This window comes from Puma concolor, chromosome B3 (genome assembly GCF_028749965.1).
Source record: "Puma concolor isolate L17-30 chromosome B3, mPumCon1.1.hap2, whole genome shotgun sequence".
Taxonomy (NCBI): Eukaryota; Metazoa; Chordata; class Mammalia; order Carnivora; family Felidae; genus Puma; species Puma concolor.
The window spans coordinates 120,463,782-120,607,284 of record NC_141672.1 but is presented as its reverse complement, the minus strand read 5'-3'; the positions used below and the strand labels follow the sequence as shown (position 1 = coordinate 120,607,284).

Below are 143,503 nucleotides of genomic sequence, written 5' to 3'. Positions count from 1 at the left end.
GGTATGCACTTGGACTCTTTCCTCTCACAAATGGAGGTCCCTTCATTTTGTCGAAAGGCAGGTTTTCACGTAGGCTGATTGTTTCAGATTCTGGTCAGCACAGAAAGGACATTTGGATAGAATCCTGCACAAAACCGTGCTTCCAAACACTTGCACATGGGCCTGGAGCCAATCCCTGCTAAAGCTGTATCACTGCTGCCCCTATGTACTGATGGCAAGGGCAGGACACATACCCAGAGCCAGGTCTTTCCCTCTGATTCTGAGGAAAGAATCTGGGCAGGCTTTTTGCTGGCAGGGCTTTCGGGTGAAACTTCTGGAAGGCACTGTTTGCCAAAGCTCACAGGCATTTCTCATTCCTGAGTCAGTCTGGGAGCAGGGGAAGACCATGCTAGTCACATGACTCTCTGCATTATCTCATTCTTACCCCTGATTCAGAGAGGCCCTCCCTCTCTGCATTTTCACACATTTGCTCTATTTTAACTCAGAGCCCTCCCTGGTGTCTACTCCAAATGTTTGTCTTACACCCGTACCCTGGGCTCTCCCACGGGGAATTTGGTCCATTCCTTGTGACGGTGGGCTATGTTGAACCAAAGAGCCCTTGTCTCTTCAGCAGGAGAGTTTTCCCTGTATGCTTGTTCATCTGTGTGAGTCTAGCAGAACTCAGGTTTCTGAACAAGGAGGCCTAGGGTCAAATTCCTGTGCTACAGGGCTGTCAGACGGTGCCCATTAATTTCCAGGGTGCCTGCATTTACACCGTATATCACATAACAGTTAATATCTGGTGTTGAAAAGTCATGTTTGACCTCCTGACAGTAAGAACTCTGGGTCTGGCAAGGTTCTGTTGGCATGGGACAATTGTCCTGCTCTCTGTGCACCCCTTTCAGGAAAGCCTGAGTTACCTATACCCTGAGACAACCAGGGTTCATGCATGTGAAGTCCAATCACTGAGCCCGTAAGAGCACAGAATACTCAAAGACTGAACCAAAATCTGTAGGTTTGCCAGGAGCCGGATCCTACCTTGTGAGTCACAACAGTGTCTTCCACAGATAGGCAGGGTTTGAAAGCTGGTGCCCCGTGACACATTACAGACCTTATTAGAGTTGCGTTGCATGAGTTTTGCCCACAGAACTCCCTGGTATATCTAGGGGATGTTCCACTTCTCTTCAGACCACAAGTCTATTACTTCGTGGACACAAAACTTACCCAGGGAATTTTGCTAGTATTATTTAGAGTTTCATTCTTTTTTCTTAGATGAAGAACTTTAGCCTCAAATTATCTTTTTCAATTCCCTTACACTTATCTTACTCGTGTGTGTTTTTTTTTTTTTTTTCAACGTTTATTTATTTTTGGGAGAGAGAGAGACAGCATGAACGGGGGAGGGGCAGAGAGAGAGAGAGGGAGACACAGAATCGGAAACAGGCTCCAGGCTCTGAGCCATCAGCCCAGAGCCCGACGCGGGGCTCGAACTCACGGACCACGAGATCGTGACCTGGCTGAAGTCGGACGCTTAACCGACTGCGCCACCCAGGCGCCCCAACTCGTGTGTTTTCTATGAGACATTCAGGGCCAGAGTCTGGCAGCAATTTTCTCCAAGTTTAAGTGTGGAGTCATGCCAAGTTCCCATACATTTGGAATAGCTTTAGGAACAGGTGCTTCTGGGAAGAGGAGGTTACTGAGGACTTGAATGTGTTAAGCCCAGGAGGATTCCTTGTGTGTTGGGAGGGGCAGTTGGTATTCAGAGACACTTGGCCTCACTTCTGTGGTTAGAGTTGATGTAGGTGGGGCCTGGAGGGCCAGAGTCAGAAGAAAAAAAAGTCACACACAGGGTGGGCCAGAGACCATACATAAAGATTGTTTCTCCCCAACAATTTCTGATATCAAGTGGAAAATGTTGCCCTCCTAAAAACGTGGGTCATTGAAGTCTTATGCTGTCCCCCTTCCGTAGACTGCCTGAACATCCTGTCCTTTGAGATTCTAAGGGTTCCCTCATTCCCAAGCCTTTTACACAGAGAGAAATATGAATAAACTACAAAACTAAAAACTGAGAACCCAGTCCCACCGACCTGGGAATCAGACAATATTGAGAGTTTGCTCTCCAAGTCATCCTGCAGGCAGTTTACCTGCTGGCAGGAAAAACTGCAAATGAAGCATGAGTTCAAATGTTGGGTTCTTATGCTACTTTAGTACTCCCAGGGAAGGGAAAATATGTTCCATTTCTCCCTAGACCACAGGTTTTCCATAGTCCTTAGGACATCAAGCATACCTGGGAATTGTGCCAGTCACCTCATTCACAGCTTTATTCCATTATCTGAGACAATGATTTTGGACCAAAGTTCATCCTTTCCAATTCCCTTCATCTTTTTCTAACCAGGTTTTCCGTGAGGGACTGAGGTTCTGAGCCTGGAAATATTTCTCTCTGCTTCTATTCGTGGAGTTCAGCTACGTTTCACTATATTCAGGAAACTTAAGCAATGGGTTCTCCATGGGCTCACCTGTGAGATCTTCTTGGCAAGAGAAAGCAAAAAACCTCGGAAAGGAACAATTGTTAATGGCAGGGAATCATCCTCACTTTTGTGCAAGGGGAGATGGGGATCAGAGGACAGAGTCAGGAACCACTTGCCTTTCAGTCCGAGACTGCCCAGCATTCTCAACCAGCTAACACATGGCGATTCCTAAAAACATATTGACCTCCTTTACTGAGACCTCTGTGCATGGCAGGCTTCTGTTGGCCTAAGCGGGATTGGTTAGCCTCATCCCTCTTACCACTGGGACGTTCCTGCATTCTGGGAAGATCAACTTTGAGCATGAGCACTTCTCTTCCCCGAAGGTCAGGGCAGAGAGTCCATTCAAGGACTCTGGGACCAGAACCTAATTCCACAGACATTGCCAGCCGGCACAAAGAAGACAACATTCAGATAGATCATGAATGCCTCTACTCACTGAATGGAAGAGTAAGGCAAGAGCCAGAAGCCTTCCTGTCCCATCTAGGTCAGGATGCAGTGTTCTTGTGGCTGGTGCTTCCATTCATCCCAACCCGCCAGGGATTTCCTTCTGACTCTCAGAACACCACGCTTGCCTGGGAAGCGATACTCATGTTAGAACTCTCAACTTCATTCCAATTTTACCTCGAAGTGAACCATATCGCCTTCCTGATGTTTCTTCTGATTTAAAATCGTTACTATTGTTACTATTAATGTGAAGAATATCTGTGTATATACCAAGGACTTGAGCAAGGTAAAGTCAGAGGGCAATTTTACAAGCAGACTTTCCTATGGTAAGGAGTCACAGATTACTGCAGGCCTAGCTATTGTCAAGTTAAGGTTGCTTTTACATGTAGCAAAACATTTACTTTAAGAAAATAGGAGGTCCTGGAACATTTTTCACTGTCAGCCCCAAGTGTTTGTCAATGGGCTGTAGATGACAAGGAAGTTAAATTTTGTTTCAAATGTTTATTTTTTGAGAGGGTGAAGAGAGAGGGAGTCAGAGAGAGAGAGGTGGGGGAGCATATAGGCCAACAAGAAGGGGAGAGAGAGAGAGGGAGACAAAGATTCTGATGCAGGCTCCAGGCTCTGAGCTGTTAGCACAGAGCCACTCGCGCTGGAACTCAGAAACTTTGAGATCTTGGCCTGAGTTAAAGTCCAAGGCTTAAGGGACTCAGCTAGCCAGGCACCCCAGGTAATGCAGTTTTAGTTGCCATTTCTTTCTTGCCTTTGTTCCTCACATCACTCCGGAGGTCAGGATGATGTTGGGCTCCAGGAAACTGCTTCTATAGGTTTCTGGAGATGAGGCACCTGACTTTGGTCTTGTAATTTAGTAAGATACTTGTCAAATGATGGAGACTATGAATTTATGTGTTTGTTTTCTGTCATTTCCTCTATTCTTGGGCAGCCAGGAGTGCTTGAGGAATGTCTATCACACATCTCCCACCTGGGCGTGGTCAAAATGCTAGTTTGTGTTTGGCCCTCAGCTTTCTCTCTGCTCCCCCATCAAGCAGAGGGATGATTCCCATTTAGCCAGTCCGTGTGTGTTTGTTCCTTCAAAAAACAGCGAACTTGGCAGGAGATTGTGCTATGCTCTTTATGCCCAGAATTATCCCAATCTCCTCTGAAATGAAGACCTTGGCTTTCTGTGTAACAATTCCCATCCCTTTTCTCCGTTTTTAAGTCACTACTGTGGGGAATTCAAGGCCAGACCTAAGAGAATGCCCCTCTTTTTCACCATGAAGCCTAGCCAAGGCATCCTGACTTTGGCATAGATTAGGCAGAAAGCCCCTTGGGACTTGCCTTTTAGAAATGTTTGGACATGGAAAGGACATAGGGCGCTTGAAGATGCCAGACAAACATTGGTGTATAGGAAAAGCCCGAGAATTGGGAGAAAGCATCCTCAATTGTGGGCAGAAGAGAAACAGAGCTAATCAGCTTCTTAGTTGCGTCCCATTCTCTGCTGAAATGAAGACTTTTCACCTCTCATGTATCCATTCTGATCCCCTAGATGTTTTTCTGAGGAGAATTTTAGTCACACTGAAATATGGTTGGGCGTTCACTCACACAGCGAATGCTTAGGTAGCCAGCTCCCACTCTTTTTCTATGCTAGCCTAGAGCAATCATTTTCTGATATCCCCAAATAATGATTAACCTGTGAATGACCTTGCAAGGCTTGACACTGATGGTTACCCAGTATGCCTCGCTCCCCTGGCTGCTTGAGCTGACTCCATATGGAAAAGCAAATGGTTCCCAGATGGGGTTTAGCTTCCAGAACTGGCCAGTACATGGCCTCTTCAAGGAATACTTCCTCAGAGCCTGATTCCAAACACATAAGGGTCAAAACCCATTACACCAAACAATCTGTGACTATCCACTGTAGTTCACGGTAAGAAATGCACTCAGTGCCCGAAACTTCTCTTCCCTTTCTGAAGTCCCAAATGAAGAATTCTTGCCAAACTTGTTGCCAGGGCAGCCAATGGAGGATTCCTTTGTCCCCATCAAGAGGTGTTTTTCATTCCCAAGGCAGCCAGATTGCCAAAAGGTTGTGCTGTTCACTCCATTCTCAGGTCTCTTTCATTCTCATTTAATACGGAGAAATTTGGCAGTCCACATACCCTTTTCTACCTTTTTGCCCTTTTGCAAACTAGGTCTTCCCTGTGAGATATTCACGGCCAGTATGCAAAAGACACCACCTCTGCCTCACCTGGACAGTCGCATTGAGCTCAACTTAGGGATAGGTTGAGCAACTGAACCCCTATGAGACTTGCCTTTCATTTTGACAAAGGGAACGCAAGGTGCCCAGAACAGAATGTCTGCCGAAAGGCCATGTCCAGAGGAGCTGGGAAGGCACTGGCGTCCCTTGTGGTGTCATAAGGAGCTTTGCTATTCATTTCTCTCTCAGCATTTTGCTGTCTTCACCTGCAGTGGAGAACGTGGACAATTCATGTCTCCATTCCCATCCCCTGGTAGTTTTTCTGCCTAGCCATTCACTGAGGGGATTCAGGACCCAAAGGTAAGAACCATGTCCTCTCTTTGCAAGTGGTAAGTCAGTGGTAAGTCAGGCCACATTTTCCTAACTTGGAGAAAATTTGGGCAAAGTGGGCCCACCCACAAGGGCTTGCCTTTCAGCCTTAGGTTGGCCACAAAAGACACGGCTGGATGGAGCCCATCACAGAATGTTTGCATGTAGGCAAAGACAGAGGAGTGAGATGGAGCCAGCCTCAGTTCTTCACAAAGGGGGAATGATGCTAGGCACCACATGTTAAGTTATATCTTACATCACTTCTAAAGGAAAGATTTCTGGCCATCCATATGTTCCCATCCCCTTGCGGATTTGCCAAAGAGGTTTATGGGGTTGTCACTCACATAAAAGCTTTCCGAGATTAAGGAGTAAGGAGAGCTCCCGGTCACTGTTTGCACTAACAAAGAGCCTTCAGTTTCTGATATCCCAAAGAGAAAATTGCTCTCCTTGCCCTGAACATATGGTGACTGATGGGCTGCAGGTGGCATGGGGATGTTTAGCCTGAATGTGTCCTTCACCATGTTCGTTGTGCTGCCTTCATTCGAAAAAGCAGAAGGCTCTCAGATGTTCAGTTTGCTCAACGATATAGGTCAGTGTAGAAAGAGCCGAGTCAAAGACTCCTGCACCAGAGCTTGGTTCCAAACACTTGAACTTCAGTAGGGAGACTGACCTTGAATCACTAAAGGGATAATGCATCTATAATTGATGGAAAGGCCAGAAAAAAAGGCAATGGCCAGAAGAATTCCTGGCTTACCAATGTTATGGATGAACCTTTCTTGCAGTAGGAACATCAGCTGTTGTCAATGGACATTTACTTGGGCCCAAGCCATTGGTGTGTCTTACACATGTGATGATGCTACTCAATTTATTCTTGGCGCTGTCCTATTCTGCTCTGTAAGGAAGAATTTTGGGTCTCTGTGTACCAATGTCCATTTTGGTTTTTTCAAACTAGGCTTCCTCTGGTAGATACGTGGAGCCAGATTTTAAGACCAATTCAGTCTCACATTAACTGAAGATGTGCGTCAATTCTCTGGGCTCTGAGATACTTCAGGCTACGGGCCTCTCACACTTGTGTTTCAGTGCTACACATACATCGGGAAACCTAGTGCATTTGAGGGGCCCAGCACTGAATGTTTTCATGTAGGCAGGCCCAGAGGAGTAGGGAGAAAACCAGTCCTCCTCTAGAACAAGGAAACACTGAACTATAGAGTACATAATCAGCTCTATCCCATTCTCATTTGACTTCCAGATGAAAGTTTCCTCTGCCCTGGGTTTCCAGGTTAAATCAGCTGTGTTTTTCCCTTTCTCCAGTGCAGAGGACTTCTTATTCTGAAGGCAGGCAGCTGCTGATAGATTATACCAGTCACTTTATTCTCTGCTTGGTCCCTTCCTCATAGAAAAGGAAGAATTTGACCCTCCATGTATCCTTTCCCTTTCCCTCACCGTTTCTCTTCCTTTTGTTAACCTTTTTTTGAGAGAGAGGGACAGAGAGAGTGAGCGTGAACTGGGCAGGGGCAGAAAAGGATACAGAGGATCCGCAATAGCTCCCAATTCAGGGCTTGACCTCACAACCATGAGAGCATGGCCCAAGCTGAAATCAAGAGCTAGCCACCCAAATGCCCCACCCCTTGCTGCTTGTCCAATTTTATCTTGGTTCCCAGTAGGCACAGTGGGGATGTGAATAACTCAGTGGAAAACCAAGGATTGGTAGACGTTCTCACACTGCTCCCATGCTAACTGAAAGCAGTTTATGATACACAAAAGGATCCACTGACCCCCTTATTACCCGTCTCTTGGTGGTGAAAAGGCTGGAGATGGCGTGGTAATCGTTAGACAACAGAACTCCAAACACTTGTTGCTACAGATGCCTTTATTTTGAAGAACAGACACATCACCTATTTGCAGTATTCTTCAGGGAATACCTTGCAGAAACAGCCCATTCCATGACCAGGCACCAGTGCCATTTTCCAAATACTTGAGGGTCAGCCACAAACAAGAACTGGCTATGTGTCAGGACTGCCTCAAAAGACAAGAGAAAACATTCCGATGCCAAAAACTTTCCTTCTCCTTCTGAAGGAACAAGACACGAAGTTTCCCTTTGTCTTAGCCCACACAGTATTCTTACTCCCAAGACAACCATCTTGTCAGGGGATGTGGTAGTCGCTTCATTTTTTGCTATATCCCATTCTCCTGTTACTGAGCAACTTTGGCCTTCTGTGTAGTCTCCTCCATCGCGTTTCTCTTTTACAAGCTAAGTTCTTGTCCATTTATGCACTGTGTCTCAGAACCATTTCCTCTCCTTTTAGTCTGGCCAAGTTCTTGTCACTCTGGGATACACTGGGCCCCACGGTCCCTCCAAAATTGCCTTTCCCTACTCTGTTGACAAAGATTAGCCCAGGGCACTTCAAGGTGCCCAGCAGGAAAGCTCGTGTGTAGTCCTGCTCAGAGGTATCAGGAGAGAGCTAGTCCCCTCCCTTCGGGGACAAGAGGGAACATGGAGCTAGAGGTTTCATTCTCTGCTTAATCCCATTCTCAGCTGAAATGAAAATCTTTGGCCCAAGGTTTAGCCATTCAAATTCCCTGGTTGTATTGAGAACTATTTCTTGGGTCCCAGGCAAGACTAATGAGGCTGTCCCCACATGGTGATTGCCCAGCTATTACCAATGAGTTCTGACTCTGGTCTTTGCTAAACAAGAGCAATCAGTTTCTGCTATCCCAAAGGAAAGATTGCCTTTTTGTCAGGATTTGGTGTGTGGTTGGCTGAAAAGGCAATGATGGTTAACCAACTTGTCCCTCCTCCCTGTCTGGTAAAGAATGTTTTCACTCTTAAGAGCAGTTGGTTCCCCCATGGGCAATATTCTCTAGGACCTTCTTAGCAGTGAAAGAGACCGTTCAAGAACAACTGCACCAGAGGACAGCTCTAAACACTTGAGTACCAACCCACTACTCTTGAATCTCTAAGGTCTCTATACACTGATAAGACTGCAAGGAAAAACAGTGAACTCAGAAGCTTTCCTTCTGTTTTCTCAAGGAAGAATACAGGCATCTTGCCAGGAGAGCTCCCATTGTAAACAGTGGAGGCTTCCTTTTGCCCTAGCACATATTTGTTTCTTATTCCTGAGACAGTCAGCTTGCCAGGAGATTGCACTGGTCAATTCATCCTCATTTTATCCCTTTCTCATTTCTCATTGGAACATTTTCCCTCTGTTTATTTCTACTATTTTCTTTTTTGTGTTTGTTATTTATGACAGAGAGAGAAGGAGAGGGAGGAAAATAGAAGAGGCATAGAGAGGGACAGAAGATCCCTAGCCGACTCCATGCTGTCAGCAGAGAACCTGATTGATGTGGCGGCTGAGCTTGCAACTGGTCCACCCATGAACCCCATTCTTATCTCTTTGAAATTTTTAAATATTTATTAATTTTGAGAGGGAGAGGGAGAGAGAGAGAGAAAGAGGCAGAATGAAAAGCAGCGGGAAGGGCTGAGAAGGAAACACAGAATCTGAAGCAGGCTCCAGGGTCTGAGCTGTCAGCACAAAGCTTGACATGGGACTCAAACTCAGGAACTGCGAGATCATGACCTGACCTGAAACCAAGAGTGGGACGCTTATTTGAGTCACCCAGGCGTCCCTTTTACTCTTTTTAAATTAGAATCTGCCTTGGACCAATCAAAGCCCATGGTTCTGAGCAATTCCCTCTGATTTTAACTGGGGCTTCTGGAAGAGTTCTTGTGACAGCAGGCTAGGTTGGGCCATAGCAGCCCTGCAAAATGCATTCCAGATCGATGTGCAACATTAGATGTGGGTCAGTGCAAATTACCTGGCACAGAATATTTGTGTGTAGCTAAGGCCAAAGGTGTTTTGGGGGCAGCTCTCCTCACTTCTGAGGCAAGGACAAATGGAGTGGGTCATTGCACTCTCAGCTGTCTTCCATTCTCATCTAAAATATAACTTTCGCTCTCCATAGAGCCATTCCCATCCCATTGCTATTTGCCAACTAGGACTTAGTTTGCAAGCTCAGTGGGCCAGTGATGCTGTCAATGATACAGTGAGCTCCCAAGGATTGGTAGTGAGTTCTCCTGCTGCTTCTGTGCTAACCAAGAGTAAGTTGTTTCTGACAAGGCACAGGATAGATTGCCCTGCTGTCAGACAGGTCTTAGAGCTTGGCTGCAGATTTTGAAAAGCATATAATCCACATATATGGGGTAAATTCCAGGGCCTAGGCAGTGCAGAAAGTGGCCCTTCAAAACCCAAAACACCACAAATATGATTCCAATCACTTGAGCAAAGGCTGGGAGAATAGACCCACTCCCCTGAACCTCTGCTCCCTTTCTTCCTTGATGGGAAGAGCAAGAAAAACAGCCAAGGCCAGGAGATTTTCCTCTGTTTCAGAAGGAAATATGCAGACCACTTGCAGACTGGGCTTTCAGGAGTTTTCCCTTCAGAGGTTTAGTATGTCTCTGGCCACAGGTGTTTCTTACTCCTTAGACAAGACTTTACCAGGAAATTGTCATTCCAGACATTTCATTCTAAACTGTGTCCTCTTCTCCTCAATAATGAAGCACTTTTGCCTTCCATATTTCCACTTCAATGAATACCAATTTTCTGTCCCCAGAGTAGTTTCTCCCTGGGTGCCATTCAGAGCCAGTGTCTCTGAGAAATATCCCTTCCATTCGGTTGGGGAATGTGGCCAAGTCATTGTGTCTCCGGCATAGGTGGGGACACAGGACCCTTCTTTATGTGATTTTCACAAGGATGTTGACAATGGGAAGCATAGGGCCCTTGAAGGTGCCCAGGACAGTGCCCAACTGTAGGCAATAGGGTTGGGGAGGGAGTTGGCTTCACTTCTCTTTGAAGGAGAGACTGTGTTAAACATTTCATTCCCGGCTTTATCTTCATCTCCTCTGTAATGTAGAACCTCGGCCTTACTTAGAATCCTTCCCATCCATTTTCTGTTTTCATAAGTCGGTCACGGGTCACAGCCAGGTGGAATTGTCAGCCACAAAGCAAATATCCACTCTGGTCCTGTGTTATGGGAAAGCAGTCAGTTACTTTATCCAAAAGAAGAATGAACCTCCTGTCATCGAACACCTGTTGCTTGACCTGCCCGGGTAATCTGTGTGATGATTAGCCAGCTTGCCTCCCTCCCTTGGCTTACTGATATGTCTTCCACCTCTAAGGCAGATGGATCAGGCATACACAGTAGACTGCACAAGTCAGCCCAAAAAAGCCCTTTACAAGCACCATGACTTGTTTGCTATACCTAAAGCCCCAAAAGGACCACTGACTTTGTACAACTGAATCTCTGCCCTTTCTATGCCCCGAGTGGTAGGGCAGCCCAAAGTCAGGGGCCTTCCTTCTCTTTCTGAAAGTAAATTGCAAGCCTCATGCTGAGCACCCAGGGGTAGGGAATTGTTTCCCTTTGCCCCTCCCCGTGGTTGTTTCTTACCATAGACAACAGTTGTCTTCTCAGTTGTTTGTGCTATGTGTGTCCTTCCCAGCCTCAGTCTGCTCTCCTTTGTAATGAGGTAGTTGGGCCCTCTTTTTGTTTCCATTCTTTTGCTCCTTTTTTCAAACCAGGATCTCGTTGTTCTCCATTCAGAGTCAGGGTCTCTGAGCAATATCCTCCACTTTAACCTAGTGGCTCAGGCATACATGGGAAACAGGACCTCTTATAACTTCCCATTAGAACTCTTTTCACCATGAGAAGCCTAGCACATATGAAGTTGCCAAGCAGGTTATGTATGGGTGTCTTCAGGCAGTCCCAGAGGTTTGGGAGGGACTGGCCTTACACATGCAGCAATGGCAAAGGAGGTACACATATATGCCCAAGATTATCCCATTCTCATGTGTAATGTAGACCCTTGGTCTCCCTTGTTGCAATTCCCACCCATTTTCTCTTTCCTAAGATTTGGGGCACATTGGGGGATGACTGGGCTTTCACTCACTTCACACACAGCAGAGCCCAAAGTTTGGTGCTAAACCTTCACTCTTGTCCTGTGCTATGTGAGAACAAACAGTAACATCAAATCAAGGAAAGATGGCCTTCTTGTCCCTGAGTGCTTGGTGCTTGGCCAGCTCTGGTTAGTGCAGTGAAGGGTAGGCCTCTCTTCATTCTGTCTCACAGTTGGTTCCCATAGGCACACTATGCCTCACGACCTGGTCAGCACAGAAAGGGCTCTTGAAAGAACTACTGCACCAGGTCCAGTTTCCAAACACTTGACAACCAGCTGGGAGCAGGAACCTCTGGCCTCTGTATCAATGGTGTATTTAGTTCCTGGTGGGAGGAACAGGAAAAACCACCAAATACAGTTTTCCCTCTGTTCCTGAAAGAAGACTACAGACCTCCTGCAACATTTCACTCTCAGATGTAGCCAATGGAGGTTCTTTATAGAAGAGCCCTCATATGTTTCTTACTCCGCAGTCAGCTTGCCAGGGGATAGGAGTAAACAATTCTAACGTTAGCCATTCTCTTCTGTAGTGAAAAACTTTGGTCTTCATGGTGCGTATTTACATGTTATTGCTCTTTTTTCAGACTCGGTTCTCCCTGGGAACCATTCAGAGCAAGAACCTCAGAAGAATGTACTCTGATTAAAGTAGAAATTTCCAGGACCCATCGGTCTGTGTCAGGTACACAGCCCAGGGCCGGAGTCCAGCTCCAGCAGGTCCAGAGGTTCCCGAAAGATGAACAGCATCAGCGAAAAAGTGAAAATAAAATAAAACAAAAATAAAATGGACACAAAGAGCACTGTGTTAGACTGGCTGCTTTATTGTAGCAAGCTTGGCATTATATTTCTTAGCAAATTCCTTGTAGCATGCGTTATCTATGTTTCTCAGCATTACCTAATTCTAAAAATGTTCCTTTGTGTGATCACTCATAAAGGAACAACATAGTTATTTTCTTGTAACATTCTCTCCTACTCCAAGGTCTTTAGCTCACAACACCTCAAGTGGAATAAATTACAAGGACATGACTTCTAAATTGTTCGCTTTGTGTGATCTGCGACACAAGGAACAAATTTATTCACTTTGGACTGGGGTGCTGAGAGGGAACGAGGAAAAGCCCTGGGAACCCATGCCTTATATGCTTCCAGAGAGACAATGTATACTTAGGAACTAATAAACCATTCTGTATCTTAACCCACCAAGTCCAGTTATCATCTGGAATGCCTCCTGGGGGCCAAGTGGGCCTAGCAGTTGGGGAAACTTGTATCCTTGAATACATTCCTTTGTTGCCAGAGTGGGGGTTTCAAATCCATTTGTCCACCTCCTTGGCTGTGAAATTTTGGAGGTTACCTTTCCTTTAGGTAGAGGAGTCTTTACAGGGGGTGACAAGTGCTAGATGTAGGGCAGAATAATTTCCCTGTGGACGCATTTCTTTCCTACCCCAATGGTTCTTTTCCCGGGGGGGGGGGGCCATCATGGGCAGTTCCCCAACTGACAATTCCCCAGGTACTTTCATTGGTAGGAGGGCTGCCCCGCTAACGCCAAGGCCAAATTACATAAAAGTGGGAGTACCAGAAGCTTCACTGTCGGTGGTTCACCCTGAAGTCCCGATCCGTCCACCCCCGGGGCCTTGCCATCACGGTGGTTGGATAGCTCTGCTTCGAGCAGCCCAGGTGGAAACATTGGTGGGGAGTTCCCAGTCAGTTCCTGAGCCAACTGACAGCTCTCAGTATCTGGTATCCCAGAGGGAAGCAGGTTCCTCTGCCCGTGGGGCTTGGTGCTTAGTCAGCCACAGTCATTGCAGGAATGGGTAGCCAGCTGGCCTCCCTCACCTGGTGAGAGACATGCCTTCATCCTGCAGATTAGATGCATCATGCATGTCCACTCTGCTCCAGGCCCCGGATAGTGCCCAAAGGGCACCTTTCAAGTGAATATTGGACCTAGTCATGGTTTTACCCACTTGACCATCAGCCAGTAGCCCCAAAAAAGCACAGCTGAATCACTGCCGCCCTTGTCCTCTAATGCGAAAGGGCAAGAAAGAGACCCAAAACCAGGGATATCCTATGTTTCTGAAGGAAGAATGCAGGCCTCTTGCTCACAGGGCTCCTGCGTATAGTCTGTAAAAGGCTTCTTATGCCAAAACCCGCAGGTGTTGCTTATTCCTGGGGCAGCCGGCTTGCTAAGAGATGGCACTGGTCACTTCATTCTTCCACATCATCCCATTCTCATTCCTAGTGAAGAACCCTGGCCCTCCGTGAATCTATTTTCACCCCTTTGCTCTGTTTTCAAACTAGTTCCTGTTTGGTGTCCATTCCATATAGTGTCTCAGGGGACTATCCCTGGTGTTCAGCTGGGGATTCTATTTCCATCCATGTGACTGCAATAGGTTTGCTCACAGGGCCCCTGGGAAGCTGGTGTCCAAACCTTGCATTTGGTGGCCTAGGGCATTGGAAGGGCCCAGGTTAGAACATTTGCCCTTAGCCTGGGCCAGAGGACTGGGAAAGGAGCTGGTCACCTTTCTTGGCTGACGGCACATGCAGTTAAACAGGCCCTTTCCAGACTCTTCCCATTCTTATTGGAAATGAAATTTTCCCTCCTTATGACCACTCCCTTCCCATGGCTCTGTGCCTAACAGTGTCCCTATTTAGACTTAGAAGCCATGGAGCCATCACTAACCAAACTCATTCCAAGGAATAGATGTTCACACAAGCCTTTGCATGTGGGAGGTTGGCCCCGAGCAAAGCAGCCTGCCAAATGGCAGCACATGCACTTAGATTTGGATTTCCCTTCCATCTGGGGCACAGAGGGGCCAGCGGGACCACAGGCATCAGTCGTGGCTGCAAATCACCACCACACGAGGTTTCTGAGTCATGTGCCAAGGCATGAACAGTACTGTGGATCAGGTGGTGCCATAGCAACTTCAGTGGCCCAGCAAAGCCATTCTGGTGTCATGGTGTGGCAACCACGTCAGTACTTCAGCATACTCAACAGTAGCAACAGTGAGAGTTCTGGCTGGCAGGAGTAGGTCCACAACCTGTCAAGGACAGTGGCAGAAGGCAGGGACTGGCAGATAAGGTGGAACCCTTGGGTGCAGCACCTGGTATTTGCCTCCTTAGCAGCTCACTTCTCCCAGCCCACGTACGGAGGATTCAAGTACTCTCACATGTGTACCCTCACATGAAAATGATATGCATAGTGGATTTTGTTGAGGAAAGGCAAGAGTAACCTAAAATAAGGATGCAGTTAATAAAGATTTTGGCCAATGTGCAAGAAGTCTGGATGAAATGTAGAGGCACTGATTAGAGCAGAGTTGCCTTTTGTATTGAGACATCAATAAGGTTGAACCGGTTTAAAATAAATAGATCTTGTCATGAGCATCATTAAAATACAGTAAAAACCTCGCATTTTACAGTTTTTCTTGTCTTTTCAGATGCTGGAAAACCTGAGAGGATCTGAGGATCTGTCCATGGCAAAACAAAAAGAAAAACACAGAACTTCTTGTCCAGAAACCTGAGTTCTGCTAGACTCATGCAGAGATGAACAAGCATACAGAGAAATATCTCCTGCCGAAGAGACAGGGGCGCTTTGGCCCAACACAGCCGACTGTCACAAAGAATGGACCAAAATCCCCATTGGAGATCTCAGGGTATGGGAGTAAGACAAACATTTGGAGTAGACACCAGGGAGGGCTCCGAGTTAAAATAGAGCAAAAGTGTGAAATTGCAGAGAAGGAGGGCCAGAGTCCTGAATCATGGATACGAATGAGATAATGCAAAGTGAAGTGACTAGCACAGTCTTCTCCAGCTCCCAGACTGACTCAGAAATGAGAAACACCATGGGCTTTGGTGAACAGTACCATCTAGAAGTTCCACCTGAAAGCCCTGTCAGCAAGAAGCCTGCCCAGATTCTTTCTTCAGAATCAGAGGGAAAACCTGGCTCTGGGTATGTGTCTTACCCTTGCCTTCAGTACATAGGGTTAGGGTTAGTGATATAACTTTAGCAGGGATGTACTCCAGGCTGATAGATAAGTGTTTGGAAGCACGTGTTTTTTGCAGGATCCCATCCAAAGGTCCTTTCTGTGCTGACCAAAACCTGCAACAACCTGCCTACACGAAAAAGCTGTCTTTCGTCAAAATGAAGGGACTTCCATTTGTGAAAGGAAAGAGTCCATAAGCATACCCATGTGTGTGCATACCCTAGCCAGCTAGCGAACACCATGTGCTCAAGTTTCCTCTGGAATATTTGACACATGTACTTTCAATTTCCTCAGGAAATGACGTGGACACTGGCACCATTCATACAGCCACAACTCCTGGACATGAGTTGGAGACCTACTTAGAAAAGCGGCGGTGGGATATACATGAGTAAAAGCAGTACCAAAGTTTTGCTTCTCCAAAGGGAATCAATCTTTCAAGGAAAAATTTAACTTTCTTAATCAACTCTCAATCCAGACAGGAGGCCAGCTTCATTCTTAAAACTTCTGGCTTACATACAGAGAAAGAAAAATACCATATGATTTTATTCTTATGTGGATCCTGAGAAACTTAACAGGAACCCATGGGGGAGGGGAAGGAAAAAAAAAAAAGAGCTTAGGGTTGGAGGGAGGCAACGCATGAGACTCTTACAAAATGAAAACGAGCTGAGGGCTGGTGGGGGGGTAGGAGGGCGAGGAGGGTGGGTGATCGGTATTGAAGAGGTCATCTTTTAGGATGAGCACTGGTTGTTGTATGGAAAACAATTAGACAATAAATTTCACGTATTTAAAAAAACTTCTGGCTTAGATTCAAGTATTCTCCATGGGGCACCTGCAGATGATCTAGGCTTGGTGATGTTAATTTCTGAAACCCAACCTGTAGGGCCCCTTTGGCCACACTTATTTCACACTCACCAGGATTGTTCCCGACTGCCAGCTTAATAGGAGAGGATATGACCTTGAGACAAGGGCTCTGAAATGATTCATGGGAGACCCTTGTTTCCAAATAAGAGTATTTTACTATTACAATAATAGACTACTAAAATGAGCTCATAACCATCACCACCAATAACTCTTTGGAACACAAGACACGTAGAAACCTACCATTACTCAGGAAATGTCTGGAAACTCATTTGCAGTCATGGTAAATCGGTTGGGTATGGGACGGTCACAGAGACTCAGTCTGTAAATCTAGACCAAGTTAGAAAATCAACAATGGGAAAGAAATGATTACAAGTGGAGTTAAAGCTGTGCTTTCAAATGGGCATGGGGAAAAGTGGGGGAAGATGACCCCAATCTTCCGTTCCCCATGTACAACATAGGAGGTGGGATCCACCACCAAATACAAGCTTTGCCTACTCATGAGGATTCTCCCTGGGCACCTTCACATACCCTGGGTTAGGGCGAGCCAAATTATTCCGAAACCAAACTGAAAAAGGTGCAATTCAGTATCTCTATCACAAGCATACCACCAAGTCCCCAGGCTGAAACAAGAGGATATTACTCTAGACACTGTCCCGGGATAATGTCCATGCAAATCCTCTTTCATCAAAAATCTCTTCCAATGCTGACTCCCTCCTAGTTCAGGCTGTCCATGTGCAAACTGCTTCTCATAAGGAAGGCGCCTCAGTCATTCAGGTGAGTGAGACAAGCTGGTTCTCGTTCATCTTCCATAGCACAGCCGGCCAAGCACCAATCACCAAGTCACTCAAGGTCTTCTTTCCTTGAGTGCCTGACAGTTCTCCGTGAGAACAGGAGCACAGTGAGAGATTGAGGCCTAAACAGGAACGCCACAGGACTGACTGATGGGAGAAAAAAGACATCGTCAGAAACACAGCAAGGGGAAGGAAACGGGTGCCAGGTGAGCCAAAGCTCAAAATTTCTCGTGGGAAAGGTGATTCATTGGGAAAGAACATGCTTGGCCTCTTTTGCTTCAGCCCAGAAGGAGGCCAGTTCCCTGCCCAAGTCTGGCCAGCGTACACACCAAACATCCTCTGCTGGGTCTCTTGAAATGCTCTGGGCTTCGCAATGGACACATACATCTGAAACCCGGTGATTAAATGAAGAAGTGGCACAGTGGCAAAAACCCACTCACAGTCACAAGGACTGCACCGGACTCTCAAGTGAAACACAGAAGATAGGACTCTTAAGACACCGATTTTGAACAAATTGCGGGTAGAACCTTTTTTGTACAAGAGAACAATAATACATCAAGGTGGATAAGGAGTGCCAGGCCTCTTCAGTGCTTGGTTTGCAACTTCTATGAAGGGGTGCCCAGCACCAACTCCAGACAACCCTGCTGTAAGAAGAAACAGCACAGAGCTTATGCAACAGCACCACCTACTGCCCCATCTGGAATCCCCAGGCCTGCCTTCTCTGTTCAGAAGGACCTAGAGAGCCCTGGGACTTGGTTGGTTTTTGTTGCTTTTGGTATCATTGAATGGAGTGAGCAGAGACAGTGCTGTAGCTGAGTATGTTCCCCCAGCAGTGTCTCCAAGTGTGGAGAGGCCCATTGTGCCGTCTTCCTGTAAGAGGTTCTTTCTGTGCTGCCAGCTTCTGAAGCCAACTGCTGTGTGAGCAGTCTGCTTTTCAGAAGGAATACACCTCGATCAGGCAGATCAAGGAGGTGAACTGGCTCCCTTCCCCCTGTCCTTGGTTACAAACAGCAAGCACCAAACCCAAGGATAAGAAGACTATTTTTCCTTGCCATATCCGATCGTGGCTGGGACTGAGCCTGGGACCGTGTGGGAAGCCGACGCCCATCCCTGAGGGCCTGCTTCGTGAGTGCCAGCTCCAAGGTTGCTAAGTGTGAATGAAGAGCCAGTCCAAAACACAGGAAGGGGGAGGGTATTGCAGCAGCCAGGACCTAAGGGCACTTAGTATTTCCATCAAATGTGAATGCAATCAGTGCAATGGAGATGTTTATCTTCATTTCCCTGAGGCCCGCCAAGGGGGCCAGCTTCCCGCTAGTATGTCTGGCCCAGCCTCCACATAAACTACTGCCTGGACCTCTTCAAAAGCCCTAGTGCTCTGGATATCCACTTAATTCTGAAACCAAATGCCAGGGACATTTTGGTTCCTCCTGTTCCAAAGTCACAAGGGCCCGCCCCATTGTACATCTACAGCGGGACATGTACTCTGAGTTTTTATGGACCTGAGGATGAATAAAGAAGTGTCATGAAAGTGGATGCACCAAGGGCCAGAGTTCTTCATATTCAGAAGAAACTGAGTAGCACAATGAATTGGTAACCTTCCTTGTTTAGGAGTCACAAGACCTTTTGGGAACCTTGGGCTATAGGAGTTCTCCACAGGATGCCCTTTGGAGCCCTGGGACCAGAACACCCGTTCTCCCTTAAGAAATAGGAGGGAGCGTTTGAATGATTCAGTCAGTAGAGTGACTTTGTCTCAGGTCATAATCCAGTGGTCCGTGGGTTTGAGCCCCCATCATATTCTGTGCTGAAAGCTTGCTGGTAGCCTGTAGCCTTCTTCGGATTCTGTGTCTCCTTGTCTCTCTTTCTTCCCGCTTGTGCTCTGTGACTTCTTCACCACACATGAGATCTGGAAAAAGTTGAGAATGAAATACACAGTGCACTCTTCTATCAAGGAGGTCTTATCCAGCCTAAGAAAGGCCTGCAGACTTAGGCCAAGGGGGCCCTCTGAAGGACTACACCTGGGAGCACTGTCAGCAAAAGTAGAACCAGTGATTTCTTGCTTGGTCTATCCCAGCCATTTTTCCCATTAGTGGAGGGAGGCAGCAGGGTTTGTGTTGTAGCTATTGAGTTCTGAGGGCTTTTTCTCTGGATTCTGCAACAAGGACTTGGTTCCCTTATTCCTGGCAAGGGCTCTTTCAATGCTGTCCCGTTTCTGGCTCATACTGCCCGTATGAACACTGATTCTCAGAATGAACGCAACCCAATCATCCAGGTCAGCAAGGCAAGTTTGCTCCTTTTCACCCTCCATAGCACAGAAAGCCAAGCACCATCAGCTTCTTGCACTCATCAGCTCCTAGAACATACTGCCCATGTGTGAACTGTCTGTTGTTGAAAATGAGGGCATCTCAAGCAGTTAGGGGAATGAGGCAAACTGGCTCTCCTTCACCTCCCATAGCACAACTTGCAGAGCACCACATGCTCAGGGACTAATGGGCCATCTTCCCTTTGGATATCTGACACTGGTTGCTCTCACTGATCACAGGACCAAAGTGGAACTCCATGCCACTTCCTGGGTGCTGGCTGAGAATGAGAGCTCCATGGCTGCTAAGTGTGAACAAAGAACTAGTTAGAAAAAAAAAATGTGATGGGAAAGGAATGGCCCCAAGAAGGCCAATGTTCTATGATTCCAACGGGAAAGGAAATATTCTGGAAGATGTCTAACTTCATTTCCCCTCACCCCAGAAAAGACACCAGCTCCCTTCCCAAACCTTCGATCTCTCTCTACACACACAAACCTTCTACGCTAGGCAATTTCACATGGCCTAGGCCTCTAGATGTCCATATTGTTCTGAAACACAATTCAAAGGGAGTGCTGTACAACAACCTACCTGATGGTTAGAATAATGTCACCAGATTCCCCTTTCCAGGCAGGGGATATTCCTCAGAGATCCCAACTCTGAATCAAATCTAGGGATAAGTTCCCTAAATTGAGCCAAGTGGTGACAAAGGATACATGGAAGACCAGCGTTCTTTATGAGAGATGAGACTTGGAGAATGTTGAGAATGAAGGGACTCTCTTAGCAAGCTGGCTGTCGCAGGCATTTATGAAAGATGCTTCATGTGCCGCATAGTTTCAGGCAGTTAAGGACAAAGTTCTTTCCTAGGGTTTATACAGAGTGGTTAAGAATACTGTTTACTACATTCATCTAAAATGTTCGTTTACAGATGCTTTAAGCACACCATAGTTCAAGAGAGTTAATACAAGGCATTTCTCAGGCACCTCGGTGGCTCAGTCAATTAAGCACACGACTCTTGATCTCAAGTCATGGTCTCACTTTTCAGCATTCGACACAAACTTTAAGCTCTGTGTTGGCGTTGGGATCTGTGCTGACAGTGTTGAGCCCACCTGGGATTCCATCTCTTTCTCTCTGCCCCAGCCCCAATTATCCACTCTGTTCTCTCTCTCTCTCTCTCTCTGAAAATAAATAAACTTAAAAAAAGACAAGATATTTATCTAATATTTATGGAGTACACATAAAGAGCACCATTTAAAAATTTAATTTTCATTTTTTTATGTTTATTTTTGAGAGGCAGAAGGAAAAGATGGCATAGGCAAGGGGGGAAGGCATGAAGGGTACAGAGGGACAGAGAATCACAGGAAGACCCCACGCTGTCAGTGAACGGTCTAACATGGGACTTAATCCCACCAACTGATCACGACCTGAGCTGATATCAAGAGCTGGATGCTCAAATGACTGAGCCACGCAGGCACCTCAGGCATACTTTATACTAAATGGTAAGAGGCTCATGCAACCTGTTTTTCAACCTTTGTTTCAACAAAGTTTCTTGTGATACCAATGTGAAGGCTAATGAATGTTTGAAGTACAGTGTAATTTTAGGCACTTGAATAACTTCGTTATTGCTGATCTCTTACAGTTTGAGAGCATTTTATTCAGGAGGCACTTGGAACCTCATTGAGAACACAGGTATTTCAGGTAGTTAAACACATGGACACTCCCTAGTGGATTGTCCCTAAATTCCCAACCAGGATTTAGCCACACTTCTTACTGGATAAATACAAGAAACTAGCAGAAACAAGCCTTAAGCACAGCCTTTTGTCTTCAATTAAACATATTTTTAAACTTTTGAGGAAACTCCAAACTGTTTTCCAGAGTGACTGCACCAGTTTGCATTCCCACCAGTGGTGCAAAAAAAGGTCCATTTCCTCCAAATCTTTGCCAACATCTTTTGTTGCCTGAGATGTTAACCTTAGCCACTCTGACAGGTGTTAGGTGATATTTCGTTGTGCTTTTGATTTGTATTTCCCTGATGATGAGTGATGTCGAGAATTTTTTCATGTGTCATTTAGCTCTCTGGATGTCTTCTTTGAAGAAGTATCAATTCATGTCTTTTGCCCATCTCTTCACTGGATTCTTTGTTTTCTGGGTGTTGAGTTTGATAAGTTATTTATAGATTTTGGATACTAACCCTTTACATGATATGTTGTTTACAAATATCTTCTCCCATTCCGTCGGTTGCCTTTTAGTTTTGCTGATTGTTTTCTTCGTTGTGCAGAAGCCTTTTAATGAGGTCTTAGTTCATGTTTGCTTTTGTTTCCCTTGCTTCTGGAGAAGTCTTGAGTAAGAAGTTGCTGTGTCCAAGATCAAAAAAGTTTTTTCCTGCTTTCTCCTCAAGGATTTTGATAGCTTCCTGTCTTACATTTAGGTCTTTCGTCCATTTTGAGTTTTTGTGTACTGTGTAAGAAAGTGGTTCAGGTTCATTCTTCATCTCGCTGTGCAGTTTTCCCAGCACCACTTGCTGAAGACTATTCCATTTGATATTCTTTCCTGATTTGTTAAAGATTAGCTGGCCATAAGTTTGTGGGTCCATTTCTAGGTTCTCTATTCTGATCCGTTGATCGGAGTGTCTGTTTTTGTGCTGGTACCATACCGCCTTGATGATTACAGCGTTGTAATACAGCTTGAAGTCTGGATTTTAATATCTCTTGCTTTGTTTCCTGTTTCAAGATTTCTTTGGCTATTCGGGGTCTTCTATGGTTCCATAAAAATTTTAGGATTGTTTATTCTAGCTCTGTGAAGAATGCTGGTGTTATTTTGATAGGCATTGCATTGAATATGTAGATTGCTTTAGGTAATATTGACATTTTAACAATATTTTTTCTTATCCAGGAGCATGGAATCTTTTCCATTTTTTTTGTGTCTTCTTCAATTTCATAAGCTTTCTATAGTTTTCAATCTACGGATTTTTCACCTCTTTGGTTAGATTTATTCCTAGGTATTTTATGGGTTTTGGTGCAATTCTAATAGATTCCTTGGTTTCTCTTTCTGTTGCTTCATTGTTGGTATATAGGAATGTGATTTCTGTGTTTTGATGTTATATTCTGCAACTTTGCCGAGTTCATGGATCAGTTCTCGCAGTTTTTTGGTGGAATCCTTCGGATTTTCCATATAGAGTATCATGTCAGCAGCAAAGAGTGAAAGTTTGACCTCTCCTGGCCGATTTGGATGCCTTTTATTTCTTTGTGTTGTCTGATTGCTGAGTTTAAGATTTCCAATACTGTTGAGAGTGGACATCCCTGTCTTGTTCCTGACTTTAAGAGGAAATATCTCAGTTTCTCCCCATTGAAGATGATAGCTTTGGACCTTTCATATATGACTTTTGTGATCTTAAGGTATGATGCTTATAGATGTACCTTATTGAGGGTTTTTATCAAGAAAGGATACTGTATTTTTGTCAAATGTTTTTTATGCATCTATTGAGAGTATCCTATGGTTCTTGTCCTTTGTTTTATTGATGTGAGGAATGCCATTTTGTTGCAGATATTGAACCAACCCTGCATCCCAGGTATAAATCCCACTTGGTTGTGGTAAATAATTTTTTAATGTATTTTTGGACCCAGTAAGCTAATATCTTGTTGAGGATTTTTACATCCATGTTCATCAGGGAAACTGTTCTATTGTTCTCCTTTTTAGTGGTGTCTCTTGTTTTGGAATCAAGGTAATGCTGGCTTCAGCGAGTTTGGAAGTTTCTCTTCCATTTCTATTTTTTTGCAACAGCTTCAAGAGAATAGGTGTTAACTCTTCGACAAACATTTGGTAGAATTCCCCTGGAAAGCCATCTGCCCTTGGCCTCCTGTTTTCTGGGAGATTTTTGATTACTAGTTCGATCTCTTTACTGGTTATGGGTCTTTTCAAATTTTCTATGTTTTCCTGTTTCAGTTTTGGTAGTGAATATATTTCTAAGAATTTTTCCGTTTCTTCCAGATTGTCCATTTTATTGGTTATAATGGTTTATAATATTCTATTATTATTTTTATTTCTGTTATGTTGGTTGTGATCTCTCATCTTTCATTCTTGATTTTATTTCTTTGGGTCCTTTCCTCTTTCTTTTTGATCAAACTATTGGTTTATTAATTTTGTTAATTCTTTCAAAGAACCAGTTTCTGGTTTCATTGATCTGTTCTACTGTTTTTTTGGTTTCAATAGCATTAATTTCTGCTCTAATCTTTATTATTTCCTGTCTTCTGCTGGTTTTGAGTTTTATTTGCTATTCTTTTTCCATCTCTTTAAGGTTCAAAGTTAGATTCTGTATCTGAGATCTTTTATCCTTCTAAAGAAGGAGCCTGGTTTGCTACACACTTCCCTCTTATGACTGTGTTTGCTGCATTCCAGAGGTTTTGGGCTGTGGTGTTATGTGCATTGGCTTCCATGTTCTTTTCAAATTCCTCTTTATCTGCTTGGTTAGCTCATTCATTCTTTATTAGAAAGGTCTGTAGTCTCCAAGTATTTATTACCTTTCCAAGTTTTTTCTTGTGATCAATTTCAAGTTTCATAGCGTTGTGGTCTGAAAATATGCATGGTATGACCTAGGTCTTTTTGTACTTGTTTAGGGCTGATTTTTGTCCCAGTATGTGGTCCCTTCTGGAGAACATTCCGTGTTGCACTTCTTTAGAATAAAGTGCTCTGAATACATCTAAGTCCATCTGGTCCAGTGTGTCATTCAAAGCCATTGTTTCCTTATTGATTTTTTGATTAGATGATCTGTCCATTGGTGTAAGTGGAGTGTTGAAGTCCCCTACTATTATGGTATTATTATCAATGAGTTCCTCTATGTTTGTGATTGTTTTATATATTTTGGTGCTCTCACATTTGGAACATAAATGTTTACAATCTTTAGGTCTTCTTTGTGGATAGACCCCTTAATTATGATATAATGCCCTTCGTCATCTCTTGTTACAGTCTTTATTCTCTATTCTAGATTGATATAAGTATGGCTTCTCTGGCTTTCTTTTGTCAACAATTAGCAGGATAAGTGGTTCTCCATCCCCTTAATTTCAATCTGAAAGTGTCTTTAGGTCTCTTGTAAACAGCACATAGATGGATCTTGTTTTCTTATTCATTCCATTACCCGGTTTTTTGATTGGAGCATTGAGACCATTGACGTTTAGAGTAAGTACTGAAAGATAAGATTTTATTGCCATTATGTTGCTTGTAAAGTTGGAGTTTCTGGTGGTATTCTCTGGTCCTTTCTAGTCTTTGTTGCTTTTGGTATTTATTTATTTATTTATTTATTTAAATCTTTTCTCCCCTCAAAGGATCCCCCTTAAAATTTCTTGCAGGGATGGTTTAGTAGTCACAAAGTCTTAATTTTTGTTTGGGGAAACTTTTAATCTCTCCTTCTGTTTTGAATGACAGCCTTTCTGGATAAAGAATTCTTTGCTGATTTTTTTTTTTTTTCCAATTCAGCACATTGAATATATCCTTCCACTCCTTTCTGGCCTGCCAAGTTTCTGTGGATGTCAGCTGCAAAATTGATCTGTCTTCCCTTGTAGCTTAAGGGCTTTTTTCCCTTGCTGCTTTCATGATTCTTTCCTTGCCTGAGTATTTTGTGAATTTGACTATGATAGGCCTTGTAGATAGTCGGTTTTTGTTGAATCTAATGGGAGTCCTCTGTGCTTCCTGGTTGTTGATGTCTGTGTGTTTCTCCAGAAAGTTTAGGAAAGTTTTCCACTATGGTTTGCTCACATAACCCCTCTACTCCTTTTTCTCTCTCTTCATCTTCTGGGATCCTTATTGTTCCTTTTTAATGACTCACTGATTTCTCTTATTAATCGTGCTCTTTTGTCTTAGTCTTCCTTTTTTTCCTTTTTTTTCTGCTTTATTCTCCATAAGTTTGTCCTCTAAATCACTAATTCTCTGCTGTGCCACATCCATGCTTGCCACCATGGCATCCATTTGACATTGCAGTTCAGTTATAACATTTTCTTATTTCATCTTGACTAGTTACTTCTTTTATCGCCACAGAAAGGGATTCTAATCTATCTTCGACCCAAGATAGTGTTCTTATTGTGATTCTAAATTTTAGTTCAGACATCCTGCTTGTATCTGTGTTGGTTAAGTTTCTGGCTGTCATTTCTGCCTGCTCCTTCTTTTGAGGTGAATTCCTTCATTTTGTCATTTTGAAAAGAGAAAAGGAATTGTAAAAAAATTAAAATTAAAAAAATTAGACCTAAAAAATTAAAAACAGCACACACACACACACACACAAATAATCTTAGATCCTAAGTGAGTTTTGGTCTGCATGTTGAAAGGAGCTTGATGGAATAGAGAAAAAAGGAGAAAGAGAGAAAAAAATGAAATCATTTGAAAATTTGAAAAAATGAATACACTGGAATAGAATAAAGTGAAATGATCGAAGTAAAATAGAATTTGAAAAATCTTTACCCAAATGTAAAAAATATAGTAAAAACATTTAAAAAATATTTTTAATAAAAATTAAAAATAAAAATACAAATTTTCTCTTCCTGTATGCAAGAAAAAGAAACGGAAAAGAGGAAAAATAACAAAATTGATTAGACGGACCAGTGAACAGACTGAAATATAATTGAAATTACTTCGTTTTCCCCTAGAAGTCAAACTATGAAGCACTGTATAGTCTGTAAACTAAGAGGAGAGATTTGTATTCCTGAAGAGTGATGTTGGTCCAGATGGGTGGGGCTTAGTGTAACGAACTCCTTTCTCCACTAGATGGTGCTGCTTGGCTTACTGGGGTAGGTTATTGTGGTGCTTGTAGGTGTGTATGCACATATGCAGGAGAGGTGAAAATGGCAGGATCCTGGTAGCCAGTCTCTAGTATCGGAACTCTGTTCTCCCAGATCAGCAATTGTACACCAATCCTTTGTCTTCAGCTTCTTTCCACTCCCTGCTTTTACACGGACAAGACCCAGGCAGTACCTCCCTCCTGAGTCTTATCTCATAAGTGGCTGTTTTCCCCAACCCCTTATATCTGAGGGACTCTGGCTTTTGACCCTTTCTGCCCCTCTGGGGGAGGGTCTCACTGAGGAATAACCAAGTGCCAGCCACACCCATGAATGTTCATGGGACCATGCTGCTGTCAAAGACCAGAGACTACGACTAGGTGCCAGCACCCTCAGAAAAATTTCATGAGATCATGTAGCAGCAGCATCAGGGATTATGGAAAATCACAATACACATCTGACACCCAGCTTCACCGCCCAATGACCTTGTTCCAGCACCAGCGAAAGTTGTTCTGTGTCCACTGGGGCAATTGCCTGTGGGGTAGCCACACAGCCTCTACCAGATATCCTCCCAGCCAGAGAACAGCCTCTCCCCATGTGGTCTGAAGACCCCCAGGCTTCTCTCTGCTCCTGGGGATTCACCCTTGTCACCAGAGTACCCCCAAACATCAAGCTGTGGAGTTTCAGACTCTGCACTCCCCCTGTTTATAAAGTCCTAATGGAAAAAAAAAAAACCCTCTCCTTTCTTCTTTTACCCTTTTTAGTTCAATCCCTGCATTTTTTCCCACTTTTCCACTTTCTCTCCAGGGGTTTTTCAGGAGGGTGTTTTTCCTCTATTATCTCCCTTCTCCCCTCTCTGTGTCCTCTCTGTGCAAGCAAAGACAGCTCCCTTCCCTCCATGGCTTCTCTCTCTCCCAGTTCACCTCTCCACACAGCATACCCGCTGGGTTCTGTGGTTCAGGTTGTGCAGATTGTTGTGTTAATCTTCAAATCAGTTTTCTAAGTGTGCAGATGGTTTATTATTGATCTGGTTGTATTTCATAGAGGCATGGTACAAAAAAAAAATTCCATTCTGTTTAGCCATCTTGGCTTCTCCCCTGGGTCTTGTTTTTTTAATCCATTCTGATACCGTGTCTTTTGATTGGAGCATTAATCTATTTACATTCCATATTGTTGAAAAATATGGTTATCGTGTTATCTCTAGGTTTCATGCTTGTAGTGACATCTCTGGTACTTTGTGGTCCTTGCAACATTTCACTTGCAGTGTCCCCCTTAGGATCTCTTGTAGGGTTGCTTTAGTGGTGATGAATTCCTTCAATTTTTGTTTGGGAAAACTTATCTCTCCTATTCTGAACGACAGGATTTCTGGATAAATGTTTCTTGGTTGTATGTTTTTCTTGTTCATCACATTGAAGATTTCTTGCCATTCATTTCTGGACTGCCAAGTTTCAGTAGATAGGTCTGTTACTACCCTTATGGGCTTACTTTTGTATGTTAAGTCCTGTTTATCCCTAGCTGCTTTCAGAATTCTTTCATCTTTGTATTCTGCCAGTTTCACTATATGTCATGCAGAAGATCTATTCAAGTTATGTCGAAGGGAGTTCTCTGTGCCTCTTGGATTTCAATGTCTGTTACCTTCCCCAGATCAGGTAAGCTCTCAGCCATGATTTGTTCAAGTATAACTTCAGTCCCTTTTCTCTTCTTCCAGAAAGCCTATGATTCAGATATTGTTCCTTTTAATTGAATCACTTAGCTCTCTATTCCTCCTCTCTTGATTCTGGATTTTTTTAATCTCTCTTTTCTCAGCTTCCTCTTTTTTTACATTTTTATCTTCTATTTTACCTATTCTCCCCTCTGCCTCTTAAATCCATGCCGTGGCCATCTGTATTTTATTTTGCACCTAATTTATAGCATTTTTAAAATTCATCATATTTTTTAGTTCCTTCATCTCTGCAGCAATATATTCTCTGCTGGCTTCTATGCTTTTTTCAAGCCCAGTGATTAATCTTATGACTATTATTCTAGATTTTTGTTCGGGTATATTGCTTATATCTGTTTTTGATCAAGTCTTTAGCTGTCAGTTCTTGGAATTTCTTTTGAGAAAAATTCTTCCATTTCAACATTTTGGCTAGTTTACTGTCCATTATGAGTTTTAAAAGCTTGTTGTGTGCTCTGCACCTGACAACACTGCTATATTAAAGAGAGGGTCATACACTGTCCAGGGCCTGGCCCGTCAGGAGGTGTTTTTGGGAGAGTGTTACTTGTTCTCCATTTTTGTGACTTTATTTTATTTCCCTACTTGTAGTGATGTTTTGGATCCTCCACCAGTTGTGCTTTGATTTGTTCATTGACTTAGCCCTGGAAAAGAAAACAGACAAACAGAAAACAAAAACATGCAAACACACACACACAAACAATCCAAACAAAAAAATCCAAAATAAAACCAGAAACACCAGCTGCAAGTAAAGAACAAGGTGGAGGCGGGGCTGACAGAACACATACAAAGAGAGTAATGACGGGTGGGGGTAAAGAAAAAAAACATTGACCAGGCAGAGAAACTAAATGGCTTAATACAGACAGAGAGAGGAAAATAAAGAAAGAGGCAGGTAAAAAGAAACGAAGATAAAACCCAGAGAACTTATTCGGGTTGATTATTTCAGAGACAGAGAAAGGAATGGAAACAAGGAGGTGTAGAACATGTATCAAGAGAAGGGATTAAATATGGTTAAACAAACAACAAGGGTAACCAGACTAGAAGAGGGAAGAGATGAGGAGGAAAGGAAGGAAGAGTATACCTGAATAACAAGAATTGCCTGAGATTCCAGGCAATGCAGCAGTGCTGGTCTGGAGGAGGGCCTGTCTGGTTCCTCAGCCTCTATCCCACTCTAGTAGATACACCATTACCAAGCACAGAGGGTAACTGGGTCAACAAAATTGTGGTTTGGTGTAGGCGGGCCCTGTGGACCCATCACTGAGTCCCCACCTTGGTGGTGGTGGGGAGAACAATGGCGACCCCCAGTCTCTTCACGGATCTAGTGTCCCAAATAACACCATTCAAGCTGTCCTCACTGTGCTGCAGGCACAGACGAGGTGGTCTGTCTCACTCCACTGACTCTTGTGCCCCGGCACTCGCCTGGGATTCAACCCTCGCTCCATGTGCGAGAAGGGGAAGGGCCTCTCGTCACTTGATGTGTTGTCCCAGCTGCTTTTGTCCTGTTCCGCAGCACTTTAGGGAGGGGATTGCTTTCTCCTACTGCAGACAGTGTTCCTGACCTAGCCACAGAGCCTTGGTGTGGCAGACGTGGGCAGGCTTCACCCTGTCCCACAGCACTCGAGGGAGGGTGTCACTTTCTCCTACTGTGGCCTGTGTTTCTGACTTAGCCACCGAGTCCAGGCTGGCTCCCATCTTCCCCAGTTGGACAAAAAAGGCAGTCACCCCGGTATGGAGAAATCCCCCCACTTAAAGATGGGATCCCTCTCCATCCCAGTCCAGGATAGACCCTTTTTTTTCTTGTCCAGATACAGCCCTACGCTTCCCCAGAATCTCTTCTCTTTCCTTTGTCTCTCCATAGAAGAGGATCCTTCCCCTCCATGTCTACATGGCCCGTTTTATCTCTCCCTGTTCACATTCACCCATCTATGGCCTGTCAGGTTGTCTCGGTGTCTTTTTAGTGGAGACTTGAGTTTCTTTTCCTTTCAGATGCTTGGTGTTCAAAGTCCGTTGGCTTGAAACCTTCTTTGAAAGACTCAGAGAGTTTGGATCCCCATATTTCTTTGTCATGTTGGCCCCTCCCCCTCAAGCTTCTTAATGCCGCCTCTATTTCTCAAGGGAGAATGTGGGCTTTTTGCTCATAGGGCTCAAAGGGCACCCTGTGGAGAACGGTAGCCAATCCTCAAAGTTCTTGTGATTCCTGACAAAAGCATATTATTCATTCACTGTGACTAGAACAGTTTCTTTAGAACATGAAGAACTCTGGCCCTCAGTGCCTCCATTTTCATAACATTGCTTTATTATCCGTTAATATTCATCCTCAGGTCCATAAAAACTCAGTCTTTCAACTTACTATATCTGACTGGAGATGTCCAAAGAGGCCAGGTTTTGTGACTTTGGGACAGGTGGAGCCAAAGAGTCCCTGGCCTTTTGCTTTCAGAACTACATGGATATCCAGAGCACTAGGGCTTTGGAAGGGGTTCAGTCGATTGCTGTTTATGTGAAGGCTGGGCCAGACAGAGTGGGAAGCTGGACCCCATGGAGGGCCTAGGGGAAATGAAGATCAACATCTCCATTCCACATGATTGCATCATTTTGATGGAAATATTGACTGCCGTTTAGTCCTGGCTGCAGCCATTCCCTCTCCCTTCCTGTGTTCTGACTGCCGCTACATTCACTCTTAGGAGACTTGGAACTGGCACTCATGAAGCAGGCCCCAAGGATGGGGGTCAGCTTCCATACAGGCCATGAGAAATCGGATATTCCAAAGGAAGAATAGCCCTCCTATCTCTGAGTTTGGTGTTTGGCTCTTCTTAGCCAGGGGCCGGTGTAGGGGAGCCAGCTCACCTTCTTGACCTGCCTGATTGAAGTGCCTCCCTTCTGAAGCAGACTGTTGACACAGGAGCAGTAGGCTCCCGAAACTTAGCACAGAAGGGCTTTGCACTGGAAGAGGACACAGTGCTCCTCCCCACACGTTGGAGCCACAGTTCTAGGAACATTCAAGCCACAACAGTGTCCCTGATCATTCCATTCAACGATGGGAAAAGAAGAGCAAACTAAGTCCCAGAGCTCTAAAGGTCCTTCTGAAGGAAGAAAGCAGTCCTCTTGCAGACAAGACTCCCAAAAAGAGACTCTAGAGGGCACTTTACGTAAGCCCTCTGATGTTTCTTTTACTTCCAACAGCCAGCCAAGTTGCCAGGAGTTGGTGTTGGGCACTCCTTTCTCCAAGCTATAAGAGCTTTAGTCCTGCTTAACACCTTGACACATCTTTGTTCTCTTGTAGAAAAAAGGCCCTTTCCACAATCTTTTCAGAATCAATGTGTCAAGAGTCTGTCTTCTGCCTTCCATCTGGGAATCTGATGTCCTATCCTCTGCTGTTCATCTCGGGGTCTGGACCAGTCTTTCTGACAGTAGGAGAGATTTTGCCAAAGGACACCGTATTCATTAAATCACTGGATTTTAGAAGGATGCGGCCATTACATGGCCCTGGACATTTGAAGGAAGCCAGCAGAGGATGTTGGTGTGTATGCTGGCCAGAGATTTGGGTAGGGATCTGGCCTCCTTCAGGGCCAAGGGCTAATGAAGCAAGACATCTTTCAAGTGAATTCCCATTCCACTGGAAATGTAGAGCTTTGGCCCACTAGGTGCCCATTTCCTTCTCCTTGCTTTGTTTCTGAAAATGTATTTTTTTCTCACTTAGGCGCCATGAAGCCATCATCACCCAGGTGGCACCCCTGCCTAGTCCGCAATATCTCACTGTGCTCCTGGTTTCAGAGAGAGCTGTCAGGTTCTGCTAACCAAGGGAAAGGAGGCCTTGAGTGCCTGGGTGCTTGGTGTTTGGCCTGCTGTGCTATGGAAGGTGAAGGGGGTCCATGTTGCTTCACTGTCTTTGATGATGGAGGTGCCTTCATTCCGAGAAGCAGACAGTTTGCATATGGTCTGTGTTAACAAGGAAGTGGTGAGCAATGGAAGAGTCCTTGCCTGGATTGAGGGAACCAAGTCCTTGTTGCAGATTCCTGGACAATAGCTCTCAGAACCCAATAGTTACAGCTCAAACCTTGCTTCCTCCCTCCACTAATGGGAAAAGTGGCAGGGATAGACCAAGGCAGAAATCACTGACTACTAAATAAAGAAGGCAGGCTTCTTTCTGTCAGAGCTCCCAAGTCTAGCCCTTCAGAGGGCCGCCTTTGCCTAAGCCCACAGCCCATTCTTTTTTTTTCAATATATGAAGTTTATTGTCAAATTATTTTCCATCACCTAGTGCTCATCCCAAAAGGTGCCCTCCTCAATACCCCTCACCCACCCTCCCCTGCCTCTCACGCCCCATTAACCTTCAGTTTTTTCTGTTTTTAAGAGTCTCAAACTTTGGCTCTCTCCCACTCTAACCTCTTTTTTTTTTCCCCCCCTTCCCCTCCCCCTTGGGTTTCTGTTAAGTTTCTCAGGATCCACATAAGAGTGAAACTATATGGTATCTGTCTTTCTCTGTATGGCTTATTTCACTTAGCATCACACTCTCCAGTTCCACCCACTTTGCTACAAAGGGCCTTATTTCATTCTGTCTCATTGTCCTGTAGTACTCCATTGTCTATAAAACCACAATTTCTTTATCCTTTCATCAGTTGATGTATATTTAGGCTCTTTCCATAATTTGGCTATTGTTGAGAGTGCTGCTATAAACTTTGGGGTACAAGTGCCCCTATGCATCAGTACTCCTTTATCCCTTAGGTAAATCCTAGCAGTGCTATTGCTGGGTCTATATTTATTTTTTTCAGGAACCTCCACACTGTTTTCCAGAGTGGCTGCACCAATTTGCATTCCCACCAACAGTGCAAGAGGGTTCCCATTTCTCCACATCCTCTCCAGCATCTATAGTCTCTTTATTTGTTCATTTTGGCCACTCTGGCGTGAGGTTTTGATTTTTATTTCCCTGAAGAGTGATGTTGATGATCTTTTCTTGTGCCTGTTGGCCATCCGGATGTCTTCTTTAGAGAAGTGTCTATTCATGTTTTCTCCCCATTTCTTCACTAGGTTGTTTTTCAGGTGTGGAGTTTGGTGAGCTCTTTATAGATTTTTGGATACTAGTCTTTTGTCCGATATGTCATTTGCAAATATCTTTTCCCATTCCATTTGTTGCTTTTTAGTTTTCTTGGTTGTTTCCTTTGCAGTGCAGAAGACTTTTATCTTCATGAGGTCCCAATAGTTCATTTTTGCTTTTATTTCCCTTGCCTTTGAAGATGCATCAAGTAAGAAATTGCTGCTGCTGAGGTCAGAGAGTTTTTTCCCTGCTTTCTCCTCTAGGGTTTTGATGGTTTCCTGTCTCACATTCAGGTCATTCATCCATTTTGACTTTATTTGTGTGAATTTTGTAAGAAATTGGTCTAGTTTTATCCTTCTGCGTGTTGCTGTCCAGTTCTCCCAGCACCATTTGTTAAAGAGACTCTTTTTTCCATTGGGTGTTCTTTCCTGCTTTGTCAAAGATGAGTTGGCCATAGTTTTGTGGGTCCAATTCTGGAGTCTCTATTCTATTCCATTGGTCTATGTGTCTGTTTTTGTGCCAATACCATGCTGTCTTGATGACTACAGCTTTGTCGTAGAGGCCAAGTCTGGGATTGTGCTGCCTCCTGCTTTGGTCTTCTTCAAAATTACTTTGGCTATTCGGGGCCTTTTGTGGTTCCACATGAATTTTAGGATTGTTCTAGCTTCGTGAAGAACGCTGGTGCAATTTTGATTGGGATTGCATTGAATGCATAAATAGCTTTGGGTAGTATTGACATTTTGACAATATTTATTCTTCCAATCCATGAGCACGGAATGTTTTTCCATTTCTTTATATCCTCTTCAATTTCCTTCATAAACTTTCTATAGTTTTCAGCATACGGATCTTGTACATCTTTGGTTAGATTTATTCCCTAGGTATTTTATGCTTATTGGTGCAATTTTGAATAGAATCAGTTTCTTAGCCTTTCTTTTGCTTCACGTTTAGTGTTTAAGAATGCAACTGATTTCTGTACATTGATTTTGTATCCTGAAACTTTGCTAAATTCATCCGCAGGCCTTTCTTATTCCAGATTCAACCTAGTGATAGGAGACTGTGTTGAGTACTTCATTCTGACCTTTCTCAAAGTCTCATGTATGGTGAAGATCTCCGGCAGTGTGTGTCTCCATTGCCATACCTGCATCCTATTGTTGAAAGGGGGCTTGCATGGACACTAATCCTGGACAGTTTCAAAATGTCCTCTTGTTTCAGCTTGAGTGGTGGTATGTTTATGATGGTGATAGAAGTATATTGGGCCCTTCTCAGTTTGGTTTCAGAATGATGCGGTTCAAAAATTCAGGGTGTGTGAACGTACCCAGGGAGAATACTTGTGGGTAGGCGAAGCCCAACTTTTGGGGTGGATCCCGCCTCCTCCAGTGTGGGCCATGGGGAAGGTAAGGTGGCGTCATCTTCCTTTCCTTTCCTCCATGCCCTTTTGAAGGGATAGCTTTCACTCTCCTTATAGTTATTCCTCCCTCACTGTTGATTTTCCAATTTGGTCTCAATTTACACACTGAGTCCATAAACTCTCCCATAAAAAATTTAGTTACAAGGATAAGAAATAAGTTTCCAGACAGTTCTTGAACCAGTGGAGAGTTCTGTCTGATGTCCCAAAAATCAATTGACACTCGTCCCTGAGCTCTTTTTTTTAATAGTCTATTATAGCAATAATAAATAAATTATCTTTGAAACAAGGGTCTCCCTGGAATCATTTCAGAGCCCTTGTCTCAAAGCTATATCCTCTTCTATTAAGCTGGGGTCGGGGACAATCTTGGTGAGTGTGCAAGAGGTATGACCAAATGGCCCTGCAGTTTGGGTTTCAGAATTTATGGACATCACCAGGCCTTGATCATCTTCATGTTTCCTGTGGAAATTGTTTATATGTAGTCTAAGCCAGAAGTTTTAAGAGTGGAGATGGCCTCCTCTCTGGATCGAGAGTTGGTTAAGGTATATTTTTCACTGATGGATGCGATTCCCTTTGGAGAAGCAGAACTTTGGTAGTGCTTTTACTCATGCACATCCCATTGCAGCTTCTCTAGCTAGCTCTCCGTTCATGTCCAGGAGCCATGGCTGTGTGAATGGTGCCAGGTTTCCAGTTATTTCCAGAGAAAAATGCTCTGAGCTTATGGTGTTGCTTAGCTGGTTAGGGTATGTACACATATGGGTGCTCAATTGGACTCCCTGCTCTCACAAACGTAAGGTCACTTCATTTTGACGTAAAGCGGGTTTTCATGTAGGCAGATTGTTCCAGGATCTAGTCAGCACAGAAAGTAAATTTGCATGGAATTCTGCACCAAGACATACTTCCAAACACGTCCATCAGCTGGGAGCACATCCCTGCTACCCCTATGTACTGATGTCAAGGCCAAGACACATACCCAGAGACAGGTCTTTCCCTCTGATTCTAAAGACAGAATCTGGGCAGTGCCTTTGTGACAGGGCTTTCAGGTGAAACTGATGGAAAGCACCGTTTGCCAAAGCCCACGGGTGTTTGTCCTTCCTGAGTCAATCCACAAGCTGGGGAAGACTGCGCTAGTCACATCATATCTTCATCCCTGATGTTGAACTCTGACCCCCTCCAGCCATTTTCACCCCTTTGTTCTGTTTTAACTGTGAGCCCTCCTTGGGGTCAATTCCATGTGATTGTCTTACAGTCATATCCTGGGTCTTCTACTGGATAATATGGTCTAGTCATTGTGGCTGTGCCACATGGTTGGCCAAAGTCCCCCTGGCTCTTCACAGGATAGTTTTTTTCCATGTATGCTTGTTCATCTATGCATAAGTCTTCCAGAAGTCAGGTCTCTGGCCTAGTAGGTCTGTGTTTTTCTTTTTGTTTTGCCATGGACATTGCAGATCCTCTCAAGTTTTCAAGCTTCTTGAAAAGGCAATAGGGCACCTGGGTGGCTCAAGTCAGTTGAGTCTCCGACTTCGCTCAGTTCATGATCTCACAGTTTGTGGGTTCAAACCCCACATCAGGCCCTGTGCTGACCGCTGCTCAGAGCCTGGAGCCTGCTTCAGAATCTGGGTCTCCTTCTCTCTCTGCCCCTCCCCGCTCATGCTTTGTCTCTGTTTCTCAAAAATAAATAAATGTAAAAAAATTTTTTAAATAAAAGACAAGAATAAACTGTAAAATGGGAAGCTGTTACAGTATTTGAATGATGGTCAAGGAAACATCTATTTATTTTAAACCAGTGCAACCTTAATGATGTATGAATAGACAAGGCAACCTGTTACACCACTCTGCATTTCTTCCAAGTATATTGCCCCCTAGCCAGCATGACTCAGTACATTCTCATTCTAGGTTATCCATGGCTGTCTGTAACACATCACATCATGCTTATTCATTTCATGTGAGGATACACATGTGGGAGCACTTTAATCCTCCTAACGTGGGCTGGAAGAAGTGTACTGGTAAGAAGGCAAGCAGCAGGTGCCTCTGTATTGAGTTCTACCTTGTCTGCCATCCCTGCCTTCTGCCATGGACGATGGGGCCATTTTGGAACTAGTTCTGCCAGCCAGAACTATCACTTTTGCTACTGTTGAATATGCTAAAGGAGGACAGCCCTGCACAGGCCAATGCCATGGTTGCCACACCATGATCGTAGGTGGTTTTGCTGGTACCCTGAAGCTGCTATTGCACTGCCTGATGCACAAGGCTAAATGCCTTGGCACCTGACCCATAAACTTCCTTGCCGTGGTGACCTTCCACCACCAATGCCTGTGATCCCACTGGCTACTACTATGTGCTCCAGTTGGAAGGTAAATCCAAGTCTAAGTGCAAGTGCTGCCATTAGCAGTGGCTTGGCTGCCTTGCTTGGGGTCCACCTCCAACATGCACAGGCTTGTGTGAAAATCTATCCTGGGACATGGGCTGAGTGACAGCTCCTTGACTCCTGTCTAAATGGGGACATAGACATAGATCCATGGGAAGGGAGTAGCCATAATGAGGGCCAAAGTTCAATAATTCCAATGGGAATGGGATCACTGGGAAGAGACTGTGTAATTTCATACCCCTTAAACCAAGATAGGAGGCTATTGCTTCCCAGTCTTCTTACCTAGCCTAAGTGCAAATATTCTAACATGGGGGCCCTTCCAATGCCCTAGGTCTCTGCCTACATGGTTTTGACACCAACTTGCCAGCGGCCCTATAGAAAAAACTATCAGACATTGCCAAGGATTGGAGTAGAATCCCCAGGTGAACAAGGATATTCCTCTGAGAGACTACATGGAATGGACCCCAGAGAGAACATACTATGAAAATAGAGCAAAGGGATGAAAATGGATCCACACAAGGCCAGAGACATTCACTAGAAATAAAAATAGGATGATGTGGGGGCACCTGGTTGGCTCAGTTGGTTGAGTGTCCAACTTTAGCTCAGGTCATGATTTCACAGTTTGTGGATTCAGGCCCCGCAATGGGCTCTGTGCTGACAGCTCAGAGCCTGGAGCCTGCTTCGGATTCTATGTCTCCATTTCTCTCTGCCCCTCCCCTCTCCTGCTCTCTTTCTCTCTCTCTCTGTCAAAAATAAATATTAAAAAATTTTTTTTAAGTGGGATGATGTGGAGAATGAAGGATCCAGTGCCCTCCTGACAATATGGCTGTCTGAGGAATAAGCAAGGCTTTTGGGCTTTGGTGAAGGGAGCACTTTACAGGTTACACCTGGGAGCCCTGTCAGTGAGGAGCCTGATACTTCCTTCAGAAAAAGAGGGAAATCCCAGGGTTTGAGTGTGTTTCTTGCCCTTCCCATTAGTAGGTACACTGGCAGTGTTTCAGCTGTTGCTGTTTGGGGCTTCTAGCTAATGGTCAAGGGGCTATAACCTGGTCTGGGTGCAGTACTCCCTTCAAAGTCCCTTTGCCCTGACCTATGCTTGAAGCAGAGTGCACATGCATGGACCATCTGCTCTTCAGGATGAAGGCACCTCTGTCAGGGTGTGGAGGCCAGATAGCTACAAATCCCTGCAATTTCTCTAGCTGACTAAGCTCCAAGCCCTCAAGACAGAGAGACCTGCTTTCCTCTGGGATACCAGACACTGAGAGCTGTCAGTTGGCTCAGAAACTGGGAACTCCACACCAGAGTTTGGATCTGGGCTGTGTACCTGACACAGGCCCGTAGATCCTGGATGGTCTAGTTTAAGCACAGTATATTCTGAGCCGCTTGCTCTGAATGGCTCCCAGGAGGAACATAGCTTGAGAAAAGAACAATAATATGCAAATAGGCACTCAGAAGACCAAAACTCTTCATTACAGAAGAGATTGGGCTAAAGGTAGAATTAAATGCGTACTCCTACCTCTTGGCAGGTGGGTTGTCTGTGGAGTAGGAAACACCTGAGGGCTGGTGTAAAGAGAGAATTCCATTGGCTATATACGAGAATGAGAATATTCAGGAAGGTTGTATTTTCATTAAGAAATAGGAAAAGGTGAGATTGGTGATTTTTCCTGTCCTTCCCATCAGGAAATAGATGCAGCATTGATTCAGAAGCAAGATGTTCCTGCTTCCAGCTGCTGATCAGCTGTTTGGAACCTGGACCTAATACAGTAGTTTTCAAGGGACCCTTTCTGTGCTGACCAGGTCTGAAGAATACTGTGCATAAGGGAATCATGCTTGACACAGAAGGAAAGCATTTTACCCTTACTGCACTTAACAATGGCTGTCCATGCACCAAACATTCTGGGACAAGAAGACCATCTTTCCTTTGAGGGAAAGTTACTGTTTTCTCTCACCTAGCAAAGGACCACAGTGGCAGTTTGGCACCAATATTGGGCTGCTTTTGTGAAGTGAGTGAAAGCCCAAATGTTCCTGAATGTGACCAAGGACTTAGAGAATAGCAAATTTGGGGGAATGGCTACAAAGTCGGCCAACATTCTACATTACTGATGGGAATGAGTCATGCTAGCCACATTTATCTACCTTCATTTCTCCTTGCTGCATTGGTAAGACCCATCCCTCTCCAGACCTCCCGGACCACCTACACACACCTACCTTATCCAGCTTGGAACCTTCATATGCCCTAGGCATCTCGTGAACACAGTTGTAATAGTAAATTACAAGAGGTTGTAATCTATGCCAGAGTCACCAGGACTCAGCCAGATGCCTCAGTTTAGAATGGAGGATAATTCTCTGAGACACTGACTCTGAGTCAACTCCAGACAGATGCTAGTTTCAAGAAAAGAGCAAAAGGGTGGAAACAGGGTCAAAATATTTCATTACAAAGGAGAGAAAGATGAAGATGAGGAGGTGCCCATCACATTCTCCTGGGAAGCTAAACATTGTCTATAGTAAGAAACTCCTGTGTGTAGGGGCAAAGGAAAACATCCTTTGCTTACACATGCGTGCCCATTGACAAAATGTTGCACTTTTCTTCAGAAACAAAAGGAAGAGTCCTGACCTTGTCTCTTTTGTCTGCCCTACCCCTCAGGGCATAGATAGGGCAGTGATTTAGTGGTAGCAAGGCAGTGCTCCCATATGTGTTCTAGGTTTTTTCCACCAAGATACAGTGCCCTCATATGGGCTTTTTTGGGCTGAATTGTCCTGAAGTCTACACTGCCTTAGATCCACTGCCTGATCCACCTGCCTTAGAAGATGAAGACATTTCAATAAGCCAAGGGAGGGAAGCAGGCTGGTTATCAACCATGGAAATTACCATGGCCAGATAAGCAACAAGTCCTCATGGACAGCAGGGTCATTCTTCTTTGAGATAAGGTAACTGTTCTCACATACCACAGGCCCAGAGTGGTAGTTCATCACAAATCCTGGATGCGGCTGTATGGCTGACAGACCAATTCCACCTGGTTTTCCCATGACCTATTTATGAAAAGAAAATTGTTGGGAAGGGCTATAAACATGGCCTGAGTTCTATATTAGAGAGGAGATTAGGATACTGCTGGGAATGAAATGTCTGACATAATTTCTCCTTCAACCAGAAGCAAGGCCAGCCCCCCCCCCCCACCCGCCAAACCCTGGCATGGCCTACACATGGACACTCTGCTGGGCACCTTCAAGGCCGCTAGGCCTCCCATTGTCAACCTACTTCTGAAAGGCAAATAATGAGGGGTGGTGAGTCTCAACCTATGCCAGACACTTAAGGACTTGGCCAGATTCCCTAACTTAAAAGATATTTCTCTAAGACACTCTGAATGACACCCAGGGAGAAACAAGTTTGCAAATGTTAGCTTTAGGGACCGGGAGATGGTAGTGACCTGTTTTCCAGTAGTGCAGAACACTCCCCAAATGGCCGAGTTGAGGGTGAGTGTTAGGTGAAGGTGAAGCTTATGGATTGTGTTTCCCAGGCCTCTAAGGTGATGGTGAGGGTTAGTGTTGGGTATCTGCCCACACACCATCCCAGTTGTTGCAAACAACAACACTGCCTTATCTATTCCTGACTGATTAATCTTGCATAGTCTTGTGTCCCAAATTCCTTGTTTGGTCAGACCTGAGATCTGGGACTGGGTAGGGATAGAATCATGAGTAGGGTTAGGGTTAGGGCCTGGAAGTTCATAGGGGTCAATTCGCTGGCAGTGCAGAACTCTTCCTTTAGGCCTGGGTTGAGGGAAAAAGTGAGTGCTCAGACTTGGCTGAGCAACTTGAGTCACTCATGTGTTCCACATCCATTTTTTCCTCAGACTTGGCTTCAGACCCATGGAGGGTCAGGTGTGGCTAGAGTTATGGTTAGGGGGACGAAAATGGTAAAGGCTTATCTTCTGGTGGTGTGAAGATGTACACAGAGGGCTCAGTTGATGTTAAGTGTCACTGTGTGGGTCAGCCTTGGGTTCTACTTCAGGTCTGATCTTTGCAAACATCACCATTTCTTCATATGCATCTGGGAGAGCCATCTAGAGGTACTCCTTTGTCCCAAATCCATTGTTTCTTGAGGCTTGAAATCTAAGCTTGGAGGACCATATCCATGGGAAAGGTTAGGGTTAAGGTCCAGGAGACAATAGTGCACTATCTACCACCAAGGCACAAAGACCTCACTGTAGAGGTCACTTGAGGATGAGTGTTAGGGTGAGGATCAGCCTAGGTGCAGGCTGGGATGCAGGGGTTGGGCTTTTCGTGTGTGGTCTGGTTAGATTTTCAGTTTGAATCATACCCTTTGCCCCATTCCAGTCATGGCCAAGGGCATGGATTCCTCTGTGTTCCTGGATAAATAATCTTGCAATGGTCATGCATCCCAAATCAGTTTTTTCCTCAGATATAGGATTTGGGCCAGGTTAGAACCAGTTCCAATGCTAAAAGTAGCGGTAGGGTTCAGGAAATGGTAGGGGCTTATCCGCCGGCAAGGAGAAACCCGACCCAGAGGACTGAGTAGAGGGCAGTGGTCAGGGTGAAGTTTACTCTTCAGGGTTATATTCAGGGTCTAAGCTGTTGGTGCAGTTTATGGTTAAGTTTGCACACTGAATCCTACCCTGTCACCTGATCTGGTCATTGGAAATGGCACCAATTCCTACTACATACGTGGCAAAGTAATCTCACTTCAGTTCTGTGTCCTGAATTCGTGGTTTCCACAGATCTGCAATTTGGAAACAGGAAGGGCCAGAACCATGGCTAGTGTTAGGGTTAGGCCTTATTAAATGATAGGGGATTATCTCCCAGCAGTGCAGAACCCTCCCTGCAGGGCTGAGGTGAGGTTGAGTTTTAGGGGGAAGGTCACGATCAGGATTCTGTTCAGAGACTATATTGATGGTGTGAGTTATGACAAGATGCTCCTTCAGAATCAAATTCTCTTGTTCCATCCCAGTTGTTGCAAATGGTATGATTTGTTTTTCTCTGTTAGGAGCTTAACCTTGCATCAGTCATGTGTCCCATTTCTGTTACCTCTGACCTGAGATTTGGGCTTGAAACCAGCCAGAGCCATGGCTACGGTTAGCTTTAGGCACTGGGAGATGGTAGTAGCTTGTCCAACAATGGTGTGCAGCAATCCCCAAAGGTCTGAGAGGAGTTCAAGTGTTAGGGTGGGGTTCAGGCTTATAGATAATGTTCAATGCTAGGGTGTTGGTGTGGTTTAGTCTTAGGTTTTGGCCACAATCTTGCATTCAAACTCCACCTGTTCATTGAAACCAGTAGAACTTACTTTTTCATTTCTGCCTAAGTCATCTTAAGTCACATGTCCCAAATTCCTTGTTTGATCAGACTTGGGATCCAGGCTTTGGTAGGATCACATGTCCCAAATTCCTTGTTTGATCAGACTTGGGATCCAGGCTTTGGTAGGAACAGAGTCATATGTAGAGTTAGGCGTAGGGCCTGGTAGATGGCCATCTGCCTGCAGTGCAAAACTCCCCACAGAGTGCTGAGCTGAGGGCAAAAGACAATTGTGACAGCTTTGGCTCAAGATGCAAAGGCTAGGCTGATTGTGTGGCCCAGGGTTGGGATTTTTCCCGTAACCCTACTCTTTGGCTGTATCTTGGTCCTTGCAAATGGCACCATTAGCTTTTTTGTCCTTGGTTGAGTCATCTTGCATCAGTCTTGTGTCCCAAATTGTTTCCTCAGAACTACAATTCAAGACCTATTAGGGTCAGAGCCGTAGTTTTGCCTCGGGTTAGTGCATGGAAAATGTTAAATACCTACTTGGACGGCTCTGTTGAGAGAGTTTGTTAGAGTGAGGGACAGTGTTAGGGTCAGAATTTGCAGTCAAGAATACTCTATCCAACATGGGGATCATTCAGAATATGAGATTTTGTCAGACTACCAAACAGAAAATTCATGATGACTCAACCAGATCTTCAAGAAATATTACAAGAAAATTTTTCAGTGGAATGTACAGACGAAAAATGTTAGTATACAGATAGAAAACACAATGCAGTTAAATGCCAAACTTGCCAAACCTGTTGCCAGGGTAGCCAATGGAGATTTCCTTTGTCCCAGCCAAGAGGTTTTTCTCATTCCCAAGACACCCAGCTTTCCAAGATTGTGCTGCTCACTCCATTCTCAGGTCTCCATTCTCATTTGATACGGAGAACTTTGGCACTCCACATACCCTTTTCTACCATCTTGCCCTTTTACTAACTAGGTCTTCCCTGTGAGAGATTCATGGCCAGTGTCCAAAAGACACCACCTCTGGCTTACCTGGACAGTAGCGTTGAACTCAACTTAGGGATAGGTTGAGCAACAGGGTGCCTTGAGACTTGCCTTTCCTAAGTTGACAAAGGGAAGCCCAAGGCATTGGAAGGTGTCCAGAGCAGAATTTCTGCCCATAGGCTAAGTCCAGGGGAGCTGGGAGGGAGCTGGCCTCCCCTGTGGGGCCAGAACCTTAGCTACTCATTTCTTTCTTTGCTTTATGCTGTCCTCAACTGCAATGAAGAACTTGGGCCAATGATGTCTCCATTCCCATCACCTTGCACTTTTTCTACCTAGGCATTCACTATGAGGATTCAGGGACTGAACTTAAGAGCAATGTCTTATTTCATGTGAGGAATAGGCCACATTCTCCCAAATTGGAGATAACTTCGGCAACATGGGCCCACCCACAGTGTTTGTCTTTCAGCCTTACCATTGGCCACAAAAGACATAGGGCATAGGAAGGAGCCTAACACAAAATGTTTTCATGTAGGCAAAGACAGAGGAGTGGGATGGAGCCGTCAGTTCCGCAGAAGGGGGAAATGACCTTAGGCACCGCATTCTAAGTTATATCCTATATCCCTCCTAAAGAAAGAACTTTAGCCTTCCCTGTGTTCCCATCACCTCGCAGATTTTCTAAAGAGGTTTTGGTTCACACTAAGGAGCAGTGGGGTTAGTCACATAAAAATCACTCAGGGATTAATGGAGGCGCCCCCTCACTGCCTGTGCTAGCCAAGAGCATTCAGTTTCCAATATCCCAAAGAGAAAATTGCTCTTTTACTGAAAATATGGTGCTTCACAGGCTGCTAGTGGCATGGTGATGTATACCCTGATTGTGACCCTCACTTGGTTCATTGAGCTGCCTTCATTCTGAAAAGAAGAAGGCTCTCAGATGAGCACTTTGATCCCAGATATGTGTCAGTGCGGGCACTTTGATCCCAGATATGTATCAGTGCAGAAAGAGCCCAGTAAGGAATCCTGCACCAGAGCTTGGTTGCAAACACTTGGTCAGCAGGGAGACTGACCTTGAATCACTGAAGGAATGTTGCATCTGTAATTGATGGAAATGGCAGAGAAAAGGCAATGGACAGAATTCCTGGCTTACCAAAGTTCTGGATGAACATTTCCTTCAGTAAGGGCATCAGGTGTAGTCAATGGACTAAAACTTAACCCAAACCATTGGTGTGTCATACTCTTGAGATTATGCTAGTGACGTTATTCTTCTATTCTTAGTCTCCTCTTTAAGAAAGAATTTTGGGCCTCTGTTTTTCCATGTCCATTTTTGGTCTTTTCACAATATGTTTTCTCTGGCAGGCATGTGGTACCAGCTTTTGACACCAATTCATTCTTAATTTAACTGAGGACTTGGGTCAATTTCTCTGGATTCTGGAATACTTTGGGCTATGGACTCTGGAAAACTTTGGGCTAAAGTTTGTGTTTTAGAACTAGGCATGCATCAGGAAACCTAGGACATTTGAAGGTGCCCAGGACCGAATGTTTGCATGTAGGCAAACCCAGAGGAGTTGGGTGAAAACCTGTCCTGTTTCTGGAACAAAAACTGAAGTATACAGTCCATTTTCAGTTATATCCCATTCTTATTGAATTTCAGATGGTTTCCTCTGGAGTGGGCTTGCAGGTAAACCAGTGGTGATTTCCCCTGTTCCCAGTGCAGAGGTGTTTCTCATTCTGAATGTATCCAGCTTCAAATAGATTATACTATGTACGTCATTCTTAGCTTGTTCCCACTCTCATAGGAAAGGAGGAACTTTGGCCATCCATCTATCGATTCACATTCCCTTACTGATTTCCTGTCCAGTTTTAAATTTTTTGTAAAACACTTCATCTTCTTTTGAGTGAGAGAATAAAGCATGCATAGGGTAGGGGCAGAAAGAGGGAGACAGAGGATCCAAAGGAGGATCCAGGCTGTGAGCACAAAGCCCAATGTGGGGCTTGACATCACAACCGTGAGTTCATGACCTGAACCGAAATCAGTAGTCGCTGCTTAACAGACAGAGCTACCCAGGTTCCCTATCCCTTGCTGTTTTTCTCTTTATATCTTGGTTCCCACTAGGCACAGTCAGCCTGTCAATAACTTAGTGAAAAACCAAGGATTGGTGGAAAGCTCCCACGCTGCTCCCATGCTAACTGAATGCATTCAGTTTTTGATACACAAAAGGATCTATTGACTCCCTGTCACTGACGACTTGGAGTGTCATGGTAATAGTACTTGGTAACTATTACATGGTAACTCGAAGCACTGACTCCTACAGATGTCTTCATTCTGAAGAGCACACACTTCACCCTTTTGCAGTATTCTTCAGGACCTGCAGAATGTGCAGAAACAGACCATTTAAGGAACAGTTAACCAGAGCCACTTTCCAAATACTTGAGGGTCAGCCACAAGCCAGAACCTGCTGTGTATCATGACTGCCTCAAAAGACAGGGCTTTAAAACAAAAATCCAATGCCAGAAACTTTCCCTCTCTGAAGGAACAATCCAAGATTTGTCCTATTCCTGAAGACATTATCTCACTCCTGAGACAACCATCTTGCCAGGATATTGTGCTTGTAACTTCATTTTTTGCTATATCCCATTTTCTTCTGTTAAGAAAGAATTTTGGCCTTCTATTTATTCCCCTCCATCCTGTTGTTGTTTTTCAAGCTAAGTTCTTCCTGTTGTCCATTCAGGCACAGAGTCTCAGAGCCAATTTCTCTACATTTAACTAGGGAGTCTGTCTGGCCCAGTTCTTATCACTCTGGGGTATAATAGGTCATAGGGTCCCTCAAAAATTGTCAGTAATCTGCTGGCAAGGAAAAGCCTAGGGTATTTCAAGGTGCCTAGCAGGAATGCTCATAGGTAGGGTCAAAAATATAAGGAGGGAGCTATCCTCACTTCTGGGACAAGAGGAATGTGGAGTTAGACATTTTATTCTCAGCTTTATCCCATTCTCAGCTGAAATGAAAATCTTTGGCCCCTTGTGTAGCCGTTCCAATTCTATGGTTGTATTGAGAACTATTTCTTGGGTCCCAGGCAAGACCATTGAGTGTCCCCCACAGAGTGAGTGCACAGCAATTACTAATGAGTTCTGACTCTGGTCTGGGCTAACCAAGAGCAATCAGTTTCTGATATCCCAAAGGAAAGATTGCCTTCCTGTGAGGACGTGGTGTTTGGCTGGCTGATAAATGAAATTATGGTTAGCCAACTTGTCTCCCTCCGTGGCTGTTAAAGATGCTTTCACTCTGAAGAGCAGTTGGTTCACCCATGTGCAGTACTCTCAAGGACGGGCTTAGCATATAAAGAGACAATTCAAGAACTACTGCATCACAACCCAGTTGTAAACTTTTGAGCACAAACCCTCTACCCTTGAATCACTGCAGCCTCTATCCGCTGATAGGATAGCAAGGGAAATCAGTGAACTCAATTTTCCCTCTCTTTCTCAAAGAACAATACAGGTGACTTGCCATGAGGGTTCCCACTGTAAACAATGGAGGTTTCCCTTTGCCCTAGGCATATGTATTTCTTGTTCCCAAGACAGTGAGCTCGCCAAGAGATTGTACTAGTCATTTCATCCTCAGATTTATCCCATTCTCATCTCTCATAGGAACACTGTCCCTCTCGGTATCTATTTCCATCCTTTTAATCTTTTTCAATGTTTATTTTTATTTTTGAGAGAGAGAAGGCAGTTTAGGGGAAGAGTGAGAGTGACAGATGATCTAAAGCAGGCTCTGCAAGACAGCAGAGAACCTCATGTGGGGCTCAAGCTTGCAAACCACAAAATCATGACCTGAGCCATAATCGGATGCTTAAATGACTGAACCACCCAGGAGCCCAATCCTTTCTCTCTCAGGACTTTTTATTTTTTGGTTCTTTTTTTTTTTTACTTTAATTTTGAGAGAGGGAGAACAGAGAGTGAACAGGGGAAGGGCAAGAATGAGGGAGACACAGAATCCAAAGAAGGCTCCAGGCCCTGGACTCACAGCACAGAGACCTAAATGGGACTGCAAGTCATGGACTGTGAGATCATGACCTGAGCCAAAACCAAGAGTCAGAAGCTTGACCAACTGAGCCACACAGGCGTCCCTTTTTAGTCTTTTGAATATTAGAATCTGCCATGGGCCAAACAGGGCCCATGTTTCAGAGCAATTCCCTCTGATTTTAATTGGGGATTTTGGATAAAATTTGTGAACACAGAATAGGTTGGGCCATAGGAGCCTTGGGCACTTGGCTTCCAGATCTATATTGACATTAGATGTAGGTGAGTGGAAAATACCCAGCACAGACTGTGTGTAGATAGGGCCAAATGTTTTGGGGGGAAGTTGTCCCTGCTTTTAGGCAAGGGCAAAAGGAGCAAGATATTTCACTCTCAGCTTTATTCCATTCTCATCTAAAATGAAACTTTGGCTGTCCATAGAGTCATTCCCATCCTATTATTTGCCATTTAGGACTTGGTTTGCAGGACAGAAGGGCAATGAGGCTGTCAATAACATAGTGAACTCCCAAGGATGGGTAGTTAGTTCTCACTCTGCTTCTGTGCTCACCAAGACTAGTTTCTGACAAAATACAGGAAAGATTACCCTGCTGTCAGAGAGCACTTAGTACTTGGCCTAAGATTCAGAAGAGTATATACTACGCGCATGCAGGGTATGTCCCAGGACCAGTGCAGAAAGTGGCCATTCAAAACATCATGCACCACATGAATTGTTCCAGACACTTGAGCAACATCCTGGAGCATGGACCCACTAACCCTGAATCCCTGCTGCCTCTATCCCCTCCCTGATGGGAACAGCAGGAAAAACAGCCAAGACAGAAGCTTTCCTTCTCTTTCTGAAGGAAATAGGCAGACCTATTGCAGACTGGGATTTCATGTTTCCCTTTGAGGTTTAGTTTGTCTCTGGCCACAGGTGTTTCTTACCCCTTAGACAGGACTTGTCAGAAAATTGTCATTCATCTGTGTCCCCTTCTCATCTATAATGAAGCACTTTGGCCTTTCACTTATCCATTTTACTTTTTACTTTTTTTGATAAAGACCAATTTTTTGATACTTTGTTGCCAGTGCTTTTGGAGTTCAAAAGGGCTTTGCATGTACTTTAGCCAATTTGACAAATTATTTTTTAAAAATGGAAAGCAAAAAAAAAAAGGCTTTTCATATCCCAAGGTAATGAAAATTCTCTCCTACATTTACTTCTAAGTGTTTTACAGTTTTAGTTCTTATATTTAAGTCTGTAATCTGCTTTGAGTTAATTTTTCTGTTCAGTGTGAAGAAAATGTCTAAATTTATTCTTTGTATGTGGATATCCTAGAGTGAAATTTTAAAGCAATCTCCTCACTGATAGTGAGTGAACATCTTGTTGAAAGTCAGCTGTGTTATGATCTTCGTGAGGGATGTCACATGAAACATCCATACCAAAAATGAATTGCCAGAGAGTTTCAGTTTCTTTCTGCCCTCCCCCAGGGATCCGATACACTGGTTTAAATTCTTTCTTTTATATGAAATTTATCATCAAATTGGCTTCCATACAACACCCAGTACTAATCCCAACAGGTGCCCTCCTCAATACCCACCACCCACCCACCCTCCCACCCCACCTTCAACCCTTAGATTGTTTTAAGTATTTTATGGTTTGGCTCCTCCCTTTCTTTTTTTTCTTCCCCTCCCCCATGGTCTTCTGTTAAATTTCTCAGGATCCACATGAGTGAAAACATACGGTATCTGTCTTTGTATGACTTATTTCACTTAGCATAACACTCTCCAGTTCGATCCACGTTGCTACAAAAGGCCATATTTCATCCTTTCTCATTGCCAAGTAGTATTCCATTGTGTATATAAACCACAATTTCTTTACCATTCATCAGTTGATAGACATTTAGGCTCTTTCCATAATTTAGCTATTGTTGAAAGGGCTGCTATAAACATCAGGGTACAAGTGCCCCTATTCAACAGCACTCCTGTATCCCTCAGGTAAATTCTTAGCAGTGCTATTGCTAGGTCATAGGGTAGATCTATTTTTCATTTTTTGAGGAAGCTCCACAGTTTTCCAGAATGGCTGCACCAGTTTGCATTCCCACCAACAGTGCAAGAAGGTTCCCCTTTCTCCACATCCTCTCCAGCATCTATAGTCTCCTGATAGGTTCATTTTAACCACTCTGACTAGAGTGAAGTGGTATTTCAGTGTGGCTTTGATTTGTATTTCCCTGATGAGGAGCGACGTTGAGCATCTTTTCATGTGCCTGTTGGCCATCTGGATGTCTTCTTTAGAAGTGTTTATTCATGTCTTCCACCCATGTCTGCACTGGATTATTTGTTTTTGAGGGTGTGGAGTTTGGTGAGCTCTTTATAGATGTTGGATACAGGCCTTGTGTCTGATATGTCATTTACAAATCTTTTCCCATTTTGCTAGCTGACTTTTAGTTTTGTTGTTTCCTTTGCTGTGCAGAAGCACATGAGGTCCCAATAGTTCAATTTTGCTTTTAATTCCCTTGCCTTTGCGGATATGTCAAGTAAGAAATTGCTGTGGCTGAGGTCAGAGTGGTGTTTTCCTGCTTTCTCTTCTAGGGTTTTGATAGTTTCCTTTCTCACATTCAGGACTTTCATCCATTTTGAGTACATTTTTGTGAAGTGTGTAAGAAAGTGGTCTAGTTTCATTCTTCTGAATGTTGCTGTCCAATTCTCCCAGCACCGTTTGTTAAAGAGACTTTTTTCCAGTGGATAGTCTTCCTGCTTTGTCAAAGATTATTTGGCCATACTTTTGTGGGTCTAATTCTGGATTCTCTATTCTATTCCCTTGGTTTATGTGTCTGTTTTTGTGCCAGTACCATGCTGTCTTGATGATTGCAGCTTTGTAGTAGAGGCCAAAGTCTGGGATTGTGGTGCCTCCCACTTTGGTCTTCTTCTTCAATATTACTTTGGCTATTCGGGGTCATTTGTGGTTCCATACATATTTTAGGATTGCTTTAGAAGAATGCATATGGCATTCTCAGAAATATCTTTCATACACGTGTTTTACAAAGAGATAAATGCACAATTTGATACACACTCACTGAAGTAGAAATGAGTCTATAATATTTACAACTAACTTAGAAATGTATTTTATGCATAGGCATTTACAAATTGTTTTAAGTGTAATACAGTGTGATGATAAGCACAGTATTTAAATATCATAGTCTTATTGATAAGTACAATTAGTAGTCCTACGAACATCCTTTTTTTGATTCCTTCACTGTGCAGAACCTTTTTATTTTGATGTCCCAGTAGTTTATTTTTGCCTTTGTTTCCCTTGTCTCATGAGACATATCTAGAAAGAAGTTGCTACAGCCAATGTCAAAGAGGTTATTGCCTGTGTTCTTCTCTAGGATTTTGATGGTTTCTTGTTTCACATTTAGGTCTTTTACTCATTTTGAATTTATTTTTATTTATGGTATAAGAAAGTGGTACAGCTCCTTCTTTTTGCATGCTGCTGCCAGTGTTCTCAACACCATTTGTTGAAGAGACACTGTCTGATAGAAGTATACTTATATTTAAGCCTTTACTAATATGCCACATACATTATAGTGTGTATATCACACCCTTGCCTTGAAATAAGGGTGAACCTATTCAATTATACAGTTTGAATTCTTAGAAGAAAATTATATGTGTCTCTTTGCAAAATAAATGGCAGAACAGTATTGTGAACATATTGCTTTTGTGAAATAACACTAAATGTATGAAACAAAATTTGATTTTTCTTAGAAAAATTTTATATATGTGATGTTACATAGTATTAACTAGTGTACTAATTGTACCACATTGTCATGAACATAAACTTTCAATTAAATAACACTGTGCTTACATATATAACTGGTATTCTTTGATATGTCTTTCATATATATACATTGGCAGAGTATGTTAAAAGAGCACATGTTGGTACACATTTTCCCACTATAAGACAACAGAGATACAATGAATTTCTGTCACTCTTAGTCTTTATTTTTTTAGAGAGAGAGAGAAAACACAAGCAGGGGAGAGCAGCAGAGGGAAAGAGAAAGAGAGAGAAAGAGAAAGAATCTCAAGCAGTCTTCATGTTCAGGACACACTATGATGCAGGGCATGATCCACGACCCTGGGATATGACCTGAGCTGAAATCAAGAATCAAGACGTATCAACTGAGCCACCCAGGTGCCCCATCTTAGAAAGTTTTTTATTCATGATTGTATATATTATGATCTATGAACTACAGTGTGGTTGAAACATTGTATAAAATTACACTGAATTTTTTTTAAAAAATGCAATGAGTGGAGCACCTGGGTAGTTTGGTTGTTTAAGCCTCTGACTTCAGCTGAGGTCATGATCTCATGGTTTGTGGGTTCAAGCCTTGCATTGGGCTCTGTACTGACAGCTCAAAGCCTGGAACCTGCTTTGAATTCTGTGTTTCTCTCTCTCTCTCTCTCTGCCCCTCCCCTTCTCAAAAACAAACATTAAAAAATTAAAAACAAATGCAATGAGCATTCTTAGAAACAATTTTTATACATGTGCCATTACAGAGTATTTTAAATGCAGTATTTTGAGATAAACATATTCATTCGCCTAAATAGCACCAACCACATATAATGACCATTGTTAGGAGCATTATATATATAGTATACTATATATATATTTAAAATGTGCATTAAAATTAGCACAGTTGGTAAACACACATTCATTGAAAAGACATTACCTGGATACCAAATTCTATAGTTTTTAGACGTATATTGTACGTGTAACTTTATGTAATACATTACATGCAATAACAGTAAACTCTTTCAATGAAATAACATAGTAAATTTTCAGACATACAACCAGAAGTCATAAAAATCTTTTATACGTGTCACATTACAAAGGGTTTTTAATATAGCACAGTGTTTTGAACTAAAAAAGTGTTAATCACTGAAAAACATATCCACATAAACAGCTACCCTTCTTATAACATTTGCTGTACAGGTGTCTTCACAAAGTTTATTAAATGTAGTACCAAGGACATTCATTCACTGAAATATCATTATATTTATTTACCTATACACTTACCATACATAGAAACATCTTTATATATGTGCATTTACAAACTGTATTAATTCTAATAAAGTTTAGTGAACTCATTTGATAAGAGCTCAATATTTGCATTTCTCTCAAATCCATACATTATGTAACATACAATATGATTGAATTAGAATTTGGGCCTTTGATAGATAATTAGATCTTGAGAGTGAAGCCCTTGTGAATGGTATTAGTGCCCATATGAAAGGGACCCCAGATAGTTTCCCTTTCTAGATGTGAAGACACATCAAGAAAGTGGCTATGAAACAGAATAGATATCTCACTAGACACGGAATCTGCCAGCACCTTCATTTGGAATGTGTCAGCCTCTAAAACTTTAAGAAATATCTTCATGTTGTTATAAGCCACCCTTATTATGATGTTCTGTTACAGCAGCTCAGACTAAAAAAATTGTGTTGAGTAGGTTGCTACCATAAGAGACCTAAAAATATAGAAACGGCTTTGCAACTAGGTAATATAGGCTGGAAGAGTTTGGAGGCACCCGATAGAAAAAGCCTACATATCCATGAATGAACCTTTAAAATAGTTGTTTTGAGGGCTCAGAATGAAAAGAAGAGAACTGCAGGGGAAGTTTCAACCATCTTAGAAAACACCTAAATAACTCTGAAGAGAGTGATAGTGGAAATTGGGTAGTAAAGACCATTCTTATGAGGTCTCAAAAGGAAATGAGGAATATGCTAGTGGACAATGTAGACAAGGTGAACTTTGTTACAAATTGTTAAAGAATTTTGCTGAATTGTATTCATATTTGAGTGTTATATGAAAAGTAGAATTTTACAGAATAAAATTGGATATATAATTGAGGGTATTTTTGTCTTATTTTTATTTTTTTAATGTTTATTTTTGAAAGACAGAGCATGAGCGGGGAAGGAGCAGAGAGAGACGGAGACACAGAATCCAAAGCAGGTTCCAGGCTTTCAAGCTGTCAGCACAGACCCTGATGCGGGGCTCGAACCCAAGAACTGAGAGACAATGACCTGAGCCAAAGTCGGATGTTCACCTGACTGAGCCACCCAGGTGTCCCACCCCCTTTTTAAAAACTTTTCTAATGTTAATTGAGGGTATTTTTAAACAAAATTTTGCATGTTAGGCTGGGCTCCTCCTGATTTCTTAAAGTTCAACAACAGAGAAAATAAAGATGGAATTGTTGAGGGTGTGTGGGTGGCTCAGTCAGTTGAGTGACTCTTGATCTCAGCTTAGGTCTTGATCTCAAAGTTGTGAGTTCAAGTCCGATGTTGGGCTCTGCGCTGAACATAGGGCTTACTTAAAAAAAAAGGTCGAATTTTTGAGCAAAAAATTGAGAACTTAAAGATTTGTAATATCTCAACCTATCCATATACCAAAAACTGAGATTTCTGTCATTGTGGCCAAATGACCCTTTGATAGATTAGTTATGGATTAGTCAACAAAAGCCAGGAGCTATTCTTCAAAACAATGGAAGATTGACATGAAGATAATTTAGAGATAATCAGAAATATGACTCATTACAGGCACAGAGGTTGAAGGGCATTGCTACCTCCACCCAGATTTGAAAGGAGGTGCCACCAGTGCTGGTAGGACTTTGTGTCACATTGCCATTGTGGCACCTTCCATCATGGACTCTGCTCCCCTTTCTCTGGTGTCATACTTCTAAGCTCCCCTTGCAGCATGGGATATGGGGTCCCCTCTGGAAAGTGCAGGCGGCAAATTTTCGTGGCATCCAAGGGATGTGAACTCTGCAAACATGCAGTGTATAGACCCAAGGAACAGAGATGATTCCATGTAAGATTCAATGGACAGGCATGTCTGGCACTAAGAGTGGAAGACCCCAGCTTGGAAGTACTATGGTGTGGGTGGGACCCCAGGACAGCCAGCAAACATTTGGGGGGGGGTGCAGTCATGCTGAGCTGTGGTGATGAATTTGCCACCTTCATGGGCTGCTGAGAGGGTGCAGTATAGAAACAAAGGATTAATCTCCAAGCATTACCTTTAACGTTTTTTGTCCTGTCAGATTTTGGACTTACCTTGTACCCCTTGCCCCATTCTTTTTTCCTATTTCTCATTTTTGGAATGGGAATGTCTATCTTATGGCTACCACAGTAGGATAACTTTGAAGCACACAACTTGTTTGGCTTCATAGATGCATAGTTGGGGAAAACTTTTGTCTCAGGATGAATCTTCCCAAGAGTGTGTTGATCCAACATTTGATTTAGATGATATTTAGATAAGACTTTGGTCCTAGACTTTAGAGTTGATACTGGAATTAAGACTTTGGGAGCTGTTGGGATGGGACAAATGTGTATGCATGTGAGAAAGATATAAATTGGGGAGTTTAGGGGAATACTGTTCTAGAATGAACTTGTGTCCCCCCCCCCCCCCAAATCCATATGTTGAATTCCAAACTCAAAATATAATGGCACCATAAAATCAATCTTTTGCCTTTTGGGAGCTAATTAGATCATGAGAGCAGAGCCCAAAGGAATGGGAATAATGCCCATATAAAAAGAACTTCAGATTGTTTTTCTCCTTCCACCATGTAAATAGCAGGATGGCAATTTGTGAAACAAAAACAGACCTTCATTACACACCAAAATTTTCAGCATTTTGATCTTGAACTTCCCAAGATCTATGTTCCTTATGTTCTCATTGTTCCCAGAACTATGAGGAAAAATCAGGGTTGTTATAAATAGTTCAATCTGTGGTATTCTGTTATGCATCTCAAATGGACTAAGACAAAATACTATCAAAAAAATGACTTTTTTTAGATGCAATGAAATTTTATAATTCTTAGAAACATATTTGACACATGAAACCTTACAGAATGTATTCCGTGAAACACATTGTGGGGAATACATTCTTTGAGTGAAATTATACTGTACTCACATTTTCAAGTAGAATTCCTACAAAAATGGTTGGTGATACTTGCACTATTATAGGGTATAGTAAATGCTGTAATAATTGGAGAAAATCTTCATTCATGTAAGTACACTGTAACTTTTTCAAATGTACAATAACCATTCCCAAAATTTTTATTTGTTGAGGTAAGACTATATCATTATAAACTTCCCTCTTAGAACTGCTTGTGCTGCCTCCCAAAAATTTTGGAACATTGTTTTCATCTTCATCTGTCTCAAAGTATTTTTTGATTTCTTCTTTGATTTCTTCATTGACCCATTGGTTGTTTAGTGGCATGGTGAGTAGCCTCCATGAGTTTGTTTTACAAGTTTTTTCTTTTAATTGATTTTTAGTTTCATACTGTTGAGGTTGGAAAAGCTTGGCATGATTTCAGTCTTCTTAAATTGATTGAGGCTTGTTTTATTGCCTAATATGTGATTATCCTGAAGAATGTTCAATGTACTTGAAAAGAATATGTATTGCACTGGCTTGGTTGGAATGTTTTGTATAAATTAAGTCCATCTTGTCTAATTTGTCACTAAGGCCACTGTTTACTTATTGGTTTTCTGTGTGGATGATCTATCCATTAGTATAAATGGGACGTTAAAATCCCAACTACTGGGGCGCCTGGGTGGCGCAGTCAGTTAAGCGTCCGGCTTCAGCCAGGTCACGATCTCGCGGTCCGTGAGTTCGAGCCCCGCGTCAGGCTCTGGGCTAATGGCTCAGAGCCTGGAGCCTGTTTCCGATTCTGTGTCTCCCTCTCTCTGCCTCTCCCCTGTTCATGCTCTGTCTCTCTCTGTCCCAAAAACAAATAAACGTTGAAAAAAAAATTAAAAAAAAAATCCCAACTACTATTATATTACTGTCAAATTTTCCCTTTATATTTTTTAATATTTTTATAATTAGGTAATTCTATGTTGGGTGCATATTTACAATTGTTTCCTGTTAGAATTATCCCTTTATCTTTATGTAATGCCCTTCTTTTTCTCTTGTTACAATGTTTGTTTTAAAGTCTATTTTGTCTGGGGGTGCCTTGGTGGCTCAGTTGGCGGAGCATCCAACTTCGGTTCAGGTCATGATCTCACGGTTTGAGCCCTGCGTCAGGCTCTGTGTGACAGCTCAGAGCATGGAACCTACTTCGGACTATGCATCTCCCTCTCTCTGCCCCCCCCCCACTCACGCTCTCTGTTGCTCAAACATGAGTGTTAAAAAATTTTAGAAAAGTCTATTTTGTCTGATATAACTACTGCTACCCCAGCTTTCTTTTCATCTCCAATTGCGTGGAATATCTTTTTCTATCCCTTCTCTTTCAGTCTGTGTGTGTCTTTGGGTCTCAAGTCGGTCTCTTGAGGGCAGCATGTAGACAGGTCTAGTCTTTTTTATCCATTCTGTCACCATATATCTTTTGATTGGAACATTTACTCTGTTTACATTTAAAATAATATTGACAGGTGTGTACTAATTTCCATTTTGTTGTTTTCTTATTGTTTCTGTAGTTCTTCTCTTGCTCTCCTTCCTTGTGATTTGAGCTTCTTCTTTAGTGTTACATTTGGATTTATTTTTATTTTTGGTGTATCCATTTTAGGTTTTTGTGGTTATGATGAGGTTTATATACAACACTTTAGATATATAATAGTATACTTTAAGTTTATGGACACAAGTCAGAACACATTCTAAAAACACTACATTTTTACTCACACCCCTATATTTTATGTACTTTATGTCATATTTTACATCTTTTAATTTTGTATATTTCTTAGTTATCATAGATATAGTTGATTTTACTACTTTTGTTTTTTAACCTTAATACTAGATTTATAAGTGGTTTATCCACTTTTACCAGTGAGATTTTTCTTTAGTATTTTTTTTATTTCTACTTATGGCCTTTTCTTTTATGCTTAATGATGTCCATTTAACCTTTATTATAAAGCTGATTTAGTGGTGAAGAACTCCTTTAACTTTTGTTTACTTGGGAAAATATTTCTTCTTCAATTCTGAATGATAATCTTGCCATGTAGAGAATTTTTTTCTTTTAGCACTTTGAATATATCATGACACTCCTTTAAGACCTGCAAAGCTTCTATTGAAAATATCAATTGATAGCCTTAGAGTGTTTTCTCTTGTCTGTGACTAAATATTTTTGTTACTTTTGAGATGTTCTCTTTATGTTTAATCTTTTTGCCATTTTAATTATGTCTTTTTGTGGACCTTGTTGGGTTTATTTTTGGTGCTCTCTCTTCCCTGGACTTGGAAGTCTGTTTTCTCCCCAGGCTAAGGAAGTTGTCAGCTATTATATCTGTAAATAAGTTTTCTGCCTCTTTCTCTCTTTTCCTTCTGGGACCTCTAATGTGTATGTTAGTATGCTTCATGTTCTCCCAGAGGTCCCTTAACCTATACTCATTGATTGGTTGACTGCTGTTCATCTTGGGTGCTGTCCACTACCCTGTCTTCCAGATTGCTGATCCATTATTCTGCCTCTATTCCATTGTTGATTCCCTGTAGTGTATTTTTTCATATAAGTTATTGTGTTCTTCAGCTCGGGTTGGTTCTTTATATTTTTCATCTTTTTTTTTAAGTTCTCACTGAGTTCACCCACTATTCCTTCAAGTCTGGTAAATATCTTTAAAATCATTACTTTGAACTCTTTCAGGTTAATTCTTAATCTCTGTTTTGTTTAGTTCTTTTTCCTGAGATTTTGTCTTGTTCTTTTCATTTGGAACAATCTAGTTCTAGGAATAAGAGTCATTGTAGAGAGCTTTCCCCCTAAGGTCAGGAACAAAGACATGGTCAGGGATGTCCACTCTCATCACTATTATTCAACAAAATTTGGAAGTCAGCAATAAGACAATACAAAGAAATAAAAGGCATCCAAATCAGCCAGGAGGAGGTCAAAAACTTTCACTATTTGCAGATGACATAATATTCTATATGGAAAACCAAAGATTCCACAAAAAAACTGCTGGAACTTATCCATGAATTGGGCAAAGTTACAGGATATAAAATTAGTGCACAGAAATATGTTGCACAATAATAAAGAAGCAATGGAAAGAGAAATCAAGGAATCGATCCCATTTACAATTGCACCAAAAAACATAAAATACCTAAGAATAAATCTAACCAAAGTGGTGAAAATCTATAAAATTGAAAACTATAGACAGCTTATGAAGGAAATTGAAGACACACACGCACACACAAAAAATGGAAAAATATTCCATGCTCCTAGATAAGAAAAAATATTGTTAAAATGTCAATACTACCAACACAATCTACATATTCAATGCAATACCTATCAAAATAACACCAGTATTCTTCACAGAGCTAGAACAATCCTAAAATTTTTGTGGAACCAGAAAAGACCCCAAATAGCCAAAGCAATCTTGAAAAAGAAAACCAAAGTTGGAGGCATCACAATCCCAGACTTCAAGCTGTATTACAAAGCTGTAATCATCAAGACAGTTTGGTACTGACACAAAAACAGGCACTCAGATCAATGGAACAGAATAGAGAACCCGGAAATGGACCCACAAACATATAGTCAACTAATCTTTGAAAAAAGCAAGAAAGAATATCCAGTGGAATAAATACAATCTCTTCAGTAAATGGTATTAGGAAAACTGGACAGTGATTTGCAGAAAAATGAACATGGACCACCTTCTTACACCATACATAAAAATAAACTCAAAATGGATGGAAGACCTAAACATAAGAGAGGAAGCCATCAAAACCCTTGAGGAGAAAGCAAGAAAAACCTCTTTGACCTGGGCTGCAGCAACTTCTTAACACGTCTCTGGAGGCAAGAGAAACAAAAGCAAAAATGAACTACTGGGACCGCATCAAAATAAAAAGCTTCTGCACAGTGAAGGAAATAATCAACAGAACCTAAAGGCAACCAACGGAATGGGAGAAGATATTTGAAAATGACATATCAGATAAAGGATTAGTATCCAAAATCTATAAAGGACTTATCAAAGTCAACACCCAAAAAACAAATAATTCAGTGAAGAAATGGGCAAAAGACATCAAAAGACAGACACTTCTTGAAAGAAGACATCCAGATGGCCAACCGACACATGAAAAATGCTCATCACTCATCATCAGGGAAATACAAATCAAAACCACAATGAGATACCACGTTACACCTGTCAGAATGGCTAAAACTAACAACTCAGGCAACAGATGTTGGCAAGGATGCAGAGAAAGATCTCTTTTGCACTGCTGGTGGGAATGCACACTGGTGCAGCCACTCTGGAAAACAGTATGGAGGTTCCTCAAAAAAATTAAAAACAGAACTACCCTACATCCCAGGAATTGCACTAAGGTGTTTATCCAAGGGATATAGGTATGCTTTTCAAAGGGGTACATGCACCCCAATGTTTATAGCAGCACTATCAATAGCCAAAGTATGGAAAGAGCCCAAATGTCCATCGATGGATGAATGTTGGTAAGGAAGATGTGATATATGTATACAGTGGAGTATTACTCAGCGATCAAAAAGAATGAAATCTTGCCATTTGCAACTATGTGGATGAAACTAGAGGGTATTATGCTAAGCGAAATTAGTCAGAGAAAGACAAATATCATATGACTTCACTCATATGCGGACTTTAAGATACAAAACAGATGAACATAAAGGAAGGGAAAAAAATATAAAAACAGGGAGGGGGACAAAACATAAGAGACTCAAATGTAGAGAACAGATGGTTGCTGGAGGGGTTGTGGGAGGGGGGATGGGCTAAGTGGGTAAGAGGCATTAAGGAATCTGCTCCTGAAATCATTGTTGCACTATATGCTAACTAACTTGGATGTAAATTTAAAAATTAATAAATTATTAAAAAAAAAACTAATGACCTCTGAAAAACATAGAACATGAGCAACATGGCATCACTGCAACAGATATAACAGTAAATTGCTTTCTTGTAAACATATTTTGTTGACAAACCATAAGCTAATAATCAGCCTAAACTCAGCAGTGCCCTCTTACGTTGGGACACACACACACACACACACCAAGTTTTTTATTTGTGCCACCAACAGGAACCCAGTAACTACTGTGGACAAAAAGATGATGCAGCACTTCATAAACAACACAGACCAGTTGGAAAAGCAAATGTCTATAGTCAGAGACCTATAATAAGAATGTAGTTATCAATCACTAAAATGTCCAGAATGGGAGTAAATGCATCAAACACAGCAAATTTATACCACGTTGTACAGAAAGACAAAAGGGGTGCCACTGGAAAAGGAAAGTTGCTTCATGATGAAAATTGCTTCAGACTTGGACTTGAGTCTAATCTTTCAGATTTTGCCTTCTTGCCATTTTATCATAAGCCAAGATACAAAATGACATTGAGAAAACCTTATCCAACACAGGTGATAAGTTCAGGCATGTTAGGGGTGTGAGAAAGAATAAGGTATTGAGAAATAACTGATCTAGAGGAGATAAGCAACCATGGTTTTCATGTTTTGGGGGTCTTTATAGAGGAAACGGAAGGCAGATGTTAGCGTTAGTTCCTTCTAACCCCCATCCCCAGTTGTCCTACTCTGGCTTGCTCCCTGCTCCAGAACAGTAAAGAGCACAGATGCTGGAGCCAGACTGCCTGAGTTCAAATGCTAGCCCTTTTTACTTGGAGTGGGAACTCCAGCTATTCTCCAAACTTTCTGTACCTCAGTTTCTTCATCTATAAAGTAAGAATAATAGCAGCTTCTCTTTGGTACAGTTCCTGGGGGTACTAAATGAATTAACACATATTAAGAACTTAGAACAATGTGTGGCACCTAGTAAGCCTTCTCTGTGACTTAGCTATAGCTATGATTATCTCTACTCCTTTCTTAATCCAGACTTTGCTCTTTCCTGCTTTCCCTGAACTTTTCTCTTTTGTTTCAAGTTTTTATTTAAATTCTAGTTATTTAACATGTAGTACAATATTGGTTTCAGGAGTAGAATATAATGATTCATCACTTACATACAAAACCCAGTGCTCATCACAAGTGCCCTCTTTAATACCCATCACTCATTTAGCCCACCCCCCCCACCGACTTCCCTCCAGCAACCTTCAGTTTGTTCCCTATGGTTAATACTCTCTTATGGTTTGTCCCTCTTTTTGTTTTTATCTTTTCTTCCCTTCCCCTGTATTGATCTGCTGTATTTCTTAAATTCCACATATGAGTGAAATTATACGGTATTTGTCTTTCTCTGACTGACTTATTTCACTTAGCATAATACACTCTAGTTGCATCCATGTTGTTGCAAATAGCGAGGTTTCATTCTTTTTCTTTTTCATTCAATTTATATATATATATATAAAACATCTTCTTTAACAATTCATCAGTTGATGGATATCTGGCCTCTTTCCATACCTTGGCTATTGTTGATAGCACTGCTATAAACATTGGGGTGCATGTGCCCCTTTGAATCAGCATTTTTGTATCTTTTGGATAAATACTTAGTAGTGCAATTGATGGGTCGTGAGGTAGTTCTGTTTTTAATTTTTTGAAGACCTCCATACTATTTTCCAGAATGGTTGCACCAGTTTGCATTCCCACCAACAGTGCCAGTGTTCCTCTTTCTCTGCATCCTTGCCAACATCTGTTGTTTCGTGGGTTGTTAGTTTTAACCATTATGACAGGTGTGAGATGGTATCTTATTGTGGTTTTGATTTGTATTTCCCTGATGATGAGTGATGAGCATATTTTCATGTGTCGTTTGGCCATCTGGATGTCTTCTTTGGAAAAGTGTCTATTCATGTCTTTTGCCCGTTTCTTCACTGAATTATTTGTTCTTTGGGTGTTGAGTTTAAGTCCCTTATAGATTTTGGATATTAATCCTATCAGTTGCCTTTTAGTTTTGTTGATTGTTTCCTTTGCTGCGCAGAAGCTTTTTATCTTGATGAGGTTCCAATGGTTCACTTTTGCTTTTATTTCCCTTACCTCAGGAGACAGGTTTACAAAAAAATTTGCTGTGGCCTATGTCAGAGATGTTGCTGCCAGTGTTCTAGGATCAAAACAAAATCTTAATGCAGCTGGCCTACCCTCCAATAAGCTGGCAGATCACTCCATTTTAGAAATGTGACCAATTAAGCCTGATTCTCTAAGGAAGCTTGTTACAGCTCAGATTTTGTGGAAATATGATGTTTTTGTTGGCAGAGTGATCCTTTTCACAAATTTCCTCCTTAGCTTCCTCAATGTGGGAGGAGAACCCTTGCTGGCATAATTCAAATAGGTAGTATTATAATCAATGGAACAGTCCTTCATCTTGGTCGTGGCAGTTGGTCCCAGGGGCAGCAAACAATTCCATTTGCAGTGTCTATATACTCTGAGGATCTCTCAGGTCAAATGCTTCTAGATATAACTGTGCTGCCCTGAGAAGCCTTTACATCAAACTGCATATTTTGTGATTAAAACTAACTCCAGGGATTGGGGTAGGGGTGGTATTAAGAATGATCTCTTTATGGCTAGAGCTGGGTACCACTCACAGAGAGGGTGCACTGATCTCTGGGGTGGATTGGGAAGCAGGGAAGGAATGGCTCAAGGAGCAGGATAGAAAAACTGGACAACTCATCAGTGTCTTGTGATTCAGCCCTTCCTGTTGCAGAGAAGTGATTTTGTTTGATATGAATTCCCAGAATGTCTGACATACCCACATGCAACTGAGCCCAAACCTATCCCAGAGCCCCTTGAAAATGAGTTGAAGGTTTGAACTCACTTCTTCCTTCAGCACCATTCCTTGCTCCCACTTGCACAGACTTTCCCCCATAGACATGTTGGTGGGAGCCAGGTGTATGGGAAGAGTTCAGGATTTGCATTAAACTGACTCCATAATTCTCAAGCGGGAGAAGGAAAGTTATTTCAGGGGAACCAGTATCCTGTCTTGGCTAGGAGCTTGCTTGACACCTTAACCTCTCCTATTTTTTAAATGTTTATTTTTTTAATGTTTATTCATTTTTGAGAGACAGAGTGTGAGCAGGGGAGGGGCAGAGAGAGGGAGACAGAATCTGAAACAGGCTCCAGGCTCTGAGCTGTCAGCACAGAGCCTGATGCAAGGCTCGAACCCACGAACCGCAAGATCATGACCTGAGCCAAAGTCGGACGTTTAACCAACTGAGCCACTCAGGTGCCCCACTCCTCTTATTTTTTAATCTCGCAAACAACAGTCTGCTGCTAGTTGGTGGTGATGATAGGGATATTTACCCTGTAATCAAACCAAAAGTGGTGAAATTTGGAGGTCCTAGGAAAAGTGATGGGTAAGACTGGGAAAAAAGGTATTTCTCTATCCTTACAGAGTTGGAGTCAACAAAAAGACATTCTTTTACGTGGCTACCAAGGTCATCACTAGAAAGACTCACAGTATTTAGAAACTAAAGAAATCTCAGAGAACATTATCCCTTTGTTTTAAAGTTTAAGACCCTGAAGCTCAATGAAATTTATTATTGCTAAAGATTACCCAGGAAATAATGAAACCAGATTCAAAACCCAGGTTTTATGGCTGTTAGTCCAGTGTAAATCACTGTTATGCTATGCTGCTTCTCAAAGTAGCATTCTTATCATTTGCTCATCCATTTCATCATCAACCGATACTACTGCCCCCAGCACAGTGATATGTGGCTATATGCAGTGAACAAGACAGATATTGTTCTCGTGGAGCTTAAGGGTAATGAGAAGACATATTAAAAAATCATTTACATTAATATATTAATCATTATATAATTCTTATAATCATTATATATTATATACTCTATAATATGTATTATATATAAATCATTATTATAAGGTAATGAATGCTAAGAAGAATTAGAGGGTGCCATTGAAGCTTAAAAGTGCAGGCCTTACTTAGTGTAGGTGGCAGCGATACTGGTTAGATCTTGGCTTCTCTTTCTTGAGAAGTGATATTTAAGCTGAAACTTGAAGAATGAGTAGAAGATAGTGAGGTGAAGGGCCCAGGATATGGGAAGAGAAATCTAGGCAGAAAGTACAAAGGTCCTAAGGCAGTACAGAGATGGAGCTTTGAAATAACTGAAAGTGGACCCATTGCCTAGTATATAAATAGAGGGGAGTAAAATGGTTTGGGAAGGTAGGCAGAGTCTGACCCTTCAGGGCCTTGTAAGCCATGGTCAGAATTCTAGACTTTAATCTGAGGATAATGGGAAACCAGGAAAGGGTTTTAAACATAGAAGAGTTTATGACCCTTTGTAAGAGATCACTAAGACTGCACTGGTAGGGATCAAAAGTAGATCCAGGAAATTACTTAGAAGACTATTACAACAGCTCAGGGGAGAGAAGATGGTGGATTGGACCAAGGCAAGCATAGTGGATGTAGAGAAAAGTAAAGAAGACATCAAAAGATACTGAGAAGGTAGGGCCAAAGCATTTGGTACTAAATGAATGTGGAAAATAAGGAAAAGGGGAAATATCAAGAATAACTCTCATGTGTCAGCATGAGCTGGGGAGATGGTGCACCCATGGAACTAGGGAATACTACAGGAGGAGTGGACTCCAGGGAAGGATCAAGAGTTTGGACACTCTACATTTTAGGAGCCTGAGACAAAGGGGAGAAGATACAGAGAAGTCAGTTGGACATACAAAACTACCACGCAGAAAAATCTGCCTTAGAAATAGAAATTTAGGGGTAAGGTCATAGAGATCATAACTGAAGTCATGGAAGAGATCATTGAGGAAGAAAGAATAGGCCAAAAAGAAAAGAGACAAATGAAAGAACAAAAGAGTTTGTTCCATTGCAAGAAATATCATACATCTAAGAACACATAACTTTATTTTTAAGATCTGTGCTGGTTTTCAGTCTGTTGTCTCAGTTTCAAACCTACCCTTCTAATACTCTGCTTGGGTTGTGCTACAGACTATATTTCTCTTTGCCTAAGGGCAGTAGGGTTTGCTTAAAGCAGACCAAAAGGCTGAAGAGAGGAAAAGAGATTTGTTCTTTTCTTGTTTTTCCTTTCTGTTCCTGTCAGCATCATCCCAGTGGCAGTCCTTCATCCTGGTGGTGGCAGTTGGTCCTAGGGGCAGCAAACAATTCCATTTGCAGCATCTATACACTCTCAGACCCAGTCTTGCCACATACCCTCAAAGTTATCAGGCTTGCTGCCTCCAAATAATATATTCCTCACTGTGCTTATCTGATATCATTTTCCCTAAGGCGAGACTCCTCCTCATGTTGCTCATTTATCCATCCAAGAGTGTAGTAGAAATGTGATCAAATGTCTGCACCCTTGCTGCAAGAGATATGAGTTCTGATTCTTGTATTGAAGAGGTGGGATTCATAATATGAGAACTGAGAACTATAGAAACACTCAGCACGGACATTCCATTCAAACCCTTGCACTAAGAGACCTGACCAAAATTTCACATGACTTCTAGCAGTCTATGGTTATGCCCCTTTTGAGTTCCTGTCTGGAAAATCTCAGGGCTGTCAAAGAAATTTACTGTCTATACTAGCCAACACTTGAAGGTTTCCGATCTCCTTTCCTACAAAATTTATTTATTTAAAAGACTTTTTCCTCTGTCCCTTCAAGATGCATATGTATCTCCTACAATTCAGGAGTGTCTTTCTCAAGGACCTGAAAGCCATTCCTATAAAACGTCATCATCAGGAGGGATAGGGCTTCTGTCTCCCAGTCTGTGTGGAAGGACAGAATCCTAACTTCCATAATGGCCACCTAACACAGCTGGTCTAATTGCATTTATGCTAAACAACCCTTCGTAATTTTTCACAAGTCCCTTGCTCTCTTCCTTTCTCTACTCCTTCATTCTCCCTTTAAACTGCCCTGTCACCTCTGCACAAATAGGAAGGGAGCTCAGAATTTCCCCCTATTGTCAGTTGTTACTGAATAAAATCTGTTTAACTAATATCTAACTGTATTTACATTTGACATAACCTTCCCAAATACAGAGAGATGATTTAAAGCATGATTGCAGCAATGAATATGGCAAATGTCAAAAACAGGGTTTGGTTGCTTTTTTTTTTTTTTAATTACTTAACTCTTTCCAGAAAAGACGTAAGGAATCATACTAAATGACATACTCCAATAGAAGTGATAAAATAAGGCTAAAAAGGAAATATAAAACGTCCTAAGAAGGAGGGAGTGTACAGGATAAGCTGATATAACAAAGAGACACCAAAATACAATGTTTAAACCAGAAAATTTATTTCTATCCTTTTAAAAATTATTTTAGAGAGAGAGATTGCAAGTAGGGGAGAGTGAGAGAGAGATAAAGAGAATATTTAGCGGGCTCCACGCTCAGTGCAGAGCCACTCAGGGCTCGACTTGGGTCTTGACGTGCAGCTCAACACGGGACACGATCCCACGACCCTGGGATCATGACCTCAGCAGAAATCAAGAGTTTGACGCTTAACTGACTGAGCCACCCAGGCACCCCATGCTTGCACTGGAATCTTTGCCCCAGAATTTACTTCTGGGAGAACCCAAATAAGACTAGCTCTAGACTTCCTGGAAATCCAGAGGGAAATTATGTAACATAACTGTTATATTTATTTTTTTTTTTAATTAATGTTTATTTTTGAGAGAGAGTGAGAGTGCAAGTGGGGGAGGGGCAGAGAGAGAGGGGGAGAGAGAGAATCCTAAGCAGGCTTTGTGCGGTCAGTGTGGAGTCTGACGTGGGACTTGAACCCACGGACTGTGAGATCATGACCTGGGCCGAAATCAAGAATTGGACACTTAACCAGTTGAGCCACCCAAACGTCCCTTTAACTGTTATATTTTAAAAGTAGGAAACAGGGGCGCCTGGGTGGCGCAGTTGGTTAGGCATCCGACTTCAGCAAGGTCACGATCTCGCGGTCCGTGAGTTCGAGCCCCGCGTCGGGCTCTGGGCTGATGGCTCAGAGCCTGGAGCCTGTTTTCCGATTCTGTGTCTCCCTCTCTCTGCCCCTCCCCCATTCATCTGTGTCTCTCTCTGTCCCAAAAATAAATAAACGTTGAAAAAAAAAATTTTTTTTTTTTTTAAAAGTAGGAAACAGGGGCGCCTGGGTGGGGTGAGCAGCTGACTTCAGTTCAGGTCATGATCTTGTGGTTCATGAGTTCCAGCCCCACGTCGGGCTTTGTGCTGACAGCTCAGAGCCTGGAGCCTGCTTCAGACTGTGTGTCTCCTTCTCTCTCTGCCCCTCCCCTGATCGCACTCTGTCTCTCTCTCAAAAATAAACAAAAAAATAATCGTAATAAAAAATCGTAAGTAGGAAACAAGTTCCTCAATCAAGACAAAATATTTCTCCCTGTCTCCCTGCCTTACCCCTCCCTCCCATTCCCTCCTCTTCCCCCACCAAAAAAAGCACTACTTACCATCCTATTCTCACACTGTCTGGGCTTTTGCCATGTTCATATTTGCACTACCTTCAGGCCTAAAAGTTCCTTGACACTTTATTCCCTTTAGAGTTAGCAAACTGTCTTGCACATAGCTAAAACTAAGTGTTTGAATAACAAAACTGTGAATCTTGTCAAACACACAGAAACCCAGATTCAGGGGGTGTGACTGGCCACATGTTCCATGTGTGAGTGTGAGCAGAGAAGCCAGAACTGGTTCTCAGATCTGACCACTCCTCTCATTTTCTACCACAAACACTGAATCTCCTCCCAGGTTGCCTTTTCATCATTATGTGGAGCCCAAGGCTTTTAGTAGGAGGAACATGTTTGTAAATGTTAAAAATATACCTGACCTGAGTGAGCTGGGGCCTCTTCTCCTTGGCCCATCAGGTCTTGAAAGACTGTGTTTGTTGCTATTTAACTTTTCCTCTTGCAAGATGACACCTAATTGTAACCAAGAAGACAACTATCAATTCCAGGCATTTTGGCTATTTCAAGTCCTAGTGTAATTGATTATGGCAAACCCCAAACACAGAATCATGTCCCTGTTTCCATAAGTTCCTCCTGGAAATAGCACCAGCTTGAAGCACTGGATTGTGGGCAGGGGAGGTCTTGGTTCTCCCAGCAGTTGCTCTGTGGAAAGGATGAAAGGTTTAATAGAAGACCTGACAAGCAAGCTGGAGGAGGAAAGGCCTCTGTAAGACCCATCACCTAAACTCAAGGCACAAAAAGCTTTCACTCGTCTTGGCCTAGAGAGGAGGAATTCATCCAAAGAAGGATAAAACTCAAATTGAATTTGTTGTTTGTCCTGGGGCCTCAGGTTTGTGTCAGCTTCTGAGCTGCCTCTATGCCAGGTGTCTTTGTGATTGAAAACAGTGGCAAAAAAAAAAAAAGGAGGAAGGGAGGAAGGGAAGAAGTAAGGAATGGAGGAAGGGAGAGAGGGAGGAAGGGAGGAAGGAAGAAAGGAAGACAGGGAGGAAGGGATGAAGGGATGAAGGGATGAAGGGAGGGAGGGAGGAAGGGAGAGGAAAAAAACCCAGCAGCCACATATTCACTGGCCCTTTAATATTTCTTTGCAAAATCCTTCTCTGACCTCTCTCTACCTTAAATGTCTATAAATCAGTTTAAAATTATTTTATTGCATAAATAATATGTTCAATAATATTTAAGAAAATATAAATAAACAAAAAGAAAATTGAAATTGCTTGAAAAGCCACCACCAAGAAATGACCATTGTTAACACTTTGGTGTATTCTTCCAGATCCATATAAAACTTCATTTTAATGACTGCATGGCTGCGCGTTATTCAATTGTGTGGATATACCAAACCTACGGCGTATCCAGTTCTAAGACACTTGGTCCTTTCTTGTCTTTTATTATTATAAAAAGAGCTGGAATAAATATTTTATTCAAATCTTTGTTTTTTATTTCACCAATAAATTGTTCTAAAAGATACTCTCATTTTAAAAACAAGACAGTAATAATAATGCTATTGTCACCTAAAAATTAAACAATAATACCATAGTATCATCAAATATTTAATGTTTAGATTTCCCTAATTGCCTTGTTGATGTTTGATGTTTTTAGTGACAATGCTTCACTTTTGGTAACTAAATGTTGATGTACATGCATAATTAGTTCTTTAGGATAAATGCTTAGATTTGAAATTACTGGGTCAAAAGTATATTATGCCTACATCTAGAAAAGTGTTCTCACCCATTAGCCTTAAATATTCCAAAAGAACATTTTATAAGAATGTGCCTGTGGAAGACAAGAGGCAGAAATCTATTTGAAGCTTTCATATGCTAATGACAGAGGGGAGAAAATATTCAAAGTTTCCAGATATTTACCATGGTAAACCCCAGGTTGATTTCCTTTCTTCCTCCCTTGGTTAGTTTCAGTGGGGTCAGGAGGGCCTCCCACTGTGTTAATCATCCTCTTTGGAGGAGTCTCTACCCCTTCTCAATAACCCAGGTGATCTTCCTGAAGAAGCTGGCATCTCTCACTCAGCAGTCAAGAATCTACCTGTAGAACGAAGCATCTTCCTAACAGGAGATCTGTATTTCAATCCAGTGTAGTTTGCCACCCTGCCCTCTCAATGCTAAGTTATTTGTTATTTTATATTTATCTAAAATATTTACATTCATATTTATAATTTATAATAGAAGAAAAGTGTAGTGGAAACAGCTAGACAGAGCTGACTTCAAATTCTGATTTTGTCAGTTAATTGCTGCATGATCTTGGACAAATTACTTTCCTTTTCCGAAATTCAGTTATTTGGGGGTATAATGATAGTGTCCTAGTTACTCAGTGCATGGTAGGTGCTCAATAGATATTTGTTAAATGAGTGGATATTTGCTTACTAGATACTTATTTGTTTTGAGCTAGTATAAATCCAAGTGTACATCATTTTTATTTTAGAAATGTAAAATCTGGGGCACCTGGGTGGCTCAGTTGGTTAAGCACCCGACTTCAGCTCAGGTCATGATCTTGCAGTTCATGGGTTCAAGCCCCACATCGGGCTCTGTGCTGACAGCTCAGAACCTGGAGCCTGCTTCAGATTCTGTGTCTCCCTCTCTCTCTCTCTCTGCCCCTCCCCTACTCACGCTCTGTCTCTCTCTCTCAAAATAAATAAGCATTTTTTAAAATTCTTCAAAAAAAAGAAATGTAGAAACTAAGTTCAGAAAAAACATGAAATTTGGTCTTTCAGTTATTCATTCAACAAACATTAACATTAGGCACTAAGTCTGTATAGGCACTGATGATATATAATACTTAGTAACAAATGGTCACTGTTCTCAAGGAGTAAGGATGACATGTTTTTTCTTTTAATTAATTATTTAATTTATTTTTTCACATTTCTTATTTACTTTTGAGAGACAGGCAAAGATAGAGCACAAGTAGGGGAGGGGCAGAGAGAGAGGAAGACACAGAATCTGAAGCAGGCTCTAGGCTCTGGGCTGTCAGCACAGAACCCAACATGGAGCTTAAACCCACAAACTGTGAGATTGTGACCTGATCCATGATCAGGTGGCTGAGCCACCCAGGTGCCCCAGAATGACATGCCTTTAAAAGAGCTATACTGAGCTATAGGTATTATTATAGTTATTTTGCACTGTGCTGTCCAATATGGTAGCCATTAACCAGATAGGGCTATTTAAATTTAAATTAATTACAATTAAATAAAATTAAAATCCAGCTCCTCGGTTATTAACCACTTTTCAAGTGCTCAGTGGCCACACATGGCTAGTGGGTACTGTGTTGGATAGCACAAGTATAGAACATTTCCATCATTCAGGAAAGGTCTGTTGGACAGTGCTACTTTAGACCTTTTCCCCAGAATAATATTCATACACATATATATATTTAAAATTCATACAATCTCAACGTTTTTGCACCTTCGTCTGAAAGCCCCTTACAATTCAGGCAAGAGGGAAATGATGGGTGTTGGTATTTAAGTTAAAATCAGAGGTAATTTTAATATAAGCCAGGGTCCAAACCTGTGAAAATTTTAGCTTAGAACAATTTCTAAGTTGGCTGCAGCAGAATAATGAGTCACTGTTCATTTCAGCAGGGATGGGCCCCATTTCCTGTGCCTCGTGGGGAGCTCCGTGGTTGTCTGGGCATATGTGGCTACATGCTGATGTGTGCACACTTCAGACAGGGAGAGGTCTTCACAGCTTCTCTGAGATTTCAGTGAAACTAGATCACTTCTCTCACTTACTTGCAGTCTCTAACTGAAGACATTACATGGCTTTCACTTCTAGTAGGTTGTGTCTACTCAGTGATCACTTATTGGAAATTTTCTATGTCCCAGGGATTGTACTATGTGTTGCAGATATGAAGAGATGATTAGACAAGTTTATAATCCAGCAGACAAAGATGAAATCAGCTAGTCATACACAAGGTGAAACCCAAATAGTAAGGTACCAGGAAATGGGAGAAAAAGTGAGATTAAATTTAATTTAGGGGACTAGAGAAGGCTTGAAACAAAGAAATGTCATTTGAGAGCAGCCCTAGAGGATATGTTGGGACAGAATAGCACGAAATATGCCATTGCTGAGAATTATTCCCCATTCACATCCTTGAAATTCAAAATTCTATAATACAAGTTGTGATTTCTCCCACTCCTTTTGTACTGAACTTTCTGGGGAGTTCCACTCTGACCCCATCTTATTCTCATGGTCCATCATGCATGTCCAGGTAGAATTCCAGGGTCAGAGTTCTCAACAAATTTTTGTCAGTACTCCCTTGTCCTCAGGTTTCTGTCTTTGTCTTGCCCATCTTCCACCTTGCCTTGTTGAAATCAAGGTCATTCAGTTTGAGGTTTCTCAACAACTGTCCATTCCAACTTAACATTTCTTTGTCTTCCTCCCATTCTTTCCCCCACCCTCACCCTCACCCTCCATGGAGTTGGAAGGGATTCCTTTCCATGAGTAACTCCTTATCCTGTCCTTTTCCTCCTCTTCTAGGACCTAGTTCTGTGCCCTATCTCCCCTCTGGTATCTTCAGTTTTCATTGCCTATAAATGACTCTCTTTTTAGGGGCAGATCCAGGTTTTGTAGGGTCTGAAGCTTATTCAATCTTGGGAGCCCTCTTCAAGAAAAAGAACACAAAATTACAGATACCAACTTGGGAACAAAAGTCAATATTTTCAACTGACCCTTGAACAATTTAGGAGTTAGAGGTCCTGATCCACCGCACAGTCAAAAGTTTGCATGCAGCTTTTGACTTCCCAAAACATAACTACTAATAGCTTACTATTGACCAAAAGCCTTACCAATAACATAAAGTCAATTAACACATAATTTGTATTTATATGTATTATATATATATAAATTGTATTCTTACAATAAGGACAGAAAAAAGAAAATGTTGCTAAGAAAATCATAAGGGAGAGAAAATATATTTACAATACTAGACTGTATTTATCAGAAAAAAAATCTGCATGTAAGTGGAACTGTGAATTCAAACCTGTGGTGTTCAAGGGTCAGCTGTATTTAGAAGGGACTTGTGCAAGTGTGAGGGGCCCTGAAGGTTAAGATTCACAATAAATCTACCTCTGTCTATATTATAATAAAAACAGACCAAAGTTTCCCTTTGCTTTGCTACTGCAAATGACCGTTCATCTTTCTCATTACTCTGAAACCTTTCAAAGTCATAGTCTACATACAGTGTCTTTGCTTCTATCCCATGTCCATTCTATTGTAATGTTTCTCTAAAACACCATAGACCTCCTAATCCCTAAAGCCCTTGGATTTTTCTTGGTCCTTGTCTTTTTTGTCCTTTCCACAGATAATCTGACACACATTGACTTCTTCAATGACTCAGGGTCCCTTCAATGGCCTAAGTTGTCTTCCCTCCCCTGTGACTCAACGATCATACCCACACTCAAGGCTTCTACTATCATTCTGTGTGGCTGATCTACAATTAATGTGTCTTGAGCTGACTTCCCTTATAAACTCAAGGCCTATAATACAAATTCTCTGAGGTCCCATTATCACCTCAAATTCATCTTTTTTCTGGCTGTATCAATAACATCACTCCCTCCCAGCCACCTGCTCTAGAAATGTCAATGTTACTTTAAATAAGACACCTCTCTCTCTCTCTCTCTCTCTCTGTATCAACTCTAACATCTAGCAGTTCTATCTCAGAATTATCCCTAGAATCAGTGTAGTCCTTTCTACTCCCACTGTCACATCTCCTACTTCATTGTTTCTCTCTATTGATTTGGACCAATCTGAAAGACTATTATTTGAGCTGAAGAAACTCAGAGCTGAATGTGACTTACTCTATTGAGTTAATGGCAGGTCAGATCTAGATTCTGGGTTTCCTGCTTCTTCTTCATGGCTACTTCACAGTTTTAAACCCACTGAAATCTATTTTGTACACATTAATGTCAGGTTAATCTTAACAGTGATGACTCTCACCAAATGAAAGTGTAGTCCCTAGCATGGTATTTCAGCTCCTGAAATCAGGTGTCAGATAACATCTCAAATTTATCTTCTTGGATTATACTGTATAATCAACTGGGCTCTTGGATATTCTCTGAACATGATCATATTTTATCAAGTAATTTCTGGAAATAATTTCCTCCTTGTTGGGTGCTAGTTCAGTAGTTTGAACTTATCAGTTGTGGTCTGATGTTATCTTTATTTGTGAGTCTAGTAAACATTGTGGTTGTCTCAACATCCATTCCATCCCAGATGATTGGAAGTCCACTGAATGATAATGGTCCTATCCATTTACCTGTGATTGGTTTAGGGATGGGCATGTGACACATTTCTTGCCAATGACACACAAGGGAAGACAGCTGGGCAGAATCTTGCAAAGGTCCCCATGTCTTAGAAGGAGACATGGAAGAAACAGTCTTTTCTGACTCTGGATATTGTCATGTCTAGGTGCAACCCACAAGAACTGCTCTACAGCCTCCTTGCTCTCATCCTGACAAAGAAGATGGAGAGAATCTGGTCTATTCATATCATTGAAGATCTAATCACCAATCCTGGAGCCTGCCCTGACTCTGAACTTCCCATTATGTGAAGTAATACATTTCCTTATTGTCCAAGCAATTGTAAGTCACAGTTTTCTGTTATCTGCAGCCTAAAGCATCTGGAAACAGTGTTTTGTTTCCAAAGCTAGACTTTAAGCGTCCTGAATTCAGATTCTATTCTGTCTAGCCCTTTATGGCTTGGCACAGAGCAGATGTTCAAAAAATGCTTGTGAAGTTGATATTTATAGGTTTATATCTGAAATATAACTAGTAAAAGCATTTTCATGTATAAAGCTACTTACTCATAACAATTTAGAGATAACAAAATAAAGCTTAGATAGATTAAATAACTTGTTTAGAGCATTTTATTTCTCAGAGTCATTAGGTTCTGAACAGGTTGTTCCCCTTTGTCTGAAATCCTTGTTCATGACTACCATGCCCATTAGGGTCCCAAGAGTACTGGGCACTGAAGGAAAAAGCAAGCAGCAAACCACTCCAGTGTTTAACCCAGCACTAGTGCCAATACAGTATTCTAGTTATTTCTGCCTCACACCTCAGGACTGGAACCCCTTCTCCTCTTGGTCCCAATTCATAATGGTATCTCTAGTGTCAGGACCATGAATATGCAGAGATCTTTTCCCAGGAAAATGGATAACTTTTATTAAATTCTCTGGAGCGGGGCGCCTGGGTGGCGCAGTCGGTTAAGCGTCCGACTTCAACCAGGTCACGATCTCACGGTCCGTGAGTTCGAGCCCCGCGTCGGGCTCTGGGCTGATGGCTCAGAGCCTGGAGCCCGTTTCCGATTCTGTGTCTCCCTCTCTCTCTGCCCCTCGCCCGTTCATGCTCTGTCTCTCTCTGTCCCAAAAATAAATAAACGTTGAAAAAAAAAATTAAAAAAAAAAAATTCTCTGGAGGGTCTGTGACTCCCTGAAAATTAAGAAGCACTATAATATGATACAATATTTCAGAAGTAAATGAAAAGAAAAACTTTAAAAATATTCTTCATTCAGTGGACCTAATATCTCCCTGTGTTGTTCTGTATTATGTCATCTAAGGGACCAGTAGACCAGGAACCACTTGTAGATCACAAAGCAGGAAACATTCAGACAGCAGAGAAAGTTAGATACCTCCAGTCAAGACAGGTGTAAAAGGAAAATGCAGAACCCCTTGTTGAAAAGTTATTAAGGACTTCAAAAGGGCTACAGCAGAGCATTAAACCAAGCACAAGCTCCTTTTAAGCTAGCAGCCCTGTACAACTACATAGGTTGCACACTTATGGGATGGATACTGCTTCTAGTACGTATTACTAAACATACTATTGCCTGCCCAATTATACTGTATTCCTTTAGACTGCCATACAGTCCATCCATCTAGAATGTGCCACCGATTGTATTAAGTGCTGGGCATTCCAGATAGGAGCATTCATTAACACTGGGTGTCTACGAAAGGTTTTGTTCTAGATCCTGGGGATACCACCCTGAGTAAGACATTCACCTTGGGCAGAGGCAATGAACAAACAAGAAAAATATCAGATGGTGATAGGTGCTGAGAGGAAAAAAAATAACATAGGATGATGTGACATAGTGACTGGGTGGCTATTTTAGATTGGGCGGTCAGGGAGGCACTCTCAGAAATGACATTTGAGCTAAGACTTTACTGAAAATAGGCCAGCCCTGCCTCTATGGGAGGTGGAGGGTTTCCCTAAACTTGGGAAACAGGACAAAAACTCAAGGCAGGAAAGGAAGAGAGAAAAAAGGCCCTGGCAGGAACCCAGGGTAGCGAAGTGGGGCTAGGACTGGGGTTAGAGCAGCGAAGATGAAGGTAAGTGGGCCGATTTGCGTCCGAAGGGCTACCCGCCGCCCGCCGCCTCCCATTAGGGCCTGGCCTGGGTCAGGTGAGTGGGTGGTGTGCCGAGAGCTTAAAGGAGGAGCCGCCCCCAAGGGGCTGGCGCGCGTCCGCAGCAGCGCCAACGTGGCCGGCGCAATAGGCCGCGCACGTGGCCCGCCCCAGGCTTGGGAGCGGGGGCGCGCAGGGGTCTCCTGCTCCTCCAGGTGATCAGGGACCTGGGAGCCAGCTGGCCCCAAGCCTCGCGTCTTAGAGCAAGAGGAGCAAAGCAGATGGGCTGGGGAGGAAGAGGGTTGGGTCACGGCGAGGAGGGGGCGGCCAGGCGGGCCCGCGCGCAGGCCGCGTGCACGCGCCGGAACAGGGGCGCGCGGGGCGCGCGGGGCGCGCCGGGGCGGGGAGGGGATGGGGGCGGGGTGGGGGCAGCCCTTTCCCAGTCGGTAGCGGGGGCGGTGTCGCTGTTGCCCTTTTAAGCCGTGGGGCCGCGGTCCCCTGCCGGCAGAGTCAGTTACAAAGAGAGCAGCCGCTCCGGCCGCCCGCTACACAGTTGCTGGCCGAGGCCTCGGTGTCCCTAGCCATTTTCAGCCGCCATCCCACGCGGGCCTCGGCGGCGGGGAGAGGCGGAGCCGCAAGAGCGCGGTCCCGGACCGGCCCTGCGGGGCGGTCGCGGCCGTGACGGCGGCCCCGGGCCCGGCTCCCCTTTCGCACCCCTCCTGCCGGAGATGAGGGGAAGATGTCCGTGTCAGGGCTCAAGGCAGAGCTGAAGTTCCTGGCGTCCATCTTCGATAAGAACCACGAGCGATTCCGCATCGTCAGCTGGAAGCTGGACGAGCTCCATTGCCAGTTCCTGCTGCCGCCTGCGGCACCGCCCGGCAGCCTACACTCGCCGCCGCCGCCGCCGCTCACACTCCATTGCAACATCACGGTGAGGCGCCCGGGCTCAGCCCCTCGGAGCCAGGCGAAGGCGGAAAGGGGTCCCCTGAGTTCCCGGACAAAGGGGAGTCGGTCCTGTAGAGGCCTCTTGGTTCCCGGGTCCCCGGCCGGGGCGAATCCGCGCCTTTCCCCCGGCAAGGGGCCCAGCCCAGGCCCAGCCTTGCAGGCTCCAGGCTTTGGTGGGAGGAGGCGGGCGGCGCATTTCTCAGCTTTTTCCGCGGGTCTGGGTTTGGGGCTGGTCCCCGTAGGTTCCCGTCTCCGCGCTTCGGGTTGGAAGATTGCGGCGGCCCTTTCCCTCCCCGGGTCGCCATGGCTCCCCACCGCCGGCCTGCTCCCGGGGCCACGCGAGGCCGGTCGGCTATGGCTATTTGAACCCCGGCGGGGAAGGGCCCTCCAGTTTTAACGCCTTACTCTTCAGTCAGGTTTTCCTGGTCCTGCTTATTCACCCAATTATTTTTAAGTTTGTGTTAAGGAAAAACCGCTATTGAAAACTAATGCGTTCGAGGGGAAAAAAGTTTAGAATGCAGCCTCTGGTACTGTTTGAATTATCCCCTTCCTGCTGGCCTGGCTCTGCGCGTACGTGTTTCTGAAAAGTGCTTTGTACCTGGATTCGGCAGGTGGTGGTATCCGTGTTTGCTTACATAGCTCCTCCTGTGTGTAAGTAATGAGTTATTTGCAGCCAAAAGGTTGCCCAAAGCCAAAAAGACGATTTAAAGCTTACTCTTTCAAGTTGGAAGCTTGTTAGAAACCCGGGACTTGGTAAGATAATTGAAATATTGAATGTTTTTCGTGACCGTGTGTGATTAAACTGTGGTGAAATTGATTTAGGGTATTGTTACAAACTGCAGAATATGGATGGTCCTTATAACAGGAGTCAAGGTGGTAGTTTCATGTTCCTTCAAGTCTGGTGTCTTTGATTCCTTTTGGTGAAGTCCTTTTGGTGCCTTTAGGCACCTGGCTACTCAGGTGCCTAAAGTGTGCCCGGTACTCCAGAGTTTGGAAAGGCCTTAAAGTTATGATAATTGACCTGAAAATAATTTTCAGAAAGAATATCTGGGGGAATAGGGTGTATTTTTGAAAGAAAAATAACAAGTGCTGTACTGAGGAGAGAAGCCATCTATTGAACATATAGGTGTTCTGTTCTAGGTTTTGACTGGTTTCTGCAAAACTGGACCACACATTCCCTGCTTTCAGAACTAAATCTGAGGGGAAGAGTTTCATATAACAAAGTGTTACCAGGTTCTCTGGTGTCATTCTGAAAGCCAAAGAGCAATTAATTTTGAGTTTGGTCGTGGGGTGGTGCTTCAGAGAAGGCTTTGGTGAGAGGCTGACAGTGGAGTTGGGCTGCCACAGGTGAGTTGAATCTTGGAGTGGAAGTGCATTTTAAGCAGAGAAATGCAATCCCAAAACACCAAAGCTTGAGAAAATGTGCTTTGCTTAGGAGTTGACAAATTATGGGGATAGAGGCTGGTAAAAGAGATTTTCCAAGGATGGGAAATAGGAGGTAGTAGTGACCATGACGGAGACTGGCCTGCATGGTGATTATTCTGGTTGAAGTTGGGGGTATGACCAGGAAAAGGTAGGGCTGGTTTGCATGATAGAGTACTGAACTTGTAGGCTGTGGGGAGGTACTAAATTACTGAGGTAGTAAGTTGGAAAAATGTGTTTCCCATCTAGCACTAGGGGTAGTTCACTACAGGTTTAATTAGTGTGTGATATTGGGAAATATGTATGTATGGTTTAGGTTATCTCAATCGCTTGTAGGATGGTGGTGCTGCTGTGCTGGCATTTAGTGCCAGGGGTCCATGGATGCCAGATGTCTTGTAATGTTCAGGCAGTCTGCCACAACAAAGAATTATTCCTCTTCAAATGCCAGCAGTGCCCACATTGAGAACCATACAATAGGCTGATAGGAGTAAGCTGCACACAAAGTATTGAGTGAAGACCCGGATTAGGAAGTGGAGCAAGGAGTGAATGAGAGAACACCCAGTGAAAGGAGGATTTGGTAGGGACTGGTATAATGGTACCACAGTAGAAACTACTCAAAATTATGACAGATATTATCCAAAGATAATTATCATGATGGAAGCTCAGTGTGTATGAATGTGTATTAACTTTTTGTGGACAAACATCAAACATACACAGAAGTTGAATAGTGTGAAAAACCTCCATGTACTCAGCCACAACAGTGATAAATTTTTGGCCAATCTTATTTCATCTGTACCCCACCTCACATTATTCTGAAGCAGGTTCTTGACCTGTCACTTCATCTGTATTTCAGTGAGTATCTCTAAAAGATAAAGACCCTTTGTCACTTCATCTGTAAATATTTCAGTGAGTATCTCTAAAAGATAAAGCCCCTTTAAGCATAGGTAAGTGTTTTTATAAAATCTGAATGGCTTGCTAATGTCCATGCCATTTTTTAGAGGGAAAGAGCAAAGAAAAATGGATGGATTTCAAATGCTACACGTATCTACTGTGTTTGTGAATTGCTATTCTCTACAAGGTTATAGCTCTTAAAAAAAAAGTAATGAGTTTGATCTATTCCTAATTTTTCTTATTTTCTCTTATTCCCAAATATTTATTGAGCTCTGCTGTATACCAGACTGTCTTTTCCATTGCTCACCAAGAAGCATACTTATGTAGTTTCTTTAACATTTGAGTGAGTAGTACCTCACCAGTTGTTTCCTTACACTCATGCATGCCAGTTTCTGAATAATTTTCTAAAGATACTGTGCCCCCTTTTTCTTTCAGGTTTCTGCATAAGTTTTTCCCAGATGGAATGTGCCCCTTACCCCACTCCAATCTGTCTTTCCATGTCTGACCATCCCTCAAGGCTCTTCTATGAGTTTATATTCAGTTTATGCTAGTGTTTATTTTCCCTTCCTCCCTTCTGTAGACCTTACTATTTACTGTTTGGGTTCTGTTGTTGTTTTTTACATGTTTTTTAAATGTTTATTTTTGAGAGAGAGGGAGACACAGAATCTGAAGCAGGTTTCAGGCTCCGAGCTTGTCAGCATAGAGCCTGACGTGGGGCTTGAACCCACGAATTGTGAGATCATGACCTGAGCCAAAAATCGGATGCCCAACTAACTGAGCCACCCCGATGCCCCTTGTTTTCTTATGTTTTGTTTATAATAGTTTTAGATGATTGTCTTTTTTTTTTTTTTATGATGGCAGGGAAGAATAGTCTATAATTATGCTTTTTATCTTCCACTCAGTAAATGCTCAGTAAATATCTGTCCTATTGGCTATAAGGCCACCATTTTAGCTATATTCTGTTTGAACAAAAATCTTAACTACTGTGTAAGTTAACTGAAGAGAGTTTGTCAAGAGTGCAGATATAACATCAAGAAACATTTAAATATTTAGGGGCACCTGAGTGGCTCAGTCAGTTGAGCATCCCGCTGTTGATTTCAGCTCAGCTTGTGGTCCTAGGATCAAGCCCCATGTTGGGCTCTGTGCTTGAGTGTGGAGCCTGCTTGGGATTCTCTTCCCTTCTGCCCTCTTTGCGCGCGCGCGCTCTCTCTCTCTATCTCTCTACCCACAATTGTTAAGATTTAAAAGGTCACTAGATAGGAAATCTGTAATTTGACTTCATATGAAAGACAGGTTTAAGAAGTAAAAAACAAAACAGATGTTTTACTGTATAAGCCAAAGGAATTGAACTAAATCTTTTCCTGTTATATAAATCTGTCCTAATCTTAAATATGAAGGGAAAGAATGCTATTTTCAATCTCAATGAGTCTTTCTTACTGTTTTCTGTGAATTCCTGATATGAAGGAGTGTCATGCAAACATCTAATAGCTAGTTAGCACTAACATCCAGTTGCTGTGCTCACACCTAAAATCAAAGCAGCTTGTCTTAATAACCTGCGTGGCCTCATTGGGAGCTAATACATGGCTTTCTTTTAGTCCTTTTGAAATATCTAACGTGACTTGGCAACTCCACTACTCCTTTTATGGACTTCTTGGCATCTGGTAACTCTTGGTAGGGAATCACTGTTTCAGAGTGAAAAATCCCCCCCCAGGATGTAAATTAGCTGGTAAACAAATAAAGCTTCATACTTTTATTGTTTGGGTAGCATAAACCATTACTCTTTCTGCATGAGTAGTGACTATTTGCCAGTGGTAAAATGTGTGGTAGCACATTTTTTTGTTTCGCTAATTACATTTCTGTTCATCATTGTGAAAAATTCCCTTCCCTTCCCTGCCCCCACAGCCAGACACTAAAATAACAAATGTTAGAGCTTGGAGTTTAGGTGAGAGAAAAAGGTTTAGTCTATACTTAGTAGCTGGGACCTTAAGCAAATCACTTCCTGTACTGTATTTTTCTATAAAGTAGATCATACTTTTTTGTCCTGCTTGAAAGCTTATATAGGAAAGCTCTTTATCAAGAATAATGTCCTCTACAGTTATGAAATTGATGGCTGAATAACATTTTATTTTGAAAAGTGCTTTCTGACAGATTTACATGGGAAATAAATCAGTGCTGTTAATTTCTTAATTTTTCATGTTTCTAGTCTTTACACTGACTAAAAAGTAGCCCCATCAAAGCTATACAAAGGTAATCATGAACAACTAACTTGGTTAAAGAGTCCAAGACTTTTTCTTTGGTCTGCCCTCCTGGGACAGATTACTTTTCCAAATTGAACTCCTGGAGAATCGTTTGGAAATAGCAGAACCATCATGCTGAACACCTTAGTGGTACTTTCGGGTCAGAGGAATCATTGTTTCCATTCATCTGACCAATTTATAGTATAGAGTCAAATTCCCAGTTGTTATCTATCTATCCTCCTTTATCCCCATTTTTATGCCCGCCCTTGAAAGAACAGATACATGAAGAGGAGACTTAGGTTTCCATTTTATGAATGGTGTATACCCTTAGTAACTTGATTTTTTTGTTAAACTTCCTTAGACCTGGAAAAGGATAGTATTAGTCAGCTAGTTGAGGGGTGGGGAATTGAATTGACAAACAGTCCCTGCCAAAAGTAAAGCATTCCTGGAGAGCCAGAGTGATGAACCAGAGTTCCCTTTTCCAAGGCTGTTGTAACAGTGTTCTGTGTTCTCTTCTAAAAGATTATTCTGAAAGACAAAGCAGACTCCGGACCAAGGAAACTATCTAGTGGTTTCTGCACATTGGGTGGTTTGACTCTTCTTCAGCACCTTTACTTTCTCTGCCTCAGGTTACTTACAGTGATGTTTTGATTAGCTGTAATTTGCTACTCAGAACACTTAAGTATTTTTCAGATCACAGGGTATGTGTGTATTTTTCTTTCACCAGGTATTAGATTTTTCATTCTGCTTTTGTGGGCTCCAATCATGTTACTTAGTTGTGTACTTATAAAATGATTAGCAGGGAGTAATTTCTTTTTTTTTTGGTAGCTTTTTATTTTTTTAATGTCAGAGCAGTTAGACTTTTATTAGGGTCCTATAGGGTAATTCTGTCAGTTTTGTTCTCCACCCCACATTTACTGAACAGAATGTGAAAGTAGTGTGTCTCATAACTGGACTCTGGAAGAATTACAACTGTTATACCTCTGAACCTTCAACAAAAAGTTTTGTGCACCAGTTTTCAAAAAGTTATGAAGTCCTTGGAGATGGCCATGTTCTATGTTCTATTATTTGGAAAGATAGCAGAAACTGAGCAGCCTGGAAGGCAGTTTTGCTGGCTGGTGCTTAATGTTGAGCCACACTTTGATCTCTTAGTGGATTTACGTAGAAAGTAGACAAGTTATTTCTGAATTAGACATAATTTTCATAAGCAATGACGGGCCAGGAGGTTGGTTTGATTAACCTTGAGTTGTGTTGCCTCAGATTAAGATAATGTAACATTTTATGGTGATAATGGTAGTGGTGATGAACTTGTTTGAAAATGTGTTCCCTTATAACCTTTATGGTGGTGGTCACAGACAACTTCATCCTGCAAGCCTGATACAACTAATAGAACAGGAGGAAAAAAGGTCCTGAGTAATTAGATGCCTAGATAATTGTTTATTTAAGTCTAAAATTTTTATAACTCTGGTGAAAAAGAGCTGTGTTATAAGCACTGAAACATACAATGTAAAGAAAACTGCTTGAACTTATATTGAGATTTTTGAGCACCATCCAAGTGCTTAAAATTGGCACATTGTGGGTTATTTTAAAGAGAAATAGTAAAGAAACTATCTTTTCAAGATATACAATGTTTAGTTGTAAAAATTAAAATGCTTCATATATTTGAGAGATTGAGCGTATGCTTAGATTTAAATCTATTGGTCATAATTTTGGATGCTGTTCGACGTAGATTGTCTTTTTTTTTTTTAAAGTTTATTTTGAGAGAAAGAGAAACACAAGCAGGAACAGGGGTGTGGGGTGGAGAGAGAAGGAGAGAATCCCAAGGAGGCTCTGTACTGTCAGCACCGAGCCTGACTTTGAGGCTCAAACCCCTGGAACCATGAGATCATGACCTAAGCCCAAACCAGGAGTCAGACACTTAACCGGCTGAGTTACCCAGGCATCCCCGAAGTAGATTGTCTTTTAAATATTATACTGAACAAACCTTGAACGTGATGCAAAGTTTGCGCATGCTTAGTTTCCAGAGGTGGTGGTGGTGGATGTTTTATAATGTAGAAAACAAGACATTATTATTGTAAGAGATTGAGAAACCAGATAAGCACAAATGGGAAAAAAAAAATCACCTGTAATTTTACCACTCAGAAGACACTACTATCAAATTTTTGATATATATCTTGTCTTTTCTCCTATGCTTATATAGACTTCTTCTCCCTTAAATGTCAGATTGTTTTGTAATCTGTTTTTTTACTTGACAGAATTGTAGCTCTGTCATAAGTTATTCCTCTATAATGTCCTCCATTATCATGTAGTGTTCTATTGTAGGACTGTAACATGGAGTTTGTCATGTTTCCTGGTATTGGACGTATAGGTGATTTCTATTGTTTGTTTTTTTTTTTTTTTTTTTTTTTTTTTCTATTTTAAGTAATGTTTTGGACATAAATAGCTAGAGCTAAATTCTTGTGCATGGAGGACATTATCCTTTGAGACTTTCCTAGAAGTGATAGCATTCCATTCTTACTGATGAACTGGTTTCTGGAGCTCTAACAAATTATATTGTATAGGAACTTTTTTCCCTTTCCAGGTAGAACCTTTTATTTAACAGATTGGCAAAAATGTTAGCAAGTGTGCAGTCTCACGTCATGGCAGAAAATACTAGTATCTATGACCTTTTAGAAAAGGGTTTACGTAAACCCTTTTTGTTTTGGTAAGATAAATGCTGGCTACCCCAGGCTGGCCAGCATTGTCCTTATGACTCCAGATCTCCCAGAAAGAGAATTTTAGTCCCAGAGAAGACCTAGATTTGCCTGGTTAAGCCCACCTGACCGCTAATCACTGGGAGTGGAATGGGCTCATTAGAGCCCTATGACCAAGTTTTGAGTCAAGGGAAAGAGGTAGGAGGATGGGAAGGAGTTAGGAAAACTAGCTCCAGTGGAACCACATCGGTTAATATAGAATGGTGAAGGGATGTTTCTTCCAAGGAAGACATTCTGGGCCAAGTGGGAGGAGGTGTGGAGAAGTTAGCTCTTCTTTTTGGAGTCCAGATTCCTTTATACTATTTAAAAGTATACTGAGGGCCCAAGGAGCCTTTGTTTTTGTAGGTTATATGTTAATATTTATCATTAGAAATTAAAACAAATATTTAAAATATTCTATGAAATAAACCATTACATGTTAATAAAAATATTATTATGAAAAATGGCTACATTTTCTACACCAAAACATTTTAGTGAGAATAGTGGCATAATTTTACATTTCTGATAAATGTCTTTGATGTCTGGCCTGTCATTTCTTTCTACATTCACTCTGTGGGGATATGTTGTTTTGAATGAAATATTATGAAGAAAATTCAGCCTCTCACAGACACTTGGTTGGAAAAGTAGAAATATTTTAATAGCCATTTAAACAATTATAGTTATTCTTTTTGAATACTTCACCAAAAGTAGGTTTTTCTTGAACTGTGAATGGATGGATCTTTTACTCTTGCGTGTTTTTTTTCCCCCAAATTTTTATTTAAATTCTAGTTAGTTAACATATAGTATAATAGCCTCAGGAGTAGAATTTTCATCACCTACATATAATACCCAGTGCTCATCAAGACAAGTGCCCTCCTTAATGCCCATCACCCATTTAGCCCATCCCCTGCCCCCTTGCATGATTTATAACATCCATTGGTTATTTGGAAAATACGTTCACTGAAATCTTCTAAATGTTGATATGTTTATTATATAACATGAAAGCATTCTGTTAAGATAAAGCTCTCCAGCTCATGGTGGTAGATACAGGTTTTCAAAAATTCTAATTTTTGCTTGAAAGCTTGAATTTTATTATTGGCAATAATAAATACTGTCTTTTGTTTTCCTTGAAATAACACCCTTTTTTTTTTTTTTTTTTTTTTTTTGAGAAAACCTCTGTCAAAAACCCAAGTTGAAATAACCATTGTCTATCAGTCATCCTTTGAAGTAAAATTGGTGTTCCATTAAAGTGGTTAGTTTACTTCACAGCTCGGTCACGTAAATGCTTTTTCTCAAGTATTCTGTAGGAGTTTTCATGTGTGCATTCCATTTCATCAGTTGGCATATTAAAAAGACCTATGTAAGGATTTGAGGTTTAGTAAAATAACTTCTTCACAGATAATCTTAACTAAAACAACTTTTTCTTTGTGCTTTAAATATCTTGAATGCATAGTGGTGAAGAATACCATGACTATAAGTATAGTTTGGTGTCACTGCCTTTATTTGTGCTAAGGTTCCACCAGTTTTACACACCATTGTATGCATACCTTTAGTGCAAATGTCAATACATTGAAAAAGGCAGTTTATATTCTTGTAGAAGTAGTTTGGATCTAGGGGTTCAAGGGGCCCCACTTTGAAAATTGTTGACATAGTTGCTTAGATCAACTATATATCCTACCTTCTCATGTATAGGAATGGAAGAACATGTCATGGGTGGTAACTGGTCTCAATAATTTTTGTTGTTACAGTTCTCATAATATGGTTTTAAGGGGTTTTAGTCCAGAGCAACAGTTCATATATTTTATTTTGCTTATGTAGAAGTAATCTACACAGTGAAATTCTAAATCTAGGTTTTGTTGTTGTTACTGTTGTTTTTAAGGTTGCAAATACAAAACTAAGGTCTAGTGGTATGTTCCTAAACTTGGCTGAAGAATTTGAAGGAGAAAATGCAATACTCGATAAATAGTTTTCTTTGAGAATAGGATTAATTTTGAAGACCAAGTTTCTTTTTGTCTGTGTAGAGATTTGGGACACCATGAGAATTAGAGGAGTGGGAAAACAAAATAAACCATTACCAAATAGATACAATGATATCCTCCTTCAGTACAATTTTTTGTTCTTCAAAGAATACTTGGTAAAGTGCTTTAAAAATACTCTGTTCCGTTTGGCTTGAACTATAATGTAATTGAGATTATAGTTCTTAAAGCAATGCTGCTTTAATCCTGTTCTGCAAAATTGTTTTTCCATGCCTAGAATCTAATTGTTCTGTTGCTAGTATCTAGTATTAAGGACTTTTCCCTAATTTGCAATAGAAAACAGTACAAATGAACAAAGTAAATATCTATTAGTAGGTGAAAGCATGTGCTTTGTTCATTAACTTTTAAAAATCAACGTATGTAATTGTGCTTTTAAAAATACATAACTAGCATTTCTTGATAGTACCCAGTTTGCAATGGAATAAAATGTTGGAATTTTATGGAACTCGAGTTAATTATATATTGCTCTGTAACAAAATTAGCAGCCTAAAACAGCAAAAATTATCTCAGTTTCTGTGGGTCAGGAATCTGAGCATGGTTTATCAGGTTCCCTGGCTCCGATCTCTCACAAGACAGTAAAGGGGTTGACTAGTGCTGCAGTGCTCTCAAAGTGAGACTGGGAGAGGATCTGTCTCCAATCTCATTCATATCGTTTTTGGTAGGATTAATCTTACAGGCCTCAGGTCTGAGGGCTGCAGTTTCTAGCTGGCAGTTGGTCAGAGGCTGCACTGTCTCTTGCCTCTCAATAGGGAGATGGCTTCAGTCAGAAAAAATGAAAAGAGCAGGAGAGGGTGAGCAACACAGAAGTTCTCATCTTTTTGTCACCTAATCCTAGAGATGACATCCCATTATTTGATGTACTGTTTGTTAAAAGTGAGTCATTAGGTCTAGGGGAGGGAATTACCAGGTTAGGATTATTGGGACTGTTTTAGAGGTTGCTCACTACAGTGTTAAAGAACATCATTGACCTCTGAGCTGTAGCACACAGACAGTGGCTGTACAAGAAGAATGCCTGTCTCAAAAGCCCATCTTCTAATGGCAAGTGAAAGCTGTATGTAGCATATGGTCACTATATTGCTGTTTGTTCTGCCTTCTAACACTGGCTATATTTAGGAAATAACCTTAACCTAATTAAAGAGATCTGTTCCTTTGGAAACCACATCCTCTCTATAGTCTGAGAAGGGATGAAAATTATTAGGAAAAAGGCAAAATTAAATGGGATTTTTGTTTTAATTTTTAATTTTTTTTAGGGCCAATTTTCTAATGGAGAAAAACTTAAAGTAATTTCTATAATTGCTCAGAGTATAGTGAGATTTTTAAAAAGCATTTTAACGTCTATATGGATTTAAAAACATGTGCCTAGTTTGTACTCCTTTGCTTTACCTTTAAAAATGGAGTTAGATCTCATCTAGATAAAGTTTAGAAATGTAGCTTTCCGGGTGCCTGGGTGGCTCAGTCGGTTAAGCATTGAACTTCAGCTCAGGTCATGATTTCCCGGTTTTGGGTTTGGGCCCTGCATTGGGCTCTGTACTGACAGCTCAGAGCCTGGAGCCTGCTTCAGGTTTTGTGTCTCCCTCTCTCTCTGCCCTTCCCTTGCTCACTCTCTGTCTCTCAAAAATAAATAAATGTTAAAAAATTTTTTTTTAAATGTAGCTTTTTTATATTAAAAGGCAGAAGTAAGTATGGTTTAAATTTATAGATTATACTTCAAGGTTGTGAGGTTGTTTGTTTTTAATTTTGTTTTTTGTTTTTGCTTTTTGAGGGATTTATTTATGATTCCAGATTTTAAAGCCCTTAAAAAAATGTTAAAGCTGGAGAATCCAGGCCATGATTGACCATTCTTTGTAAGGGAAGGAAGTCCATCTTCCTGGTGCTTGAGTACCATTTTGGTTTTTTTTTTCAGCTTTTGATAAAACATAACTTTTGCGGTGTATTATTTTCTATTTTAAATGCTACTGCTTGCTGGGTAAACTCTTTTTGTTTGATTTTAAATTTATAGATTATCTGACATAGAGCAGGCAAGATTATACCATAAAACTTTGTTTTAAAAAAATATCCATAAAAAGAAACTTCTCTCCAGACATAGATGTTAGTGTGTTGCTTTTCTTCCCCCTGATATATTTTACTTAAATCCATGGTCATTGTGCTATTTGGTGGGTGGTGTAGTGTATTTGCATATCTAGGTTAGTCAGTATGAAAATGTGTTTAACATAGGTGTCTTTGTAATAGGAATCTTACCCGTCTTCTTCACCAATATGGTTTGTGGACTCCGATGACCCAAATCTGACATCAGTGCTGGAACGTCTAGAAGACACTAAGAACAACAATTCGGTGAGAAAATAAGCCAAGCTACTTTCTTTTTTCCTCAAAAACATTATATATAGAACTTAGGTGTTAAGAGATCATATAATTAAAAAAAGTCTGATTAATGATTATTTGATAATCTTAAAGGAGCTGAAGACCAGTTTTGTTTGTCTGTTTGTTTTCTGGCCTTCAAATTCTATTTACTACCTGATTTATCTTTTTTATTCCCCATAAGTTAAGCTTTAATTTAGATGAATTAAGTGGTCTCTTTTCAATGAATTGTGATTATTAAACCAACCAAGCATTTTTGGTAGGGATCACTACCCAAAGTAAAAGGTAGAAAAAGGGAAAAAGAACTGAGGTGGATGTGAGGGGAAATAATGCTAGAATGACATCAGTGCTAGTGTTAGGGAATTGCTTTCTCTGTCAGGAGTCTGTAACTGCAGTAAAAGCCAGAAAAAGCGTTTTTGATTTTTTGGGTTTTTTTTTTTAATGTACCAAAAAATGTAACTTTCCATTTTACAAAAAAAAAAAAAAAAAAAAAAAAATTAACTTTTTTATTATAAAACTAAGCAACTATTGTAAGAGAACTTAGTAAATGAAGGGAAATAAAAATCCTTTACAATATTTTTGCCTGATATAACCACTGTTGACAATGATAGCTATTTTCTAGCAGTATTTTTTCTCTTGCTAGTAAAATACATAGACTCTAAGTAGTTGAGGTCATATTCTGTACAGTTTTATATCCTTTATTAAAATTAACATGGAAGACTTGACTACTGTGTTCCTAGATGGGTAGACTCCGTATTATAAATGTCAGTTATCTCCATAGCTTCATGTTAATTTATAAATTGAATGCAGTTAATTCCCCTAAAAATCCCAATAGTCCTATTTTTGGAACTTTGCAAAATGACTCTAAAGTTTGTTTTAAAGAGTAAATAATAAGAAAATAATAGTTGGAAAAAGTAATGAGAGTTGTCCAAAAGATACTAAATAAAAATATTGTATACTGGCACTGGACTGGACAAAGACAATAGAAGTTTAGAAACAGAGTCATGAAATTGATAATTCACAATAAGTTAAAATGAGTTAAAATAAAAGGAAAGGGTAGATTATTCTATGAATACTATTGGGAGAACTGACCATTGGGCAAAGTTAGAATCTTACCTCAGATTTTTGTCAAAATGAGTTATAGGTGGTTTAAACACATTTATGCTTAAAATTAACAGAAAAACATCAGTTTGAAGGGTATTTTACAAGTAGGTTGGGGGCACCCTGGGTGGCTCAGAGACTCAGACTCTTGGTTTTGGCTCAGGTCATGAACTCTTGGTTTGTGGCTTTGAGCCCCACATCGGGCTCTGTGCTGACATTGCGGGGCCTGTCTGGAATTCTCGCTCTCTGCCCCTCCCCCACTCTCTCTCTCTCTGTCTCTCAAAATAAACAAACTTAAAAAAAAAAAAAAAAAAAAAGGCCGATCTGGAGAGCCATGAAGGTTAGGTAAAAGTAAAAAGCTAGACACACATATTCACATCTGTAGCAGGGGAGTGGCAGGACAGGGAAAGATAGCACCCTTACTGCTATCTCCTTTAGGAGGTTACCTCTGAAAACATCTAAAGGTGTAAGTTTTATAATAGTGGAAATGACTGGGTTATTTTTCAGTATCTAAAATTTTTCGTCCAAAAATACTCAAAATGACAGCATAAAATTGGGCCTCATTTTATTCTAAAAAATTAATATATTTACATAAAAGACAAAAACCAAATCACCCTCTACTGTTAATAGTCTCTGCCAGTTATTTTATAACGTAGTTTCTTGACAGAATAAGCTGTATTTCCTCACCTTTGCTTTACTTCTTTTATTATAATCTGGATTCTGTCTTCATTGTTGAACCAAGATTTTTTATCTCTAGTTGCCAAATCCAGGGACTCCTTTAACCCTAACATTGATCTCTCTGCACCATTTAGAAACTGTTGATTGTTCCCTCGTTAAAACATTTCTCCATTTTACAAACCTTTATTACTTAAAGTCTGCCAGTAAAAAGCTGATTAAATAAAAATTACTGTTAATTGTTTTATGATATAATATTATATTGTAATTAAAAAGAATGCAGCCAGTCTTTCCATAGAAACACATGCAACTTTATAGGATCTACCAGTGAAAAAGCAAGGCACTGAATATTGTTTATAACCTGGCCCCTTTCGCATACAATGTTGTAAACAAAAAACTGTATCTGTGCTATCTATGTGGGTTTATGCATACTCCCCCCCCCCCCCCCCCCCCCCGGGTGTATACAGGAAACTGTTAATAGAACACATGGAAGCTTTTTTGTTTTTGTTTTTAATTGACTGGCTTCTATGCCAGGCTTTGTGATAAGTGGTGGATACAAAAGTCAAGTCCTATCCCTGTCCTCTGGGAACTGATAATCTTACGAAGAATTGCATCAGACTACTTACTGTCTCCTGTTTCCCCTGGTCTTCCCTGAGCTCTTCTCCCTTGGTCTGCCTCTTCTCATTCTGTGCTTTCTCTGAGAAATCTCTTTGACTACTGTTATTTAAATCATAGTCTATATTCCAGGGATTCCTAAATCTGTATCTTTAGCTAAAATTTATCCAAGTTTTCAAACCCATATAACTGTTTATATATCACATAGATCAGGGAATCTCACTTGGATGTGCCATGGCTGTTAAAAATGATTACATTTGAATTTAAACTTACCTGCCTGGAAGTACTCTACCACCCCCATCAAGTTTCCCTTCAGTAACTCTCTTTTGTGATTGTGAGTGGGACAAAATGAAATAATGAAGCTTTACACACCTGTGCCTGAAACTGGGAACTAAAAGTTCTTTTTTATACCTATATTTCCTGACACCTCCCCTCTCCAAACTACCTAGTAAGTTTCTAAGACCTGTCCATCTACCTTCTAAATATTTCTTAAATCTTTTCCAACCATCTTAGTTTCTTCCGTCCTTCAAATGCTTTTGGGAGGATTGGTGGGGGAGGAGGGTGAAACTGAAATTCCTGAAAGATATACAACCCTGTTTTTCCTGTTGCTTGGTATGACTCTACTACACTGCTGCTCTTCCCACAGCACTCCCACAGCACTCTTCTTTTGCCAGGACTTGGAGTGGCTGGGTCTGTGTCCAGGTCTCCCTTTCTTATCTTCATTATGTTCTTAAAGCAGAGCTTGTTGGAGGGGTAAATCCACAGGGGCTTTGCTGCCTTTTAAGCTTGAGGATTTTTTTTTTTTAATCCTAATTTACTGTTCAGCTTTCCTAATTTCTGCTTGTTCCTTTGACTATTTTGGAAAGTCTTATTCTTTGCTTTGTTTAACCCATTTTAATCCTCTGTTTTCTTAGTCCTTCATAAACCTGCTTCTTCATCTCTTTTCTTGGTCAGAGACATCCAGGAAACTATTCCTGACCAGGTGAAATAAGTTACCTTACTAGTTCCAGATAAAGTTTACTAAGTATTGAACATGGTTCTTAGACCACAATTCCTAAACTTATACATTAAAAACTGTTTCCAACAATGAAAGACATGTTCATAAACATAATTTACCTTGCTTCTTTGCTTAAATATATTTACGAAACACCCTGGGTGTAAAAATGGGAACTAACTGAGTTATTCCATGCAGTTTTCCTAGTGAGTTTATTCCTTTTTTTTTTTTTTTTTTAAGACAAATGCTTAAGAACCTACTAAGTGCCAAATGTTTTCCCAGGTTTTATTTAATCTTTACCATTATAAGAAGTTCTCAATTTCCTTGTTTTATAGATGGGAACCCTCAAAAACTCAGGGAATTAGATGCTGTATCCAAGTTCCTCTAGATTCCAAGGGTCTGTCTGCTAGACAACATTTGTCTCTACTTGTAAATGAATATGACTGGAATGTATAATTTGATAACCCATGTGTAACAACACTGCCTCTATATTTTGTAGCCTCATTAATGAATGTAAATGTATTCTTGTCTGAAGTTGTAAGTTTCTAAGAAAAGAAGTTAGCAACTGAAAATTGGACAATGTCTAGAGCTCTCCTTCAGGCACTTTTGCTGTTGTCATTCTGCTAGGTATTAGTTGTAAGGATTGTACTCAAGCCATAACTTTCTTTCTCTTTTTTTCTTTTTTTAAAGTTTATTTTTGAGAGCGAGAGAGACCGAGTGTGAGCGGAGACAGAGAGGGAGACATAGAATCCAAAGCAGGCTCCAGGCTCTTAGCTGTCAACCCAGAGCCTGGCATGGGGCTCCAACTCATGAACAGTGGGATCATGACCCGAGCCAAAGTCGGACACTCAGCCGACTGAGTCACCCAGGCGCCCCAGGCCATAGTAACTTTCTTATACAAGCAGCCCCTAAAAATATTTCTTAAAGACTGTTATTTTATCTGTAAGTTGTAACTGAGCAGTAACAAACTTTTTCATTTCCTACTGGATTGGTTACAATAGTCATAGCATTATTCATGTCTTCTAAGGGCTCTTTAACATAATACTTATTTACTGAAATGTGTTTTGTAGCTTCGTCAGCAATTGAAGTGGTTGATATGTGAACTCTGCAGATTATATAACCTTCCTAAGCTCCTGGATGTTGAGATGCTAGATCAACCAATACCCACGGGTCAGGTAAAGTAAAAATTCTCTAGTGTTCAAGAGCTAAAATAAATTGTCTCAAGCAAAAGTAAAACCAGGATAATTTTTCTTCTTATTATACAAGTTATTTAGAAGTCAGTCTTGTTGAATTGTTTGTTTTATTTTAAGTACTAAAAATAATCTTTTTAGTCTTTGGAGCTGCTGGTATTTACTATGACCTACCTGACCAGGGAAACAACTGCCTCCCCCAGACTACCAGCTACCTTTTTGTCTTTGTTAACATTCCTGATTTCCATAACTGTTTCTTCAGTTTTTTGCCTTTGCCTATTCATTGACCTTCACCTGGAATGCCATCTCCTTAAGCCTATCTGTGCTTCTTAAGGCCTAACCCGAATGTTATTGAAGTACCTACTAGTTCACCACCACCTCTGATTTTTCTGGATTTCCAGATTTACCTATTTATGGCTTAATTTATTGACTTTGTACTATAAGTAGATAAGGATTTAGCTCTTAGACCATCCACCTTCTGGGCCATCTCCCCTTCCTAAAACACCGTTATATTTAGTCATATGAATTATTATTTATCATTAGGACTTTGTGGTATAGAGTTTTCTATTATGACATTTTTTCAAGAGCTTTTTGTTTTTGCAGTGTCCTCCTTATAATAATAATTCTTAGTTTAGAAAGTGGTGTTCTGTCCTGTCTCTCTGGAGCCTTTGGTTCTTCTGCACCAGTCGTAGCAGGTTGTTCTCTGGTCTGGCTGTGTAGCTGTCATTTGAAATTTTTGTCTCCTCTGCTAGTGTGGATCCATTGTTACCTGATCTCATGTTACCTTTCTGCTTACCCTTTCTCATTTTGCCTGAGTACATCCTCAAGTAGAATCCTAGCATGAAGGAGTAGTACACTTTCTGAGTTCTAACATCTAAAAATATATGGCCAGACCACTATAGGTTTGAATCTTGGTTCTGCTGCTTATTAGCTGTCTGACCTTGGGATAATTACCCAACCACTGTGTGCATCAATTTGTTTGTGAAATGGGGGAAATAGTAGTAGTACCTATATTTGGGAGAAACTAGGAAGATTAAACGAGTTAGTACATGTAAATCATTTAGAGCAGTGCTTGGCACATAGTAAATGCCCAATAAACGTTACATACTATTACATTGTATGGTCACATTTGATTGTTTGGTTGAATATGTGGTTCTAGGTTGAAAATAATTTTCCCTCAGAATATCAAAGACTGCACTGTCATCTTTTAGCCAATGGTGCTGTTTAAGCCTGATGCCATTTTGAGTCTTACTCTTCTATGCTTAACTTGGGAAACTTTTAAGAGTTCATCTTTTCCTTGATGTTCTAAAATACTACAGTGGAGTATTTTTAGTTGTGGTCTCTCTCTCCCCCACCCCCACCCCCTCATCCCCTGCCCTGTTGCTGGACACTAAGTATGGATGGGTCTTTTTCCTAAGTCGACTCCTTAATCTTTCTCCTTGGTTAAGTGTGCTTGTATTTCTTTCTGTGATAACTTTCTCCTTTCCATTTTCTTTATTTGTTCATTTTCGGAATGCCTACTAATGGGATTTTAGACCTCTTTACTTGAGTCCTTGTATCTTTTATATTGTCTCCATATTCTGTCTCTATCTTTTAATTTAAAATTCTGGAAGTTTTTTCCTTCAATTTTTGAATATATTATTTGGACAGCATAACTTTTTGGTTTTGATTTATTGCTGCTTAAGCAGTTACCCCGAACTTAGTTTATTCTGTTTCTTACAATTGTGTGGGTTGATTAGGCTTAGCTGAACAGTTTTGTTTTTTTTTTCTGCTGGCCTCACTTGCACAGTCAGATAGTGGCTGGGACTGGTAGTCATTTGGAAACATGACTGCTCTGGAATGTCCCGAATGGCCTTTTAACTCATATGTGTGGTGCCTTGGTATTTCTTCACCCAGACCTTTTCTCATGGCATCTCATCCTCTTTTTGGATGGACCCTTTCTTTTGACTTCTCTTTATTCAGGAAGGTAGTCAGAATTCTTAATTTTTGGCTTCCAAGAGCACAAAAGTAGAAGCTGTCAGGCCTTTTTAAGGCTTAGATATGGAATTGGCCCAGTGTCATTTCTACCACATTTATTGGTTAAAGCAAGTCATGGGACCAGCCCAGATTGGCTTTGGGAGGGGACCAGATAAGGGGATGAATGCTAAGGATGTGGTTCATTGGAGGTCCTCTCCAATGATATATCATAAATTCTAAGAGCTTTTTCTTGTTCTCTGATTATTCTTTATTCATAGCATTTTATTTCTGATTTATAGTTGTATTCATAAGTGTCCTTAAGGAGCCACCCTTAAGGTAAGCTACCCTTAACCTCTCCCTCTCTACCATCTCTATTTTCTCTTTAATAAGTTTTTTTTTCTAGTTCATCTTGGTCTTAATTTTTCTTTTTGAAGACTTTCCTCAAATATCTATTTATTCTATATTGCTCATTCATATTTCTGGTTTTTTTCCTTCCTTTCTTATTCATATATTCCTTTAGAGAGGTACTAAAAAGATGACTGAGAGTTCTTTGTGGCCAAGACTTGTCAACTGATAGCTTTTTAGGAGGAATTTAAAGGGATTTCCAACCCCACTTCCCCAGCCCTGTATTTCCTGGTATAATAATAAATAGCGGCTGGAATTGGTTTATTTGGTTTGTTTGGATATGAAACCTTCTAATCTCCTGCTTAAGGTAGATATGTTTGCCTGGGTTCTGCTTAAGGACATAAGGGGGAGCAGTGTGTTTGGGGACTGAACAATATGTTCTGGGTATAGGCTTTTGGTTAATCTGTTTTCTGGCTTCTTCATTACTCCTGTCCAGGTTACTGGGTGTCTTAGAGTCTTGAGTCTCTCCAGCGTGCTCTGGGACAAATTAGCCTCCTATAATCCCCTAACCTATTTTACTTGTTTGTTCCATTAATTATTATTCTTCCATGTATTGTCATATGCTAGTATGAGTGAATTCTTTACTGCTGGTAGCCCCACTTCCTTTTTTGTTATCATTGTGTATTTATATAGGGTTTATTCACTATAATTTTAGTGGAGACTTAGGAAAGAGAGAAGATGGGAGAAATATGTATGTTCTATGTTCAATTTTCTCTCTCTGGAATGTCTGCACCTTAGGTTTCTCACTTAACAATACATTATGGACACAGTGTATGTAGATCTACCTTGTTTTTCATGATTGTGCATATAATTCTATGTAGAGATATAATTTGTGAATTGTGTGAAGAAATTTACTAGTTGTGAATCATCCTTGTATTCATAATAAATACTCAGCACCTGCATAGGTGGCGGCCAGAGGGAATGATGGATATGATAATACTTTATTTTTGGCTTTTTCTACTTTAGGTGCGATTGTAATGTACTTCTTTTTATTTGTTTCTTTTTAGGCTCTTGTGTTTCATTTCAGTATCAAGGTTATGTAGTCTTGTAAGATGACTTGGTAAGCTTTGTGTGTTTTTTTCTAAGATCGAGGGCAGTTTAAATAAAATTTTCAGCAGGGTCCAATTTTGCCTCTCATGAGGCCTCTGGAAACATCCAGAGATAATTTTGGTTGTCACAACTGGTTGGGTGGGGGTGCTGTTGGCATTTTGTGGGGAGAAGGATGTTCCTAAATGTGCTACAATGTCAGGTCAGTCCCGCATGACAAAGAATTATCTAGCACCAATTATCAGTACTTCCAAGGTTGAGAAACCCTGGTTTAAATGAAAATCTGAGCCTGAGCCTGATCCATGTTTTTCCATGTATTAGTTTTCATATTTTCCATTCCTTTAGTCAGTTTTAGTAATTTTAGATTCTAAAAAAATGATGACTTCATTTATACTTTTGAATCTATGGTTATGAAGCTCTTTTCATTTCTAAAGTTGTTTTCTTTATCGTTGATTACTTTCCAAAAGCTTGTCTGTTTTATTGGTCTTTTGAAAGAATCAGTCCTTTTATTTTTTTAAATCTAATTTTCTTTATTTTTGTGTGAGTCTTAGCTCTCCTTTTGCTTCTCTAGTTTATTGGATAATTGTGATTTAAATTGCTTTTTTAACAAAAGTATACATTTTCTTAGCGCTGTTTGATTTCATTGCATAAGTTTTAAAATGTATATTTATTTTCTAAATAGTTTGTATTTCCTGAGTGGTTTGATTCCATCTTTTGTCCATAAGTTTAGTGTAATAGTTACAGTGAATACCTGGGAATGACCACCCAGTCCCCACCCATGTGAAGAAACAGACTATTGCTAGCACTGGAAACCTTTTGCAGGCTCCTTCCAGATAATCATTCCCTTCTATGCTAATCTTTTCCTTTTCTCTAGTTTTATCATCTATATGTACCTTTCTGAACAATGTGGTTTACTGTTGCCTGTTTTTAAGCTTCATGTTAAGAGTCATATGTGTTCTTTCATGTCTGTCTTTTGCTTAACATTGTGTTTTGAATTTATTCATATTATGTGTAGCTGGAGTTCTTTTTCATTTCAGTATTTCATTGTTTGAATACACCATAACATTTTTATCCATTGGAGTTGATTCCAGCTTGCTATTAGGACTAGTGCTACCCCAAGGGATACAGGAGTACTGATGCATAGGGGCACTTGTACCCCAATGTGTATAGCAGCACTCTCAACAATAGCCAAATTATGGAAAGAGCCTAAATGTCCATCAACTGATGAATGGATAAAGAAATTGTGGTTTATATACACAATGGAGTACTACGTGGCAATGAGAAAGAATGAAATATGGCCCTTTGTAGCAACATGGATGGAACTGGAGAGTGTGATGCTAAGTGAAATAAGCCATACAAAGAAAGATACCATATGGTTTCACTCTTATGTGGATCCTGAGAAACTTAACAGAAACCCATGGGGGAGGGGAAGGAAAAAAAAAAAAAGAGGTTAGAGCGGAAGAGAGCCAAAGCATAAGAGACTCTTAAAAACTGAGAACAAACTGAGGGTTGATGGGGGGTGGGTGATGGGTATTGAGAAGGGCACCTTTTGGGATGAGCACTGGGTGTTGTATGGAAACCAATTTGACAATAAACTTCATATATTGAAAAAAAAATAAAAGGAATAGTGCTACCATGTTCATTCTTCTCTATATTCGTGGGACACCTGTGCAAGCATTTTTCTGGGCACATACTTAGAAGTTGGATTACTGGGACATGAGGGTCAATTTCTTCTTAAGAGTTCTTTAGAAAAAATTTTTTAACATTCTTAGGTGGCTTTTGGGCTATTTTTAGTTTTTCTCTGGTCAGAGAATATGGCTTCCCAGCTGAATTATCAACAATTGCTTCAACTTAACCATTGGTGTTATTATGTCTTTGCTTATTGCCGTTTCTTGTATTCCATGGTTGCTTCCCACCTCCAAAAATATATCCCTGAATCATGTCCTCTGTTTTTATTTCTAGAAAGGATTTCTGGGAATGTATATGGAGAGTGTTCCTTGAATACTCAGTATCTGTTTTTATTATTTATTCAACACCTACCTATCTGACTCTGTGTAAAGTACTCTACATAGGTGCTGAGAATACAGAGGTGAAGGAAACACAGGAATCGTGCCTGTCCTGATGGAACTACATACATAATTCTAAGTTCATAATTGAGTCTCTTCTAGGTTCTTTACACTTTTATCTTCCAGGATTTATTGCTGCAGGTGAAAATCCTGATGCCTGATTCTTCTTTTTCTATAATTTTTCTTTTTGGACATTGGTAGGTGTTTTTTGCTTTTTTTTAACTGTGAAGTACAGAATTTTACTTTTCAATATTCCTTTGGGGCATTCACAGCCACTTCATATTTGAGGTCTTTCTTTAGCTTGACAGCCTTTGTCTCTTATTTCTTTCCCTCAGTCTTATGGATGAACAGTGGATGAATATTAATTCTCTGTATTCCTATCTCCCATTTCCCTTAACTCTTCTTTTTCTGTACCCCTTCCTCTCCCATTCCCTGTATCCTTTTTCTCCATTGTTCTAAAGCAATGTCACAACTTGGTCATCTTGTTCATCTTTTTTTTTTTTCTTTTTTTTCTTTTCCTGATAGAATCTTTTTGATTTCCTAGAATTGCCTTTTCCTTTGCACAGAAATTTTTTTATATTTTGTGGATGTAATACCTTCTCAAGTATTGCTAAAGATTCCAATTAGATTTTTTTGTTTTATTTTCTTCATTAATAATGTTTCAGGTCACCTGTTCTGTTTGTTCAACTTGGTGCTTTTTTTCCCCCCCCAAATTGCAGGTTTTCTTCAAATATCTGGCAATACTTGGCTATCTGCATAGATGAGGCATACCATTGATCATTGTCAATGGTTGATGTGACTGTCCTCCGCAATTGTCAGTCTTCTCTGCTATGGCCTCCTCCCCCCCTGACTTGTACACCTATGCTCTGCCTATGACATGGGAATGGGGAGGTTCTGGCAGGCAGACTTTTCAACTCCTCTGAGTAAAAGGAAAAGGTGATTTTGCTGCTGTGTTGAGTTATATTTTTTAAAATGTGCCTTTCTTTCTGGCTCTGACACCCATACTTAAGAGGCCATCAAGTTAGGCCTCTTAAACAATAAATTTGTTCCAGCTGTAGTTGGAACAAATACAGCAAGTATTTCTGGAAAGAAAGAAAAATCGTTCTAACTTTATCCACTGTATTGTAGACAACTATGCTCTGGTTTAGAAAAGTTGTCTTTTTGAGCTCTGCCAAAACTAGTTATGAAGGTCCTTCCTAAAACCCCATCAGGTTCCTTGTGAATGAGTGGCAAATTGTGTCTTGTAGAGAAGTATTCTGTGATAAATGACATGTAAAAAAGAAAAGTGGCTCTATAGTAAAATGGTGATCATTTTATAATTTTTAGTTTTGTGAAAGGTCTACTTCTTTATAACTAACACATTTGACCTTTTAAAATATAAGGCAGTGGAATTTATGGAAACATTCAGGCTTTTCAAAGTTAAAAAGGTAGCTGTTTTAAGGAAACCAAAGTTTGGGATATTTATTTTAAGTGGAAGAAGTCAGTAGCTTTAACCTTATGTACATAGCCATATGAGTAAAATGTTTTCTTTAGAATGTTTCAGAATTTTCTGCAGTTTTGCTCTATAATTGACTAATTGCCTTTGTTTATTCCCAAAGCATCTATTAAGTTGAATTGTTCAAAATTTGTTTTTAAAAAACTGATAAATATTATTTGTCACATCAAACCTGGATTTAAAAGTAAATGTTCAACTTTAATGAGTTCTTTTAGTGGAATTTTAGTGACAGATGAATGATAGCTTGTCCCTAAATTCTAATGTACTCAGTGTGTGCTTATTCTGTGTAGCCCTAGCAAATTCTTTTTCCTTTTCAGAATGGGACAACAGAAGAAGTAACTTCAGAAGAAGAGGAAGAAGAAGAGATGGCTGAAGTAGGTGTTTTATGTAAAAAAATCACATTTTATAAATAATCTTCATTTTTGAACATTTTTAATAATTCTCTAATCTCCTTTATAAGCCTTTGTTAATGTGGAATAATGCAAAGCACATGGTATTTGAAATTGAATGTAATTTCTAAAGTCTGCTTTTAGCTTTAATTAATGATAAAACTTTAATGGTTTTAAGCAAATCACTTATCTGATGTCTTTCGATTTGATTTCCTAACAAATAAAAGCTCTTATTAACATTTAGCATTAAAATAATATTTATGTTTAATAGTAATCAATACTTAACCTGTACTTAGTTATTTTTAAGAAGAGGAACTATTAAGTTTTAAAAATTCTGAATTTATGGGGGTCTACGTGGCTCAGTCAGTTAAGCATCCGACTTTGACTCAGGTCATGATCTCCACAGCTTGTGAATTCGATCCCCACATTGGGCTCGCTGCTTTCAGCCTGTCCGCACAGAACCCAATTCCGATCCTCTGCTCCCTCTATCTGCCCCTCTCCCGCTTGCACTCTCCCCCAAAATAAATATTATAGAAAAAAAAATTCTGAATTTGAGCGTTTGAGAACATTTCAGGGACTACTCACTAGAAGTAGTAAAGCTACCTCCTGTTGAAAAACCATCTAAGAATTTCGTAGGGCAAATTCTAAGACTTTGACTTTAGACCAGTTTAATTGCCACTCACGGATACAATTTTAGAGGTTTTCCAGCTCTGAGGCTTTGTGTTTAAATGCAGACTTCAGAGTGGAGATCTAGGTTTCTACATTGACCACGTAAAAGGTATTTGAGTTCCACAGTCTTGATTTTAAAATATCTTTTCCATTTTGGATCTTAGAGTTAATTCAAGTTACTACCTTCTTTTCTTGATTTGGAAAATCTTAAATGTAAAATACACTTCTTAGAATGCCTTAAAACTAAAGAAGTAGTTGTGGGTTTGTTTTGTCAGTGTGGGAACAAAATAATCCTTAACGTCTAATTTGTAATTTGTGTGACTTTTTAGGGATAGAGTTAAATGTTAAAAGCATTTCATGTTTTTAAGCCTTTTCCATGGGTTCAGTGTACAATGAAGTAGACATTCAAAAGTTTATGTACTTTTCATTTTTCCCTTCAACGTTTATTTATTTTTGGGACAGAGAGAGACAGAGCATGAACGGGGGAGGGGCAGAGAGAGAGGGAGACACAGAATCGGAAACAAGCTCCAGGCTCTGAGCCATCAGCCCAGAGCCCGACGCGGGGCTCGAACTCATGGACCGCGAGATCGTGACCTGGCTGAAGTCGGACGCTTAACCGACTGCGCCACCCAGGCGCCCCTCATTTTTCCCTTCAAAATGATATAAAGAAGGGACAGCAGCATTTAGGGAAAGAAATCTAGAAAGACAGGAGCCTGGACTTCAAAGATGTCAGATTAAGATAGGTTGAATGGAAGATAATCTAGGTAACTAAAATAATATGGTAAAAAGTCCCAAGCAGCCTTGGGCGTGGTGTGTTTAGGTGCATTGAAGCTGTCTTTTTGGGAGATTAAGATTGATGTGTTGGAGTCATGGAAGGAAAGCAGGGTTGACTAGCAAAGCAGATGGCTTAAAAGTCTTGAATTGGAGACAAATATGTTTATCTTTGGTGTGACTATTGAGAAAAAGGCCTTACACAGAAAAAGGTGTGCTGAGAACATTGTTCTATAAAGATAATCCACACAGAACAGAATTCATCATTAATACTCAAGTGGAGAAGATTTATGGATAGGAATGTGGCTGCGTTTTGAAGTTTTAGGAAGAGATACAGACTAAGGACATTTGTGAGAACTCTGAAGAAAATAAGTGTGGGATGGAACAAAGTTGTAAACCTTTCATGGGGAGGGAGCTCTATGAAACATGGAGTCATGGACAGGGTCTGAATAAGAAAGGAATATAATAATAGGGGTTGAAGAGATGAGAGTCTAAGAAAAAGACCGCCGAGTCTGGATGGAGGTGATCTTTAGCCTGGTCTACAAATCACAATGAGTTAGTTTGGTTAAAAAATGGCGATAGTAGGGCACCTGGGTGTCATAGTTGGTTAAGTGTCAGACTCTTGATTTCCACTTAGGTCATGATCTCACGGTTTGTGGGTTTTGAGCCCCAAGCCCAAGCCCCGAGTCAGGCCTCGGGCTGACAATGTGGACAGCATCTGCTTGGGATTCTCTCTTTCTGCCTCTCCCCAGCATTTATGCACTCATTCTTCATCCCCCCCCCAAATAAATAAACTTAAAAAAAATGGAAATAGTATCAACTACTCCTTTAGAGATTTTGATGGTTGAAGTAGAGAAGATAATAGAAAAAGGTTATGATTTTAAAAGTTCTGCATAGATTTAAGAATAGATGATATGGGAAAGGAGGGAGGAGAGTGATGTAGTGATCAAAGATGTTAGCCAAGGGATATAACACAAATTCTTATCTAACTTTTTCCTAATTACAAAAATCAGTAGGTGCTTACTGTAAAAGAAGGAAAAGCACTAAATATCTCTAGAAATAACTATTGTTATTTCAGTTATGTCCTAATCTCTTTTTTTCTGTGTTTATTTTAGTATAATTGAGATTTGTATTCAGTTTTTCATTTTTTTTAAGTTTATTTATTTGAGAGAGAAAGCACGAGCAAGGGAGGGGCAGAGAGAGAATCCCAAGAAGGCTCCGTGCTACAAGCCTGACACAGGGCTTGATCCCACAAACTGTGTGATCGTGACCTGAGCTGAAATCAACAGTTGGGTCGCCTGACTGAGCCATCCAGGCGCCCCATATATATTCAGTTTTGTGTGCTTTTTGCATTGCGTTATTTTTTCCATTTAGTATGTTTTTTTAACCTAATGTGTTCAAATTATGATCATTTCAACATAATTGACATAAAATAAATGAGCTCTTTGTTTTTCTCACTAAGTCTTCCAAATCTGGTGTGGACTATATACTTAAGGCACATCTCAGTTCAGACTGGTCACATTTCAAGTGCTCAGCAGCCACAAGAAACAAGAGACTGCCCTGTTGGACAGCACAGCTCTAACTAGCGTGAGCTGTATGGTCACCCAGGGGTGTCCAGTCCCCCAGCTGACCCCAGGTCTGGGGCAAGGCCAGAGCAGCAGCCAGAAGCAACAGGTGGAGCCTGAGTACAGAACCTGGTACCCACAGTGGCCAGCCTGGCTCATTCACCTTGCCACTGCCCCCACAGAGCCAGGGATTGGTGCACTGCCATCCTCACTGCCCTTTTGTTTCATTATTGATAAAGAAGAAACAATTATGCTATGTTGACATTTTAATGGTCTTATATTTCATGAAATTGAGGTACCTGCTCTGGTATTTTTGCACATGCAGTTTTGTGGAGTGCTTTGTAGCTATAAAGTTTAAATAGGCATCTTTATGCCTAAGTCAATGTTCACATTTTAAATTAGTTCCTTACAGTAGATTTCTAGAAGACAATTACTGGAACAAAGTATAAATAAGGTTCTTGATACCTAATGCTAAACTGTTGCAAAAGTTTCTTTTAATAGGAGATTTATTTAGTAAGAGTTATGGCTTTATAAAAGTATTAAATATGCTTAGATTCTAGCTCTAAAAATGTAGGATATAAAAAGATGGAAACTTCTGGATTGAATGTGAAGGTTTTTTTCCTTTTTCCATTCATTTGTCTGTGTTGAGTCAAGAGTAATTTAACTTTTGGCATAAGCTTCAATAAGCTAATATTTTTCTTATCTTTGTAGGATATAGAAGACTTGGATCACTATGAGATGAAGGAAGAAGAGCCTATTAGTGGAAAAAAGTCAGAGGATGAAGGAATTGAAAAAGAAAATTTGGCAATATTAGAGAAAATTAGGAAGACCCAAAGACAAGACCATCTCAATGTAAGTGTTTGCAAATATCTAAAATCTATACTTTTGGGATTAAGTAATTATAGGTAATAATATAAAACAGGGCAATTCATTAAGCTACCAGTCTAAGCTACCCTCCTCCACCCTTGCCTGTGTTGTGGATTCAGCCATGTTTTGTTGCCCTAGTGGGTTGTTGTTGTTGAAGTTTCTTATCTGTTGATAGCTCTCTACCATGTTCATCTGCTTTTTACGTGTTGGAATTAACCTGCTGTTCACTATATATACCCACTTTCCAGCCTGTTTATACTGCTTCCCCTTCTACCATGAGATCTATATTTAAATTTACTGTTTTCTACAAATAGAGTACAATTTAGATTCTTTCCCACAGAGTTTCCATCTGGTCTATCCTGCTCTAACCAAACCAAAAGTATTTTTTTTTCTTTTGACTTAACATCGCTTTTATGTGAAGTGGCATGGGGTATGGAGTGAATGAATGCTGAGTTTGGTAATAAACACAGCTGTGTGGCTTCAGTTTCCTCCACTCTAAAATATAGATAATACATACCTTTTGGATGATTACTGAGTAGAATAAATGAGAATGATACATTAAAATACCCAAAGTAGGGAAACATAGGAGAGTCTAGCCATTTGTCTCAACAGTTACTTCTTACTTCTTTGTATTAGAGCTGTTTATCAAACCCAAGACATCTATCTCAGACGGACCTTTTTCTTAGGCACAGGTTCTCAAAAACAGGGAATGAATTATGTGGGGAAATGCCAAGTATTGTAAGCAGATGAATTACTCGCTCTCCTTCAGTCTTACACTATTAAATTTAATTGGCAAATTTTTATTTTTATTTATTTTTATTTATTTTTTAGAGAGCAAAGAAATTTAGTTCAACTCTTCATTATTTTTTTAAAAAGTTTGTGCCATTTAAGATTACTGTACTTTCTGTATCTTGCGATTGCTTTTAGTTTGTATATTATAATCAAAACAACTACAGATTATTTAATGTTTTCACATGAGAGACACTAAGCTAAGTACTTTAAACTTTATAAACCTTCCCATTCAACCTTTTATAGCCACTTTTAAAATAGTCTTCTTATTCTATGGGTGTGAAACTAGGGTTTAAACCAGTTAAGTAATGTAGGAAATAACTTTGTGAACCTGATTGCTACCCATTCTGCAAGGTGTAGTACAGCCATTAACATTTAAATTTTACATGATCAGTGTATTTTTTTAAACTAAGGTATTCTAAATGTTTGTCTTATGAGAAGTAGTTGCATTCCTAGTTAGTCTTCGGATAACATATTGGTGCAGTTTCATTTTTAGAGAAATCCCAACATGGAAAAGAACTGAAACTAGTTGCAGGTGAACATGTTATTTCTCAGTTTCTTAATAATGTAAAGTAGACCTTCAGTATAACATTCTTGCTTATAATCAGACTAATGAAACTGTGTTAGTTGATAGTCTAAAATGGTAAGGGCCTTCTAGTATGTTCAAAATTTGCTTCTGACCCAACATGCTTATTAAAATAGCCAGAATCAAAAAAAGAATGGCCAAAATCAGGAACACTGACAATGCTAAATGCTGAGGAGGCTGTGAAGCAACAGGAACTCTCACTCATTGCTGATGGGAATGTAAAATGGTACAGCCACTTTTGAAGACAGTCTGGCAGATTCTTATAACACTAAACATAATTTTTACCATACATTCCAGCAGTTTCAGTCTTTGGTATTTACCCAAATGAATTGAAGACTTCTGTCCAGACAAAAACCTAAATACTGGATGTTTATAGCAGCTTTATTCATAATTGCCAAAACTTGGAAGCAACTAGGATATCCTTCAGTAGGTTAATGGATAAACAGTGGTACATCCAGACAATATGGAATATTATTCCCTGCTAAAAAAAAAAAAGAAATGAGTTGTCAAACCATGAAAAGACATGGAGAATTTTTAAATCCATATTACTAAGTGAAAGAAGCCAATCTGATGAAAAGGCTGCATAACTGTATGTTTCCAACTGTGTGATATTTTGGAAAAGGCAACACTGTGGAGACCATAAAAAAGATCAGTGCTTGCCAGAGGTGGGGTGGAGAGATAAATAGGCAAAGCGCAGAGGATTTTTAAGGGCAGTGAAAATACTGTGATACTGTAGTGATGGATATGTGGTGTTATACATTTTCCAAACCTATATAGTATACAACACCAGAAGTAAACCTTCAGGTAAATTATGGATTTTGATGATTATTGATGTGTCAATGGATTCATCAATTTAAGAAATGTATCTTCTGGGGGTGCCTGGGTGGCTCAGTCAGGTGAGTGTCCGGCTTTTGATTTCGGCTCAGGTCATGATCTCATGGTTGTGAGACTGAGCCCTGTGTCAGCATCTGCACTCGCAGTGCAGAGTTTGCTTGATATTCTCTCTCTCCCTCTTTCTCTCTCTCTCAAAATAAATAAACTTAAAAAAAATATATACCTTCTGGTGAGGGAAATTGATAATAAGGGAGACTATGCATTGTGGGGGCAGTTACATGGGAAATCTCTGGACCTTTCTTTAAAGTTTGCTGTGATCCTAAAAGTGCTCTTAAAAAATAAAATCTTAAAAAAAATTAATATTTTAAAAAATCAATAGAATTTGAAATAGGTTTATACTAACTTCTAGGCTACTGCAGGAGCCATGGTTATCTAGACAGGTTGGTTAGACTTTTTTTTTTTTTTTAAATCATAAATGAGCCAGACATGTCCCCCAATTTTATATTCCTGTTGAAAGTTTATAATCATCAATTTAATTAAGCTTCTTTGAGTTTTTAAAATGTTGAGTTGTGATCTATTTTTATAAATCTCATTGTAAACTTTCAGGCTTATATACCTGAAATCTTCAGTTATTGGACTCTGTAGATCCTGGTAAACAGCAGTTTTTCTGTTTCAGGGTGCAGTATCTGGGTCTGTGCAAGCTTCAGATAGGCTTATGAAAGAGCTCAGGGACATATACAGATCACAGAGTTATAAAGCAGGTAAGGACCCCTGGGTGTCTGCTCTGTTGTCCTTATGCTGTTTTTAAGTTTCAAATAGTAAACTTCAGTTCTCATAATATAACTGGACAGGCACAGAAATGGTTATGAACTTTATTTTAGGGATTTTAAATGCAGATTTAATCAAGTTATCAAAAGATGTGGAAGGTAGAATAAGAGGAGTTTACTTGTTCAGATTTTTGAAAATTGTTTTTATGGATACCTCAAAATTTTTGTCTTCTTGCTAACAAGGATTAATTCATAGATGATTTTTATCTTCTGGGAATATTACAAGTAATATCTGCTTTGGAAAGTAAACAAGAAAATATTATATGAACAAAGAACTATTGCCAAGTTGATTTTTATGAATTTTTGTTCCCTTTTTTTTTTTAACCACATAATCAACTTTTATTGTAGAGGTTGTTATGGTATACCTTTAAAAGAATAGGTGATTTTGGTTTGGTTTTGTTTTTGGCCTTTTTTCCCCCCTTCATTTCAAAGTTTGAGTGTTCTTTCTTACAGAGTAAGACTTAAATACTGTGGAACCTCTCCACTTGAAATAAGATTCCCCTGTGTTGTTATTGAGATTCTAACAATATTAAATAAGGGAAAGAGCCAACCTTATAATATGTTTGAAAAAGTAGCTTTGTGATCCATTCAGAAATTCTTAGAATGATCAAATCTAAATCATTAGAGCTTACATAAAAACAAAAAACAAGCAAAAAAAATTTCTGCTTTAGAATCCAAGGTAAGCCGAACTTGCTTCGGAGTTATTAGAAGTTTTGGCATCCTGTTTTTCTTACGATATGTCTAAAAATTTATCTGTAGAAACCTAATCAAGTATAGTTAAATATTTGAATATGGGTGTATTTTTAAATGTTAAATAATTACTTGTTTGCTACAGCATTGTTTATAGTAGCAAATTAAAAATTAATAATCAGATATAGGGTGGAATTGGTTAAATTATGGTATATCCATGAAACAAATTTCTATAGTTATTTAAAGATTGACAGTAGACTTCTTACATACTAAGTTGGAAAGATGCCCCAGAAAGTTGAAGAAAGTTTATAAAACTATATAGAGGGATTTCATTTTTGTAGAAATAATTGCATGTGTATAGAAGAAGAATCTTAAAGTACACATGATTTTTGCATAGTTTTCCCCCTCCTATTCACAGTTAATGGTAAACAGTTTCTCAGCTCATTAAAGAATCCTCTTCATTGATGGCTTTAATTCTCTGTTGAGAGTATAAGATACTCAGCTCAATGGCAAAACATTTACAATATAGCTTAGTTGTTCTATGTTTTAGTAGCAAAATTTCTAGATTTTGATGGTTATTTAGTGTATTCATTTATACCGAAGTGGTATGTATAAGATCAAATAGAGTAATTTACATGGCCTGTATCTTTACAGGGATTTATTCAGTGGAACTCATAAATGACAGTTTATATGACTGGCATGTTAAACTGCAGAAGTAAGTGACTCTTATATGCTAACCCAGTCTTCGTAATGATAGACTTTCACAATGGAGACCTTTTTCCCCCTTAATTTGATAACCTCTAAAATATGGTTTTTACTTACAATTTTAGACTGTGTTTCTGTAGAACTAGTTCTCAGGTTGTTAAAATGAGCTGTTTCTTAGGCTTAAATAAGTAAAGTGAGAAAGAGGAAGGAGAAGAAGGACTAGCTATGGGATAAAGTGTTTCATGGAGTTAGATAATTGGGAACTATAGAAACAAAAGTGAATTTAATAACCTGATTGACTGTGATATCCAGTTTGTATTTGAAATGAGGAATTTGAGTAGGCCCTAATGTGTAGAAACAGTTGTAGACAAATATAGATTTTGTTAGTGATTTCAGTTTTTCCAGTCTTGTCCATGGTAATTTTCTTTCCTTGAATCCCTTGGCTAATAATAATACAATTTTAGAGAAGCAGATTAATTTTTTTTGAGTTCTTAAGGAAATTTATGTACATATGACTTTCCTTTAGAATGACTGCTAACTTGGAATCCCCTTATGGGAATGGATTTAGAATACTGTGATCTTTTTGGACATTTAATCTCAAGGAGTTGAAAGCTATTACAGTTTATTTTTCCAGGGACCATAGAGCAAGTTTATGTTTGAAACTTACCCTAGGGGTTCTGTTTAGCTCTTGAACTGGTTCATTTTTGTGGTTAGTAAGAAAACATCTTTGGACTGTTTATTTTAATTGGTTTTTTGTTATGTAATTCTTAGGGTCGACCCTGATAGTCCTTTGCACAGTGATCTTCAGATCTTAAAAGAAAAAGAAGGCATAGAATATATTTTGCTTAACTTCTCTTTTAAGGTAAGAAAATTTTAAGGGGACTCGATATACTTCTAATGGAAATGTATATTTTTATAATTGCTTTGGGAAAACACGTAGGGATTATTTGGTAACATAGAAGGTATTCGTTCCTTGTGGCTCAGGAATTCTCATGTATATACCCTGCAAGAGATGAGCACTTAGGTACTCAAATTGTTCAGAGCAGTGTTGCTTATAATAGCCCCAAACAGAAAATAACCCAAGTGTCTGTTTCAGTAGAATGGAAAACTGTGGTATTCATATAAAAAGGAATAGAGCTATGTGCAAAACGATGGGTGAACCTTAAACACAATGTTCAGCAAAAGAAGCCAGACCCCAAAACAAGTCTTGTACAATTTCATTTATATTGGGCTCAAAAATACGTAAAACTAGGGGCGCCTGGGTGGCGCAGTCGGTTAAGCGTCCGGCTTCAGCCAGGTCACGATCTCACGGTCCGTGAGTTCGAGCCCCACGTCGGGCTCTGGGCTGATGGCTCAGAGCCTGGAGCCTGTTTCCGATTCTGTGTCTCCCTCTCTCTCTGCCCCTCCCCCGTTCATGCTCTGTCTCTCTCTGTCCCAAAAATAAATAAACGTTGAAAAAAAAAAATTAAAAAAAAAAAAAAAATACGTAAAACTAAATTGCTTAGGGCATGCCTTCTCAGTGGAAACAGTATCCCCACCAATGGGGTGAAAACTGGTTCCTTGGAGTGAAAAAAATCTTAGATATACACTGGTCTGTGGCCTTTTAATAATTATTATTATAATTATATAAACTGTTAACACAGTATATCTGTGGTGGGGGATAGATTCAGAAAAAAAAAATTCTAAAAAGCCTTTTTGGTGGAGCAGAAATTAAAAGAAGGTTGAAAAATGCAGATTTATGGATTCAAACTTAGGTAATTACTATCAAGAAAAGCAAAGATGTGATTACCATACAGTTGAGGATAGGGAGTAAATCCAGGTGAGAGGGATGGAGTTGTAAGCTGAAAGAGACATCTGGGGACTTCTTGGATACTGGCTCTAGTCTGTTTTTTGACCAGGGCTGTGGTTACATGGATGCCTATTTTATAATATAGAACGGCATACTTTTATATGTTACATACTTTCTGAATTTATGTGTTATATTTAATACCTTTTCTTTAAATGGTAAGAATAAAGGGTAAAGAATAGCAGTAGAATTTAGATAAAATGTAATGATTTAGTATGGATAAATAAGTGTAGTAGTTTTAAATCTTTCGTCTCAAAAAAACCCTAGGAAATATATTTCTAAGGAGCTATATTTGAATTATATAGAGCTTCTATTTGCTGTGTTCTTTTAAATTCGGAAAGCAATTTACAGACATATATTTTTTCCATTTCAGTTAGGTAGACTTCAGTGCATTAGGGCTATAGAGGGGCTATAGAAGGCTTGAGGACATGGAAGCATCTAAAATATAATTCCTGCAAGAGCCTGCAGTCTTCCTAGGGAGAAATCTGTGATGAAGGCTGTACTGCTTTGGAGACCATGATGAAGAGTCTGGAATCTTAACCTTTAGACAGTAAAGAACCAGTCAGTACAGGTTTTTAGGTAGGGGCATGATTGATCTGTTAGGCTTTTTATTATTATTATTTTAAACAGTTATGATGTCTTCAGCATCAGATAGGGTTTGGATTGGAGAGAGTAGATACCTGGGAGACTAGTTGGGACTTTAATTTTAATCTGGGCAAGGGGTAATGAAGGATGATGGTGGTAGGAATAGGTGAGAGTAGAGGGATAATGAGGGGTTTTGAAGGAAGAAGCAAAGATGTGAAAGAATATACTTGCAAAAAGTAATTTTTTTGAAAACTTTTTGCGTAGCTTTTGTGTGTTATATATCTTCATTTATGATTGAACTTTCTTCAAATAACTCAAATTCTATATTTTCCCTCAATTTTGTTATTATATAAACTTTTATGATTGTCAATTGGGTTGTCTTCTAGAGAGTGAATCTGGTATATATTTACTGAAGTTGCTAATGACTGTATTTTTACTGATTCATAAGGTGAAAAAATAAACCAGGACAGTAGCATTTTTTTTCTTTCAATTTTTAAAAATGTTTATTTTTGAGAGAGAGAGAGATCATGACCAGAGCCAAAGTCAGATGCTTAACCGACTGAGCCATGCAGGTACCCCCCTTTTTTAAAAATTGTGTATGCAAAATGTTTTAACCTGAACAATCTATAAACAGTCGTATTAAATCATATGCCCAGGTGTCCAACACCAAGCTTAAGAAATAGAATCTTATAGGGGCACTAGGATGGCTCAGTTGGTTAAGTGTTGACTTTGGCTCATGGTTCATGAGTTCGAGCCCGCCCTGCCCTCATCCTGCTCTCTGCTGTCAATGCAGAGCCTACTTCAGATCCTCTGTCTCCCTTCCTCTCTGCCCCTCCCCCGCTGGCTCCTGTGCGCGTGTGCTCTCTCCCCCAAAAATAAAAGCATTAAAAAAAAAAAAAAAGAAAGAAAACCTTATACCTGAAACTAATGTAAGTTATGTCAATTATGTTAAAAAAAAAAATTCAGGTCTATGTCTTGTCTTCTTCTTCTTAAGCAGTATCTTTTGAAAGTCCTCTGTGTGTTCTTTCCTTCTCACTTCCTCCTGGAGAGGTGTTTTTAAGGGAATATGAAATCTTGACCACTAAACTGAAAGATTTGTGGCTGTACTTAATGTTTTCATGGTATTTTCCTGCTCTAGGTAGAACTTAAGGGAGGGGACAATCTGGGAGGTAAATGGCTGAAATTCGCTGGATTTGTCTTTCTGGACCATGGCTCTTGATACCAGAAACAAGGGCCTTGTGAGGCCTGAAATATTTTCTTTTCTCTTTTCTTTTCTTTTCTTTTCTTTTCTTTTCTTTTCTTTTCTTTCTTCTCTTCTCTTCTCTTCTCTTCTCTTCTCTTCTCTTCTCTTCTTCTTTTTTCCAATGTTTAATTATTTTCAAGAGACAGAGAGACAGAGTGTGAGCAAGGGAGGATCAGAGAGAGAAGGAGACAATCTGAAGCAGTCTCCAGGCTCCAGGCTTCAGCATAGAGCCCGACATGGGGCTCCAACCATGAGATCATGACCTGAGCTGAAGTTGGACGCTTTAACCAACTGAGCCACCCAGGAGCCCCAAGGCCTGAATTATTTCTTAAGAGGCCTGGGAAGAATGTGATTGCTCTGAACTAAGTGACATTGGCAAACTGAATTGCCAAGTTATTAGTATCAGGATTCACAGACTTGGAAGGATAGCAGGTATTATCCAGAAAGAAGGATTTATAAGAAGGAGCATGAACAGTATTTATGTCCATGCCTCAGATGTCCTGAAAGTCATGAGTGATAAGAAAATGGAACTTGAGATATAACAACACAAGGTTGGGGATGGGGCAGGAGAGAAAATGGGGACCAATTAGATTTGTCAGCAATGTGGCAAATCTTTTGTGCTGTGCTTTTAAGGGAGTGGTGGTCTGGTTTTTAAAACCATATCTAAATCACTCAGCTGAATTCTGAGGTACTACTTTAAGAAGGGTTTATTTAGACAAATTTGAATTCATTTAGAGAATAGCAGCAAGGATTTGAAAGAGATTTTTATGTCCTAAGATAGCTGGGCAAATTGTGGATTTGGAGAGAAGAACATAGGGGCTCATGAGAGTTTGTCCTCAACTATTTAAAGGGCTATGTATGCGGAAACTTTAGTTTGATTTTGTTTTTGATTGACGGTTTATTAATTTGGCAGTTTGATTTTTGTTTTGATTAACATGACATTAGAACTAGTAAGTCAAACTGTAAACAGGTGATTTTTCAAGTGATAACTATTCATCTGGTGACAGTCTTTTGAGAAGAGAATGCTCCTGGAGCACCTGGGTGGCTCTGTTGGTTGAGTGTCTGACTCTTGGTTTCATCAAAGGTCATGATCTTGCAGTTCATGAGATTGAGCCCTGTGTTGGGCCCTGTGCTGGTAGCATGGAGCCTGCTTGGGATTCTCTCTCTCCCTTTCTCTTTGCCTGCCCCGCCCCTCCCCACCCCCCTCCACCTGTACTCTCTCTCTCAAAATAAATTAAAAAAAAAAAAAAAATAGAATGTTCCTTATCATTAAAAATATGTTGGAAAAGGGCACCTGGGTGGCTTAATTGGTTAAGCGTCTGACTTTGGCTCAGGTCATGATCTCACGGGTTGTGGTTTCAGGCACCACATCAGGCTGTGTGCTGACAGCTCAGAGTCTGGAACCCACTTTAGATTCTGTGTCTTCCTCTCTTTCTGCCTCTCTTCTGCTAGCGCTCTCTCTCTCTCTCTCTCTCTCTCTCTCTCAAAAATAAATAAAACTTAAAAAAAAAAAAAGAATATGTTGGAAGGCCAAGATACTGAATTGGAAACTTTGTGAGATCCTTGTAAACCTTGAGATTCTCAGTTCCTGAGTTAGTATACCAAGATAACTCAAATTTCTATTTTAAGTCATCCTCAACCTCTCTGCTATAATCCTGTAAGGAACTCTTATTTCTGTAAAATATTAATTACTGAGTTCCATGGTACAGAGTTCATGGAATAGTCCCTAGGTTTTGATGTGAAGGAGTTACTCTGAATGAAGAATTACTTAAAATGAAAGTAGTTCTCACTGCCACATAATCAATTTAAAAAGCTTTATCATTTGGGAACACATATTTAAAGATCTAAAAAATAGATTAAATGAAATTGTACTTTACCAAGCTTTGTGTCCGTGCCTTTCATTATGTCTATTAAACTGTAGATAAATGGTGAGCTACTTATTTGGAAGTAGATTATAATTATTATTAGGTTGATATCTTGTGTGGGTAGATTCTCCCTTGAAGTAGAAATCTAAGATTATCTGTTTTAGCCACCAGATGTGTGCTTTTTGTCTTCCTCTCCTATTAGGATTGAATTTTCATAGTTCATATGTTCCTTAGAATCTTATTTGAGGATGGGTGGAAGTAGGGAGTTAAAAGTAAGTTACTGGACTTAATGCTGCTTATTCTTGCAGTTAAAACTGTATTTTTGTGTTCCTTGGAAATAAGACAAATGTTTGTTTAGCTTCTTTACCCTCAAATTGGTTTAAGAGACAATTAGTTCCTTCCTTTTATTAGATCATAAAATTGGAGATAATTTCTCTTAGACATCCTGTCATATCTTTATTAGAGGCAGTATGCTTTTTCCTTACCCCATTGCTGTAGGAAAATGAGGGGCAGCCTTTTTGGCTTTCTGGCTACCCAGAGATTGACCTCTAATGCTCTTGGCCACCTCAGCTACTGTTGTTGTTTAAGTTCATTAAGAGAAAAAGCTCTTGTTCTTCTGGAAAGCTGTTTCCAGGACTGATAATTTGAAAAAAAGAATTGTACTTGGTAGCCTGAAAATTAGCTAAGGTTTCTTTTCTCTCATCTTCTCTTCATACGTTTTTTATCAAGTCTGCTAATCTTTGTCATTTAATTAGAGCAATTAGTCTATTTGCATATAATGTTATTACTGATATTGGGGTTTAAATCTTCTGTCTCATAAGTGCTTTCTATTTGTCCTTGTTATTCTATGTTCCTTTTTCTCATTCTTTTGATTTTTTTTTAAATTACTCCAGTTTCTCTCCTCTTTCAGCTTCATGCATACGTGTTCTCTTACCTTTCTTTACTCCCTTACAATTATAATGTATATCCTTGTCTAATATAAATTTGTTAATTTATATTTTATTTTTCCTTATCAATGCAGAGACTTAGAACATGGATGCCCTGCCAAACATGTGCTGTCATGCATTTTCTGTACTTCCCTAAAAACTGCACATTATTATTATATAATTAATCAATATTCATTTAGATCTATGTGCATATTTGTTCTTTTCATGGTCTTTAGTCTCCACATTTCCATCTAGGATCATGCTTCTCCTGCCTGAAGAATATCCTTTTTTTTTTTTTTTTTTTTTAATTTTTTTTTCAATGTTTATTTATTTTTGGGACAGAGAGAGACAGAGCATGAACGGGGGAGGGGCAGAGAGAGAGGGAGACACAGAATCGGAAACAGGCTCCAGGCTCCGAGCCATCAGCCCAGAGCCTGACGCGGGGCTCGAACTCACCGACCGCGAGATCGTGACCTGGCTGAAGTCGGACGCTTAACCGACTGCGCCACCCAGGCGCCCCAGAAGAATATCCTTTAACATTTCCTTGTGTCTGCTGACAGGAAAATAACTTTAGTGTGAATTAATTTTTGGAAAGTATTTGTATTGGGTATAGATTTTTAGGTTGGAAATTACTTTCAGCAGCTCAAAGATATATCATTCCCTCATTGGGGTTTTCATTGTTTTTCTTGAAATAGTCATAGTGCTTCAATCTTGTGAAGTCTTCAGTCAATATTGGAAAATTCTCAGACATTCTCTCCAAATATTGCTTCTGTCCCATTCTTTTGTCTCCTTCTAGGACTCCACATACATGATAAGCCTTTCAATACATTCCCCTGTGTCTTGTTATTTTCTGCATTTTCTACATATTCTCTCTCTTGGCTTCATTCTGGATGTTTTCTGGCCTATTTTCCTGTACACTGAATTTCAGTTTCACCAAGTCTCTACTGTGGTTAAATTCATCTTTTAAGTTATTGATTTCAGTTATTGTATTTCTAAGTTTCAGAATTTCTCTATGGCTCATTTTATAATTTTAGTACTTTGCCAGGGTTTTCAATATTGCATTTTCTTTCCTTGCATGTATTCAACATGGTTATTTTAAAATCTATGTTTGTTACTCTGTTATCTTGATCTCTTGTGGTTTTTGTGTCATTTGCCTCTCATTTTCTGGTCATGTTTGTTTTTAAGTCTTGTGTAACTGGCTATTTTTAGTAACAAACATTATATATGAAAAATTTACTAATTTGAAGCCTTGGATGATATTCTTCTTCAAAGAGGGTTCACATTTACTCCTGTCAGGCTTGGACACTGGCAACCCAGGATCACAGAATCCTGTCAGGGATTGAGGTGACACAAAACTGGACTTCATTCCTTGTCAGTTAGGGCAATGTGTCATTTGTTCTTCAGGTCCCAGCCTAAAGTGTGGGAGACTTGTCCAGGCCTCTCCTTGGACCCCAGTTCCCAATTTTTATCTCTCTAGCCCTGCGAGTCTTAAGTTCTGCTGAGCTTTTGATCTCTCATCTTCCTTTTCTGTAATTGAAAGAAAACTCAAGGCAGGGAGAAGGGCCCCACTCTGAGGTTCCCTTTTTCTTCTTGATCTTAGCTCTGTAGTGGTTACATTTTGTCTACCTCTTCTAGTTCTCAGCCAGAGGATTGATATAAAGTTACCTAGTCTATCATTATTGGAACGTTTCCTTTTATATAATTCTTTTGGAAGTGGAACCCCTTCATAATTTTCATAACTTTACCAAAACACTGTCTTGTTTGGGCCTGATCATTTTTATTTCCTTTGGTTTTTATTTCTTTTTATTTTTGGTACTTTTATGACCCTCATCAGATAATAAATATACACATTCTTTATAGACTATATAAAAATCTTCAAAATAAACAGAGTATTAAGGATATTCTTAAAACTAATTAAACTTGATTGTTTGCTTTTTAGGATAATTTTCCATTTGATCCTCCATTTGTTCGAGTGGTGTTACCTGTTCTCTCAGGAGGGTAAGTTTAAGTAATTATTTTCTTTGACAGTGTGCATTAGAATTATTTGGAGAGATAGTTAAATGGTAGGAGGCCCAGAATGCTAGGGTATATATACCCCAAGTTTTCTGATTCACTAGGTCTGGGGGTGGGGAAAGGCTGATAATTCACATTTCTGCACTTCTAAGATGGTCTTAAGTGAAGCGTTGTTGCTAGTCTGGAAACCATCATTTGAGAACCATTGGTTATAAACCATCATGTTGTTTATAAGTAAGAGTTTTTAATGTCTCCTATTTGTATACATTTCACGATAAAAAAAAAAAAGTGTTTTTCAAATATAAATTGTGATTGAGGATTTAGAGAAAGTTAAGATTAGAGAATGATTCCCACAAGCCTATATTCCCAGGAATAATCACAGAAAATCTCCTGGGCCTATAGAGCTGGCCATCTGATTCCTTCTAAAGGTGGTGGTTTCAGTTTGGTAGAATCTAATTGTCATTCATTTTTATCGAAGCTTGTATTCCTTTTTTGTGATTAGAAGTCATATAAAGAATGGGAAAAGATGAGAATTGGTACCTAGGCTGGTTATGAAATGTTCTATAGATCGTTAAATTAGAAGCAATTAATACTAATTTGAGGGGAGCCTGGGTGGCTTGGTTGGTTGAGTATCTGACTCTTGACTTTGGCTCAGGTCATGATCTCACGGTTTGTGGTTCGAGTCCTGCATCGGGCTCTGTGCTGATAGCTTGGAGCCTGGAGCCTGTTTCTGATTCTGTGTCTCCCTCTCTCTCTCTCTGCCCCTCCCCCGCTCACGCTCTCTCTCTCTCTGTGTCTCAAAATTAAATGTAAAAAAAAAAAAAATTTTTTTTTTAAAAGATCTAAAAATATCCAGTCCTTACTTTGATCGTTGCTACTGTTGATATAGTAATAGTTTCATTTAGATTAAAAAATGTGGAAGGATGGCTACAAATGATTAAGGAAAAGATTTAGAAAAATTTTATAAATTCAAGATAAATGTATAAAAATATTCTTGTCAGATTATTTTGAAATCTGCTATAACCTTGACCAGCAGAGTTTTCACAGTTTGTTGTGGGAAATTCTAAGAGTTTTAAGAACTTATGATTTTAAGTAGTTTACCACCAAGTTGTGGAGACAAACACGTGAAGTTAAATAATACTTTTCAATTTAAAAATCTGTGATATAGTTTCTCTTCATTGTTTTTTGCTACAATGGTATTATTTACCATTATACAAATGAATAAATTTGGATAAGTCAGCTTGTTACTTATCCAAACAAATCTTCTAATAAAATGTTTTTTCATGATACAAAAGCCAACAGTATAGGGGTGCCTGGGTGGCTCAGTTGATTAAGTGTCCGACTTTGGCTTAAGTCATTATTTCCCAGTTTGTGAGTTCGAGCCCCATGTCGGGCTCTGTGCTGACAGCTCAAAGCCTGGAGCCTGCTTTGATATTCTCTCTCTCTCTCTCTCTCTCTCTCTCTCTCTCTCTCTCTCCTTCTCCCTCTCTCCCCTTCTCCCTCTCTCCCCCTCCCCCTCCCTCTCTCTGCCCCTCCCCTGCTCACGCTCTCTCACTCAAAAAAAAAAAAAAAGAAAAGCCAGCAGTATAAAAGGAGATTAAAAATATTAAGTACTTCATTGATTGGCAAATGTGAAGTGTGGACTTGAGTTCTCTGAGGTTAAAGGAAAAGGGAATTGCTTCCAGTAGTAGTGATCTGGGAAGACTGTCAAGTAAGTGGGTTCTCAGGTGGGCATTGATATATGAGTGAGTTCAGTTTGGTCTACTGGTGGAGGTTGAAGGAAAATTATCTACATAGGTAAAAAGTAAATACAATCACATATCTAAGAAAGGGCATGATATATTTATAGCATACCAGATGAGTTTGAGCTACAAAAACAAGGTAGGTAGAATTCATACAGAAGAGTTGTATGAAATTGTGCTGACAGAATATCTTGTTGTGATTTAGGATTATGGAGTGGTGAGAGGATTTTTTGTTGTGTTTGTTTTCATCTTCTTTTTTTTTCCTGGTAAGGAAACTGTTACCCATGGATACTGAATTTATCTCTCAGTAGCTGGATCAGGAACAGGAAAATACAGGAAAGAGAATGTTTTAGAAAGAAATATGGTAACAGTGGAAGAAGACAGATTGTGTTCCCAAAGCCTAGAAGAATGCAAGGCTAATTAAGAGCTGATGGCCCTTAGAGTGAAGTGAGGACAACCTAAAATGGTACAGTGGGAATGGAAAGGTGAATGTAAGGTGAACGCTGATTTGAAACAAAATCAGTGACTTTGGTCTTCATAGTCAACTGTTAAGTGATGGGGAAGATTTACTGGCTGACTTGGGAAGAACTACAAAATGTGAAGGACTGATAAAATGCAGAATTTTGCAATCTCACAATCAGGCTGAAGCACTGTGAGTCTGATCAGATTATTGAGCAGTTCCATATATTTTATATCCTCCGTCATCTTCTAGCTGTTACTCTATTCCTGTTTCTTATGATAGCCATTTTGTTAACACCTTTATTTGTGATACAGTTCACATATGATAAAACTCACCCTTTTAAAATGTACAATTCAGTGGTTTTTAGTAAATTCATAGAAGTTGTATAACTATTACCTCTAATTTCAGAACATTTTCATCATTCTCCAAAAGAAACCCTGTACCTGTTAGCAACCATTCCTCATCCCCCACCCCACCCCCACCAACTCCCCACCCACTGGCAACCACTCATCTCCTTTCTGTCTTGAAAGATTTCCTGTTTTGCACATTTCATGTAAATGGAATCCTACAAAATGCGGCCTTCTGTGGCTGGCTTCTTTCAGTTAGCAAAATGTTTTTAAAGTTCATCTATATTGTAGCATATTTTAATACTTAACTCCATCTTATGGACGAATAATATTATATGGCTATACCACATTTTATTTATCCGTGGACATTTCTTTTTTTTTCTCTTTAAAGTTTATTTATTTAAGAGCAAGAGTGGGGGAGGGGCAGAGATAGAAATTGGGGGGGCGGTGGCAGGGAAGGGAGAGAGAATCCCAAGCAGGCCCTGCATCACCAGTGCAGAACCTGATGTGGAGCTCAAACCCACCAACTGCGAGACCATGACCAAGCTGAAATCAAGAGTCAGACACTCAACTGACTGAGCTACCCAGGAGCCCCGTACATTTGTGATACCTTGACTATCATGAATAATGCTACTATGAACATTCACATAAATGTCTGCATGTATATTCTCATTTCTTTCATACATGTGTGGAATTACTAGGTCCTCTAGTAACTGTTGAACTTCTTAATGAAATGCCAGACTGTTTTCCAAAGCGGCTGTACCACTTACACTCCCACAGCAATGTGTACATAATCACACTTTTCACTTCCTTGTCACTCTTCAGCCCCTGTAGTCTGGTATTGGCTCTTAACATTCCTCCCAAACTCTGTGGCCAACAGGGATTTCCATGTTGGTAAATCCAGGGGTCCTTTTTCAGGCTTTATCATATTTGATTATCTGATTTCTCAACAACACTGAAAACCTTTTTCTCTTGGCTTCTGACTGCCTCCTCTCAGTCTCTAGCTGGCAACTCCTTGTTCACCTGACTTCTGCATGTTGGAGTTCTTCAGAATTTGGTATGGGTCCTTTCTCTTTTCTCATTTCCTCCTATTCCTGTGGCTTTTTGAAAATTTTGAGATAATTGTATACTCACATGCAGCTATAAGAAATAATAAAGATTCCTGTACACCTTGCCAGGGTAATGTTTCACAAAACTGTAGTGTAATATCACAATAAGACTGTGATACAATCCATAGAACTTACTCAGATTTTCCCAGTTTCTCTTATAACTCATTTGTACGTATGTATGTATTAAGTTCTACACAACTTGATCACCTGTGTATGTTTGTGTCTCCACCAGCACAGGGAAGATACTGAAGTTCCAAATACACAAGAATCCTCCTTCTTGTATTTTTAAACCACACCCATCTCCCTCTTATTACCCACTTTTCCAACTTCTGACAACCACTAATCCTGCATTTTTCATATTTTGTCATTTCAGAAAAAAAAGTTACATAAATGGAATCATACATTTTGGGATTGTAATTTCTAGCAATTAGTTTTTTTATTTGTCCTGATTTCCCTGGAGGTTCATCTACGTGTTTGACTAGTTCGTTTTTATTGCTAGGAAGTATTCCATGGTGTACCATGTACCACATTTTGTTTAATCAGCTACTACTTGAAGGATTTCTAGCTTGATTCTAGTGTTGGGCTGATGCAAATAAAGCTTATATGAGTTCTTGTATACATGTTTTTGTATGAATGTGTTTTGCTTTCTCTGGGATACATGTCCAGGAGTAGAATGGCTGGGTCATATAGTTATTGCAGCATATTGAATTTTTAAAGAAATTGACAAACTTTACCATAGTGACTATACCACTTTATATCCTTACCAGGAATGTGTGAGTGATCTAGTCTCTCCACATCCTTGCTAGCGTTTGGTGTTCCCACTTGTTTTTATTTTAGCCATTCTGAGAGATAGTGATACCTCAGTGTGGTTTTAATTTGTGTTTCTTTGGGGCACCTGGGTTGCTCAGTCGGTTGAATGTCTGACTTTGGCTCACGTCATGATCTCGTGGTTCGTGAGTTCAAGCCCTGCGTCAGGCTCTGTGCTGGCAGCTCAGAGCCTAGAACCTGCTTCAGATTCTGTGTCTCCCTCTCTCTGCCCCCCACCCCCTGCTCACACTCTGTCTCTGTCTCTCTCAAAAATAAATAAACATTAAAAAAATTGTTTCCTTAATGTGTATTTTCTAATATCTAATATTTTCTATGTGCTTATTTGGCAATTTCATATTCTCTTCCCTGAAATATCTGTCCATGTTGCTTGCCGGTTCTTTAATTGGATTGTTTTTTATTTTATTGTTGAATATTTATTAAAAAATATTTAATAAAGGGGCGCCTGGGTGGCGCAGTCGGTTAAGCGTCCGACTTCAGCCAGGTCACGATCTCGCGGTCCGTGAGTTCGAGCCCCGCGTCGGGCTCTGGGCTGACGGCTCAGAGCCTGGAGCCTGTTTCCGATTCTGTGTCTCCCTCTCTCTCTGCCCCTCCCCCGTTCATGCTCTGTCTCTCTCTGTCCCAAAAATAAATAAAAAACGTTGAAAAAAAAAAATTAAAAAAAAAAAAAATTTAATATGAACTACATAGTAGTCCTTTGTTGGATATGTGGTTTTTAATTTCTTCCAGTATGTACCTTCATTTTATCCTCTTAATAGAATTACTTGTGGAGCAATTTTTAGTTTATTTATTTAAATTGAAGTATAGTTGATATATACTATCATTACTTTTGGGTGTACAACCTAGTGATTTGCCAATTTTAAGCATTATAAAATGCATACTGTGATAAGTATAGTTACCATTTGTCACCATACAAAGTTATTACAATATTAACTATATTCTTGTGCTGACCTTTTTATCTCCATAATTTATTTCTTTTATAACTGGAAGTTTGTACCTCTTAATCCTCTTCGCCTATTCTCCCCCACTCCCCATGCCACCTTCCTCCTACCCCCTGGCCTGGCAACTACAAGTCTGTTGTCTGTATTGTTTTTGCTATTTGTTCATTTGTTTTATTTTTTAGATTCCACATACAAGTGAAATCATATGGTATTTGTCTTTCCGTCTGACTTCTTTCATTCACTTAGCATTATACCCTAGATCTATCCATGTGTCACACATGGCAAGGTCTCATTCCTTTTTAAGGCTGAGTAATATTCCTCTGTGTGTGTGTGTGCGTGTGTGTGTGCACACATCACTTCTTTATCCATTCATCTATCAATAGACACTTGGATTGTGTCCATATTTTAGCTATTGTAAATAATACTGCAGTAAACCTACCTTTTCAAATTAATGTTTTCATTTTCTTTGGGTAAATACCCAGAAGTGGAATTACTAGATTGTATGTACTTTTCTTTTTAGTACATTTCTTTTGAGGAACCTCCATACTCTCTTCCACAGTGGGTACACCAATTTCCATTCCTACCAACAGCGCATGAGGGTTCCCTTTCTCTACATCCTGGGCAACACTTATGCTTCTTGTCTTTTTGATACTGGTCATTCTGACTGGTGTGAGTGGATATTATCGTGTAGTTTAGATTTGCATTTTCCTGATGATTAGTGAGCCTCTTCATATGTTGGTTAGCCATCTGTAGGTATTCTTTGGAAAAATATCTATTCAGGTTTTCCATTTTTAAACTGGATTATAATTTTTCTGGTGTTGAGTTGTAGGAGTTCTTTACACACTTTGGATATTAACCCCTTATTGGATATACCATTTGTGAATAGCTTTTCCCATCGAGTAGGTTGGCTTGTTCTTTGTTTTGTTTTTTTGATGGTTTCTTTTAATGTGCAAAAACTTTTTAGTTTGATGTAGTCCTAATTGTTTATTTTTGCTTTTGTTTCCTTTGCCTGGAGAGACCTATCCAGAAAAATATTGCTAAGACTGATTTATAAGGGTTTACTCCCTATGTTTTCTTCTAGGAGTTTTATGGTTTCAAATCTTAACAGTTAGGTCTTTAATCCATTTTGAGTTTATTTTTGTGTGATGTAAGAGAATGGTCCAGTTTCATTCTTTTGCATGTAGCTGTCCAGTTCTCCCAACGCTACTGAAGAAATGGTCTTTTTCCCTATTGTATATTTTTGTCTTTTTTTTGTCCTAGATTAATTGACCATATAAATATGTATTTACTTCTGGGCTCTATTTTGTTCCATTGATCTATGTGTCTCTTTTTGTGCCAGTACCATACTGTTTTGATTACTACAGCTTTGTAATACAGTTTGAAATAAGAACTTGTGGGGTGCCTGGGTGGCTCAGTTGGTTAAGCGTCCGACTTTGGCTCAGGTCATGATCTCACTGTCCGTGAGTTTGAGCCCCGTGTCGGGCTCTGTGCTAACTGCTCAGAGCCTGGAGCCTGTTTCAGATTCTGTGTCTCCCTCTCTCTCTGACCCACCCCTGTTCATGCTCGGTCTCTCTCTGTCTCAAAAACAAATAAACGTAAGATATTTGCAAATGACATATCAGACAAAGGGCTAGTATCCAAAATCTATAAAGAACTCACCAAACTCCACACCCGAAAAACAAATAACCCAGTGAAGAAATGGGTAGAAAACATGAATAGACACTTCTCTAAAGAAGACATCCGGATGGCCAACAGGCACATGAAAAGATGTTCAATGTCGCTCCTTATCAGGGAAATACAAATCAAAACCACACTCAGATATCACCTCACGCCAGTCAGAGTGGCCAAAATGAACAAATCAGGAGACTATAGATGCTGGAGAGGATGCGGAGAAACGGGAACCCTCTTGCACTGTTGGTGGGAATGCAAATTGGTGCAACTGCTCTGGAAAGCAGTGTGGAGGTTCCTCAGAAAATTAAAAATAGACCTACCCTATGACCCAGCAATAGCAGTGCTAGGAATTTACCCAAGGGATACAGGAGTACTGATGCATAGGGGCACTTGTACCCCAATGTTTATAGCAGCACTCTCAACAATAGCCAAATTATGGAAGGAGCCTAAATGTCCATCAACTGATGAATGGATAAAGAAATTGTGGTTTATATACACAATGGAATACTACGTGGCAATGAGAAAGAATGAAATATGGCCTTTTGTAGCAACGTGGATGGAACTGGAGAGTGTGATGCTAAGTGAAATAAGCCATACAGAGAAAGACAGATACCATATGGTTTCACTCTTATGTGGATCCTGAGAAACTTAACAGAAACCCATGGGGGAGGGGAAGAAAAAAAAAAAAAGGTTAGAGTGGGAGAGAGCCAAAGCATAGGAGACTGTTAAAAACTGAGAACAAACTGAGGGTTGATGGGGGGTGGGAGGGCGGGGAGGGTGGGTGATGGGTATTGAGGAGGGCACCTTTTGGGATGAGCACTGGGTGTTGTATGGAAACCAATTTGACAATAAATTTCATATATTGAAAAAAAAATAAACGTTAAAAAAATTAAAAAAAAAAGAAATATGAACTTGTGATACCTCCAGGTTTGTTTTTTTTTTTTTTTTCCTCAAGATTGCTTTGGCTATTCAGCCTTTTGTGGTTCCATACAAATCTTAAGATTTTTGTTCTAGTTTTCTGAAAAACATTGTTGGTATTTTGGTAGGGATTGCACTGAGTCTGTAGGTTGTTTAAATGCCTCTATTATCCAAAACAGTATTCTTCCAGTTCATGAGCACAGTATATCTTACCATTTATTTGTGTCACCTTCTATTTCTTTCATCAGTGTCTTAGAGGTTTTAGAGTACTGGTCTTTCACCTCCTTCATTAAATTTATTCCTAGGTATTCCTTTTAATGCAATTGTAAATAGGATCGTTTTCTTAATTTCTCTTTCTGCTATTTCATTACTAGCATATGGAAATGCAACAGATAAAAAATCTGTTATTGATATATTGATTTTATATCTTGCAAAAAGTTTTTAGTTTTGATGAGTTTCAATTTATAGATATTTTTCCTTCTAGGGATTATATGCTTTTGGCATCAATTTTAAGAACTTTTGCCTTGTCCTGGATCTTGAAGATTTTCTCCTGTTCTGTGTTTTCTCAAAGTTCTATAGTTTTACATTTTACAGATAAGTTTGTGAATCATTTTGAGTTAGTTTTTGTATAAGGTATGAGATTTAGGTCCTAGAGTTTTGCCTAATGGTCCAATTACTCTAGTATTATTTATTAAAAAGGCTCCCATGGCTTTCAAAATACCTCCTGTGTCAGTGACTCCCAGGTTTTGTATCCTGCATTTTTATATATCTTTACTGCTCCCAGTGTCTACCTGTTTTTTGACATCTCTACTGGAATGTCTTTCTCTCTTTTTAAAATTTACTTATTTATTTGAGAGCGAGAGAGAGCACGAGCAGAGGAGGGGCGGGGGGGGGGGAGAGAGAGAGAGAGAGAGAGAGAGAGAGAGAATATCCCAAGCAGGCTCCATGCTGTCAGATTATCCATGAACCATGAGATCATGACCTGAGCTGAAATCAAGAGTCGGATGCTTAACTGACTGAGCCACCCAGGTGCCCCTGGAATATCTCTTACATAGGCATCTCAAATTTTGTAGCACAAAAACTTGAACTCCTCTCCTTTCCAGTCTCCTTTCCCAGCCTTTCATGTCTCAGTTATTGAACTGGGAGTTATTCTTTATAACATCTTTCCTTCATTTCCCATATCCGGTCTTATAATTCTCCTTCTCAGAGGGTTCCCAGATCCAGTTACTTGTCTCCCATTTCTGTTGCTACTGCCATCACTTCAGAGGATTTCTGACTGGACTCCTCTGTTCCTTCCCTCATGTAAGCTTAAAAGTGATATTTTATAAATTTGTGTTTGATTATGTTGCTCCCCTGCTTAAACTCTTCCGTATCTTTCCATTTGCTCTTACAGGTTGATGCCCTTGCCATATGCTTTTTTTTTTCTTTTTTAATTTTTTTAAGGTTTATTCTTTTTTCAGAGACAAAGTGTGAGTGGGGGAGGGGCAGAGAGAGAGAGGGAGACACAGAATCCAAAGCAGGCTCCAGGCTCCGAGCTGTCAGCACAGAGCCCAATGCGGGGCTCAAACTCAAAAACCACAAGGCAAGATCATGACTTGAGCTGAAGTCGACTCTTAACTTGACTGAGCCACCCAGGCACCCTAACCCTTACCGTAAGCTACCTGTGAACTTGCCCTTGTCTTTCTCTTTATTTTATTATTATTATTTTTTAAAGGAGTATGTTTTTATTTATTTATTAAAAAAATTTTTTTTAACGTTTACTTATTTATTTTTGAGACAGGGAGAGACAGCATGAACGGGGGAGGGTCAGAGAGAGAGGGAGACACAGAATCTGAAACAGGCTCCAGGCTCTGAGCTGTCAGCACAGAGCCCGACACAGGGCTCGAGCTCACGGACCGCGAGATCATGACCTGAGCCGAAGTCGGATGCTTAACCGACTGAGCCGCCCAGGTGCCCCATCTCTTTAATACTCTTGTACCACACTTCCCCTGTCTAAGCTGGTACCCCACTGGATATCTTTCAGCCCCTAGTACCCAGCACACTTTTTTTTTTCTTCATAACCTTTCTTGTTTTTAATATTTCTTTAAATATTTTAGAATCTTAGGCAGGCTCCACACTCATTATGGAGGCAGGTGCAGGGCTGGATCCCACGATTTGGGGATCATGACCTGAGCCGAAATTAAGAGGTGGATGCTCAACCAACTGAGCCACCCAGGCACCCCTCCTCATAACCTTTCTTAAACATACATTCATCTGCCTGGCATGTTACTCCCACCCACACTTTTAAGTCCTGAAAATCTCAGCTTGTGCATTTCTCTTAGAAATGCTCCTCCTGACTACCATACTTTTAAAAAGCCCCTTGGTTATTCCTTCTCATAGAACTCTGGGTCCCCTTTCCCATCATGAAGGACAGGGTCCTGTCAGTTTTCTTCAACGTATACTCTGCCTGGCTCAGTGTGTAGCATATATGTGTGCAGTAAATATTTGGGACTCAATGAATCAGATAGGGAAATACTGTAGGTTAGCAAGGTGTAGACAATTTAGGGTAATACATAATTCTGTCTTGATATTTTTATGAGTTATTTTAATGAGCCACTAGTATCTGACTATCTTTCTTGCTTAATCCAGATCAGAGTGTAGTAACTTGAGAGAGAATCATAAAGATTATTTGTTTTTCTCTCATTAATACATTGTGAGAGCTATTTGTAGGCAACTGAAAATGCTTTCTTTATTGGTTGATATAATGTGAATTATTACTTGTGCCCCAGTCATCCATGAAGAGAATATCACTAGATGACCATGGGTTGTTTCTGTTTGTATTGAGGAAACATGTTAATAATCTGGTTTTAAGTGCCAGCATTTTCTTTCATTCCTATCTAAAGCCTCTGTTCTTACAATCAATAATTAATATTTCCTTGCCTCAAGGAAGGGAAGGGTCATGACTGTTTTATGTGGGCTAATAAGCCTTCCTTTTTTTAAAATGTGATTATTGTGAAGAATTTGACTCTAATATAAAAATTTTACATTTCTGGGGCCTGGGTAGCTCAGTCACTTAAGCATCTGACTTCGGCTCAGGTTGTGATCTCAAAGTTCTTGAGTTTAAGCCCTGCATCGGGCTCTCCGCTAAAAGCTCAGAGCCTGGAGCCTACTTCAGATTCTGTGTCTCCCTCTCTCTCTGCCCCTCCCCTGCTTGTGCTCTTTCTCTCTCTCAAAAAATAAATAAACATTTTTTAAAAACTAAAGATTTTACATTTCTCATTTCTTTCTTAGGCTCACTTAAGAATCATGTTGTATTAACACTTTAGTACTGATACATGGTTTCTGTTGTCTCCTCATCAGTGCAATTTAAGTGATCATTGTAGCTTGTGGATGGGCAAGTTAGCTAGCAAACATTCTTGCAAGAAGCTCCTAGTAAAACAAAAATCACAAATTGCCTGAAGAGGCTAAGCTTTAGGATACTGTTTATTTTATAACTTTGGCAACTGAAGGGTTTTTGTTTGGTTGGTTGTTCTTGTTTTTTAAATATTTTATTTTTAAGTAATATCTACATCCAGTGCCCAGCTCACACCCTGAGATCAAGAGTCACACACTTCACCAACTGAGCCAGCAAGGCACCCACAACTGAAGTTTTTTAAGCTGAAAATATTACTTTGCCTGTGAATGTGGCATATTATCTTTAAATGACCAGTAGATTATTATTTTTTTCTTTCTTTCCAGTGTTCTTGAATTGTCTCAATATTCAGCAGGAACTATTTGTTTGGAGGCAAAGAACAGTAAGGGTTTGGAACATATATCATAAACTGAATATAACTCAGTATGGAAGTAGAGTTCTATCAGCCACTCCTTTTAGGTGTAAATGCTGCTGATAGTGTGTATTATGGAAAAATTTACTTATCTCACTTTTTGTGTGGGTATTAGACATTTGCGTAGTTATAGCATTGTAGAAAACGTACTTTCTTTGGCCTGTGAGTACAAAAACTTTCCTTCTTCCCACCTGAAAGACTCCATCCTCAGAATAAAGAGTGGAGTGCTAAAAAGAAATGTGGCAGTTGGATAATTGGTAACTCAGTCTGGTCTACATAACTCCTTTTCCTAAGATAAGTCCTGGAGTCCCTGTCTGCATTTTGTATTTCTGAAGTGTAAGGATCAAGAATAGTGTTAACTCATTAACAGATTACTAGAGTCTGAGCAATTTGTGGAGAAAGCAAAATCCAAATGAAAACATGGATCTTCTAATTCTGTTCAATTAGCACGTGCTTATTTAAAACCACTATACATAAGACACTCTGAGCCCATTGGGAGAGTCAAATGATTGGAGATATATTTCTGTGTTTTAGGAACATTGGGGAATATACAGAGAAGTTTAAAATCCCATGACTCTCCACCCAAATCTAGTGTTTTGAAGTGTTTTTCTTTTCCTCCTATAAACTTTAACTTTTTGGAAGTTTCCAAGGTCTGGTGCAGCCAGGTAGAGACACTTGCTTAAATTCTCCAGGAAGTGGGAATTATTGAATAATTTCCATTACTGAATAATTTCACTGTAACAATTATAATGGTCTATAGTAGAAGTTTTTAGATTCCTTACTTTTCTGTAATTTGGTTAGGTCAACACAAGGATGTGTTTTGTTAGCCAGAATACAAAATCTGCAGGCTAGAATGGTCTTGACGAGTTTTATTGGGGGGAAATACGGCATTTGGAAGAGTAGGGAGCAAAAGGAATCTCAGGCAAGGGGGAAAGTCCCTGGGGACAAAAAAAGTTTGTAATGGACTCAGTGTTCACATATATCTAATCAGACCTGTGGTCTTAGCTTACATGTTTTCAAGATTTATCAGTCCTTCTTCTATAATTATCATGCTCTTGATTTTATTTTTAGACATGATATTTCATGTATCTTGAAGTTTAAAATAACAAAGTAGAAATGAAATTATTTTGTTTGAGAAGGGGTTAAAAGGTTGAATAATGTTGATCTAAATAATGATTTCCTAAGAGAGATCCAGGAAATTCCCAGAAGTTGTCTGGTTCAGAGAACAGTTCTCAGGATTAGCAAGAGAAATTGAGGAGTCCCAGAGAGGGGCTCTGGTCAGAACCATTTGATCCTCACAAAAGAATGGATAAAAACAATTTAAACCACAAAATGTGGGTGTTCATTATTATAGATAAGGTAAAGTTGGTGCCATTGGCTAACATGATGGTAGAGAAATATTCAGATGAATATAGCATTTTCCATTCTCTGAAATATTTAGGCTAAGTTCCTAGTTTCTGACAGACATCCTTAGCATCTTTAAGCATTCTAAGATTCATTATTTAAAAAAAAAAATAAGACTATAATAAAGTGATGGCATTCGAATTTTTTAACTACCCTTTGTCCTAGAACCCTAATCACTGTTCTCATTTTTGCATGTTATCTTCTAACCTTTGGTTGTATGCATACTTCCTTAGTGGTAGTACTTTAAGAATTACAAGGGGGGCACCTGGGTGGCTCAGTCGGTTAAGTGTCTGACTCTTGATTTTTTTGGCTCAGATCATGATCTCATGATTCCTGAGTTCAAGCCCCACATTGAGCTCCACACTGACAGTGTGTCAGTGTGGGATTCTGTCTTGGGATTCTGTCTCTCCCCCTCTTTCTTTGCTCCTCCCCTGCTCATTCGCTCTCATTCTCTCTCTCTTTCTCTCTCAACGTAAATAAAAAAATAAAATATTAAAAATTAAGAAGAAACTGAGATCTAGCAGATTAAGAATCCATTTCTCTTTTTAAGGTATGTGTTGGGTGGTGGAGCACTATGTATGGAACTTCTCACAAAACAGGTAACTAATTTCTTATGATACTCATATTTTTCAATCTCAATGGAGTGTTTTGATGATGTAAATTAGATTCTGAGGGGAAAGACTCTGATGTAATACCACCCACTTAAAAAAAAGTTGTTTTCAATAGCACCTACTTTTAATAATGAAAAAGCTATTTAAGGCAAATCAGTAAAATGACATTGTACTTGGTGTTTAATCTATGCAAGGATAGCCATTCTAAGAGCAATGTGTATATAAGGTTCTAATTTGCTCATATTTGATACTTAGAATATAGGGGTTTTTTTGTTTTACGAGATTTTAGAAATGGTCCAACTTTTTTCTCTTGCATGCAGACTTCTTAACATTGTCTTGCTGTTGTAGAGCTATTTATGTGCCATTTTGTTAAGTTTTCCCAAGTGGGAATCAAGAGTACCATTATGTTTTAGAGAAGTGTTTTCTTCTTCCTGTAGGGCTGGAGCAGTGCCTACTCAATAGAATCAGTCATCATGCAAATCAATGCTACCTTAGTCAAAGGCAAAGCCAGAGTACAGTTTGGAGCAAATAAGGTACTTTTATTAAGACGATGACATAATCATTTATAATCCATATTTTCTGTTACCTTAGGAGACGTGTTGTTCTTTTAGTCTTTGTTATTCTTACTATAGAAAGACATGTCTATAATTGTAAATCTATTATTGGTATGTAAGTTAAAAAATACTAGTAAAAAAATTATACATACTTTGAAGTTTCCCAAACTTGAGATCATGTTAGAATAGTTAATTTCCAGTGAGCATTTATATGCTAGGCTTTGATCTAAACTTTTTACTTGTATGTACTCTTTCAATCCTTTTACTAACCTAAGAGTAGGTATTATTATTCTCATTTTGTAGATGAGGAGACTGAAGCACACAGAGGTTAGATAACTTGTCTAAGATGACAGGTGGCAGAACAAAAATTGGAAGCAGACAGTCTGGTGTTAGTCTCTACTCTTAACCACTGTGTTGTGTTCTTTATTCACTATATCCGAAACATCTTTCCATGTCTAATTGTAGTTTCCCGAAACAGTTAAATGGACCAAGGACGATACTCTGAAGTTAGTATATCTTGCAAAAGTATTTGTGTGATGGAAGTTATCCTAACCTAACATTTTTAAAAATTTGGAGTTCCTAAAGGTCTGTGAATCTTGTGTTAAATGCCTATCCAAATAGTATGAAATCTAAATAATGTATTTATAAATGTATTGCACATCAAAGCATGAGTCCACTAGAGTCTTAACTCACAGAGGAAGCAAAAAATTGAGAAGGCCATTTGAAAAATCATCTATTTGGGATCGTACTATACAATAACTCATTTTACTTGAGTTCTTTTAACAGCTATTTCTTTGCACTGGAATAAAATATCATTTTGTGTAAAGTCTAGAAGTTAATTATTGAACACTAGTGAATTACTTAACTACATTTAACTAGCATTTCTTAACAGTGTGTATATTTTAGGTGTATTAAATGTGCCGATAGAATATGTAGTAGGCTATTAGAATTTTATTTTTTGTATTGACAAAATTTATGCGCAGCGCATGGTTTTTAATATAGGAAAAAATATAAAAAACTGAAGTCATCTGTAACCTAGAAATACTATTAACATTTGGTTTACTTCTTCTGGTCTTTTAAATTTCTTCCTGGTATTTATTTTTATGTAGAACTTGATGTTAAATTTCATCATGTTTTTATAAAAAATTAGCATATCTTTCATGTTAAAATATAAAAGGCTTAGATCGTTTTTAGTAATTGAAAGAACATTTTAGGGGTGCCTGGGTGGCTCAGTTATGTGTCTGACTTCAGCTCAGGTCATGATCTCGTGGTTCACGAGTTCGAGCCCCATGTCAGGCTCTGTACTGACAGCTCAGAGCCTGGAGCCTGCTTCAGATTCTGTGTCTCCCTCTCTCTCTCTGCCCCTCTCCCACTCATACTCTGTCTCAAAAATAAATAAAACATTTAAAAAACAAAAAAAGAAAGAACATTGTACTAATAACTCACTGTGTAAACTTACCTCTTCTGGGCTTCTGTATCTTGAGCTAAAATATTTTAAGTCTCTTCTAGTTTTAAAATTCTGTAATATCAATACTCTGTTCAGTGCCACAGTTCTCTTGGAATTACTCAGTGTCAATGTTATCACTTTCAACCTTTATATTTCCATTATATATAGTTTTCTTAGCAAGTATATAACATAACCATTTTATATATAATGCTAAGTCAAGCGGCTAAGCACATTTGCCTCGTAAAGTATGTCTTAGAAGGTGAATTTTTTCAATGAATGGTTATAAAACCTCACTCTTCATTTTTTTCTTGTTATTAATATCTGTTAAGAATTTGGAAACTTTACATGATGTAATAGGAGTTTTACCTTATACACTTTAAAATTTTTTTTAATGTTTTATTTATTTTTAAGACTGACAGAGCAGGAGTGGGGAGGGGCAGAGAGAGAGGGAGACACAGAATCCAAAGCAGGCTTCAGGCTCTGGGCTGTCAGCACAGAGCCCAATGCGGGGCTCGAACTCACGAACTGTGAGACCATGACCTGAGCTAAAGTTGGACGCTTAACCAACTGAGCCACCCAGGCGCCCCTACCTTGTAGGCTTTTAAACTCTACAGGATAATCAAGAAAGTACTAACAACTATTTCTGATATGGGGGTATTGAAGTATTGATGGGGCAGGTTAGAGATGGGAGACTTTAAATCATTTGTGCTCTTTCTTGTGACATATAACTATTCAAAAATATTTTAAATATTAAAAAAAAAATTTTAGTGTTTTATTTGTTTTTGATAGAGACAGAGTGTGAATGGGGGAGGAGAGACAGAGTGTGAATGCTGTCTGCACAGAACCTGACCCAGAGCTCAAACTTTTGAACCACAAGAATCATGACCTGAGCCAAAGTCCAACACTTAACCGAGTGAGCTACCCAGGCACCCCTATTTAAAATATTTTTAAAGATACTATCAGCTATTGGTTCAAAATAAATGAATGAGTTTATCTCTTGAAAATATTACTAAAGGGGCGCCTGGGTGGCTCAGTCGGTTAAGCGTCCGACTTCAGCTCGGGTCACGATCTCGCGGTCCGTGAGTTCGAGCCCCGCGTCGGGCTCTGGGCTGATGGCTCGGAGCCTGGAGCCTGCTTCCGATTCTGTGTCTCCCTCTCTCTCTGCCCCTCCCCCGTTCATGCTCTGTCTCTCTCTGTCTCAAAAATAAATAAATATTAAAAAAAAAAAAAAAGAAAGAAAGAAAATATTACTAAAATGATACACCTAAGTACTGGAAAACAAAAAAATTGGCTGTCAGCACACATAAAATTTGGAAATAGGGTAAGATTGATGGAGCTGAGGATCTGCAACTCTATGCAAGCAAGAGTCACTCATTGTACAGTCTTGCCATTAGCTTGCTCCCCTAGACTCAGCCAGCAGGAGCTGAGAGCAAGCCATAAGGCAGAGGATGTTGGCCTGGGCTGGTTTTCTGGTCAGTTAACAGGGGATACAGGCTATAACATTAACTCTAGGCTGTAGTGGTAAGAAAGCTTTCTAGAGTTCTGCTATTATGACTTAGCAAGAATTTGGGGTTTGGATAAGCAAGGTAGTACCCTAACAAATGTTCATTCACCGCATGGAGGGCATGATAGTTAAGTTAAATAGTGAAATCCTAGAGCACACAACTCTTGGAGCAGCCCCTAAGCTATTTCTAACAAAGACACCTATCATACCCTGCTCCTAATGGACCTCCAGTTATTTAACGTAGAGAATTCTGTGGTGAATGATCACCTTCAGATGAGACATCTGGTTTTTGTTTTTTCCTTTCAAGGAATGGAGAGGTGCTACCTGTACTAAGTATTCCGGTGTTTTATTTATAAATGAGCAAGGTTGGCAAACCAAATGTGAGAACCTTGCATAATCCTGAGATTCTCCCAAGGAAGCTAAGATGATCTCATGTTAGTTAGTTATATCCACAGTTCTCATCAGAAGCAGGCACAGATACTCCTCGGAGGAAAAGCTTTTCTGATTTAAGCCTACAAGATTCTCAGATATTAAGATCAAGCAAATAAGAATTCAGTGTGAAAAATCCCAAGCACACAAGTAAGCAAGCCAGCATAATGAGAATTGGCAGAAACAATACGTAAGAGATATATATTCCCAAAGACTTTAGGTTTTGGAATTATCAGACACAGAATAGAGACTTTAGATATTAGAATTATGAGAAAATGAATAGTTCTATGTAAAACATAATATAAAGAAAAAAGCATCCTAAAATTGAGCAAACAATGAAACCATCAGGTATAATGAGACAAATTTGAAAAAAGAATGAAACAATTTATAGAAATGAAAAATATGATTGAAATGAGAAACAATGTGTGGATTAGGTATCAAAGAGAATTGGTTAGAAGAAATAACTCAATGTTGTACAGCTAAGAAGAACATGGGGATAGACATTGTGGTAGAAGTTGAGAGCTAACAATCAGAAGGAGGTCTAAGATGTCTTATTGGAACTCCAGGAGGAGATAATAAAATGTTAAAAAGCAAGAGAAATAGAAACCAGGAAGTAAGGTGGTAAGGAAAGTCACAAGAAAAAATGGACTAAAGTTACCAGTTAGAATGAATAAAACAAAATCTGGCAATTTTTAAGAAGTATGTTTAAATTATAAGGATGAAAAAACACTGAGTTTTGTTTTTTAAATTTTTTTTTGTTTCTGAAAGAGAGAAAGAGAGCATGAGGAGGGGAGGGGCAAAGAGAGAGGGAGACACAGAATCCTAAGCAGGCTCCAGGCTCTGGGCTATCAGCGCAGACAGAGCCTGATGTGGGGCTCAAACTTGATGTGGGGCTGGAACTCGTGAACTCCAAGATCATGACCTGAGCCTAAGTCAGACGCCCAACTGACTGAGCCACCCAGGTGCCCTCTTTTCTTTTTTCTTTTCTTTTCTTTTCTTTTCTTTTCTTTTCTTTTCTTTTCTTTTCTTTTCTTTTCTTTTCTTTTCTTTTTTCTTTTCTTTTTTCTTTTCTTTTCTTTTCTTTTCTTTTCTTTTCTTTTCTTTTCCTTTCCTTTCCTTTCCTTTCCTTTCCTTTCCTTTCCTTTCCTTTCCTTTCCTTTCTTTTCTTTTCTTTTCTTTTCTTTTTTTATTGAGAGGGGATAATACAGATATGCCAGTATACACTTATAACAACAACAAAATATGTGATATATATGTATAGTATCAAAATAGGATTTTGGAACAGAAAGCACTACTTAATGATAAAAGTCTCAGTTAACCAGGAGGTATAATAATATTTTACTTTACCTATTAAAATAGCATCAAAATACAGACAAAAAAAAACTTGATGAATGAAACTAAGAACATTGTGTGTTGACTATTTTTAAAAAAAGAAAAAAAGAAAGACTGGTGAAACCACAGGAGAAATTGACCCAGGTAACCATAATGAGAGATTTTAGTGTACCTTGTTCATAGTAAATTAAATATGTCAAAATGTAGAAGATTTGAATAACCAATTAAGTTTGGTCAAATGGACAGATGTAGAACTCTGTACCCAATAATTAGATACTATATAATCTTTCCCAAGCATTTATGGAATATGGGGAAAAATTATAAATTCATAAATTAAGAATATTTAAAAAGAAGCCATATAATTTGAATATGATACAGTTAAGGTTAGAAGACAGTAATGAAAAGATTAATAAAAATCTGCATGAATTTGGAAATTAAACACAATTCTAAATCATGGTTAAAAAATCATATGAAAATTTAAAAAGACTTAGAACTGAACCATAATGAAAATACTAAAATTCTCCCTTTGTCCCTCTCTCCTTCTTTCTCCTCATCTCTCTTCTTCTCTTCCTCTTCCCTTCTTCTCTTCTCTCTCTCTCTGGAACATTCGTGAAACTTATCCTCTTCAATGAAGAAAACTTCATTGTAGTTTTCTTCATTTTTGGAAGTAGGAAAAGGACAGATCATTTTCTGATCCTAATTAAATAAAAAACTATAATAACCAGCTCAAAACAAATGTCCCTTTTGTGGAATTATGGGACTCAAACAGCCCTTAATGGGGCTTTGAAATGAAGACTGCAGAATAGCTAGAGAATAGCAATGAAATGCCTACATACTAGAAACTAAATGAGAGGGCAGAGGGAATACTCCTTGCTCTAAAATCCTTGTATCATTGGGGCGCCTGGGTGGCGCAGTCGGTTAAGCGTCCGACTTCAGCCAGGTCACGATCTCGCCGTCCGTGAGTTCGAGCCCCGCGTCAGGCTCTGGGCTGATGGCTCAGAGCCTGGAGCCTGTTTCCGATTCTGTGTCTCCCTCTCTCTGCCCTTCCCCCGTTCATGCTCTGTCTCTCTCTGTCCCAAAAATAATAAACGTTGAAAAAAATAATAATAATAAAAAAAAAAAAATAAAATAAAATCCTTGTATCATTAAAAAAAAAAAAAAAAAGAAAAGAACAAGAATGAATCAGACCTCAAAGTCAGTGTTAGAAAGGACAATCAAGGGGCACCTGGGTGGTTCAGTTGGTTAAGCATCTGACTCTTGATTTCATCTCAGTCATGATCTTCTAGTTCGTGGGTTTGAACCCCACATCAGGATTCTCTCTCTCCCTCTGTCCCCCCTCCATCACACACACTCTCTCTCAAAAATAAATAAACATTTTTTTAAAAAAGTACAGAAAAGGCACCTGAGTGGCTCAGTTGGACTTTGGCCCAGGTCATGATCTCCCAGTCCATGGGTTTGAGCCCCTCATCGGGGTCTGGGCTAACAGCTCAGAGCCTGGAGCCTACTTCAGATTCTATGTCTGTCTGTCTGTCTCTCTCTCTGTCTCTCTCTCTCTGTTCCTCCCCCAATTGTGTTCTCTTTCTCTCAAAAATAATAATAATTAAAAAAACTGAAGGAAAGTAGAAGGGAGGGTTTAATAATGATATATGCAGAAATCAGTGAGTTAGAAAATAGGGCTAACTCCCCATTACACTAAAGCCCCTGCAGTAACATTCTCTTTAAACTAGAATTTGAAGGGGCGCCTGGTTGAGCGTACAACTTCAGCTTCAGGTCATGATCTCACGGTTTGTGAGTTCAAGCCCCGCGTGGGGCTCTGTGCTGACAGCTCGGAGCCTGGAGCCTGCTTCAGATTCTGTCTCCTTCTCTCTCTACCCCTCCCCCACTTGTGCTCTGTCTTTTTCTATCAAAAATAAATAAACGTAATAAAAATAAATTAAAAAAACTAGAATTTGAAGATCATGCTATTGACAACTGAGAAGGCTAATGTTCTTATTTTTCTCTTCTTGTAGATGGGCAGTAGGGTTATGAAATGACTGCTTTTTGATCATTTGCAAGTTTCTGTGTGTGCATGTTTTGCTATATGTAATCTGTTTCTTTTGTATTTTTGTCCTTTGGTGAAAATATAGATTGGAAAAACATTACTTTTTATTAACTTGGAAAGAACATTTTATGTTTGTTTTTCAGATGCATTATGGGAGGGTTTTTACTATTTTTAAAGAGCTCTTAGAAATTCAAAAAGGCTACACTGTAGAAAAAGATACAAAACGTCTATTTGCAGAAATAGAAATAAATGGCTTATAAACATATGGAGACACACTAAGCCTGGCTCAGTGATAGAAATGCAAATCTCACTTACACTGAGAGTTCATCATCCACCTATGACATTGTCACAAATAAGAGGTTTGTAAAAGCTATGTAGAGGCATTCTCATACATGCCAAGCAGCAAGCCCATTTCCACAGTCTTACAAAATTACAAAGGCATATGTCTTTTGACCCAGCAATTCCACTCAGACTATTTACCAGTGCTTTGGAAATATTTGTACAAGGTTGCTCACTGTAACATTGTAACAAAATATTGAAAACAACCTAAATGTCCTCCAGTTGGGGAATAAATAAATATTTGACTTTCCATACAATGGAATATTTCACGGTTTAAAAAAACAGAAAGATTCAGCTTTTTGTGCAGTGATCGGGAACAAGGTGCAGGATACCTTAAGTGAGAAGAGGCAGAACAGGGTCTATAGCATGCTACCTACCATTTGTTGGGGGGTGATAAACAAGGGATGGTGGCTAGTAACATAAGCTATATGTGACTTTTCTTATTTAATCTTAAGGAGATGTAAGAAACCGTTAACTTGGGTAGGGAAAGGAGGATGGATGAGAGGAGGAGCTGGATGGTTGGAGGACAGGTAGGAAGGAGAATTTTCACTTAGAATGTTTCATACATTTTTAATTTTTGTACTGTGAATTTATTCTATAACATAATAGGTATGTACCACTATGAAGAATGCTCATGACATATTAATTGTAGGTTATGATGTCACTCAGTTGCACTACTAGAGAAAAAATTAATCCTAAATTTGGCTCCTTAAAAGAAGACTCCTTTAGTAATGGCTTGGTACCACTTATGGACATCTTTAACTCAAGATGTCATTGATATGTATAGTCCTCAAAGCTTAAAGTTAACCTTATCTGAAGGTAATATTTTGTAATTTTGTTTTTTGTTTTATTATGAGGAGGAGAGTTCAAGTTTTATTCATGTCTGAGTAGCATTGTTTAACTTCATTCATCAGTGGAGAAGGGCACTAGAACTATAAAGCTTTGTACTTGTCCAGTGGTAAGAGTATTTATACAAATGAACTGTGAAGCTTAGATTTTTATTGTAGTACAACTTTGGTTTTGTTATCCTAAAGTGGTAGAGAATAATGAAATTGAGAAATGAGGGTATTAAGTTAAAATTATTTTTGAAACAGAAATCTAATTTAGTTTCCGGTGTTCTTTTAAGCATAGTGATGATGCATCCGTAAATTATTTGTAATGATTTTCATCTACTCAGAGTTTTTATTTAAAATGTATAATTCTCTTTCAGAATCAGTATAATCTAGCAAGAGCCCAACAATCCTATAATTCCATTGTACAGATACATGAGAAAAATGGTACGTTTAATTCAATAAGTATTTATTACCATTTATGAAGTTTTATATAAGGTACTATTGATAACTTACCCTGTTTGTTTTTGCTTTAATCTCTTAAAGTACTGTTACCCCAGTGAAAAAAATTAACTTGAGGATGCACACACTCTGCTTTATTGAAAAATCTTTGTATCCTAAGTACTTGGCCTAAGTCAGAGTCAAGATTTTTTAGTAGATTAATGAATGAATCACTTCTCACTTGAAATGTATGGTATTAGGGTAGGAATTGAGTTAAAGGCAATTGTACAGGTGGAGTTCTTACTGATACTGAGTAAATACAATTGGGATCCTAAACCAGCTGTTTCTGAAACATCTTCAGATTATTTAATGCTTTTTGACAGTCATACACATGTATCTGTTCAAGGAACATTTTCATTTTAGTATACACTTAAGAGTATTTGAGTTGTAAATTTAAAAAAACTCTTAAAATATCTTTCATAAACTTTATTCTACTTTAAATTTTGGGGCGCCTGGGTGGCGCAGTCGGTTAAGCGTCCGACTTCAGCCAGGTCACGATCTCGCGGTCCGTGAGTTCGAGCCCCGCGTCGGGCTCTGGGCTGGTGGCTCGGAGCCTGGAGCCTGTTTCCGATTCTGTGTCTCCCTCTCTCTCTGCCCCTCCCCCGTTCATGCTCTGTCTCTCTCTGTCCCAAAAATAAATAAAAACGTTGAAAAAAAAAATTTTTTTAAAAAAATAAATTTTGCTTGTATTTATAATGCACGTTTTGAGTCTTCTTCTCTAACAGTGAGGTAGATTTGGAATTAGAAAACCCAATTTTTCAAGTGCCATTTGTGTTAGTCGCTAGCCCTGTGTCTCTGAGCAAGTCCTGAAGATAATAGCTTCAGCCTTAGTTTCTTCATCTCTAAAATGGCATATCTGTCTTGCCAAACTTGTGAGGAAAAAAAGAATAGTGTATGCGCATGGCACTTTGAAACTAAGTGCTGATAATAAGATACTCATTATAGCCATGGTAGTGAAACGGATACTTTTTTGTGCAGAGTAAATTAATTAATAGGAAGTAGTTAAGGAGAGTATTTACAGTAAAGTGTTCTTTACTAGAAATGTGGTAGCTTGTGACTTAACATTGGTACTTTGTGCTCACTTTTTTTTTTAACCACAAAACAAACTCCACTTTTTCAGTGACTACTTACAAAAGACTAATATTTAAAACAGTTCAAGCTTTTGAAGAAGGAAATGATAAAACTTGAAGGCAAGCCTGGGTTTTCATAATGATCACAACACACTAAATTAGTAGATCCACAGGTGCTTGTATACTACTTCATAACCATGTGGATGCTCCACCAATCTTGGTATATTCATACTGTTCCAGTGGCCATTTCATGCCAGTCTTATTTTCATTAGCCTTTCTGTAGAAAACTTAGATTTTTGCTGAGTCTAGGAAAAAAAAATCACATTTTTTCTTTTATTTTTTGTTGAAGCAAACATTGTAATCAGCATTCAAAAATGTTTATTGGAAGGTGCTGTATTTTACAAAGTGTGGGTGTTTGTAAGCTTAGCTTTGATGAAAGAGCAGTAGATTCAGAATCAGGAAATGGGTTCTAGGTCGGTTTCTGCTGCTGACTCTGATTTTAGGCATAGTCCCTGCACTTGCTGAAATGACTTCTTCACTGGTGAAATGGTATCCTTGCACTAATGACAATCCAGGTTCCTCTTATTCTAAGATGCCAGCATTTTGTTTTGGGTATAGTTATTTTCAGTGAGGTTGAAATGGAAGACAAACTCTATCTTGTAGTCTAATATTCCATATTATCGTCTTTAGCTAGAAATTCCACTAGTATAAAGATCTTATGTTGAAAACTCAAGTACAGTTTATTAATAGAAGTAAATATGTGCACATAACAAAATGCCGTGTTACCAACCCATGTGAGTTTAATTTTTACAGTATATTTAAACAAAAATATGAGTAGACTAAGTAGCTAACCTTAAATGAAATGCCATTTCTCCTAGTTGATTTAATAAGGTATTTTAACTTTTTTTCCATTGTGTTTCAGGCTGGTACACCCCTCCAAAGGAAGATGGCTAAATATGTTGACTGTCGTATGTTTGGACCAATGTTGCTTTAAAGAAAATCTTTCCAACATGCAGACACAAGCTTTGAGTGCCCCTATAACAGCAGTACTGAAGACGTTAGCTAATAGATATTTTAGTGGATAATCTGTCAACTGACATCCAGTATGAGTTACAGCCTTTTCGTTTTGCTCATTTTAGGTATTGTGGACTGAGCAGTGGGGCCTTTACTGTATTTTTTGTGATAAATACACATACTGGCCACTCATGATCTCTTTTTCTTGAAAAGTGAAATCTGTTAAGCAGAAAGTCAGCATCAGGTTACAGAAGTTGCGACTGTAGGGTAACTTTCCCACATTGAGCTCGTGTGTTATGAGGACTTGCAATATACTGTTCCATTTAGAGCCAATAAAAGTTTAATTGATGTTTAATGTTGGTTTAGAAAATTTAAGGTCTTCTAAATCACAGTAGCTTTTTCAAGTTAAAACCAATTTTTGATATTGCCAAAATAATGATAGGAAGCCTACTCATTAAATTGTTAAACTTTTTTATGGCTAGATGAAGATATGAATTGTTTCCTGAAGATACGCTCTTAACTGAGTTGTGCTTTTTAGGCAAAAGCAAAGCAAGGCTGTGCAAATTAAGGCTTTGTAAGTAATAATTTCCACTGGGGCCTCAGAGTCTTGTTGGGCTGAATCTGCTTCTTGTTGGTTCAGTATTTCTTATGAAGAACTGCAGTATAGAGCTTGAAGTTATTTAAAATACTAAATCATTTTATGTTTCCATTTTATTAACGGGATGTTGCAATCATTTTTAAACTAATAAACTTGTAAAGTGATTGGCACAAAGAATCCTTGAGCAAAAGCTGCACAGTGAAGTACAAAAAGATACCTGATTTGGAAACTCTTAAAATTTTTGGTATACTCATAACGATGGCTTTTACATTGAAAAACTAGTAGGAACTCTATATATGTTCATTGTTTTATAAAACCTGACTCAAATCAGTGTACTCTCCATTTTCTTGCCTTACCTGAATCAGTCCTATTTGGTTGGTGATAGACTTTCTTATCTACCCAAGTTTGATTTAAAAGTAAATTCTAATTATTAAGCACTTTTAAAATGAAATCCAGAAGCACACTTTTCTGCACAAATAAGTTACAAAATTCGAAGGTGTTTCTTATGCATTTGCTCTAAGTTTCAATTTTTAACTTTGTAAACCACACCAGAGAGACTTGGCACTTCGGCATTATTGCATGTGTTTAATTTCTTTTTCTATTTTGGTTAAAAGGACAGTAGAAAAAGATTTTCTGGCATTCTTGTTTACTTGGTTACATTTGTATAAAGATCTGATTGCCAGTTGCTGAGATAATAAGTGACCAGGCAGAGTTCTTTAAAGCATTAAAGTTCCTTAAACCTAAGGCTAAATCTTGAATACATTATTGAATTCTTTAATATCCTGATGGCTAGCAGATTGACAGCTGCACATTTGGCATGCTTTGTTTTTTTGGGTTTTATCTTTCATTGCAAATTTATTTGGCAATGTACAGTAAATTTTGTAAACTTGCATCAAGTTTATGAATAAAGAACCATTTAAAATATAACTTTGTTACTTTTCCCTCATCAGAGATACTCTTGGCTTCAGGTGTTTGTAAGCTCTATTGAATTTTTTGAAATAGGATTTATATATGGTGGGATGGGGTGAGGAGAGGGTTGAGAGGAACAGAGACAGGTTGATTTAACAAGAGAAAGCTAGAGAACCCGGAAATGGTGTGTACAGACTTGGTATACTCAGCTTTCCTCAACCTTTTTCCTCTCCCACTCTCATTCTTT

At 39.9% G+C, this 143,503-nt stretch overlaps 1 protein-coding gene and 1 pseudogene across 2 annotated transcripts; one reads left to right on the top strand and one right to left on the bottom strand.

Annotated features, from left to right (window-relative positions):
• The window catches only part of LOC112855507 (splicing factor, proline- and glutamine-rich pseudogene), a 117,165-nt pseudogene extending 111,139 nt beyond the window's left edge, over positions 1 to 6,026 (bottom strand).
• Positions 6,027 to 75,965: 69,939 nt separating this feature from the next.
• On the top strand, positions 75,966 to 143,274 carry UBE2Q2 (ubiquitin conjugating enzyme E2 Q2). Of its 2 annotated transcripts, XM_025918979.2 has the most exons (13): positions 75,966 to 76,456; positions 88,018 to 88,119; positions 92,599 to 92,703; positions 100,005 to 100,061; positions 103,793 to 103,933; positions 106,834 to 106,918; positions 108,329 to 108,389; positions 109,151 to 109,241; positions 116,784 to 116,842; positions 130,628 to 130,676; positions 131,126 to 131,221; positions 139,545 to 139,611; positions 141,658 to 143,274. In XM_025918979.2, the coding sequence occupies exons 1-13, from the start codon at positions 76,265 to 76,267 to the stop codon at positions 141,687 to 141,689; spliced, it is 1,137 nt and encodes a 378-aa protein (XP_025774764.1). In that variant the 5' UTR covers positions 75,966 to 76,264; the 3' UTR covers positions 141,690 to 143,274. The 2 variants fall into 2 exon arrangements, with proteins under 2 accessions (XP_025774764.1, XP_025774765.1); XM_025918980.2 differs by lacking the exon at positions 92,599 to 92,703.
• Positions 143,275 to 143,503: the final 229 nt, after the last annotated feature.

Bases quoted from the DNA above. Each gene is read 5' to 3' on its own strand.
- UBE2Q2 (XM_025918979.2), top strand. From the start codon at position 76,265: ATGTCCGTGTCAGGGCTCAAGGCAGAGCTGAAGTTCCTGGCGTCCATC. The intron at 130,677-131,125 runs GTAACTAATTTC...TTCTTCCTGTAG, and splicing joins TGGAACTTCTCACAAAACAG to GGCTGGAGCAGTGCCTACTC. The intron at 131,222-139,544 runs GTACTTTTATTA...ATTCTCTTTCAG, and splicing joins TACAGTTTGGAGCAAATAAG to AATCAGTATAATCTAGCAAG.